This window comes from Parambassis ranga, chromosome 4 (assembly GCF_900634625.1).
Source record: "Parambassis ranga chromosome 4, fParRan2.1, whole genome shotgun sequence".
Lineage (NCBI taxonomy): Eukaryota > Metazoa > Chordata > Actinopteri > Ambassidae > Parambassis > Parambassis ranga.
This window is the reverse complement of record NC_041025.1, coordinates 2,300,473-2,444,651: the sequence shown is the minus strand read 5'-3', so window position 1 is coordinate 2,444,651 and position 144,179 is coordinate 2,300,473. Positions and strand designations below refer to the sequence as shown.

General features: G+C 40.1%; 1 protein-coding gene across 1 annotated transcript; it reads left to right on the top strand.

The window, feature by feature from the left end:
• Nucleotides 1-53,335: 53,335 nt before the first annotated feature.
• Nucleotides 53,336-116,894, top strand: LOC114434904 (cadherin-2-like). The gene is made up of 16 exons (XM_028404357.1): nt 53,336-53,496; nt 58,754-58,895; nt 82,754-82,971; nt 86,520-86,693; nt 88,405-88,560; nt 91,557-91,701; nt 91,783-91,955; nt 92,723-92,860; nt 94,061-94,246; nt 94,609-94,862; nt 96,153-96,295; nt 99,028-99,261; nt 100,164-100,397; nt 103,330-103,469; nt 109,231-109,392; nt 113,410-116,894. Exons 1-16 carry the CDS (start codon nt 53,455-53,457, stop codon nt 113,614-113,616), a joined length of 2,748 nt encoding a protein of 915 aa, XP_028260158.1. The 5' UTR covers nt 53,336-53,454; the 3' UTR covers nt 113,617-116,894.
• The last annotated feature ends 27,285 nt before the right edge of the window (nt 116,895-144,179 follow it).

The window sequence follows — 144,179 nt, the reverse complement described above, 5'->3', positions numbered from 1 at the left end:
GCAACCCTTTAGGGTAAGTAATAAAGGCAAGTGTCATATACTGCAGTTCCTGGAATTGCCACTTGAGGCTCCAGAAGCTTGTCAATGTCCAAAGAGTAAATGATATCATGCATATTTAATGGTGGGCTCTCTTTCAGTGACAGATGGGTGCTGTTATAGGTCAATTTCTGCTTCAGCACCACCAGCCTGTCTCACCTCCACTCACTCTCCACCTCTTTGCCCTGGAGCAATTCAGCACCGCCATGACATTATAGGGATATGACTCTACTGTACACATATTCACAACTTTAAATAAGTAAAGTAGAGCTGTATTCCCTTCATTAAGACGCCTTTCTCCATCAGCCTGTTAGCTTCCCTTTATGCACCCACTCCTCTCAACGTGTAGGCGGCCGGCGATAGTGTGCTCCTCGATTTTGCTGCATTCAAGATCTCATTCTATGTGCAAGTGTGTGTGCGTCCCTGGAGATTAAGCACTCTGTATTCCGAAACATTTATTAGCACAGAAATATACGCTTATGTAATTGGATACAAGGATGGTTTCTCGGTGAGCAGCCATGGTAATATCAGGCTACTGTTATGAAGGGCACGTTAGCATTATCAACTGCCAATCAGAAGCTCTTTGTTAATCATTTCCCTGTGAATGATGGTGGCAGTCAGGGAACGCGGCTTTGTTGAAGCGCCACTGTGGATAGCATAAGTGTAATTATATATGTGAATCTACGGATTTATTTAAATGCTTAACACACACAAACACTCCGTATTAAGCGGTTTAATGTGAACGTGTGCAGATCCTCCTATGGGCCATGTTTTAACACTCCTGCCCACCCTTCGTTTTACATGTTTCATTTACATATTCAAAGCTGCATTTATAGAAATCGGCAGCCAGAACACACATGTCTGAGCGTTTTGCATATGTTTGCTTAATTCCCTCTGGTTTCTCTCTCGTGGAAAACAAGGAGCCGGAGAGAGATGACGAAGATGTAGAGAGCTTTGAGTTGAATGGGGAAAAAGGGAGGGATGGCAGGGATCAGAGGGAGAGCCAGGGTGGGCAGATATATTCGTGTGTGTGTGTGTGTAAGAGAGAAAGAGAGTTTTAATTGATGTGTTTGTGTCTCTAGAAGCAAAAGAATTTCACTGCAGTTGATCTCATTTGGCACTTCTCCAGAGGATTGAAGATTCCTACAAAGAGAGCAATCCTGCATATGTTTCACGCACACTCGTGCATACTAATAACCTGCGCTCATTCCCACACACCCATTAAAATACTGCATTTCTGGTTTTAATGAGCTTAAATTCATTGAAATGATATCATTTTGTACTTGAGGAATCTTGTTGAAAGTGTAATTATGGCGCTAATGTATTTAAACTTTGTAAATTAATTGTATTTTCAAGAGCTCAGTGAGGCCTATTTCTTCAAATATTACAAATACTGACACTGGTTCACGGCACTTTTAAATTGCAGATACATGATATTTAAATGTGTAGTATATTGTGTGTTTAAATAGTGGTATACTATACTGTTGTTCATTTCAGTGCTGAAAACAACATTACAATACCAACTTGTAATTATGTTTATATATATATATATATATATATATATATATATATATATATATATATATACATACATATATATATATAGACATATATATATATATATATACGTATATATATATATATATATATATATATATATAGACATATATATATATATATATATATGTATGCATGTTTACTGATTCAAAGGGTAATAAATCCAATTTAGAAGCAGCATAAAGATGAACTAGATGCCACCATGTTGGTGGCGGTCAGCACGTCCCGGAGCCTCCAAATATGGACAAAGAGGGGGAGCACGAGCGGAGTGTAGGGGGGCGGGCGATCGTGGACGCAGGAAACTCGTGCTGTGATACGGCAAAAGTCTGTCAGTCAGCGGCAATGCCCATAATTATGCGTAAGTCCTAATAAAATCAAAATGAGTGATGTGTAAAAAAATTCACCCCCATACAATTGAGACCAGAATGCTTTTTGTACCAGGCTGTTCATTTCTGCTGTGAAGTTGGCCATTTTAACATGGGAGTCTATGGGAAATGACTCGCTTCTGGAGCCAGCCTCCAGCGGCTGCAGCATAAATTACAAGTTTTGACACTTCCACATGAGCTTCAAGTTTAAGCCCCGAAGGTTGCCACTTGGGTTAGACCCATTGGAACGGGGCAGGCAAGGATGGGAAGTAAAACATTAGGGAAAACACAAGGAGACCAGATTTTCAAAGTAAAACAGGATACACAAGACACAACAACACACACATGGGAGGACAGAGGCAGGACTGGGGACAGGGGACGTAATAGGGAACAGGTCACAAAATCAACACAGGAGGTCAGGACAGAAATAAAAACAAACTATGAAATACCAAAATAATCATGAAAAGTGAGGACAGGGAAACACATTCAAAAGGGGTTTGAATATCATTTGGCATACAGGAAAAAACCCTGCAACAATACAAAAAAAGAGGTTAAGATAACATTGTTTATCCCTTACAAAATCTGCTATGGTTATGTTTCCTTTTCATTGTGGTTGGCGTTACACAATACACTACAAACTACTGGTTAAAGTTAGGTATGCATTTATAATGTTAATATTAATCTCTTTCTGCCACTGCCATTTTAGTCTTCTGCAAGAGCCTACATCGTTGGCTGACACACATGAACAATCCAATCAAAAGGGCTGAGGAGCATTCCAGCTGCTATTCTAGCCATTTCAGACATCCATAATCAGGCATGACCCTGGAAATAAGTAGCTGGAGAAATCGGCTACATTTGTGTGAGCTGATCCTAGCCTTCGGTCTACAGTAGGCGCCTCAAAATGCCATCGTGCTCTGTTGGGTAGATGGCCTCGACACAGGAAGTAAAAGGGACTTACATAAAACCTACCAACACAGCAGTTAAAAGCTGCTGAGGATAACCTAAAAAAAAACTAGCACACAGCTAAGTGGTTTGCACATAATGTGCTAGTTTCAAAGGTGGAGAACCTGGCTGGCCACGTGTCTCACAGGGCTGCCCAGCATTCACCTGCCGGCTACAGAAAATACGTCAAACTCTGACTGCATCACATCATTTTCTACCAGTTGTTTGCTGTCGTACACCTTCCACATGTTAGATGAGATTGTAACTATGTGCATGTGTGTGTGTGTGGAATTGGTGTGAGATTAGCCATAAAGAATCAGCCCATTTAAGCCCTGTGCCAAAGGCCACAACATCACATCAGCATTATAGCCTCTTTGCTCATTCAGAATGCTCCGCCATTACCTCTGACAGCCCCGCTACTCCGACACTAATTCATCTCCCTTCCAGCAGCAAGACACATACGCATGCATGTGCACATGTTCGCTCACGTAAATACACACACACACAGGTTTTCACAGCATTCATTCATGTGCCTGCATTGCTTTATGCACAGAGATGCTATCGCTATCACATGTCCAGTGAGACCTGGCACCGGGAGACGCATGCACCTGCTGGACAAAATGTACAACAGCTTCACTGTGATAACAATGCAAAGGAAAGAAAGTCAATGCAAGAACTGATATATAAAAATTAGCAAAAATAATTAAGATGCATCCTGCAGCAATTTATGCTGTAACAAAATTGAACTTTGTGTCACAGCTGCTAAAATGCACTAGCCTATTAAGTGCCCCAGTAGGCCACAGGGTTTATATCCAAAGGGATATTTTTGTCACGTAGTTAGGATTAGCTATTAAAACAGACCTGGGCAAAGTACAGGGCTCATCCTGGACCCGACCCTTGTGTCCTTTTAATGCAGCATTTGCTGTATGGCAGTCACACCTTCTACACATCAAAGACATGCGGTTGCCATATCTATGCTTTAAAAATAGGGTGTGCGACTATATTAAAATTTACGGTAAAGTGTGCCGGCATTTTCAACGTCTTCACCTCACCTGTATCTGCTCTCTCTCTAAATATATATTTTATGTGTGTGTGTATTGTGGCTGTTTTAAAGGACTGGTAATACCAACCCCTTTTTTACATTTATTTATTTGGACATGTTAGAAGATGTGGTGAAGATGCAACAAAAGTGAAAATTTGGAATTTATTAAATGTCTGCTCAAGGAATGAAAAGAACAGACAGCCTTTTAAAAAAATGAATATCAAGCTCAGTGACTCCAGAGAAATAAGTCACCCTGTAACCAAAGATATGAGCTGGTTTCATCTTTGCAGCTCAGAAATGTGGAGGCAGGAGTGTTTCTAATGAATCTACTATGCAATATTAGCCCTACATGAAACAACAACAAAAAAGCAACACACATACAGTATTATTGAAAAGGTTCCTGCTACTGTTAGTAGTTAGGATAGTTCACTTTAGTACAGAAGGGGATTTATGTTACACCATAACTGATTCTGTGTCTGTGCTGAAGATGTTTAATAAATAAAATGAGAAAAAGTGAGACTTTTACTCCGCAGATCCTGCAGCAATAATAAACTTCAACAGACAAAGCTTTAGTGGATCTGATTGTATATCTGGGTCAGAGACAACAAGAGACATAATTGTACTTTTATGAACCTTTATACTTGAAATAGATGCTAAATTGAGGAGAAGTGTGATTTAAATTGAACTTGAAGCTGTTTGTGTCTTACGGTGTCTATGTGATGTTTATGGACTGTGTTGGTACTAAAATATGAAACAAAGCCTGCATGTTCAGACTTTGTGCTGTGGGCAGAGAAATTCAGATTAACTTTCTGGGACTACATTTTTCATGAAGGATGGGCTTTGCAGCTTCTCCTTGAGTGACAAAAAGCCTGAGAGCCAGTCTCATTCAAAAAAGATGGCACCCTCATATTTAAATCTTCCATATAGTGTGTTAGCACCTTTAAATGTAAAGTGCCATTTCAATAAATGTAACCACATAATGCAAATAAATATCTCATCTTATAAACTCCTCAACAGCATAGTCATCCTGCTGGTGCCTGACCAAAGCAAGGACCATACACAGCATAACAACTATGAACAAAAAAAAAAAACTTGAAGGTCAAAGCTAGAAACCGCAAGGCTGCTTGGAAGGAAATTGACTTCATCCAAAAAGTAGCTCACAATGGCATTTATACGGACCTGTAGCCTACTCAGCAGCAATATGGAGACGTACTCGGTGTTTCATGGCACCAAGCATGTCGCAGTGACAGAAGGCAATATGAGTGTTGACAAAATCAGCAGGATCTGTCATTTGTATGCCGTGTTTGATCATTTGGCATCATCTGAAACCTAGAGAAGCTTGGACAGTTTCGACACATTGACAAGAGGAAGTTTTAACAAACATACTGCATCACAACACTATGATAAAGTTGTCATAATTTTTGACTTCTGGGTAACACAAATCAGAAACTAGGTGTATCAAAAACAAATTCAGGACTGTGTGCATTTCAACATTCATTTTTTACCCAATTATGAATGTCATAAAGGTTTTAATAGAAATTAGGCATTATTTGGATGGAAGGAAAACTAGATAAACTTCTTGTGGAAGGAAGAATTTTTTTCCTGACTGGCAGGTAAAGACTGATCAGCTAGAGCCAACAAACAGTGCCAACTATAGCACTGAGAGAAACAGAAAAGTTGTTTTTTTTTTAGGCCTTTAATTGACAGAAGTCAGTGGAGAGAGACGGGATACACGTCCAAGGTGGTGAGCTCTGCAGCTTCAGTTCATGGGGCATCTACTCAACCAGGTGACCTATCTGGGCGCTCTGTCTAACACATGACTGCAGATAAGCGTGTTAAAAATTGAAAACTGAGTTCTATAAATCAGTCAGGGAGAAGCTAGAACTTCAAATTAAGAATATAGTTTTTTGGGGACTGTTTTCGTATTTGGACATGTTGATTCTCAGTATTTTGGGGGAACATTTGAAGGTTCCACATATACTTATTTTAACAGTTGTCACAATAAGTGTTTACAAAAACTTTTGCCGTTCAGCAGTGCCAGCTTCCTGCTTCTGTGACTGCGAGCCCACCTCTTGTTTCAGAATTAATCTGGGAGTTAGTTTGTGTCAAGACCAAGTCTTATAAGTCTTACAACTAATGTCTTCTTCAGAAACTGTTATAGAAAATGACTTAATAGCAAAAACCATGATTCTACAATCTAGAGGCTTTTCAGACACTGGTGAGTGACGTCAAGGATGTTTTGTCTATACCAGGGGACACCAACTGGCGAGATGTAGGTTGCAGTCTGGTTGTTTCCATCACACAGATATTCAGTAAATCAACTAATTAAATCCTCTCTGCACTGTCACACACTCACCACTTTGTTCTGCTGTACCTGTGCATGCAAAGAAAGTTGCATTCACAGTTTCTGTGACCTGGAACGCTGCATCAGTGCATTCAGAATTTATTATAGGTCTTAATAAGCATTATTGGCTGGAGGAGGATGAGGGAGGAGAGGACCCAAACGGAGGATTACAGATTATTTTCAAGCATACTGAATGGAAATGATATTTGAACATTTTAGTTGGCATGTTATGTTATCTATAGTGGATATGTAGCAAAGTATTGTTCAAGTTAAATTAAACAAAAACTTCGAAGTGATAGTATTTCCAGCATTGCGATGAAGATACACGAAAATAAATATGGTGAACATTATATAACCCTATTTGTAGGGTTAATGAAAGAACATTTTCTGTATTATGTGACAAAAATATTGTTTTCGTATGTTTTGAATCGTACTGTTTTGTACCGTTTTGGTTCCATGCATCCATTATATTTTGTCTAACTGGACCTCTTTAATTTGAAGTTGAATACCCCTATATGGATATACAGTCTAGAGCTTTTTTTTGGTTTTTTTTGGCTTCACAAATTATCGTAGCTCTGCCCACCAGAGATAGAGGCAGAGGAGGCAAGGAAAGTAGGCTGTGGAGAGAGGAGCCTAAGGAAACCCACACAGCAAAATGGGTGTGGAGCAAATCTGGCTCCACATCTCAGCCAGAAGTGAGGCAGACCATGTGACTTAATGTGCACAGCTGTCTCTTTAACTTTGGAGAGGCTGATAAAACCGACCGTGACTAAATATGGAAACGAGGTGACAGACTGAGGCTGATTCGATGCTGCAGGTTTGTACAATAAACTCAGAGGAGAGACTTCTACAAACAGCAACTGACTAATATACAAGCAACATAATATTCTGCATGTTTTTTTGTCATTTACGGATGATGAAGGTGACTGTGCTCATTGCGACCTTCAATGCTGCAGAAATTTTTCGGTACCCTTCCCCACTCCACATCTGTGTCTTGATACAACCCTGTTTAAAAGGTCTGTAGACAATTCCTTGGACTCAAGTTCAAAGTCCAAACTCAATGTAAAGAGAATTTGGGACCACAAGCACCTGAGGACTAATGAAAGTTATGATTATTGAATTTTTTGTATCTGCATGGTTTATAACACACTTATTACTGTAGTCTGTTACTGGTTTGTGTGACTTCTGTCGCCGTGCAGGCATGTGATGTGGTTTGCGCTATTCGAAAAAGGAGTTTGCCACAAAACGGCAGCGTAAGTGTGCAAACTTCTACCCAGAAGCTTTATATCTGTATTTTTATATAAAATGGTAAGTGTTTTTCTGTTTTCACTAGCTCTCCCTGTGCACCTGTAGTCAACAAATATATCTTTTAGTGCTATTTTCTTTTTGTTCTCAAATTAAACTTAAATACCAGGTTGTTATGCACAGATGATGGTGTTTCTTGCAAATCTGCAGTTTAGAGATTGTTTTTTTTATTTATATCTCTTGCATATTATAACTTAAACAAAAGATAAAGATCCCTTTGTGCATTGTTACATTCAGAAACATTTTTATTAAGCCTGGAGACATGCAAAGTCTAGACTTTATTGGTTCTGTTTGCGAGAAGAAAAAAAAATGTCTTGTTTTTCTAACAACAGGGTAAGGAATGTGTCTGTGACCAGAGTTACCATTGAGGTCCCTCTTCTTTTATCTGAACCTCTGCATTTCTATCAAGGTGTATATAATAGCAGTCACATAATTACTGTTCTACTTTGTTACTGCAAACACATTGTATAACACTGAAAAGTTGCACTTTCTCCTAAATGCTGGTTTCACTGCTTGTGTGTGTGTGGATAATTGGAGGAGTGTCGTTAATACACTCTCTTTGATCAACACACAGGTGTTACTGCAGAAAGTTCAGTCAAGCCAACTGAAGGTGTGCATATGACGTCACCAGAGGTGGAAGTCACTGCAGTTTCACCCAGTCAGTGTTCATACCACTGCTTCTTTTCTCAGGATCACTGTTTAGTCCAGCCGCCTTCAATTTATGGTTGTTTTGCCACTCGGAGTGATACCAGTTGGGACTGTTTGCTCTTTATACAAGATATACAAGTTATGTATGGGTGCTCAGGACAACCAAAAAGGGTGAAGAAAGGTCCAGATGTCAGAAATTATTTTTAAGGTCCACTTTTTTTTATTAAAAAAAATATTGTGTCACTCTAGAGAAAAGTAAAATTCAGCTCAAATAATTTATTTATTTTAATGAAAACCAGTGTTGAACATGTAGCTTACAGTTGATATTTAACAACTGTATACCTGCTCAGAAAACAAAGCAAAAGCCTCAAATCAAAGTGTGAGTGTGAAACAGAGATGATGTGAAATGTGTCTGAACCGTTAACAGTGAGAGAGAAAGAGGAAAACAATATGAGGGATCGCCTACCACCGCAGCGGGGTCTCTTTGTTAGTTTGATTGACACAGAAAGATGAAAAGATTTGTTTTTTAACAGCAAACTCTTACATGTGGGTCAGCTCTGTGAAACTCCGTGAAACAGTTCCGCCCGTTTGTCTTAATGGCAGAAGATTTACAGCACTGATCCTGTCCAGGCACACACACAGCGACTCATCACCAGCTTGTTAGTGTTTGCTTTTGATACAGGATGAATGTACTTCCACATACAGCTGTGAAAAAAGTACACAAGGTGCTCTGAAACTCTATTCATGTAGCCTGTTATAGAGAGAAAAAGTAATGCACAAAAAGTGGTAATATAATAATAATATAATATGGGTAAAAACACATAAAATTCTACTGACTGCCTGGTGGTAAGTTAATATTACAACTTACAAGTTTTTCTGAAGTTCTTTTTTTGACAGGTGGATTCTTCAGATATCTAAATCAGTTTCAGATGGGTCTGGAGCCTCGAACAGAGAGCTGATGTGGGAAGGCATGCAGCTGGCCAAGCTGTTATGAAGGCTGGTTCGGTAGTGGGTGCTGAACTGGACACCCTGACACCCAGACAACAGCGACAGGCTGTTGTCTCTGAATTGCCCCACAGATAGACTGAGAAAGTTGTTTGACCTTCAGGTCATACAGCTCTCCAACTCCTCCCTGTGAACTTGAACTGGACTGTTGTTGATGGGCTTTCTAGACTTATGGACATGCCATAGGACAGCACTACCCATTTTTTGTCTGCACACTAAAGATATGTAACACTTGTGTTACTGGTTGTGAATGAGTAAGAGTGTCCCGTATAAAGAAGAAGGATCATAAAATGTAATTATTACTATGTTTACCAGTCTTACTTTCAACATGGCAGCCCATGTAAGTGAGATATTTTAGCCATTTTTTTCATTGGTTAATACAACCAATGGTACAATGCTTTGCCGACCCAGACATCATGTTTAATTGAATTCAGCTGTAGCTGCCTTGTGTCAAAACTTTTTTAAAAATCATTTATTATTGTCATCCAGTGTGATTGATTAAGATGTGTCAGACTGAAATAGTGTTAACTGTACTTTATGTCCACATTCCTGCTGAACAGTTCCTTGCTTGGAAGCCATTGATCAAATGTCAGACTGTTTCCCCTTCATTTTTAGTACTTGTTTTTTTTTTCCCATCTGCAGCAAACAGAGCAGCCGCCGTGCTTAGCTCTAAGCTAAAAAAAAATAAAATAAAATAAAAAATCTGATTGACAACACGTTTGTGTGTTGGTAGTCAGTTTGGAGGATTCAATTTGGGTTTCTGTTCTCTAAAACATTTTTTAAAAACTTTAAACTTTAAACATTTGCCAGTAAACCATTTTTATTTTATTTTATTTATTGTATTTTATTTTTTTTTATTTGAATGCTTTTCTTATTTTTTTTATATTTAATTTTATTTTCTCTCTATTTTAGAGAATTGGTGCAGACGCTGTTGTGGATACTGGGTCAGATTTGGATGCTGATTAATAAACTACTACTACTGCTGTATTGCTGCCACAGCTTTACACATAGGTGACTAAAAGCTGGATTTTCAGTTCAAAGACACACACACACAAAGACGCAATAATTCACCCTCTTTGGGACTTGTTTTATTGTGTAAATTGCTTTTATATTATATCTGCGAGTGAAATTGTGTTAACTTGGCAAAAACATCTAGTGATATCCAAAAGTCTGGATTTTTGTTTTTATTTGTGAGGCAAAAAGAAGTTTAAAGAATGCACTGCCCACAGCAGAGACATTAAAAACAATGAAAATAATAATTTTGGCTACTTAGCTTATCTAAAAGGAGGAAATCATTTCACAAAGTGTTTTGAAGCAAATGTGAGAAAAGCAAAACATTATCAGAGTGGGAAAATCACTGTTTCTGCTGCCAAGACAGTGGCTCACTAGAACAATGCCGCACATCTTCCCACAGCTACATCACTGCAATAAGAGACTGAAAGATGTTTGCATTCATTATTAAAGTGAAAACATGCTGTCACAAACACCCCTTCAAAATACACATCTTCATCCACTGAGCCATTCTCAAGCCTATACCCCCTAAACTGTCAGAAGTCATCTGCCTTTGTCTAGGACTACATGGTCCTTTGCTATCACACTTGTCAATTCAAAATCTTTGGAATGACTGGCTCTCATGAAATCCAGCAGCTGATCTGGATCCACATCAGTCAGCTTATCATACAGCTCATCCTCAGCTGAGGATGTCATCCGGACAGACTCAACACCTGTCAGGATGCTTTTTTGCTAAGCTGGCCCCGAAACTGATGGACCACCCCAATGTATAATTGTATATTTAACTTTCTTACTAATCCCAGTCCCTAGACTGTCAGATCCGCCAGGCAACATGTTCCACCATGCTCCTGAGCACAGACACTCTCCAGGTATGTGTGCTCAGCCCCATTCCTTTAAGGCTCTAAACACATGACTGCCAACCCATCCACAATTTGAGCCAACAGGTCTTCACGTGCCACAAAACAATGACACATTTGGTTGATAAAGCTTCTGCCAATTACAACACATGGTTAGGTTTATGCTGACAGACCATATCGTCTCATGGGACTGATACAGCCAGTAAAGTCCACTTTGGAAGGTTTTGGCTTTTCTAAGCTAGTGTGGCCGTTCTTCACTCAGGAATTCAGAGTTGGATTCCACTGACACCCCTATCCTGATTTTACTCACAAAGTCTTGCTGTCAGCCATGATTAAAGTTGAGCATAGTTAAGGTTAGGTGTTAAAACAGGGTAAAGGGTTAGGACTGAATCATCAACGTTATCCTACGTGAATCAAAGTCTAAAGTGTACGAATGAAACAACTTTGCTGTCATATCTGACAACAGCAAAGCTGCAAACATGCTGTGGACAACAATCTTGTTTTGAACATTAGCCAGACAAAAGAGGTCATTGTGGACTTGGGGACTTCAAAAAACACGATACACAGTCCGGTTTATGTCAACACAGCAAGTGGGAGTTCTTGGGACTCCCCATCAAAGAGAATCTCTCGTAGGTTAAAAACACCTCAGCTGTGGTGGGCTAGGCACACAGTTTCCTCAGGCAGGAGAGCACACCTACACCAAGGAGTAGCTATGAAGGTCCACAATTGAGAGCATAGCCTCACTACACACACTCAGACTGTTCTCAGCCCTCACCTTTTCACATGCTATTGCACAATTTTGGAGCTGCACCTTATTTTTTGGAGGATTTGAAGTGATACTGACATTCTTCTAGGCATTGCTCTGATGATGGTGTTGAGGGTATGAATTATGGTTATGGTAAACTTGCCAATAATTCATTTACAAGAGCATCATCATCACAGTGTGTGTTTTATTTACATCAGAAAACATCTTAATTAAAATTGACCCCAGAGACACTTCACTTTTCGCACATGTGAAAGTGTTTCAGTACATACTGTACTTGTCAGATAACGCTGCAGGCATTTCGGCAGAAGCTGCTAATGGATCCATTGTGCAACGCTGCAGTGCAAACGCTCACACACGTAATACTGTGTGTGCGTTAATTACAAAGACACAGACACAAAATTCCAGGCAAACTAATTCCTACTGCCCTGACAAGAGTACTGTTATTGTTCGTCATGGCCACACACACACACACACACACACACTGCATGAATGCACCTGTAAATGTGTGACAGCTTGGGTGAGGAAAATTTGTGTCCCTCCACATATTTCTCAGCTCCCATAGTGGGGAAAGGTGCAAAAATAGTGCTACCTTATTATATTGTATTTGTGTGTGTGTGACTGTGAGTGTGAATTAGGATACAGATATAGTTCAGGCTCATTAAAAGTTTCTGCTGCTGCTTCTCCCATTTTTTCCCCATCCAGTTATCATCCAGGCACGGAAAGCAGTGTCTGGAAGGGAAAATATGGAAATACGAATGCTGATGGTGATGATGATGATGATGGTGATCAGTGGTCCCTTGGTGTCCTCAGCACCCACAGCTCCACCGTACTATATCACCATCTAATCAGGAGCTGATTTATGATGATTGCGGCTAACTAGCAGAGCATGGCGGCAGATTTTTTTTTTTTTGGTTTGTTTGTTTTGTGTGTGTGTCCTTCAGATTGATCCCAAAATGTAAATCTGAAACTTTTTATGAGCAGGTATAAAGTGTTTCAAGGAGTGCCTTAAATCAGAAAAATAATATGTGATTTCTCAAAGTCCGGCAGTAAATACAGTACAGTTGCTACGGTAATGCTGCTCCTGCTCAGGTGGATTAAATCTTGATCACAATCCCAAATTGTTTCTGCTATTGCAGTATTTATATTGTGTTTTATAAAGAAAGAAGGAAAAAAATCCTTTAGTGGCAAAGAAAAAAAGAAAGTGGCCAGAAGAGAAAGCTGTCAGAAGAAAAACTCTGACTCTAAAGTAAACACAAGTAGGATGATAAAAATCTTCAGTTGGTATGCGGGTCAAACAATGCACTGACCCTGCACTGAATGACTTGTCCCAAGGTTTTGTGTGGGCAGACGTTCAGCTGAAAAAGTTATTGTGCATGTGTAGCACAGGGATGAGCTGAGAGGTTAAAGATTTCAAACCACCAGGATGCATTGATTTATTACAAAAACAATTAAATTGCTTGTTTTCTTAGGTCACTTAGGGGAAGCAGAAAAACCAACTTTTGTTAGCTAGTATTGCATCATTGACCATGTTTGGACTACCAAGCTGATCTGATGTTGTTTATAACTGTATGAACATTCCCTTAAGGGGTGGCTGGATTGCCATATGGTTGCTGGCTGAAGTGTAGGTCACCACTACCAAGGTAGTAGATGGGACTAGCTTGGTAGAGGGGACCTATACTGCAGCCAATCCTACCAATATGGCAGGGCCCTTAAGCAAGATACTTTGACCTCACTCTTGTACAAAGGGCAGAATTTTGTTATACAGTCAATGGTATGGACAGACTATTCCAAGCATCATTCAATCAAATATACTTCCAACCTCCATGACCCTGTAGTAGAGGACAATGTGGGTTAAGAAAGTGGATGGATGCAGTACAGTAACTTCTATATTTAGTCTTAAAGAGGATACATATCCGATTTATGGCCATGCAACATGGAAACATCATGGTCCGACTAAACTCCCAATACAGCTAAAGGGGTGGAGCACCTAGGGGCTACAGGGTTTTTTGCATCCAGTGTTACACAGGTTTTAATATTTAGAAATGCATACCTGCAAATGTTACTTCAGAAATACATCCTCAGTAATAAATTAGATTGAATGGATATTAGCAGTCGTCCATTTCTTATAATAACAAGCAATGTCTTAATGCAATTAGTACACACATGTTTTGTCATAGGCAAGTTATCGCTTCTGGTAGCCACAGTTCTTGCCTGTCTTTTTGTGTGATGAGTTTATATGTAAAATATGCATCTCAAATTAAAATAACACAACTATTCACTTTCAGCTCTTTTATCGACCTGATATTAATTTCGTTATTAATGCTGATGCTCTAATATTTGGTTGATTGTCTATGTCATAATACTTTTAAAATATAGCTGTCATCAGCACATCATCTTTACACATCCTTAGGACAGCAGTGTAAATCACCACAGATGCACAGTGGAAAGTATGTGTTGGAGAAAGGCGAGGGCTTCCCTAATTGCCAGTGTATTTTTAACCAGCCCCATAACTAAAGAGATCCTCCACAGGCATGAGTGTCTCCACACATACAGTGACAGAGTGGGAGAGTTGTTGGGCCCCACTCTGAATCTGTATTCGTTTTTTAATGGCTGTGAAAGCTTCAGGCCTGTACAGAACAGCACTGTGGGAGGCAAATCATCTTGCAGCTCCCAATAGTGATTTCTTTGGAACAGTGGTCTTACATTTGGTTTTCAGTATTATATAAATATATTTTGGTTCACAAAGTTTTAAGCACAAGTGTATTTCATTTTCAGGTACAGCATTTTAAAACTGCAGAATTTTATTTTCATAATATTGATTCCTGTTGGTTGTTTTTGGTGAGACAGTTTTGGCAACAGCAGTTTCAGTCAGCTTATTCCACAGGAAAGAGGTATAGGCATAATAATAATAATAATAATAATAAATGTATTATTAAACCACTGGAGTCAGAAACGAGGATCCATTAGAGACTGGGCTGAAGGCCACGAGAGACAAGGGCGATGTCCCTCCAGGGTCTGGGCCAGACAGTAGAGATGGAGAAACGGGGCCACCCCGATCAGGCAGGAGGTTGGTGGTGGTGATGATTCAGGACCTGGTTGCCTGTCAGACCACCAGCCGGCCCAGGAAAAGGCAAAAAGATACCAGCCAGCATAGGCGAAACTACATCACCAGCCAGTCCAAGAACAGTAATGGGTTTGGGCCAGCAGGTTGGAGCTTTAGCTACAGTGCTGGAGCTTGGACTGGAGCTTTGGCTTTGCCCTTTGGCTGAACGACAAGGTTATCATTGTTTGTCAGATCCCAGGCAGGTTTAGTTGCAAGGAGCCCTGGTTTGTATTCCAGCATGTTCTCCAGGTTGATCACTAGAATCTGTCTGTGCTCATCAAGATCGTCAGGCAAAAAGATCAGTGCTTGGAGGCCACCACCTCTGTTAAGGGAAGGTTTTTCCAGCTTAACATAGATGGCTTCCTTGACTCCTCTTTCAAACCACCTTTCCCCTCTGTCTAAAATGTGACATTGCTGTCCTCAAAGGAGTGTCCTTTGAGGTGGAGGTGAACAGCTGAGTCTTGTCCTGAGGAGGTGGCTCTCCTGTGCTGAGCCATTCTTCTGTGGAGTGGTTGTTTAGTTGCTCCAATGTACAGATCAGAGCATTCCTCACTGCACTGGACTGCATATATCACATTAATGTGTTTTTCCCTAAACTTTGCCATTTCTCCGGAGCAGATTCCCCTAGTGGAACTCATCACAGCCACGTCAGCCATCAAAAACAACAACCTGACAAACACTGAAGCTGGATCGAAGTCACAGCCACACTGTCCATTGCCAGAGTGCCGCCATCTAACCTCTCCACAGAGGAAAGGAAGGCCTTGGTCTCACTACAGCAACACCAGGACATCACCATCCAAGTTTTAAAGTGTACACACAACTGATACAATAAAATGTCATTACATAATAGAATAGGGTGTCAGTGAGTCCTGTTCACTGGGGATCAATAAATCAATCAATCTTTATGTAGCACTTTTCAGACAATAAACAGGAACATACTTTCCAGGGATTCCCCTCAACACATGCACCATCATCCAACAGTGTAGACATAATAAGGCAGAGATAAAAACAGGAACCAAGGAAACACTATTATCAATGATGTCAACTACTTATGAGGAAACAAAGCCTAAAGTGAAGCAATAAAACTAAACTGAACAATAATAAGGAATATAAAGACAAAGAACATTAAGGTAACCATTAAACCCTGATAATAAGCTTCAGTGCTTTGGTCGGGTTTAGGCACACAAATATCTGGACGTGGAGTGCTGAAGGTAAAGAGAGAGAAAAGAAAGATGGAACCTAGAGAGAAGCGGCTGGAGGGAAGATGAGGAGAAATGGGGGATGTGAGGTGAGAGTGTGTTTGGGATGCTGTAGATGATCAGAGCTGACCTCCCACTGGGACTGGTTAACCAGACGACAACATAGGCAGCCAATTATGGAGAAATCACACACTTAGCTCCGCAGCCTTTCCTTGCTTGGGTGAGGGGTGGGATGTAGTCTAACTTTGTGTTCTGCTTAAGGCCCATCTCACGCTCATAAATGATTCATCAATCCTCTCCGATCATTTCCATTTCAATTCATCTTCAGTCCCACTCTCAGCCAGAAATACCCTAATATTATTTTACTTCATTTTACAGAGTCATGCTGTAATGTTTTTGGGTGATATTTGGAGGCTATTTAAATCAATCTTATCCTTAACTAGGCGTCAGTGTGGCGCCGCAGACTCAGACTCAGTGTCGCGGCTTAAATGCTCTGCTATAAGGCTTCACTAAATCTGTTAGACATTATTAATTACCTGCTTACTAATGCGATCGCTAACATAAGATTAAATTAGTCCAACAGAGCATAATCTCATTACTTTTAGACACTATTACAATTATAATACCAAATATAGCCACCAGTCAGCTGTAAGGGTCTTGCTGCAATACATCACTCTGACTGCTTCAAAGAAGACCGCCAAAATAACATGCAGGGCTGCATCCTCGCTAACTTCCTTTGAATGACATCACCAAGACAGTGTTCTGATAAGCATTTTAAGTTTAAAGTTCAACTGGACTCAAGGACAAATTGATCATCAGGAAACAGTTCAGCCAGTTCCTTTAACAGTTGCACTGTCTAATTATACAACAAGTAAAAGTCACCTCTCCATACTTATACAGGCTTGGAGGAAAGTGTGTGGGCTGATCCAGGGCAGCTGCAGTAAATGATTCAGTTCAGTCAAGCTTAAGTTTTCTCTTTTAAGTTTTCTCTCCAAGCATTACTGTTCTGTTTGTGGAGTCTGCTGTGTTCAGTTGTAAAAGAAATCAAACAGTCACTAAAGCACATGTGCACATAGAGTGTGCTTGGCATATAATGAGCTGTGAAGGATCCACTTGTTGCATCCTTTGCTGCAGCCAAAGAAAGGAACCAACAGACTTCCAACAGTCAAAGTCCCAGTAGTAAAGTCCTATTAGTCTGTGATATGCCTAAAAAAACAGGATGACATTTCAGTAACACACAGTGACACTGATGAGTGTAGCTTCATTCATCTGAATAAGGCTGCAACAGAACATGTTACAGGGCCATGTTTCTTTCTTTAACCAGTCACTGACATTTTTAGAAGAGAAGGTCTGTCATCAGGCGGTTCAGTTCAAAGAAGTTAATGAGATAATGAGGTGACCTTTTTCACAAATCATCTGTTAGTGGAAATTTTTTGCCACAGTGTCTTTAACAGCTTTGATTGCACATGTAATAGGCTCAAAGCCTCGTGGTAAAAATCATAGGGCATCTTACCAAGGAGCACATTAAAAGTGGTTGATATTTACCTTGTGTATGTAACTGCTTAGTGCATGTTAAATATGTTGTTTAGGATGGGACTCATCTCCATAGTAGACAAAAGTAGTTGAGAGAGATGGGATGTTTTAGCCAAAATGTTCGGTGCTCTGGCCCTAATAAGCTTTATTTATATAAAAACAAATATAAGAATACAAGGAGTGGATGAAGAAATGGTCTAGGTGTGATCTTTGGGAGCTAAATTGCAGTTAGCACCGGTTTGCATACTGAGACAAAGGGAAGGAGCAAACACACCTGTATGTATAAACGCATAATGAGGTGTGGCCTTGTTCCTAACCCTAGGATAATAACTTTATTATATACATTGCTCAAACAAATTAATAAAGGGTACAATTATACAACACAATAAAACTCCAAGTCAATCACACTTCTGTGAAATCAAGCTGTCAGTTAGGAAGCAACAACATTGATCATTTTATGTTATTTTATCCCCAGCGTATTCCACTATGTAATGAATGAAGAACTGGAATATTTCATTCATTGAGATCTAGGAGATGTTATTTTAGTGTTCCCTTTATTTTTTTGAGCAGGATTCTCTGAAACCAACCAGAGACAGGAAGCTGATAACTAGGCTAATAATACACAATGGAATACACAAGGTAAGCTGATGAAGTGACAAAGACACTATAGGGAAGCACAGGGATTAAACTGGGTAACGAGACACAGGTGGAAACAATGAGAGAGCAGCAGCCAATCACAGCAGATGAGAAACTAACAAAGAAAGGGACAATGAAAACTCAAACTCAGGGAAACTGACTAGACTGTGAACAAGAGGTAAAATAATATAGACACATATTTTCATATTTTGTTTTAAATCACTTTCATGTCAAGTTTTTGCCCATGAGTTGTTACCTAGCTGCATTACTTTTTTTTATTAAATATATTATGTGTGTGTGTGTGTGTGTCTTGACAAATGACTGCATTTCTAGGTAAAAATTAGACAGACCTTTTTTTCTCACTGTTGCCATGGTGAATTGTGGTGTCAGGGCTCCATTGATAAGGGCTTATCAATTAAAATGGTTTGTTCTAGAAAAGAATTTTCAGTTATTGATATTTGAGGGCAGCAAGCTGTGTCTGGGACTGCTCAGTTTTGGCTCCTCTCATTGAGGAGCTGGTTTTGGGCTCTCTGCAGGATGGTGTCTGCTCTATGGCCCTTGACAGTAGATCTAGGTAGGCTTTCCATCCATTCCAAGGAAATTTTCACTTGTCGTAACATGTGTCCAGAAAGACACACCAGACACAATCAGTCAGACCAACACAGGTAAGTATGGAGACACCTACTGAGGTCCTCCACCACATATAAACCATGTTTCCCCACCAAACAGAACTGATGAAGCAGCTTGGATGAGCAGAACGTCTTCAAGAAAGCTTTACTAAGGATTCCTCGCTTCAACATTCTGAATATTTTACCTTAAACCTAACAGTGTTTAGCCTAAATGTGACTAGCCTGGCCATCCACTCTGAACATTCTCTTAGTGAAATGGGTCTGGAATTCATCCCCTTCACAACCAGTACCACATTAATCAAACCCTATGGTAGCATTCCTCACCACTTATCTAAAACGGGGCAGGCTTTATGTTATGCTGCGACTGAAAAATAATTAAAAAAAAAAACACTGAAGAAAAAAAGATTTCTTCCGTACACACTAATACTTATTATAGACAGAAAAAGTATGGAGAAAGCAAAAGTGGCTGTCACATCTGAGGTATAGACCCAACAACGAACAGTTCTGCTTTGTAATCTGAACTTGTCCAGAGTAAACTGCCTCACGTCGAACTTTTGCCTAAATCATGCAATAGCTTCATTTTCAATTCTGCCACTGACCGTGCCCTTTGGACTCTGGAGTCGAGGTTCTGTCTGTCCATGAGTAAGAATGTAAATCTGACACACACACCCCTCCCACCTCCACCAACCCCAAGCCTTCAGCCAGAGCCACTGTGTTGATCAAAACACCTCAATGCTGCATACAAATACGGCGGCAGTCTGGCTCAGCAGCGCACACCTGAACAGGCGAGAGAACATCAACAAAATGTCAAAAGTTCAGTCGCAGCCCAGACTGTCATGAAGGTGCAGTTTGTGGAAGCAGATTCAGATTTTTGTGGGTGAAGGGATGAAGATGATGAAGAGAAGTGGCTCTGAATAAAACATTACATTTACTGGGATGGTTTTCCCTTTGCATGAAGAAGGTTCCTTGCACCGTTTCTGCGGGGAGAGCCGTGTGAGCCGAGCACAGCAAGGACAGAAAGACGCTCTAGTTTCTAGACTTTTTAAAGAAAAAAAAAATCAACTTCTGCCTTTAAAATGCTGTTTAAACATTGATAAAGGGGTCCAGAGGAAATCATCGGCTGAGTGATATTAACCTAATTCTCTGTAACAGAAACCCTCTTTGGAAAACTCCTTCTGTTCTTTCAAACACGAGTCAAAATTCCAGGCGTCTGGCAGACATCACAATCCCGTGTTGTCGAAGCTGGAGTAAAAGTTTGTGAAACGGAATACAAGTGTTTGATGTGTGAATTCAGGGCTGCTGCAGAGCCTTGCCCTCCTTGCTGGCTGATGTCGAGGTGGTAATGAAGCCTGATCTGTAGCTCTCACGTAACTCCCCACTGTGCAGCATATGCTAGGCCCTCACTCCGGCCCTGGTGGCCAATGGCCTGTGGCAACATGTCACCAGATGAACTGGGGAAAATGGCCAACTGGGAATAGTGGGTTGCAGATCTGTCTGTCTTTGTCTTGTAGTGTTGTTTTCTTGTTACATGCGCTTCTGAGAGAACGCTGTTTAAATGGGTCAGGCAGCACTCCATTGTTTGATTCCTATCTCTCTAATATAAAAAATGTAAATGTGAAGCGCTGTATTTTGACTCTTTAAAATATATCATGGTTTTATTCTCTGTATTGAAATATGTTAATGTGACAGCACAATTAGAAGAAGACTGAACAAGTACAGTTTGTTTGAAGGGTTGCCAGGGGTAAGATTCTTCTTCTTGTCTAAAAAGCACATGGAAGCATGACTGAGGTTCACTAAACTGCATCTGAGCAAAGAACAACACTTGTGGAACAATGTCCTTTGGACACATGAGACCAAAGTGGAGCTGTTTGGTCTTAATGTTCACCACCATGTCTGCTGAACACCAAACACAGCATTTCAGCAGAAACACCTCATACACACTGTCAGCATGGTGGTGGGGACTGATGGTTTGGGCTTGTTTTGTAGTCACAGGACCTGGACACCTTGCAGTCATTGAGTGGACCATGAACTGCTCCACCAGAGTGTTCTAGAGACAAATGTGAGTCCATCTGTCTGACAGTTAACGCTTGCTAGAAACTGGGTCATACAACAGGAGCACAGCAGGTAATCTACATCAGAATGACTGGAAAATAAAAGAATCAAGGTTTTGAAATGGCAGGCTCAAAGTCTAGACCCTTAACTCAACTAAAATGCTATGGTGGTTGAACTGTCAGCTATAGTCTAGCATTTCATGAAATGAAAAAAGACAATAGTTAACTAAACATACATGTAACATTTACCCCTTTTAGAAGCACAGAGCCTTCAACAGAGGAACAGAGACCATTAACCATTAAGCTCCTTCTGCTGCCACCACAGTGTCATTTTAGTTTCTGGTGCTATGACATTTCTGCACTGTGTTGGAGATGTTAGCATATCTCTAATGAAAGATCAGTCACAACTATGATGTAATCTGTAGCATCCTATTAACTCTTTGCCATCCATTGTCTGCAACACATTTCTTCTTCATCTTTCAGCTGTTTTGTCATATAAAAATTCTCATTATTTTTAATCTTAGAAGCTCTTTGAAGGGTTAAATGTTTTGCAAATAACTTATATTTATTAGGATCTTCTTTTTTTCAAGATTTTATTTTCATACATATTTTCATACATATTTATATACATATTTACATGTGATCCAGTGAATCAATGTATTGTTTTTGCAGCTTTAAGACCACTTTATATTCAAAGCTAAAGCTTTGTGGCACTGATTTTACTTTACAGAGTGGTGAGTGTTTTAGTGAGAAGTCAGAGTGCAGATTATTGAAGTGTTTTTCGCAGCTTTGTCACTACCTCAGAAATGATTACCAGTCTACAATACACAGTGTAATAATACACATAGCACATTATTTACGGACATTAAACTGAAGCAGATTACTGTCAATAACCATACAGTTGCCTAAACTATAATTATTTACACCTATAAAAGGTCAGATTTGTCATAGTTGTTCAAATGCAGAACAAAGGGGAATGTAAGGTAACAAAAATCAGGGTTTTTATTTAAATACTGCAGGGAAAAAAAAAATAAATATTACTAAATAAGGGAATAAAAAAGAATGGCGGGAACATGCAAAACAAGCAACTTCTGTTGCCCGACCCACACTATGCACCCGGACTAGAAGTAAGCTACTGGCCCTCTGTACTACTGCTCAGAGGACTGTGTTCACGTTACCGAACTGTGCACCGACTACGTTACTGCCTTGGTCGAGCCCCTCTGTCACCATTATCTGCCATTTTGTGTACCGACTCCCGCTTGGACTCTGACTTGGCATTTAGCCTGTGTCCTCGTTTTGCATTATTGAGCCCTCATCCCCTGGTTGCTCCTGACATTTGGTCTCCACATATTGAGCATTGGATCAGTAAAGTATATCTATCTATATTTCTATACATAGGGCCATTTAACATTTATTATGTCAAGTCGAGACCTATTGATTAATTACATCACCTCAGGATTGTGGTGTGTCCAACACCACAACTGAAACACGAACATTGATGAGGGGTAGTATACGGTTCCTGCTAGCCTTAGTCCCTGCAGTAGAAAAACACCTTTTATTCTGAAATGTTCACATATGGCACTATGGGCACTTTTTTTTCTGTGAATAGTCTTCACACAAATTATTTGTTTTCCTGATTAGTCATACTAGAACTACTACTCTATATTTAATCATTTTTGCAGCCAAAAGCAGATTTTTTTTTGTATCAAACTGCTGCTGTAAGTTAGGCTTCTCTTGCTCTGCTGCTGCGTTAAACTCTGTGTGACTGTTTTGGCCCCTGCACACTGGCTCCTGCCCTGTGTATAGCCTGAGCCCATCCTGCTGGAACAGCTTTTTTTTGTGTGGCAGCCGGTCCCGACTGATTGCGCTGCTTGTTAGTTTGTCTTTGATCATTAAGCAGAGCAATGTCACCGCCTTTAGTGTCATCAATTATAATTTGGCTTGTGTCACTTTGATCTTAACAAATATTATCCCGTTTTTTTTTTTTTTTTTTTTATACAGGCGTTGTTGGGCCATGAGCAGCTGAGCTTCCAGTTTCCTCTATTAGATGCAAGCCTTGTGATGAATAATTTACCTGAGTGGATTTTTTTTCTCTCTCTCTCTCTGTCTCATTCTCTCCCTCTCTCGGTTAAAGCACAGACTACACAGCCCAGAGCCAGGAAGTGAATGAGAGTGCGAGCGGGTGACATAAAAATAGCTCATCATGTCCCTTGGTGGTGGCACCTACATCTGCCCAGTCCATATGGCACTGTAAGTCAGCTCCAATTTCCACTGAGTCAATACTCCAATGAATATTCTAATTGGCTGGAGACAGAGAGGTCTGAACAGAAAGTCGCTGTTCAACATTCTACGTAATCGGCACACATCAATGTAAACGGACTCAGATTCTCTGAGGTGTACAACAGCAACAGATGTCTGTAAAATATTCTACTCATGAGGACAGCAAATATGTTTTGTGGAAAAGAGACAATAAACTGCAAAGAATTACTTTTATTAGTTAGTAGTTAGTAGTTAGTTAGTTAGGTGCAGATGCAACGTCTTCATCAAGGGGATGTTTGAGGACGTCACAGCGGCTCAACAAGGACGTTCCATTTTGAAGGCTACTTTAAATGAGACTAAGAAATGCAGCATCGCAACAGATGGATTCTTCTTTGTGTGTCACTGATTGTTGGATTTTTCTATTTCAAGAGAGTACAATGGCTGCATAATCACAAGCGCAATACACCAACTCTCCTACTAAAATATGATGTTTTACACATACAGGACTACAATATTATTTTAAAAATCCTGTTCACTTGTGCAATGCCTCTTACCTTAAGAGAGGCTGTAATGAATGTACAAAATCTCAAGAGGTCCCTGGTTCAAATCCCGGACGAGCCCGCAATTTATGTTAGAACCAGGCAGGGGAACCTGGCTATAACATAGAAGTGAATCTCAGTAAACATATACTAGAACAGCCTCTGAATTGATGTATAGTCATTGACAGTACAGTTCAGATGCTCAGCAGTTGGTTCAAGTAATAGTCAAGTGGTTGGAGTTGTTATGTTTTCAAAGATGCTTCTATTGTGGCTCTTCATATAAAAAAAAAGTTACAGTTGACAACAGCCTGCCACAATAAACCAATAGAATTAGGTATTCAACACGGCCAAGCTATAAAAATCAATGCTAAAGCTTGTCTGAATACAAAGTCCTATTGTTTTTTGATAGAGTCAACAGAATCAATGCAGCAAAGCGAAGTCGACTGCACTTCTGTCAATCCATGTGTTGACTGTGGAAACTCTGTAGGACGTCTTCTCCTGTTCTTTTCCTTCTGTGTGTTTTGTGTTATTACGTCTCTGTTGCATCTCCTGGGTCACAACTATGATGTATTCTTGTAGTCTTACAGGCAGTGAGAATTGCTATTTTCCTGATTTCTTGTGGAGGTAAATCAAATGGGCCCACGGGGACAAAAAACAGCATGTGATAGCGTGGTAACCCTGGTAACTACACATGCATGTAAGGAATTCCATGTGGGTATTTGCCTGTAAACGCAGACACGAAAACATACGTTCAAAGTGAGATATGCTGAGCTCCATGTGTTTTAGCAGCAGCACCTCATTAAAAAGTGATCCGGCTACAGACTGAGCCGTCAGTTCACACAACTTCATGTTTAATGCACTTCTATTGTTTATACGAAGTGTAGCGAAGGTTGAACATTTCCTAATAAAGCGACAGACTAGTGAAGAGCTGCAAATATAACCTGGTCCTCACTGTATCGGTTGTACTTTTAACAGGGTGCTTCATTAAATTGATCATTTGCACCAAAAAAAAAAAAAAATAGCAAATGGAAGCAACTTCCTATGCATGTGCATTTATATTTATGTATTCATGTTCTTCGAATATGAGAGCAAGCTTCAGGACACAGCCCTTCAGGGACATAACTGCACTTTTTCAAAGAGGACAGTCTGTTGCAAAGAAATGAAGGTCTTTTCATGTTAGGATGTAATTGTTCCTTTAGATGTGCAAAGTGGAAACCTGTAAAATATTAACCATGACGGTTAAATATATACATCACTGCCAAATGCTGTTACTGCAGACTTCTATGGCTGACATATTACATATTTTATAAGCTACAACATTGGCTTGTAGTAACCTATCGACATGTAGAATCTGATAAAAAATGTATTGCGCAAGCAAACCTGCTAATTAGCAGAATGTGTAGAAACGAATACAATGTTAAGCAAGAATTCTTTTTTGTATACTGAGATATGTACTATGGCATGCTAACTAGCTGGCTGTGGACTCTACCCTTGAGTAGTTGATCTAGAGTGCTGCATCTCTTGACGGAAGCAGAAGCCTTGCAAGGCGATCCCTGCTGGGCTTGAAACTTGGATGGATTGTCTAACCAATACTTTTTCTCTTATTATTATTATATTGGATGACATCTGGTGCAGGCACATCAAACAAACAATAAAGAGCTAGGATGTCCTGGGTGCCATAGATGTCCAGAGATGAGGAGCGTAATGAACAATCGCCAACATGTGGTGGGCTGCTGGTCTAACAGATAAATATCTCCACGCTATGGGCTACTAACTCATCTCAAGCTTCTTTAATTGGTTACAATTTGCTGTCAAATTGATTTTCTTCTTTTTCTTAGCAGTTTAGCTAGTCCTCACAATGATAACCTAAGGTTCTTTGTGTGTGTGTTTACACTGAAGCCCTGGTGTCTCAGTGTGCAATGGTTCTGATTTGTACCTTCACACTACAGCAAAAAAACTCAACGACTTCCTGACCCATATAAAAGATGCTTACAAAACATATATGTATGTGATGATATATAGTTTTTGTACCGAATCAAAAACATGAGAAAAGTGCTGTGAAACATGGCCAACAGCAAGCAATCGGTACAGTATCAGAATCTTTTGGAGCCAGCAGCAGTGCACTTATGAACTGACTTGGCTTGGGTTGAGATTTCTTGTTTTTGCACCTCATAAATATGGAGGAGCAGCTCGTGGAATAGGCCCTGAGAGTAACTTTTAAAGTGTGCTAGTTGTTTAGGTGTGAAGACAAACATATCCTCAGACTTCCTGTCAAGATACCACAACAAGCCCTTGCTAAAAAGGCATGTTGTTTTGCCTCTTCTGTCAGACATTCTGATGGGTTTCTTCTTCTTGTTGCTCATGCTGTTCTTTACCAGATAAAGGTCAGAAGTGTTGCATCTGTATGATCGGTGGCCATATAGTACATGTCAAATGCCTAATGAAATGCACCACTACTGTTTCCAGCCTTTATTCCAGTAAACTGATTGTAGTACAAATACATCAAATACATAACATTCTTTAGAGGGAAGTTATCGCTTCAAAACGTTGCTACAGCATTGAGGTGTCTTTGACCAGCCCTATAGTAAGTGATTATGGGTGGACAGTGGACAATTGCAACACAGTGCAATTGCTGGAGAAACTGCAGTGAGATTGCATTCATAGCGAATTTCTCCATAAGAAATAATGGTGATTCTTTCCACAACCCAAAAATATTGATATAAAAATTAAAAAGGAGGAGGGTTATTGTGCATATTGCAAGACATTTATTGTTTTGAGTTGTATTTACCTGTATGAAAAAAAAATGTAAATCTGAATAGCATTACACGAGCATGAGCTTTGAATAGAATTCTAAAACTTCCCTTCTCATGTTTCTGTTTGTTGCATTTGTCAATAAAGTTTTGCAGCTTCAAGACTTTTAGGCGCTTTCTTGTTAGCATTGCTAATTTTGCAGCTAAACTAATCACTACACCCTGACAAAATTAAACTCATTTGCATTAGTTATAACAGGAAGTCGGGGAAACACCAGCCCCACCAACCTGGTCCTCCATATTTCCCCTCCTGTTTGTCCACCAATGGAGTCGTGCTGCCATGGCGATTTTAGATGCTCTGTGCAGGCACAGAAAATGGCCAAATCACCTTGTAGCTCTGCCCCGGAAGAACATGGAGGATTAATCAGCAGAGTGGCATATTCAAATATATTAGCCATTTACACCCATCAACTATGTAAAAGCTTGAAATCCTTCTGACATGTCAGAGCAGCATCCAGACAGCTCACCTGTTCACAATAAACTAAGGATATAAGTCCTCTCTGCAGGTTCGTTTACACCATTCACATTTTGATATGTGTCCTCTCTCTCTCTTTCCATTGTCTTCTCAACTTACAGAAAAGCTTGAGAGCATAATAAAAAATCTCCTCACCTGATATTGAACAGGATCTGTCCAGCAGTGTGAGTCTGAAAAAAAAATCCCAAATCCCAGCAACTAAAAATAACTGTCAAAACAATCCTCATTCAATCAGTACAGAAAACAGTGCAAATGTGTGTAAAGTCTGGTATGCGCTGTGGAAACATCTATCAGCTGCACAGAGAGCAGAGAAACCTGTAAATGAGTTATCTCCATCAGCTGTGTGTGTGCGCCACTAATTGGTTGTCATGGTAACGGTACCTGCAGCATTCACTCAGAGAGTCAGACTGGGATTTGACTGGGATTTTGGGTCTTTGTTGCAAATCTGCATGTTGAATATGTGTCGTGAGGTATAAAAGAACAGTTTTTTTTGTCTTAGACTAAATGGGGCCTATTTTTACACCTCAAAAAATATTTTGGCTTTCTAAGTAACACCATTATGACATCAAAATTTATAAGCCTATCCTAACGAGGTATACACGATTCACATTGAAGGGAAAAATGTATTTTTAAATATTGACTTCCTGATGCAAATCTCTTCCTCATAGCTCTTTGGAGACATAATTTCATTATTTTAGCTACCTTTGCTTATAACATAGTGTGTAGTGTGTTTGAATGGTTACTAAAAAGTACATGGAAGCACGACTGAGGTTCACTAAACTGCATCTGAACAAAAAACAACACTTGTGGAACAATGTCCTGTGGACAGATGAGACCAAAGTGGAGTTGTTTGGTCTTAATGATCACCCCCATGTCTGCTGAAAACCAAACACAGCAACAAATAACAAAAACCTGTTTCATGTTTTAAACCCCAGGAACACTGGATGCTCCAATGTGAGAAAATTCCCACACAATCACATCAGTATTTTTTTTTTCTGTACCTTTAAGGATTTATCACCATGTTTGAAACAGCCAAACAATCATAATTACCCAGCAGTCCTTGGTGTGCTCAGGGTTAATAATGACCTGTTTTTAAAAAAAGCCTTTTTTTCATTGTGCTGTTTGTGCTTTAATCGTTAGCTGAAATGCTCACATGCGGACACCCACTCGAGCCTGCAGGCTGAAGGAGGCGGGGGACTGTGTGCTAGGGGAATCAGTGTCATAGAAAGAGAAGCTGGATGTGAGTGGGTGTCTGCACAGCAACGTAACACATAGTTTTTTTTATCATTGTGCTTACATTGTCTCATTAGACAAAGCACATTCATCCACGAACATTACGGTTCGTCTTCACATGCATTGTTTTTCATAAATGCTACTTTCTTTTTTTAAGGTCTAATCTCAGTCTCCAACACTAATTTTTTCTCTTCTTCTGTTAAGCAGGTTATGGGTGATGGGTGGAGGGTGAGGGTAAAGGGTTTGGGGGGTGGTTGGGTGGGGGGCTGATTCCATTTCCACCCTTGTAATGGATGAGACAGCTTGAAAATTAAAGGTGTCCGCTCTGGCTGTAGAGGGCAAAGCCATCAGGATGGATAACGCTGTGTAAACCTTGTTTCATGTAGTTGAGTGATAAATAATTTCCTGCCTCCATGTTACACAAGGTGATGATGACGTCTTTGATCTGGGCAGATGAACACACAGCTTCTGGATCCACAAACAGGGCTCACAAAAAGTCTTTATGAGTGAGTCGTAAACAATTCAGTGTGCTGATATGTCGGCTTTCGTTTATGTCAAAGACAGTATTCATCTGTGGGGATTGGCTCACTTTTGGAGTCAGCCTGAGGTGTTGCAGTGGTTAGCACTGCTGAACACAACAAGAAGGTTCCTGTGATAGGCCTTCCTGTGTGTTTGCACACTCACACAGTGCCTGCATGGTTTTTCTCCAGGTATTCCGGCTTCCTCCCACATATCAAACACTTGCTTGATAGGTTAACTTGGAACTCCAAATTCGCCGTAGGTGTGTTTATCTCTTGCGACCTGTCCAGGATGTAACCTGCCTCTCAACCACTGACAGCTGGGGTAAGGTTCCAGCCTCCATGTGACCCTATGGTACAAGAAAAAGCGGGTTCCGAAAATTGATGGATAAGGTCTGCCTCCAGTGGCAACTGGAGGAATTGTAATTATTCATTTATCCACCTTATTTTGTGCAGTGGTATACAAATCTAATTGATGGTGCCTTTAAAAACTATACAATTACATGCAGAGGTGAAAAATAATGATTGCATTAACTGACATTACTGTAATTAAGTAGGTTTTTAGTGTACTTAAATAGCAAGTATGCTTGAACTATTGTGCATTGATGCTTTTTAAATAACATGCCCTTCTGAGTACACATGGAAAAGGGAAAAGTAAGTGAGGGAGGCCTCATGCGCAACTGAACGTCGATAGGATCAATAAGAACAGCTATGCTCATGTCAATATTTCTTGGCTTAGTCCTGCTACAAAGTCTGTTTTTTAATATGCATTAATTAAATATTCAATCAATGGCGACATGAAGGCTCATTCTAACACTCATTATTTAAGCATTTTGTCAACGGGCGGCCAACTCCGAAATATGCATGCATCAGGCAGCTCTTACTAGTAAGAGTTATTAAGGCTACATACTACATAACATTTAAATTGCTGATTTATGATCACAGCTTCCCGATATTGTCTGATAGTTGTGGTAGATATACCCCTCAACAGCATTAGTTATAACAGGAAGTCGGGGAAACACCAGCCCCACCAACCTGGTCCTCCATATTTCCCCTCCTGTTTGTCCACCAATGGAGTCGTGCTGCCATGGCGATTTTAGATGCTCTGTGCAGGCACAGAAAATGGCCAAATCACCTTGTAGCTCTGCCCCGGAAAAACACGGAGGATTAATCAGCAGAGTGGCATATTCAAATATATTAGCCATTTACACCCATCAACTATGTAAAAGCTTGAAATCCTTCTGACATGTCAGAGCAGCATCCAGACAGCTCACCTGTTCACAATAAACTAAGGATATAAGTCCTCTCTGCAGGTTCGTTTACACCATTCACATTTTGATATGTGTCCTCTCTCTCTCTTTCCATTGTCTTCTCAACTTACAGAAAAGCTTGAGAGCATAATAAAAAATCTCCTCACCCTCAACAGCATACTGCAGAAAGGAAGGGCACCTACGGTCCTTATGTGCCGTTCACATTTAAACACTGTAGGCTTTATAACCACAAAGATGCTATATGTTGCTTTATTTGAGAATACAAATAAGCATAATATAATATCATGATACATTATGGTATAAAATGCATTTATCTTGATCTCACCTACTTAGAGTTAAAGTGCAACAAAGGCAGCAGCAGAGGAGATACATATAGGAGGGAGTGTAATAACAACAGACATAATGCATAAATGCACAACTCAGAGTCTCAGAAAGAGTTGGTTTTTAATTAGAGCCAGGCAAACAAACTCTAATTTAGGCCAGTAAATGTACTTTAAACAGCTGGTGTTATGTACAAGAAGAGGATGACAAGCGGCAGGTGCCATCTACTGTGGGAGCAGCCTCAGTGGCAGAGACGCCAGTAGGATCAGAACAAACTCATCCATGAGGCTGGCAGCATCATTGTAACGAACGTGGAGACAATTGAGTTAGTACGGAACAGCAGGTCACTGAACAAACTGTTCTCCATCATGGACAATCCATCCCACCCACTCCACTACACACTGCAGAGCTCATTGCCATTAAGAGACACTTATTCCATATAATGATCCTTGCACTACTGTTAACACCAATATTATTGCTGTTTTGCACTTTACATTATGCATTTGACTGTTTGAACTATACACACACACACTCTCTCTTTCACAAACACAAGTTTTTGGTACTTTTATCACAAATGTGTACATTTTGTTGGCTAAATCAACCACCAAGCTAGTTTTATCAGCAAGTTGCCATTCAGCCTTTTTGGCAGTTTATATGACATAGAATAGAATAGAATATACTTTATTAATCCCTTTGGGAAGGTCCCTCGGGGAAATTTGGGTACCAGCAGTACTACAACACCAACAGTCAGAGCAAGAATTAAATAGAATAAAATAAATAGAATTAAATAGAATATAGTGCAGTAAAAAAAACATAAAAGATAAGAGGAATTATTTACAAACATTGCACACCAGCATAGATGGTCATGTGATATAGTGCAGTAATGTAAAGGAATTATGTACAATGCAGTGCATTGATAGGTAGCAGGGGAGTGGTCATTAGCAAATCTTTGACAAGTTCAGGCTGGCACACGTGGGTGCTCGGCAATATATGACATCATAGGTGCTAATTCCGAAGCAACACTTTTTCTTGCAGGGTCAACAAAGTATATCTATCTTTTTTATCTTCAAAGTAATAGTATTTACATTTGTGTTTTTTGTTTTTGTTTTTTTGACTCAGCGTGTCATTCTGGCATGTTGCCCACAGTATTTATTCTTGTTATATCTTATTCCTCTCATATTTTAAACATTAATTATTACATAAAATTCTTACATAAGGTCTGTCACAGACTTTTGAGTTAGACAGTTTTGGGGAAAAGATTATTTCTTCTCATTTACAGCCAGAAAATAACTGTTATGTAACAACATGAAAATCCATCACTATTAAAAAAAGACATTGCATGTTTCCAGGATTGTTTTTGATCTTTCACAGGAAAGAATTTAGACTTTATTAATTGAAGAGAAGCCTCAGAGGTGGAGGTGGACCATGGACTTCAACACACACACACATACAGATGAGTAATTGGTTGATTCAACATAGGTGAGTCCAAAATTTGCAAGAAGCTAAACAAAGGGAGAAAGTAGCTAACAGCATGGCAAGAAAACTAACCCAATTTCAAAATAAAACAGGAAGTGAACAGTCAAAGTCCATCCATATCATCACATTTAGCCTCATCAACATTTATTTTAAAAGATGATATACTTACATCATTTAAGGTACAGACAAGATCATGTAGTTTGACACAGCCCTCCTCATCTGTTGCTGCTGCAAAAAAAAATCTCTGATCCAATACTGCAAGTACACCATGGATTATCACGCCGATAATGGAAACATGTCTGCCACATTCAATAGTATTGAGCTGGGCATGAGGTGAAGTCGCCTGATTAATGCCCAGCCTCCTGAAATATATCGATTATATTCAAGAAAGATAATGAACCTACAAGCAAACGTTTTTCCACAGCGATTATCGATCAGCTGTGAAGGCTTTGACGGGGCCTCTGAGGTCGGAGTGCATGTAGATTCAAAAAAGCTTGAGTTGCTTTGATTATACAATATCTGTTTTTTTTAGTCTTCTAAAGAAGAACTTACTTTTTATAAGTCTGCAGAGCTGTGAATACAAGAGAAAAACAGCCTTGTGTCTCCTCTGTCACCTCGGGCTTTGTCAAGTTCATGTTAATGCTTGACATTCCTTTTAAAAGAATGTCTGTCGGCATATTTTCGCTGGTTCTCTGTGGTCAGCGCTCTATCTTTTTTTTTTAAAGTCAACCTCACTGAGTTACTTTATTTCATTTATGATGGAAAGAAAGGCCCAAAGAAATCAGTGCACTAATGTTTCAAATATGTCCAAATAACAGTGAGAGATGCAGTTGGAGTACAATTTAAAAAACTGGGAACACTCAGAACTGGTATGAAGCAGGAATTTATTGTATCTATGACCTATGGGACAGGGGAAAATATAAAACATTTGAGTCCTTACAGGCTAGATACAAACTACAAACAAAAGAATTTTACAAATACCTTCAGGTAAGACACTATGTACGTAGTAAAATCACACTCTTAATCTCCCAGATGACTTCAATTTATTAGAAAAGACTCTTCTTAATAATCTTAAACCAGATCATTTTGTCTCCAGATTTTATTCCGAATTGCAACATCTGAATATTGACAGACTTCATTCCTATGGAAGTCATGGGAGGAAATTTTACTACTTAGGCGGCAAATACAACCTAACCCAGAAATATGTTTATTGGGATGTATCCCTGAATCATTAAGATCACATAAGAACACTGTACATTTCTTGCTTATGTTGGGCTGCAAGGCTGTCATGACCAAATGGTTAGGAGCTGAACCCCTTTCAATACATTTGTGGAAATCTTTGATGACAGACTGTATTTCTCTGGAGAGACTGAGGTTTGCTATTAATGGTCAGAATGACCTTTTTGGTTTGGCAAAGTGTTAGAGTACCTGGGAACTCAGAGTGCAACTACTTGAAATGATAATACTAATAAGGATTCTTGAGATCTTTGCTGTGGATGTGATACATTTCATATAATTTATATTGAACTGTACTGGACTGTTGAAAAATTAAAATAAATTTCAAAATAAAAATCAATAAAAAAAATGTAAAAAAAAAAAAACTGGGAACACATAGGGTCTAATAGGGAGAAACAGAGTTAGAATAATTCTCGAATGACTGAAGCAAAGTGGTAAAAAAAAAAAAAAAATATTCAGTCAATAGTTCAGCCAATCACTGCGGAGGGAAAACAAAGGAAGTGAAACACAAGGAAAGAAGACTACCAAAATAAAACAGGAAGGACAGAAAAACACAAGAAAACTGATCTGACAATAAACATAAAGTAGACACATGACAGCAAATATAATAAAATAGACATTTTGATGTACAATTAGAAACCAAAGCTGACAACACAAGAGTGTAAAATAAAAGATTAAAACTGGAGATGATTTATTTTAATAATTTCTTCTTAAAAGTTGATGATTTAGCACTCTCCTTTTAATAATGTGTTTCAAAGGTTTTGGCCAAGCTTTATACTTTCAGCATCAGCTTAGTTGTTTTCTTTGCTTGATGTAGGCCAATAACTCTTTGAACATCTTTTCCACCATCTTTACCACAGGACCTGGTTGTGTAAGGAAGAAAAGGCTGCCCGCTGCATCAGATTGTGTTGCCAGCTGGAACATGTTAATCACTGCACTAATTATCCAATTGAAGGATCTTATCTGTTTGCTTAGTTAGTTAGTTGTTTGGCCGGGCAGTGCATGAATAAAATATATTGTTAGACACGCATAAATAAAATCCTGTTATTTATTATTTTTTTTTTCAAATTAAACAACTGTGTAATGTGTGATACTAATTTTACATTTGCCCTGCAGACATGAATAGAATAGAGGGCCAACTATCACACCCAGAATTCATTGTGACATGAACAACAATGGCAAAGTTCATAAACATACACACATACTATACAAATGTAAACATTTCCATGGATGTTTCACTTTAACTTGGATAAATTAGATTTGATGCCTAACTATAAGCAGCCTCACAGACATGCTGGCAAATGTAGACATCTCCAGGAACAAGACTGTGGGGGCTTCAATGACCACAGTTCCTGAAAGGTAGCATCCAAAAAAAAACTGCCTCGTTTTGGAACATTTCTGCACTGAGTAATCAGCTTTGGGAACATAGTACAATAGCAGGATTTAATTAGTGTGTGTGTGTGGGGGGGGGGGTAGGTTGGATGAAGCCTGATGTTGTGATTTGGATTGATAAGAAAGCTGGGATTGTATCCAACAATCATGCCTAGCGCTGCTTTAAAGTGTGTTATGATGTGAAGTAGGCATCAGTGTGTGTGTGTGTGTAGTTTGCGAGGCATGCAGCCAGTAGGCATCTGAAGTGGAAAGCTTTCAGCCTGGTCACTAAGTGGGGTCATAGCCCTGTACTGATCGCTGCACTCCTCCATCCTCCACTTCAACCATTTTGCTCTCTCTCTCTCTCTCCCTTTCCACCATCTTGCTCTTTTCTTCCCATGACCTACAACTGTAGCTCGCCCCCCCCCCCCCCCTTCCTCTCTCTCTCTCTCGCTCTCTCTCGCTCTCTCTCTCTCTCTCTAGTGCCGGTTCATATGGTCTATCTCCCCTTGCTTTGTTTTCTCTTTATCTGTAACATCCTCTCCCTCTTCTCTCCTGTCCTTTCCATTTCTTCATCCTTCAGTCTCTTAAAGCCTCTTTCTTCCCCATCATTCCAATTCCCCTCAGGCACCTCTTTCTCTTCATCTTACCACATCCATTTTCTCTACATCACTCTTGCTCTTTTCTCCACTCCCTATCTAATGTCTGTCTTCTCATCTGGAATGCATCCTGTCACACACACACATACACACTGTATGTTGTGTTGCTTCCATCCAATGGAGATAATAAAACGTATAGGTCTGCAGTATATAGATATACACAATCTAAAATCTGATTGATAGTGCTGCCATTATTTTATATACAGTCCAGTCCGTACGCGATGGACAGTCATGTCCTTTTTTGGACTGCTCAGCACATTCAGTTTGAAAAATTAAATAATTATGGATCTGACATAAAAGTGCCAAGCTTCTGCTTCAAGTTCTGCAGATTTACATCAATATATAAAGAACTGTGAGGACAAGCAGTCAGTTAAATGATTTAAAGGTAACAGGGTACATTTTGTTGCTTAAGGTAAAAGGAGATGAATTGTAAATCTGGTTTCACATGTTGAGAAAATGGACAACCCACAGAGGTCCAGACGGACGGACAAGGTGAGGGAGCAGCTTCTCACAGCACAGTGAATAAACAGGCTGAATTCAAACATGTTATAGAGACAGCTTTGAAGATGACCCTTGTCATAGCAACAACATGGGACAAACACTGATCCATGAGGATTCAGGTCTTGAGGCTCCAGCTGCACATGGTCTTTAGAAGTCTGATCGAATTTAAATGCCTAGAAGCGAATCATAATATGATTCGCTTCTAGGCATTTTCAACTACAATATTATTGTAGATAGCTTCATATGGTAAACAAGACTCACACTGTAAGACTGTACAACACCTCATCTCTGTGCCAGAGATAACACTGACTCACTGCTGTAAGGGACACGTTCTGCACAAGGTTTTGCACAAGGTTTAGGTTTTTCTTACTTTCAAACTGCACACTGTTGTTCTTGTATATCATATCATATCATTTCATATCTTCATACCAAATTGCACAATCCGTTTCAGACTTATATTTATACCTGCATTACAAATTGCACATTTTTCTTGCTGTAAATAATGTTTATAATGTTTAATTTTTACCACTAGAGGTATATTAGTTTTTTTTTTTTTTTGGTATGCTTGAGTGACTGTATGTGGCTGCTGCAACAGTGAAATTTCCCAGCTTGGGATAAATAAAGTATTTCTATTCTATTCTATTCTATTCTATTCTATTCTATTCTAAGACTAGAGCATGATCTTTTCCTAAATCCATCCATCCATCCATTTTCTGAACCCAGTTTGTCTTGTAGTACCAGCTGTCAATGGTACACCCTGAACCCTGAACAGGTCACCAGTCCATTGGTCACATTTACACTCACACCTATGGCCAAGTAAGAATCCCCACTTAACCTAACATACACATATTTAGTATGTGGGAGGAAGCTGGAACCACTGCACCATCATGCCACTTTTTATGTAAATCAACCCAAGTACTTTTGTGTCTAAATGAGGATGTTCCCTGTATAGTATGTGTAAGTATAACTGTAAGTATATTGTTGTTGTTATTATTTGCATATAAAGAAATATCATCAGTGACAATCAGTTTAGCAGCAAGATAAAAGACAATAAAAGTAAAAATACATACACAGTATCAGCTGTGAAGCTGGTATACCAGCATACTGTGACCCTGTGATTCAACAGTCTCATACTGTTACATGAAATAGTGACATAATTGAATCTACTGTTTGTTTGCTATTTTTGCATTTTTCTCTGCCATGGTATAAATTTGAAGTAGGAAGTATGGCTCAAATCTGCAGTGAAGTTGACCATTGACTTCCTATGTGGGTGTACCTGTGAAAATCACATTCAATTCTATCTGGCTTGCATTATAGAGAGTATTTTTATATATTTATATTTATGCTTACTTAGCACCTTACATCTCCATATTGTATCCATGTATCATATATTGTGCTCATACTGCGTACTGTACTCTTATTTTGGATTATAGTGACACTTATACTCTTATACTCTGTACTTAACTGCATGTAATGTAACTTGATACCTCTGGCACAAGAATTTCCTTCGGGATTAATAAAGTTTTATCTTATCTTATTATTATTTTAAGTATGACTGATCCTGTAGATGCAGCACCAACCTCATTGGCTGCACCATCTCCTGTGATCACTGGCACAGAAGTCACTACAATTAGCGGTATGTACCATCATGCATTGCAAGGACCGGCAAAAAGCACAGGAATGAAAGTTTCGTCACCTGTCTTATAAATATAATGATCATTTAAAGGATGTAGCATGACATGATGTGTTATTTATTAATGTTTTGCCATAAAACATTTATTTAGCTATAATGGCACAAATTACAATTGCTAACAACAGAGTTTGTTAAGCCGGAAGAGAAGAAGCCAGTTTAAAGAGGGAGTGGCATGAAGTTAAGAATGTTTTAGCCAACCAAAGCACCGTCAGAATCCTGCTGAGATTTTTGATAATCAGTGCAAGTTGTGGAATAGAGTAGAGGCCTGCTGCACAACTCTGCTGGAGAGCAGGTTTAAACATCTTTTTCATCACCTTTTTGTTCTTTGATAACAGTCAGGAACTGAAACAGTTTCAACAATGGTGCCATTCTTTAATCACATGCTGGTGGACACTTTTGAAAATATATATATGTTCTTCCACTAGACTCAGTGGAACAGTAATCAGTCTGGACGATCCTCATCTCTACTTCCTACAAGACCTCTGGAAACTCAGGAAACAAGCTTGTGTACAACCAACTTTAATTCATTGATTTAGTTGGTTGTGGATGAACAAATGGCACATGTGCAAGTAGAAAAGAACTGGTCCAAGGATTTAGCCCTGTGGGACACCACACAGCAGGGGAGATGTTTTTTGTTTGTTTGTTTTTTTAATGGAAATATTAAACTATTTGTTATTCATTAGGAAATTGACTCTTTTGGGTGATCTAATGCTCACAAACTCTCAAAGTCTTTAAAGTCTGTGACTGCCTGTGGAGTGTTTGACCGATAGACTTTCAAACAAAATTGGACCAAATAAAAACAATTTATATGCCATATCAGGGACATATGTGGCATGTCAGCAGCCTTTCTGCCTGCTTTTCTTTCTGTTTGGGAGAAAATGTAACTGCATATGATTTGATTCATTTCTCCTCTTGCTGCTGTGGTGCAGTGGTGTCATAACCCACACAAGCCTCAGAACAGGTTTTAGTTTTTGGCAGCTGAAGAGCTTCTAATTCCATTCCAGTCCCTCTCTTCCATCTGTCAAAGCACACTCAGATAGTGTCGTGTTGAATTTCTTACTTCCTCTACTTTCATGTTTTATAGTTTGCCCCTCTCTCTCCCTCTCTCTCTCTGAGCACTTACCTTCTCCACTCTCTCTCGCTCTCTCTCTCGTCTGTCTCCTTGATTACTCGTTGCTCTCATCCCGACTCCTATCTGCCAACTTGAATTAGACCACAATCTTAGCTGATGGGGCTGGGTATATGCACCCCGGTGTGTGTGTATGTGTGACTTGCATGGCAGTGACACACAGCATAAAGGGTGCTCGAGGCTGTAAAAGAGTTTCATCACAATGTTTTTCCTCTTGATGAGAAAAAAGCACCAGCTATAACACACACTCAAAACAGAAGCCCAACTCTTTACACACTGACTAATGAAGTAACCTCAAAAACAGGATTTAACCCCAACTACACTGCACAGAAAAACATGCATCAAAGGATTGTCCTGTACAATCTCTTGTAATTACGATGCTGTCATTTTATCATTTTTCTTATTCACTGCTTCACTGTTTGGAACTGCACAGTGATGAATAGATGATCGAGACAAAGAGTTCTTGAAGAGTCCACGATGTTATTCCTAAGACATTTTTGTATTGTATTACAGAGATAACAAGGGTGATAAGACACTTCCACATTTATTCCACATGCTACATTTCACAGGCCTGTGGTTGCTGCTTGATGCTAACCTGTTGGAAGTCTGGTAAATCACTGTAGTCTGCCCTCAGACTAGCAAAAGAGGAAGAAGAGTCACAAGGTTTGATTTCTAGTATAGAAATTGTCCACCAACGAACGTAGATTAGGAATATCCTCCAGCAGACTACGGCTGTTTCAGATGGAGTTTATATGCTCTATGTGTTTTTAATATAAACCCCACTTTACCCAGCAAAATCCATCTGTGATTAAAAGTTAAAGTTAATAAGAGGTAAGAATGAACAAAAACAGAATGACTGGCAGTGTTGGGGACTAAAACCTCAGACACCTGAGTGAAAGTCCACCACTTTGGATACCTCATCCAGCTCCATATAAGTGGACTTCTGCAGCTTTACTGGTCCCATGTTAAGATCATGTCGACCAATGTTCTATTAATGCAAATGTAACATAATGTTGTATGTCCAGAAATATGATCTTATGTTCTGTTAGTGGAAACTTAACCATGAGTCATTCTGGCAGTTGAATCATGAGAGACTTAAGAAACCTTTTATTAGTCCCACAATGGGGAAATTGCATTTTTGCAACAGCAGACACAGATAGCAAAGGATAAGTTAGGAAAGATATATATATATATATATATATATATATATATATATATATATATATATATATATATATATATATATATAAAATAGACTACCAATAAAATATAGAATAGAATAGAATCAAAAAACAGTACATATTAACAGTTATTGCACAGGTGAGTAGAGGTAGACGTGGTCTGTAAGAAAACTGTACATAGTCCATCAAAGACTAAATAATTTATTGTACACTGTGGTGTGTGAATATTGCACCTATCAGAAGTGTTTATTATACAGTCTGACAGCAGCAGGAAGGAAACACCTTCTGTATCTCTCCTTCACACACCGAGGGTGGAGCGGTCTCCCACTGAAGCTGCTCTGCAGTGCTGACAGGGTGTCCTGCAGGGGGTGGGACTCATTGTCCAGCATGGATGTCAGTTTTGCCAGGACCCTCCTGTCACCCACCTCCTGCACTGAGTCCAGAGAGCAGCCCAGGACAGAGCTGGACTTCCTGATGACTCTGTCCAGCTTCTTCTTCTCCCTCTCAGTGATGCTGCTGTTCCAGCAGACCACACCGTACAGGATGACTGATCGCACCACAGAGTCATAAAAGGTCTTCAGGAGTGCCCCTTTCACTCCAAAAGACCGCAGTCTCCTCAGCAGGTAGAGCCTGCTCTGGCCCTTCCTGTACAGTGCGTCTGTGTTGTGAGTCCTGTCCAGTTTGTTGTTGAGGTGAACACCCAGGTATTTGTAAGAGTCCACCTGCTCAATGTCCATTGCCTGGATGTTCACCGGTGGGGGGGGGGGCAGAGTGTCATCTGCGAAAGTTCACCACCTTCTCCTTGGTTTTCCCTGCATTGATCAGGAGGTGGTTTCGCTGACATCAGTCCACAAAGTTCTGTGTCAGTCCTCTGTACTCTGAATGAAAGTGAATTTATTGCGATACACAGACCTAGAATGTGCTTTGGCGTTTTAGACCCCGACGTGCTGACCATATCCAAAGGGGGGAAAGAACAGTAGGGCAGGCCACTAGAATCAGTTGTCCCACCTGGGTCTAGACCTGGTGGTGGTGGAGAAAGAGCAGGAGAGAAGAGGCCTTGAACTGGCATGAATCTGGTGGTGCCTGGGGTGGAGGAGCATTGCCAAAGTGGATCTAAAATGCAGCTGGAGGAGAGACGAAAGAATTTTAAATGTTTTACTTAGCTGTGATTGGGTAGGTGAGGGATGGACCGACAGCTGATTGGTGAGGGAAGTGCTCTCTAATAATCACCTGGCCAGAGTGGGAGGTTAAAGACAGGAAGAGTGATTGGGCAAGAGAGAGAGAGAGAGAGAGAGAGAGAGGGAGAGGGGGAGAGTGAGTGAAGAACTTGCCCTAAGAGCTTCATATGTAATATTGACCAATAATGGATGAACAAGTCATTTTCATGTCTGGTCAGGTCTCAATAAAATGAGAAATGGATGTGGAAGAAATGGTCTAAAGGTGTGTTTTGAACAGACGAGTTGATTCTAGCTCTCATCTAAACTGGGACATCTATCAATTCACAGCTTAGAAGAAGTTATGAAGCAAGTCTGGAGTAAGTCTTGGCCTTGGCAGCTCCAGCTCACAACTCCATAGAATGAAAGTCATCAGTTCAGCTGCCAATGTTGCTGCAGGGCACTTTCACAGTGGTCCACTGCCAACTCAACATCATTTAAACATTTATCTCTTCTATCATAATTTTAACTTAAATTCATCAGAATTGTCACTAACCATGACCAGCATAAGTATTCATGGTTACAGGGGAGAGATTTGTGATGCTGTTGAAATGTCTTTCAGTTAGAAAAGTTGGCCTAGTTTATTGGAGATCCTGGCAGGGCCACAGTGCTAAATGGTTAACGATCCTTAAGAGATGAGAAGGCCATGACTAATCTTGCCTCCAGGCTATGTGCATTTATCTGAGAAGGAGGCTGGAAATCATTCCAACCGTCTCGCCTGTGTGTGCTCATCAAGCAGCTGAGCACTACACGTTGGACAAAGTGTCTGAGCTGAGCCTCAACTAAGGCATGGACAGTTATTTTTACTCTGTGATGGAAGGTATAATGCTTTGGACACAGGCAGTTAGGACCAGGCAGGTAGCTCAGCCATAGAAAGCTGTACTAAATGTACTGTATAGTGTGCCTCTTCTGTAAATGGTTGAGCGACTTAACTTGATCTGACACAGAATAGCTTCTAATGGGGTCTGCGGTATATTGCTACACCGATAAACTCATCCACAGCCTCCTCTTCTAGCAGCAGCTGCCATACAGGAAAAAATTCCAGTCAGCCTTTCAGTTTAGAGCAGTGCAATAAAGATGGTCAGGTCAGCCAGTGTCAGCCTTCCAGTCAACCCTGTCATGTTTTACACCAGGGGAGCTTTCTGCAGCTCTTAAGGGCCACACTTTATGACATTTTGAATGCCACTTGAAATTCAATACCAATTTTTTTTTTTAAAAGTACTCTTTCACATCTTTTCTTCTGTGACAGCATACATAAAATACCATGAAAGGTGGGGATCACTATAGTGATCAAATTTTAAACAGACATACAGAGGGGCCTTTTAGCATACCTATATGCCTTCAGTGTATTCCCATTCTTCCAAAGCTCATGCTCAGGAGAAACGGCTTCATGTCATCAGAAAAATAACAGATAAAGCTGTTTTATGTTAGTAATAGCATGTCTGTAGACAACTTTTACTGTCTTTTACTGAAAAATATGCATGTGAAGCAACTTTTACTACTTTAACTTCACTGTTCATATGAAAGCTAAAATTGTGTTATTTTATCTAAATCAACTTATTCTACTGTCATACTATTAGCAACAGAAATATCCAATATAAACGTACAAGTTCTGTCAGGTCCATTAATTCAGTTCCAGGTTCGGTACACAGGATGGCAGTCAGTGAAGGCAAAGGCACAAAAGGATCAGGCACAAACGGTAGTCAAAAACAAGCTGGGTCATACACTTGAACACTAAGACAAAGCTAAGGCATAGTGGAGCAAGTTGTTGGAGGATTCTTTCAGTGGGAATGAGTGAAGAACGTTGTATAGAAAAAAACTACATAGAAGTGCAGAAAGTGTGGTGTGGCACTGACTGATTTTAGATTTTAGATTTAGTATGGTGCTGCTGGATAGTGAAATATCTTCTAGAGTTGAGTAAGTGTGTTTCCTGCTAAAATGTAGTCACTTTCATTGCTAGTGCACATTCTGAGGTTTTCATGTTATGGATTTTTTTTATTGAATTAAAGATGAAGATTGAATTTAATTGTCCTTACAGTGTGTGTTACGTTAAAAGCTTCTCTTTCACAAAGCATTTTCTCTGGGATTAATATAGCTTTAGCTTATCTTCACTAGGGGTTCTTTCATCTGCTGCCTCTGACTAGAGACTGTGTTTACTTTTAATAAATCACATGCAAATTACAGCAGGCTGCTGCAAAGTGACCCTTTATTGCTACACACACCAGATAGATCTGTGATGACTCAACCTAGTGTTTTTGTGTGCCCACGTTGTGTTTCAGGTTTTATTGTGAAAGGCATATATATATATATATATATATATATATCTGTCTCAAACCACAACATCTCATATATCTCATATATATATATATATATATATATATATATATATATATATATATATATGGAGAGGCTTATTTACACTGAAAACTGACTGTGGTCGATTATTTCCTGTTTTATTTTGGCTTCCACTTCCTGGGCCAGTTCCCGCAGTTGTTGGACTGTTAATCCGTGCATCGACTTTGGACAGCCTTGAAACTCTCGAGCTTGCTGTGTCCCTATCCTGCACCAGGGATCCATTCCCTATAAGAGAACCACCGTACATCTATTGAGGCCAATCACACTATACAGAGCTCCATTTCCTGACACTAAAGGCTTAATATTTCAAAATAGTGATATTTTCAAAAATTGTTTCTCTGTTGCGTTAATGTCAAAGAAGTAAAAATCATGCCTCAGATCTTTGCTAACTAACCATATAGCCATAGACCTTATGTAACACCACTTTGTACATCAGCGTTGTCTAGTGAGTCAGTGTATTGTCTTGCCAACCCCACAAACTAATGGATAGCATGGTTCCAACTTCACACATCGTACAAGATTGATGCCAAAATATCTCACTGATGGGTGCTGTCATGTTGGCACAATAGTCTGCGCAATAGAGAGGTGGAGTTACATTGCTGTTCTGCAGTCAGTTGAGATTAGCATTAAACAGCAGCTCCGCAAAATAAAAAAAATCTTGTTTACATACTGTAAATTGTTGTGTTTGTCATGTATGCTAGGCACAATATGAGGCCCAATAAAGTGTTTCAAATTGTGTACATGAATATGTACGACTCTCTCTCTCTCTTTGAAGTTGTGCATATGGCTCATTCTGGTCACAATTATTAGTGTTCATGTTTATGCTCAAGCCCTTTGCCTTCGTTATAACAGTCAATGTAGCCCTTGCAAAAAAAAACAACAAAAATGGTCTAGAACTGTAATTAATGGCCACAATTGCCAAAGTACTTCAACTTGAAATTGGACTTGTTGCTACCCATTATACAACACACACTTTGATATGAACAAAGGCTGAACTCTTGAAATGTTCTTTCTTCCGGATGTCATTTTTCACTTTGTTAAATGTCATGGTATTTTGCAACCAGGACAACATGTGGCTGCAATTTAGAGAGCTGAATATGTAACAGTTTTAGTCTGGATGTCGTCCAACAGCTAAACTCTTCTTTGTCCCTTTATCTTCTCCAGGCTTTGTCTTGTCATTGATGTTTCCCTTCATTCCCCTAAGGGGTCCTTGTATCACAGCTCTGAAGATATTTTCCCTTTCCACCCCCAGGCAAAGAATCAGCTTTAGGAATCACAGGCCTCAGCACTTGCTTGGAATATTGCAGTGTTTTTTGCAGGAAATATCCACGCCTGATGACAAATGGTCCCACAAAAGAGTGATATTCCTTCTTCCGCAGTCTCCTCTTTAAACCAAACAGAAGCTTTCTTTCAGGCCATCTCAGTTCTACTATGCAGATCATCCCTGCAGGCCTTTCCTTTGTTTCCTGGCTGTTGGTTTTGCCTAAATCAGTCACTGAGTCATTTGCATAATGCCATTGTTTCAAATGAAAAATGCCACTCTGAGGCAAATTTCTGCTTCACTCTGCTCATCCAGTGGAGTGTCATCATCTTCTTCTTCTTCTGTGGTTGTTTCACCTACTCATTAACCCTTCAGAGGTGCTAGGCTAATGAACGCACACCATCCACTTCAACTTCCGCCTGCCCACTCTAATGCACTTAATAAATGTGCCACTTCACTCATTACACTGAGTGTAACCAAACCCATTCTCTTATGATACATTACAGGACAAATATATAGCTGTATAATAGGTCTATTGTTATAAGAGAAAATTAATAGTTATCGTGGTTACAACTCCCACCCCTTCTACAATATGATTTATTGGTTTACATTGCATTACGGTCTCTGGTAGAGAAGATTGAAGCAAGGCGTCTGGACTTGTAGAGTTTTCTAGAAGACGTTTCGCTGCTCATCCAAGCAGCTTCATCAGTTCTAACTGTTTGTCCTCCTCAATATGTACTGTGCAGTCCAAGAAGGACCCTGCAGCACAGAGCACAAACTGTACCCACCAGCTCAGAGGGGAAGAAGAAGGAGCAACACCACATCAGGAAGGCCCTGCAAACCTGTGGCTACCCGAAGTGGGCACTCATCAAAGCCACAAAAACAAGACCCCCCAACAACAAGAAGAAGGACAACACCAGGCGGAGAAAGAACATCTCCATTCCATATGTGTCAGGAGTATCAGAGAAACTCCGCAGGATCTTCAACAACCATGACATCCCGGTCCATTTCAAACCTATGACAACACTGAGACAGAGACTGGTTCACCCGAAGGATAAGATTCCCAGGGAGAAACACAGCAATGTGATATATGCAGTCCAGTGCAGTGAGGAATGCTCTGATCTGTACATTGGAGAAACTAAACAACCACTCCACAAAAGAATGGCTCAGCACAGGAGAGCCACCTCCTCAGGACAAGACTCAGCTGTTCACCTCCACCTCAAAGACAAAGGACACTCCTTTGAGGACAACAACGTTCACATTTTAGACAGGGAGGAAAGGTGGTATGAAAGAGGAGTCAAGGAAGCCATCTATGTTAAGCTGGAAAAACCTTCCCTTAACAGAGGTGGTGGCCTCAGACATCATCTTTCTACCACATACAATGCAGTGATTCCATCCATTCCCAGGAAGTTTGCACATACTCACAGTAAGAACAAAGGGCTGTCAACCAGTCCCCCTCCGGCAGTTTCATAGTCGTTAGCCAGTCGTTAGACACACCTGGCCCAGTCAGCCAGAACATCACAGGTAAGTATGGAAACATTAGTGCTATTGTTTTTTAAGTTTTTTTAAGTTTTACCCAGACCCACCCACATAGGTCTGTAACCACATATAAACCATGTTTCCCCACCAAACAGTTAGAACTGATGAAGCTGCTTGGATGAGCAGCGAAACGTCTTCTAGAAAACTCTACAAGTCCAGACGCCTTGCTTCAATCTTCTCTACGTATGATGACCTGGATGACTGAGAATCTTATTCATATTACGGTCTCTGTTTATATCTGTTTATGTATTTGACATACATAAACACACGTACACAATCGGACCTTGAACATTCATTACTTAGTGACAATATTCTTACACATGACCATAGACTGCACATAACTCTGGACAAACTGTCCAAACCTCTAGGTTTCTTAGTCGCAGAAGCAGGAAGTTGTGATGCAAGAATCAACCTGTCATCCAAAGTCAAGTTAGAGGAAATGCAGTGGGTACAGAAAGTATTCAGACACCCTTAACCCTTTCCACCCCAAGCCTATTTTTAAGGACTCAGCTTGAAAATGCCCAAAATGAATAAAGTGTATCTCAGCAACCACAAGCTGTATTTGAATACTTTTGGTGTCACAATAAAGGGAACACCTGGGAGATTTGCTCAGATGTGTAAGTATTAGTTTGTATGCCTCTGGCTCTGTGTAAATTTAGATGGCACAAAGCAAAAATGAACACTTTTTTCTTGTCTGTTGGAAATTCACACTTTTACAATGAATATGTCCTTGAAATTATGCAGTTGAAGCACTTAAATTATATCAAGCTGTAGCTAATTGAAGCTTCATATTATTCTAATTAAGGGAAACAAAATTACAGAGGGTTTAGTCCAGCCTATGTAGACAAAATTTTCAAGATGGCCACCCTGTGCCATATTGAACATTTTTAAAGGACTTGGAATTTAACAAACTATATATTTCACATACTATTGGTTTTCATCACTTTAATTTACATCACTTGTTACTTGTACCTGTATGTATACATACAATATTATACATAATAGATTATAGATTGCCCAGATATTGCAGCTAATACCTCGACAAATAGGCAGGCTTATAACTTCGCAATATTGACAGAAAAACACAGGATTGTGGAGGTTGACATATTTGCAGATTTATGAAAAAAGAAAAAGTGAAATATGACATGGTCCTCAGTATTCAGAGCCTTTGCTGTGACTCTCATATATTGAACTCAGGTGCGTCCATTTCTTCTGATCATCCTTGATGGTTCTACACCTTCATTTGAGTCCAGCTGTGTTTGATGATACTGATTGGACTTGATTAGGAAAGACACACAATAATGGGGTGCTGTGTGTGCATTAATGAGGAAACAAATGAACTTAAATAATTTTAGCAAATGGCTGCAATATAGCAAAGAGTGAAAAATCGAAGGGGGTCTAAATACTTTACGTACGCACTGTAAAGTACATACATGCCACAGTTTCTTCAATAAATTAGTTCAAATTCACGCAGACCAAAGGACATCAAGCAAAAGAGGTTTAGCATCTGCATCAGGTATAGTGACAAGAACTAAAATAAAATGCACTGCAAGGGTACAATTTTAGGCAATGGAACCTGCTACACTAACTCATAAACAGAATGAAATATTAGGCACATAACTGTGAACTGTGTAACTGTGAAAAAAAATGTATATTTGTATTGTACTCTGGGACTACTGCAGATAAAAGGGAAGAGGGTGATCAGTCAACACAGATCACCTGCAGCAATCAACCCCTATCTCACATGGCTTGTTTGATTAACCACACCTACTCTCTCTCCCTCCTGCCACAGAGCTTCAACCAAGCCACTCTTCCATAGTCTCCTACAATGAGCTTTTGCAGATGTCATCACAAGGGTAATTCAAACAGAAAAAAAAATATCATCATTATTGTCAGTATTGACATAAAATGTAAAAATAAAATCCTGATTACTGACAGGTCTTCACATAAAAACAATGCAGTGTTTGCCAACTTGTTGGTCATTCTTATTCATTCATATGAAAAGCAACTTTTATATAAAAAATTACAAAAAAATGCAGCAATCCATTCTTGAATGAGCTACATTGTGTTGTTATGTGACGTTCACTGTCACAAATGTTGCTCCCTGAGTATCAGACCAATCAACACTGCTGTCAGTCATCGGCATGATAGATTTAGCCTTTAACCAACCCCAGTGCTTTGCTTCAATGACTGATGAAAACAGCAGGTCTACACTATGTGACGCTATGCTTTTAAACCAAATGATTATGTGGAACTTAGCATTCGATTTCATAGTGTGATTAAAATTTGGCTGGAGAAGTGCCCTTAACATGTTTAATCATGTATCAGAGGTGGCTTTGCAGTTTTGTTGAATAATGTTAGCGTACCATCTGTGCTTCTGTTAGATGATAATTGAGGGCCATTATTGTGTAAATTAAAGACTTCAGGCTGCCAACTGGGGTTTCTGCAATATTGAACAACAGAGGTCTTAAAAGTTTAACCTCCATCTACTTAATAGAGTCTGGTGGTTCTGACTTAGATCTGACTGAGCTATTTGTTACTGGTTTTCCTCATCTCAGATGAGGTAAGAACTGAAAGGGTGTTGATGAAAACGCTCATCGAGGCGGGAGTGATTGTCATCCGGTAATTGGTTTATTTTCAGTATAAAATAATTGATCAAAGAAACTAGAAAACAATGAATAGCTAGGCTAGGCCTCTGGCTATGAGCCAGCGAGTTTATACTACAGCTGACAAGTGTAAATCATGCAAATCATAATAATCACACAAAACCAATGCCAACAGACTAGCAACTAAGGAAATATGTCAAATCACCCCCTGCAAGATGGTGTGTCGTACTACCCTCTTACTATTAAAAAACTTACAAAAAAATTGTGGAATTGAAACCTTTCATCTGGTAGCAACATAGAGTGGAGCACTAACCATGTGCTCCTGTTTAACTATGCTAACACTTATAGCCACAGGCCTATGACACACAGTATAATGGTGTAAATAACAGTAGCATCAAACACAGCAGTGTGCAAATCTATCTTACTGTCATACGGCCTTTATACACAGAGTATAAAGGCCAATAAATACACAAGGCAGGGGTAATAAGACACAGGTGAAATAACTTTGGGTGGGGAGAGCAATCACAAAGGACGGAAAAGAATAGGAAAGTAAAAAACACAGGGGTACATCAGGAAGACAAGACAATAAAACAGGAAGCAGAACCAAAACCTGTTTAATAACTAAGACGTACCTTAGATGTCCATTTAACATCCACGTCAATGGCAGGACCCAAGGTTTCCATCTACATCCCACTTCCTTATTCCCATAGTGCATCCTGGTGTTACCTAGGTAAGCAATACAGACTCACGTGGACCTTCATGTGATCCCAAAATAAAACACGGTTCTTTAGACGAAGACACATTGCTTCATAGACAACCTGACCACCTGCCATACACACCAAACTGATGCAATGTGTTTTCTGACACCTTTCCATCAAAACAGAGAGTAATTTCTTTTCTTTTAGCAGTTTTGGAGATATACAGTAGCTCATCTGTCACTCACTCATTCCTTCCATTTGATTGGTACTGACCACTGCAGACCAGCAACACCTCACAGAGGTGCAGTTTGGTGATGTCACGTCAAATCCTTCTGCAGCCCATGTTCCCTGCTCCTAACATCAACTTTGGAGAAAAATACGTTCGCTTGCTGCCTTACATATCCTACCCGCTGACCGTTTCCATGGAAACCAAATAATCGGTGGTATTTGAGTGGTGTGTATAGTGACAGTAGTGCAGTGAATCAATAATACAACTAATATCTTACCATTCTATTCATCAGAAACAGAAAAAACACAAAGCATGAAAAATGAACTATATAATAAATTAATGACTAAATAAATAAATAACTTAAAAAACAACTATATTCCTCTTCAGATTATGTGGTACCATCCCCAATATTAATGCCACAATAAGCCCGCCTTCCATACAGTAGAATATTTTTACCTCTTTTCTTTCTGTCCTCGCTGCAACGAGTGCTCTATTTCTATCTTTGACTAACAGAATCTCTGTCAACTGTAAATAAAAATGCAAATGTAAGTTATTTTTTTCTAAAGATCTCTGCGTGGCAGGTAGTATGACTGTGTATTCCTGCCTTGCTGTTGACTGCAAACACATCAAACAAACTTTACCAATAAGGCAAGGCAGACGAAATGTAGCCTGAGAGGCAAAATTCAGCCTGCAGCTCCATTGGCTTCTGCTTGTTAATGAGGATTATTGCTTTGATTTAGAGGTGACTGAGGGAGACATTTGGTGATGTGAACAACATTTTTATCAGCTCAGATCTCAAAGTGTGGTGACTGGAATAGTGCTAGGTGGGCTGCAGGGAACAGATAATAAAGCATTAAAACAATAAGGAAAAAAATGTTGGGCTAGTTGGATAGAAAGTGACAAACATCAGGAGTGATAAGTCTGAATTTTAGAGGTGCATGTGTAAAGTGTTGCTGCCAGCTGTGCCTGTGACACCCTGCTATATGAAGAAAAAGCTGCAGGAAATTGAAGCTGCCAACAAATATGAAGTCTCAACAGTTTGATGTGTGTATCTGCAGCAACGCCTGTCGTGAATGTAGCAGGGTGGATGGTGAGCCGACTGGGCAGCAGAGGAGCAGGGGCCTCTGTCTTCTAAGTGTGCTGTGGTTGGAAAGAAACGTTTTTCTTAAATGTTTCCACCATTAGGACTGTTGTTACTGTACATCAGAGAAGAACAGAAAAAAAAACTTATATGATAGGTGTCGGGGATGGTGGCAGTTTAAGGTCAAAGTTCTTCATTAATTGTATGCCGTAAAACATGGTGGGCTGCCACTTTAAAGTACGGTTGTGAAATATCACCACCAGGAGCAATCTGTATTCCACACAAGTGCATTCATGGTCAGGGATGCTGTATGTCAGTCAGAGTTGGGGCTACTGAGAAGAATATAGTAACATGCTATGAAATGCTAAGCAACATTCAGGATTTCTGAATTAAGTGTTACTGGCCAAATATTTGACACCAGATTTAAACAGGAGCTAATTTTCTTAAATAGCACTTTGAGCTATATGTCCTTTCAATAGCCTTGCACTAAAAGGGAATCAATCACTATTGTCCTGTTAAAATTTCCAACTTTACAGTAAAAATAAACCCATTTACAGCTTGGTACAAAAACAGTTTAGGTCACTATTAATACCTTTATTTTTTAGGACAACTCTATTGGGTTTTATTTTTATATATAACTCAATTGAGAGCAAACGTCCTGCCTGTCGGTCTCAGCTCTTCTCGGGCTCCATCTTTTTATCTGTAAGTGGATTAACAGAGTTTTGGTTGACTCAGGTGCTGCTAGCATGGCGACAGTTGGGGCCTCCTAAACAGACCAAAAACAGCTCTTTTGAAACCTATGGGTGACATCACAGATGCTTGTGGATAGTAACATACAGCCTAAAGATGATACACAATACTGTAAGTATGAAAATGGCAAACTACAACATATAGACAGTAAAAAAAAACTAACAAACAAACAAAAAGATATTATCTTCAACCACAACATGACCTTGTTGATTTGTTACCTGTAGATTTTGTGGAAATGTGGATAGCTCACTTTGATAAGTGTTACTATCCATTCACCTGACTGCAGCGATCACATGCTTGCTTTTGCTCTGATAGAGTATTGGACTGACAGGGTTTCCTACACAGACAAAAAGTGTAAATCATAGCTTATCATTGCATTTATATTCATTTAGAATGACTCTCTCTTGAAAAAATGTCACAGGGTTTGATATAATGTGAATCACTATTCAATAGAATCAACTGCCAGCTGCTGCTTGATAGGCCTGTGGCACCAAATCCTGTCACATTTCTAGCTTTTACATCATGAATCATGGTGCCATAGATTGACAGCGCATAGCTGCATAATTATTTTAACTAGAATCTGACCCCTGTTGATATTTTTCTGGTGAGGATTGACTGTAAAAAAATAAATACTATAATGTATGTTTATGGTTCAAATTCACCAGTGGTGGTCCTAGGGTGGTTACCCGTGGTCTGTGGTTTTGAGGCTGGTTGGATGTACTAATCTCCTCAATTCACGGGCAAGAGCACAGATTTAGACAAATTTGTGAACAATATTTGTGATAAATAGACCTTTTGTGCACATAGAAATCATTTTACATCTTCGAGCAAACACACACGCGCTTAGATTTTTGTTCAGTCAGTGTATGTGATGGTTACCAGAATTTCCAAAAATAGAATAGTAGGCACCCCTATTAGTGGAACTAGCAACATCTTTTTCAAAAGAACGTCTCTTAGTTTCATCTTTTAGTGATAGCTGCAAATTAAAAACATGTTGTTTTGACAGCACGACTGTACAGTAAAACTACTTATGAGCTGAACTGGTACAGAGTGAGTCAGAGGTCACACTTATGAGAGCCTCCTCTTTCCCAGCATTGTAAATAATCAACATAGAGGAAGAAATGACACTGCTTTGACACTTGCTCCAGGGTTCACTGCTTGCCATCAACAACATGTTGTTTATCCTCCCACTCCAGGTGCAAAAATGTAATGTAAATGTACTTCATAGGTCAGCTGCATTGATTGAATGCATCTGTGCCTTTCTATATGCTTGGTTGTACCAGCATACAGTTTTTTGAGTAAAAGTTACTGTATTTAAATAGATTTCTCATTGTGAATGTTTAGCTAATATGTTTAATGCTATGCTTTTTAATTGGGTACACAGCAACACACACAGCCTTCTTTTGGGTGTGAACACAGGGCATACCGCAAATCTTTTTTAAATTTTCCCAATTTTTGTCTTCTTCTTGCATTTTTTGCTTTGTTTTTCTTTTTTTTCCATTTATCTATTTCCCCCTTTCTAAATGGAAACAAAATCAGCTGTGAAGCATTTTCTGTGTGACTCAGAGATAAACTGAACAAAAGTAGGCAGCTCTTAAGTAAACATACGTAATTCTTTCTATTATGTAACACATCAAGAAATTAAATGTAAAAAAATGTTAGATAGAATGTGTTGATCGGGACAGGGGCTGCGTAGATACCACTTGCTGATGTTTTATAATGTTTCATTTATAAGAAGTTGACTTTTTCTTTGAATACACCGGGCTCAGCGAGCCTGAACATCCTTAAATCACATGTGCCGCGTTGTCTGCTAGAGGGCGACAGTGAGGCGCGGAGAGGGGCCGGCTCTGAGCCCGTCCCAGGCAGGCTGGAGTGCCGCTGAGCCTGGCAGAGCAGACAGAGACTGAGCAGGGCTGGTGGAGGGAGGAAGGCTGCCTCATGCCGCCGGGCTTTAACCGGGAATTTAAAAAACAAATCTGACGCGATCCGCTTCTGGAAAGAGGAATTATAACGCCACAAAATGCATCATTTTGGAGTTTGGATACTGATGGCGACCATGCAGGTAAAAATATTTCTGTTTTTGAAATCGGGAGTGAGCTGCGGTAGGATGTAGCTGCAGCAGAGCGGAGTGATGCCCGCACAGGCAGAGAGAGGAGCGCTCTGCGGTGATGGGAGGACAATGCCATTTAACACAGCTCTGCAGCCTCTTCATCACACTTATATATTCATTACAGGGCTCCATTTAAGCAGCTTTTAATATTCGCGTTGGCATTCGCCCGCTTACAGTTAAACGCTGCTTATCCAGGACCTGCTCCGGTCCCGCTGCGCACTGGTAATTTATCAAACAAACAATACGCGTTTCGGTGAGTGACGCTTCTTGTGTCTGCGGCTTTTACAGCCGATGCTGCGCTGAAGAAAGATCCGTAAAGAGGCTCTTTTCTCCCCCAAAGGCGTCCGCGGTGACAGCCAGGCGGCTGGTTGTGCGGCTCTCTGTGACACCATTCACGCTTCTCTCCGCTAAAATAACACGCTCGACTTTTGTTGGGCTGTAAATCCAGTTCAGTCTCAATGAATCGTTATTTTTATGTATTAGGCTATGTATTATATAAATGTTGAACACCATTATAAAAGATGGCAGTTTTTTGTTTGTGCTGAATGGAGGGGAGCAAGGTTTAAGAGTCGTGTCTGATGCACGGATTGGATACCAGTTGGTCGATTAGTGCAAGTTGCATGTGTGTCAATGTGGAGCCTCCACTGTTGTGGGAAGTTGGCTTGTTATTAGACAATTTTATGGTTAATCTGTTGTGTTATTGGCAGATTCTCTTAATATCTGTTCCTCCAACTTTTAAAGGACCGTGCCACTGTTTCATAAAGGCGACCAGCTACCCTTTGATTGATGGTTAAAGGATTTTTTTTATTATTTTTATATTTCTGGCACATAAAAAATGAATGTCCTTATACCTTTGAGACTCTGGATGGAGCTTGTGAACGCACCTTGAGCAAGATTTAATGAAGGCAAAAGGGAGGCGAGCCTCGCTGTGCACACAAATCAATGGAGAGGACAGTGCTGTGCCAAAGGGTCAGAGGTCAGGTCCTGAAATAAACCCATCACCAACAACGTACCTTGAAAACAGCAGGGTCAGCACTCTCGGGGCTTACCTCAAATCCTGAAAAGCCTTTGATTCTCCTTCTTTTGTCACTTTGCAGGCAGAATTTGTAGCTTTTTATCAAGGCTTTGATCATATACCTGGAAGTCCTGCTGTTGCCTGTGGCTGTGTGAGTGTCAGATATCAGACATGATTTAGTTATACATCACAATGGGAAGGTTTACAAGCTTGTAGATAAACCAGCAATAGGAAGAACATCATATCCAGCTTTTTATTTAAACATTGTCGGTGTGCTAGAGGCAAAAAGATACATAATCAACAAACAAATGAAGCACGGTGATTAGATTTGTGTTTAACTTACAGACTGCATCATTATCATTGCTGCATTTTAGTAAGGAGGACCCAACTGAAGCTTCAGTTTGATAGTAAGACAGGTTACAGGTGTTATAGTTGTTATGTGTTACAATTACAGCTAACATATTGCCACTTGTTTAAGATGTGTGTACACATTTTATGAACGTTTTGTATCCCCCTGTATTCATATTCATCATGGTTCTGATAATATTAGATCCCCATCCATGGGATAATGAAAATATATCTCCACAGCCAGCATTAAATTAAAGGATAGAGTTAAAAATAAAACAAAACTAAAAAAATCTTAATAAAAAATGTGCTTAAAATGACATGGTACGTATGGTAAGAAAGTAAAACTAAAGTAAAATTGCACTGAAAACAGCTGAAGGTTCTACATAAATTAATCAGTCTCTTCTGACTCCTGTACCTGTGATTAATGTGCGTGCATTTTAAAAGGGCTCTTTTGCATTGTGCATGTGGGTTGGCGGTGTGTGACTCACTGACAGCTGTGCAGACTAAAGGGATGGAAAATACATCACACTGTTACACGTAGAGATTTGCACAGAAAACAGATATGTTTGCAGAGTCCGGGCAGTCTCACGTCATACATAGACACATGATCTGATGATCGTCCATGTAAACACTAGTTAATAGATTTAAGCTTCACAAACAGGTCAGTGCCTTCCAATGTCTGACCTTCTATACTATTTAGTATGCCAGAAAAGAATAATTGTGTCCCTGTATGCCAGGTGCAGTATGCCAAAAGGAACAGTTGCAAGACAGCATATTTTGATTGACATTCCTACCCACAATCCTCTTTGCAGAGGAAGATATTTCACTTGATTGAGCTCCTAAAGCGGCCCTATACAACATTATAACAGCAGGAATCTTAGATAATGTAAAGGTAAACAATATTTAAATTATTGCATCTTTCAGCCAGCAATTATATTGTGGAAGTGAGAGGACTTGTTACCATAGTAACTCAGAGTCAAGCTATCAGTTTTTCTAACCCTAACCAAGTAAGTTTTATTCTTAAACCACGTCTACAGAATGTGATGTGATAGCTGAATGCAGTTGCACAGTTTGTTTCCACTGCTGACACTTACTAAATATTTGCTGTACTTTTGATAAAACGGTATGATTTTGATTTGTGCCAGTGTTCTAAACAGAACCAGCAGGGATTCAGCATTTAATACTTCAAAGATATAATAGCTACTGAAAATAAAGCAGTGAGTCAACAGTGCATTAGTTATGGTGTTTCCAAACATGTGTTGAGACAAAAAGTCAGCAGGCATCCTTCAGAAATCGGTTTATTTTTTACAAACCTGCTGGCTAGCATTTGCATAAGGTGAATAATGGTCCTGATTCCTTTGTTTATTTTTTATGGCCTTTTCTTTATCAGTGATAATTTAATCTGAACTTCACATCAGTATGCGCATAAAGCTAATGCTTGATTGTTTAAATGGTGTGGTGGTCTCTGAACATAATAACTTAATAAAGGATACCTGGGACCTAAGGCCAGTAATACAGAATAATAGACTAAGTTGTGGCTTTTAAATTTTGCTCGATGCTTGCTCCCAATGACATTGTTATCGAGCAGCATTAGCACATTTAAAAAAAACATCCTTCCTCTCGTCGTGCCTCGTCATACACCTGCTGCAGCTTTAATTACTGTATGCTGGATTCAGCATGTTGTGACACCAGGGTCTTAATCAGCGAAGTGTGCAGTTTAAGTACTGTTGTCAACTATTAAACAAGCACTGTACGTTGTTTTTATGGTCATATGCACAAAATATTACTGACGATTTTGTTTCACAATAAAATCAAAACAAGTTAGAAGATACTAAACTTTTAAAATAATTATTTTCACTGTCATTTTCTAACATTTTTACTGTTTAATTATCTTGTGGCAGATTTTAGCAGGTAGCATAGTAATTTGGCCAAAATGAAAGAATCTCAACATAAGTTGACGACTAAAACTCACTGTGTCTAGAGTATGTCTCTCCAAAGCATGCATCAAAAAATAATGTTGGTGAAGGTAGTGAGACAGGTATGTCTGAGACGTAAAGAATTGAACTTGCTGTTAGGTCATAAAAGCTCAGCAATGGTCATACAAAGTGGAATCCTTCCAAAAGCACCACATTTGGTCGATAATGCATCTGCATGGTATGACACATGGTTATGTTTACACTAATGAAACATATAATTGTATTGCCCAATGTTTTAAGACCGATACAGCTGCAATCGTCTGTATTAGTTGACCTCTAATTAAGGTTAGACATTGAAAACATAATAAGGAGGTTGGGCAAAGATCATCTTACAGGGCTCTAGAGTGCGACCTAATTTCTCAATGGTGCAACCAAAAAATATCGGCACGGAGCAAGCGGGTATATACACACACACCCTTGTGTTTTTCCCTCCAAAACACAAGCAGGGATGGACTCGTAGGCAGCTGAAGCAATAGCAAATTACCGGCGCTAAGTGTGATGCGGTGCACCTAACTTTTTTGCCAGTGCACCTAAGAAAAAAAGTTAGGCGCACCAGTGCAACCAGTGCTAAAGAAAGTTAGTGTATAGCCACACGAAACACTGCATCCATTGATTCCCAACACCCATGAACACATAAAGATGCAGACAAAGTGTTTGTTGACCTCATGTTATGTTTTCCCAGTGAGGACAGGCTGGTAATTAGTCAGCCCAGTTAGGTGGAAAAAATATGTAGCAGTACACATTTGGTGCACAATGGTGCTTAAAATAGTTTTGTGTTATGTTATTTATGACCTAAAACATCAGCAGCTTTCCACACAATTCCTGAAAGTAGACAAAGAGCAACCAGCCGTACAAATGAAAGAAATGTTTTGAGTCATGCTTATGCACAAATATAGAAAAAATTCTCACAGACTTTGAAGCCACACTGTATCACAACTGGCAAAAATGACAGTATCTTTAGGCTCTTTAGCAACATATTTAGTTCACTTTCACTTCTGCCTCTTGTTATATTTTTGACCTGGATTGAGCCCCTCCGCTCTGGTGTGACCTCTGTGCCCCTCCCACACACACACACACACACACTTCCAGTTTTCGCCTGCCTTTATAAATGTCACTGTGTAGCAGTTCTGCAGAAAACTCTGCATCAGATCACAGTATTGCTATGTGTGTTTACTTCCTCATTCCTTATGCTAAATAGGAGAAGAGATGAAAGCCAGCCATGCTAAATCCACCCCCATCCCTCCGTCCCTCCCCCACCCCTTTCCTAAACAGGATGGACAGCGTAGGGTTTAAAGTTTTTGGGTTAAGTGGAAGCAAATCACAGCATTCCTCTTGGCTTCATTACTTTAATCAGAGAAGAAGAATCCACCCTCCTCCTCTTCCTTCTCCTCATCCCCCTCCAACAACAGATGCTTTTTATGCTGCTCTGTGCAGCAGAGGAGCAGGAATATGCGTGTGTGTGTGTCTGTGTGTATGTGGGGCAGGAGGTGGAGGGAATTTTCATGTTAGGCTGACGCTCAAACGACAGGAGAGACAAACGTCTAGACGCTAATTATCATCAAAATTAATTGACCCAGTTGTCTGCTGCTCTTCATGGTGATTAATAATGGTCTGTTGGTTTGGACTGGTGCTGAACTGGATTTTGTTTTCCCTGTGACACATTTTCTGTGCTTCACTGTAGCAGAAAACAACAACAAACCCCATTAAAAAATAGCAATATTAAACAATTGGTCTGTGCTAATTGCTCCTCTCCTTTTCCCTTGTGCATATTCTGAGATAAAGAGCACCCCCACACTGGTGTCACTTTACTCAAAGGCTTTAAGAATGGAAGCAGATATTTGACTATTTCTTTTTATTCTACCCTCTGCAGGTTGTTGTTGTTTTGGGCAGAGAGGCCGAACAGTCGTCGCCAAGCAAGCAGGGGTCGCCGCCATGCACCAGGGGCTTTACACAGGAGGAATACATCATTGAAATGGACCAAGAGCTGACGAAGGGACAGGCTGTCTTTAACGGTCAGTACACACACACACATACACAGACTTGGAGCAGGGACAGCTCCAGTAATAATCCCCTGCTGTTGGGTGGGGGTTGTTTAAGAGTCCTGCTGATATTTGAACCATAATGGAACTTCAAGAGTAGTGACCTTTGCGAAGACTGAGTGTGGATTAGACTGATGGACTGAACCGACACCATCCTTCTGTGCACCCGTCTGTCTCAATCTGATTACAGACTGATTTCAGTACTGTGATGAAACCTGACTGTGGTTGATGTGCTTTTTGTTAAAAAAAAACAGCATCAGTGAATGTCTTCCTGTTCTTCTTCTGGAACGGGTTAGTTGGATGGTGGTCTCATAATTCTACTTCCTCAAACCACAAGAACAGATTAAGCTGCATGCAGGTTTAAACATTGTCATTGCTGATTCGGTTGTGGGAGGAAAACACAAGTGTTCTCAAGCCAAAGTCTAAACATACTGTAAGTAAGTGTAAACTTAGATCCCTTTTTGTTACTTCCACTTTTGAGGCCTTTACGTTGAAACCCTTTTTATTTCCAGCATGTGTTTGAAACTCATGGAAAATGGTACGTGAATTCCCCTCAGGTTACAATAAAGTATCCATCCGTCCATCCATCCATCTATTTATCGATCTATCTATGTCTTTATTTATAAATGAAGGGTTATATAAGAGATTACCTTGGCAACATGGGTGCATAGTAACAATGTTTCCACAAAGTGTCCAAAAATATTTGCTGTAGCTGTAACTTACTCATGTCGATGGTCCCTTTGCTTTGTCCGTGACATGCTGGATAAGATAAGATAAGATAAAACTTTATTAATCCCGAAGGAAATTCTTGTGCCAGAGGTATTAAGTTACATTAAATGCAGTTAAGTACAGAGTATAAGTGTCACTATAATCCAAAAAGAGTACAGTACGCGGTATGAGCACAATATATGATACATGGATACAATATGGAGATGTATTGTATGTATTGTATGGAATACAATATATAATAATAATATAATATTGTATGTATTGTATGTATTGTATGGAATGAACCCAATGATCTCCTGTACACTCAATAACTATGCTAATGGTATGAAATGATACATGCTTTTTAGCACTTCCAGTTCCCTCCTCCTGAATTCCTTTTAAGCTCACAAAATGTTCACATTTAACACATAATACATAATACACTACCAAGTAAGTGACTAATTAGTACTACAAATGTCATCAGGGCATTTGTACTGTCAAGGAGGAAAACTTGGCAACAAAATAAGACTGAGAGCCCTGTGCCACATCGTCTGCACCAATATGTTACCATTGTGTTACAAGGTGTGCTGTTGTTTACCTGATAAAGCAGCATAAGTCAGCATGATATCCCTCTGTGTCAGAGGGGCGGGAGTGATCAGTATTGATTGAGCCTCAGGATCTCAGCAGCAGGTCGATCAATAATATGTAGTGGATCAGAATCCGAATCAGAAATACTTTATTTATCCCAGGGGAAAATTGCTTAACATTGGATATTAGATATTGGGCTGAGACACTTGTGTGTGGGTGTGTGTGCTTAATGGCGTGTGGGCCGAGTGGCTGTATTTCTCAACAGTGACATGGCTGGCTGTTTTGAAATGTAACCATTTCCTTCGTCTCCATAAGAGATATAAACTTTGAATATAGTTTAAACCATGTTCTACAGAGCTCAATCAATGATCAGACTAAAACATGTCCCCCACTGGCATGTTTACCCTTTGCTTTATGTCTGTAATGGGATAGAGGTTGATAGTTAATATCTCCATACAAATGTCTTGTCTGGCGGCTGCCTCTGCTCGTTCTATCCAAACAGGAAGTGCACAGAGCCTTTGATGTCTGTAAATTAGCGTGTCACTGTTGTGAGGGACTGTAGGCATTGTGTCTGAGCGTGATAGCGTTTCTTGACTCGTGGCAGCAACATGCAGAGATAGTTTAGCCTCTCTCTGCTCTGATGAAGGTTGTGTCAGGCTTGTCAGAATGGGAGGTTTGCCAGTTCCTGTCCCTGGACTGTAAAAGTGTAATTTCCACAGTGATGGCTGAGATGCTGTTCCCACTGTGACCATGAGAAACAGGCCAGAAAGCCACTTTCTTCTGCTGCAATCCTTTTTCTGTTGTGTTTTTTTTGTGTGATTTTTATTCTGAAGGATAGTACGAAACTGAGCCGAGTGGGCCAAAAAAGCTTCCGTAACCACATCCAAGTAGCAGAGCAAAAACTCAACAATAACGCAGCTCTGAGATGGTGTGTGAGAGTGTGTGATCACATGTTTGTGTGCTTCAGTGGACATTTGTGGGCTCTGTGAAGTGTAACAAGGCAACAGTGACTGAAGCTGACAGAGCGCTTGCAGAAACAAGAAGGGAGTGTGTCCATCGGTGGGAGATGCTTGTGTTGTTTGTGTGTGTAGGTAAAGGAAACAAATGACAAGGCTGTGTTGTTTATGCAGTTTAATTTAAATATAATTTTATTAATTTTAATATATACTAATACTTTTTTATATACTACTACTACTACTAATACTTTTTTATATATATATATATATATATATATATATATATATATATATATATATATATATATATATATATATATATATATATATATATATATATATACTACTTGTTTCTTAGGGAATGTTAGGGAAGCTATCACTAAGGCCTGTAGTTGTAGTTTAAGTGGTTTATCTTGCAACATAGGCTCCGACATGGATGCTGTGCCTTATTTCCCAATGGTAGGTAAACTGAGAAAATTACCAGCCATTTCTAATTGCATGTCATGGTATAGAAAGTTGTCGTAGAAAGAAAAATAGCGATATCGGATTTCTTTTTTTTTTTTTCTTTGATTTTTTGGACTTGATGTGGCCAATGGCCAAAATTGACTTAGCAGTAAACCTCAGTGAACACTGATTGGCTGGTCACACAAGAGAAACATTCGTGACAAATACAAGTTAACGATGTGGTAGGAGAGGGAAAAATTTCACAACAGCATGGCTCTGCTTTTTTCAGTCCCCTTAACAATGACAATACTTGCACTTTGTCTATGGCTAAAACATGATACCAACCCAATATCAGTTCCATTGCAGTTATTGGATGTAGCAATTTGATTTGTTGCAATTTGTTGGCATAGCAAGCATGAAACACCTCCATACAGCTGACTCCTTGTCTCATTCCGTGTTGTTTATTTATGTGTTATGAGTCAGATCATGCTGCACATACTGCTGACACATCATCCACTAAACATACAACTGAGGTAATTAGATCTGCCCCATTGAGCAACCTCGTTATACCTGACCAAGCTATTTAATCTATATCAGGGCTGATATCCAATATTAATATTGATTTTTTTTGTCATGCTATCATGTCAACATGTCATATCTATTCAGAGAATTGGTGTTGAAATGGACCTTCCTGATGTTTTTTTAGCCATTTCTGCAGGGCCTTTCTAAAAAGATATACACTACTGTTTAAAAGTTTGGGGTCACTTGGAAATGTCTTTATTTTTTGAAAAAAGAGAGAACATTAAAGTAATCAGACATACAGTCTAGACATTGTACAAAGGTATACAGAGGCCCTTTTCCAGCAACCATCACTCCTGTGTTCTAATGGTACATTGTGTTAGCTAATCATGTTAAAAAGGCTAATTGATGATTAGAAAACTCCTGTGAAAAATGTTAGCACAGCTGAACTGTTATGCTGAGCAGAGAAGCTGTAGAACTGCCCTGGTGACCCCAAACTTCTGAATGGTAGTGTATGTGTGACTTGTTTCCCTTTAGCATTCTCTTTAACATGCATGCTAGTTGAATGTAGTGTTTATGGTGTGTTCAAGTGCAACTTAGCTTAAGTTGCTGCTAGTTCCTTGATGTCACTTTGGTCTGTGTGAGGCTTAGGCCAAGTGTTTAATCACAAGTAGCCAATTTGTTCACATATCTCGGCGAACCATAATAACATACAACATATACCAGAAGTTGCATCTGAATTTATATGAAACATCACTTTTTTCTTTCCATAATTACTACAACTAATTAAGATGAATACCGTAGTTGATGTGTTTGTAGCAGGATGTTGGGGACTTACTGAACTGTTTGGGGGAACATACTGTAATTTTAGGGCTAGCATAGGTTGTTTTTGCTGGGTTACAATCTGATGGGAGCTGTTAATTATTTAATTGGAGCAGAGGAAGTCTGAATGATAAATGAGAAGATGGAGGCAAGAGAGGTAATTATAAACAGGCAGGCAGACTGGGCGTCGGGGGGGGGGGGTGCAGAGGAAAGGAGGTTAGAGGTATAGGGATCATCATCAGCAGCAACACTAGACACACACAGCAGAAAACAGGAAGTACAAGCCACGGTCTCTTTTTTAATTTTTGGGGGAAAAAAAAGTATTTTTTTTCTTTGTTTACATTCAACACTTGCATGAAACAGTTTGAGTCAGGTTTCTGTGGAAAGGAAACACAAATAAGTTGTGGAGTGGAAAATTGATTCAGCTGTGCCAGAGTCTGTGGACAGTCCCCCTGTGAGTGTGTGTGTGTGTGTGTGTGAAGTTTGCTTTTATAGCCATGTGTGGGTCCTCTTCCTGTAATCTTGTAATCTTGAGAATGTTTTTTTGTGGCTTATATACTGTATATACTGTATGTGTGTTTGTCAGGGAATTATCATTGCAGTGTGTGGTGTGTTTTTTCCCATACAGAATGCATATGTGTACATTCAAGTAGTGTCTGCATGTACCTCTCTGTGTGTGTGTGTGTGTGTGTGTGAGTCAGACTGAGGTCAGCGGCTGTGCTGTACTTCCTGTGGAGTGCAGCAGAGCTGACTGCTCTGACCTTCCCGTTTTCCCATCCATCCTTCCTATTAAGGCAGTGAATGTTAGTCAGCGATATGGCCTTGTGCAGCCAGCTGCTGGTCAGCGCTGCTGTGGAAACCCCCATCCCCACTTGCCAGCAGACACAGAGAACATTCATCTCCCCACATCCTCTCTGTAAATCCGCCTCTCTTTTTGGTTTCTACTCCTTTCTTTTCTCTTGTCATGCAGGGGATTGCCCTACTTTATTCTAGCCTCATATATCACTGTCTCTTCTAACAGCCGGATTGGGGAAGGGCGGCCGAGATCAGAGTGAGAGCTTTCTCTCTCTCTCTCTTTATCACCAGTCCCACTCTTTTTTCCCTCTCATTTAATTCCAGATCCTACCATTGTTTATTTCTCTTAGGGGCTTGTTAGTGGGATACCCGTTCCTGTTTTATGTCCTCACCTCTATATCTAAAGTAATGTGGTGTTTTACTTCTTAAATGTTGTACCAGAAATGACTCAGTTTGTACCACTCAGAGTTTTAAATGATTCATTTCATTTTGTAGTTTAGTTTAGATGAGTTTATCAGGTCATTTACACCACCCTCACCTGTAGAACATACAGAGATTGATATTTCCAGGCCTGTGTGTACATATCTATATTGTTTGGGTTGGAACTGGTTACCATGGTTGCCAAAGATGGTGAAGACAGAACTCGACCCGTCTATCAAAACATACATGATGTGCATAGAGAAAAAAGTCAAGCCCCTCGGTGGGATCTGTTCCCCCTGTTTTGCTGCGGGGGTGGTTTTTCTTCCTTGGTTTAGTTTTCCCTTGCCCAGTAAGATAGAAGGGTCATTGCAAATCAATACAAAGCTACTCTGAGTGATCTCCTTTATCCTGTGATGAAACATTTTTATCCTTGATGAGATGCTTCTGGAATAAGAATTCTCCCATCCACAGGGCGCAAGGCACCGCTGAATGTTTTTATGAGTTTCTTTCTTTCATATGTAGCTTTTCTATTACCATTTTATTAAAATTGAGCTTGTTATTTTTGTTCCTTCCGAGGCTCTTGCTGGAAGCGCTCCTGGGTCAGACAGTCAGTTAAATTGCTTAAACGCAGTAAAAGGGGGCTGCTGACAGGGAGGTGGGAGGCTTCTGTCAGCACCAATCAGGAGCACTGGCCATTTTATTTCATTGCAAGTGGTCAGTGGCAAGAGAGGAGGGCAGCTTCTGTCACAGCCAATAAGGCTTTCATTCATGTTCTCAATAGCTAAAATCAATGTGTCCACTCCAATCCTCATCATTATCATTAATAAAAACTCACCTACAGTCAGGGAGCAGAGACATAAAGCAGCAATTTTATGTCGGAATGCACATAAACAGTCTCTGCATCCCTTTGCCGGCTAGCTAAATATTAATAGCTCACATCTGTAAAGTCGGTTCAAAGGCTGCTAGGGTCAAATAAACAGGCTGCATACCACACATACCAAATTTTAGTGAATTACACAAGGGTGAACTATTGGAGGTTGATAGTTCCAGGTCTATCAGCAAGAAATTAGATTACTGTATCCCTAATTTTACAACAAGTATACAGAATATGAGCTTGTTAGATTTACTCTTGGCATTTTTCTGTGAGTGCACAATTTAATGTGTTGGTGCAAACACTACCTTGTTGAAATTCATGCTCTATATTCGTAGTACACACAAGTATCCAACATCAGACAGAGCACAAGTGAGATAATAAGCTGCTAAAAAACAGGACATTTTTCAAAGATAAAAAAAAGCTACCATCGCTTTGTTGTTTGTGATTTTGTGATGGTTGGTTTTTTCCTTTTACTTCTTCCAAAACAACGGAACAGACAAAGAATGAAAGCAGTTTTAATGTAATCCAGTGTTGGCTATGATACAGTAAGTGTGAAGAAAAAACATCCTGGAGGTGTTCCAGTGTGCAGGCAATTAGCTGTGCAACCACAGTGGAACTATGCATATGTGACATTTGTGCGAGTCATATATTTTAATGTCTCTGCTTCTCTGATATTTTTCCCATGAGACAATTACACATTTGTGTCATGAACTGATGTAAAAAGCTTACATTAGCAGATTTCCTCAAAAACAAAAGTGTTTCCTTATTCTGAACTTCTGACATTATTTGCTGATGTTATGGAATTTCTCACTCCTCATTCTTTTCATAATGACACATGTAAAAAAGTCTGCTCAAGAGACAGTTCTGGACCATTGGCTAAGCACACAGTGTAGGCAGAAGGCACACTCCTTAAAACATGCTGTGCATGTGTGTTTATGTAGTGAGTGTGAGTAGGAGGAGGAGTTTCTGGGCCTGCTTCTCATAATGGTTCTTATAATAACCTTTGCATGTTGAACTGACAAAACCCAGGCAGTGCAACTCTCAGTTGCACAGATATGGTTGAAATGTGTGCACTCTGTGTGTGTGTACTCCCACGGGTGCTTTTGCAGTTGTGGTTGTTCATGTTCAACTAAATCCTGTCCTCCCATTTGTCTTCCTCTGCTTCCTTCTCATCTCCCTCTCCGTCTCTGTCTCGCAGCCATTTTCTGTTAAATGAATGGTGGCTGCAAGCCTGACCCCACATCTGACTAATGAGAGTGTGTGTGCATGTGTGTGTGTGCGTTTGTGTGTGTGTGACTAAGAGTGACTGTGAGAGCATGGCTGTGTGTATCTATAAGTGGTGCCGCTCAGGCTGTGTGGGTACTTCAGTGCAGCAAAATGCTGTATGCCTTTTTATGGTTTGTACTGGCAATTAACATTTAGTTCAACAGATACGGATTAGTCCATCCCTCCACGACTCCTGGAACTATAATATTTAGATATTTAGTCAGGTAGTTAATGGTTGTGATTGTATGATCAAACCAACAACAGGCCATTGAATGTATCACTGTAACACTATTTAATTGTGTGTACTTTTAATTGAGCAGCAATGTCGGTAGCCTGTAAGGAGCTTATGTATGAGCTAATGCTGAGTTTGCCTTAACAAGCTAGCCGCTGTTAGCATTGTGTTTGGAACATTGCTCCAATAGATTAATTAGTAAAGCCAACATTTTATGGCATCATGTTCGTTTTCTTTTAATTAGCTTTCCCTGATTGTTATGACAAAATATTTAATGAGACTTTTGGAGTGTTTGTCTCCTTCCTCCTCCTCCTCCTTCTCCTCCTACTACTTCTGCTGTTTTAAACCCAGACGCTTCATGCTGTGAAGTGACAGTGTGTTCCACTGCACCCCTGTGCTGCCATGTGCACTATAAACCCCTGTGTAGATTGGTGTGTGTGTGTGTGTGTTTGTGCTTATTTGACTGATAACTGCTCCGTCTTGCTGACTTATTTATTGTTGCGCTACTTGGAAAGCCTAACCTTCTGGGCAGAATAACCTGGCGCTGAGGAAACACACATCCAGTGCTTCACTGCCTCTGCCAACACTCCCCATCACAACACACCTCCGTTTACAGTTCTGCTACACCGCATCTTGACACTGAAAATTTCAGGTGATGCCTAGCAGCAGTTTTCACTTGTCTCAACTGCTTCTCTGGGGTTGCTAGACGAAACTCTTCTGCAGATACAGATGCTGTATGTTTCAGGCTGCAGACAGCAGAAGCAAATGTAGCAGAATACAACATCCTCCTAGTTTTAATATGTACATGCCAAAACAATGTGATTTGGCCTTAAATACAAATCTTAAATCAGTGCTATAGAAACACTTGTTTGAAAGTAGATGATAAACTCTGCATTAGGAAAATGGTGCTTGCTTTGTTTCTGTCCTTGGTTCCTAATGTGAATTTAGATTGTTCTTTTTTTTAGAGCTGACACCCCAATTCATGTCTCATTTTACTGACAGAAAATTCATCTTCAATAGCGTTTGTAATTATTGCATTATTGATCATTTTTTCAAGCAGAAATGCCAAACATGCTCTGGTTACCTCCTTCATAATTGTGAGGATTATCTGCTCATCTCTGTTTTATATAACTGTTCATTTAATATTTGAGGTTTTAGTTGCAAATAAAAAAAGCCTGATCACTGCAGGCTGTGTGAATGTTATTATAGGCGCTATTCATATTGCACTGTTCCATCCTGTTAACAATGTGCAGTGGGGTGTGTCTGACTGGAGCAAATAAACACAAGATTGGCCAGGCTTTATGTTCATCAAAAGATTCCACAGCATCTCAAGCAGAAACTAAAGCAGAAATGTGCCAAATTATTTTCATTATGTCTTGGCATAACGCTCTTAAGTTGATTAATTTTTAAGTTAAAGAAATGTCAGTATATTTCCTGGCAGACTGAGGCATCTACACAGATGTTATCTCCTTGTGGTTTGTGTTCCATGTTTTAACACTGTTGCTGAATGATGACCTGATTTCTGTGGTTTTCTTTGTAACTAAAAACAGTGTCTGCCATTACCTGTTATTGTTTGTTTGTCTGTGTGTGTGTGTGTGCATGTGTGCTACTGACTGTGACTGCTTTTGTATCAAACTATCTAGTTGTATTGTCCATGGAGGCTTCATTAGATGGTAATATCTACAGCTGATACTCACGGTCCATGTGTTTGTACTGAAAAAGTTGAATTGGTGCATGTGTAGCTTATTCTGTTCTCAAGATACAGAAGTATGTGATTTGACACACTAAATGGGCCTGGAATTAGAGCTTTCTCTAATATATATTTACACATATATTTCTCTAAATATTAAAAGAAAAATATTCATTGTCTTAGGTGTGCTTATTGGTGGTACTGCTTCGCCGCCATGTTGAATGTGTTGGCTGCAGCAGTGGACACTCCTACACGTCAGTTGGAGCCAAGACTTAATGTGCAGTGGTGTCTCATAGACAGAGCGGGGAACAGAAGCAGACAAACTCCATTAGTGCTTTCCGAGGTCTAGATGTGTTTAGACCCACACAGGTCTGTCTCTGCGTGGTGACTGACAGCTGCTCTGTCTGTCTGAGCCCACTGGCCCCTGGCTCATAATACCATTTACCCAAGTGTGTGTGTAATGCATTGTGAGCTTCCTTGTAAACCCCAGAGAATGCTGCTCGCTGTCTGACTCTGTGTGTGTGTCTGTGTGTGTGCGTGTGTGTGTGTATGCATGTGCTGCTGACTGTAAGTGAGTGTGTTTCTGTCTAATAGTGGAGTAATATAATCAGTAGGGTCTGTCACAGTCTATTAGGGCTCTGGTGCCATTACTTCAGTCCTTGTCCTGCCATAAACTCTGGAAACATGTCATCACTGCACACTCAAATCAACTCTTAAGTTAACATTAAGAACGTCCACCTCCTAGATACAGATGCAGGAACAGTGAACATTTATATGTATCTATTTAGTAAGTTATTTTTTATTCTCACTTTGTCTTGTGTTTTTTACACAGTGGCATTTCCTCTGTGTCTTGGGTACCTATGGATCTCTTCAATTTCTTTATTAAAAATCTGTGACCCAAATTACCCAACTAGGACACATATAAGTAAAAATAGCATTGCTCTGTGTCTGAGAGCCGAGAATGTGACAGTGTTGCTGTTCCATGTCATGTCATAGAGAAGGGTTCACTGTATTTTCACATGGCACATGGGGTTTTTGGTGGGAGTGGATGGGAAGAAGTGGGGTGGGGGGGACTTTCCTTTTAATCTGGGACGACAGCTTCCTGCGGCTCTCCATGAAAACACTTGCCAAGCCAGTGACAGGCTTTTTTTCTCTGTGTGTGTGTGTGTTAGATTCACACCACATAATCGTGTGTCTTTCCCTATGTTGTTTCTATTTCTCCTTTAACCCATCACTAAACATTTAGGGGAGGTCTGTGCTCTGTTGCAGTTTAAAAAACCTAATCTGGATGTGACCTATCTGCGTTGGGAGTGGGTGTTACTGCTGGAGGAATAGGGCTCAGTGGACCAACGGGACTAACTAAAACAATGCAGGAAAATGTTCTGACCTGTTGGCAGTGTTTGAAAGCTAAACACCGCTGATGGACACCACTTTCTGTTCCTGTTGGTCCCTCTTATGTGTGCCGTTGGCACTGCCTGGGTGAACTCGTACTCGTATGATGCTGCAAGCCGTATTTTCCAGGCAAAATACTGTTCTCCTGTGAGGTTGTTTGGGGTGCTTGAAGCTGCCTGGCTGATGTCTGACTTTGGACACCAAAGCACCTTTTCTTCTGGTGTAGTGCAGAGATCTGTGAATTGGGGGCACAGTGGGAGGATGTGAATTAATAATACTGCATGAGGTGTATGCCAACTGACAACTTCTGGAGCTGAGAAATGAAGCCAATGTAGGGGTGCCAAAAACTGCACTTTCTTATATAGCTTCCTGGGTTCATGTGGTCTCTCACCTACCTTAGCCTCATGTTTGGCTTACCTAGGGCTGCATTTTATATACTGCATTATTTACTGCGTACTGGGATCTGTCATATTATCATGTCATACACTAACCCTATCATATCATATTCATTATAAAACTGTTTAATCGATGTATTTGCAGAATGCTTGCACAAGCTTTTCTGATTTGTGAATTTAAGCAAAATAGTGCTAAAATGCTAAAGAGAGCATTTTTGTTGCTTCGGAATTATGCTGTGTGTAACAACGTGGCTAATGTTTAAGGATACAGATCCACCAATATAATCACATTTCTATCACATTTCCCTTTGTTAGATTGTGTCCAAATCAGTGCAAACATCCACTAAAGGCTGTTTCGGATACAACCTGGGAGCCAAACCAGCTCTTTAGAATTCTATGGGTGACTTCACAGATAGTTGGTCCATCTTTATTTTGAGTCTATGTTTCATGACAGCTTTATGGAAGGCGGATTTGTCTTTTTTTACAGCTCCTAATTAAGGTTGTGGCTTCTGTGAGTGACAGGTGGCTGCTGTCACAGGCCGTTAACTTTTTAAGCATCACCCTCTAACCTCAGCTCAACTCGTCCTCCAACTGTATGCACATTTGTGAATTTCTTCTAACCAGGATGTTGTCGGCAGACCCACACCGAGCTTCATAACCGCTTTTCAAAAACGCTGGGTGGTGTCATAGATGGTTTGTCTGTATAAATAGACAGTAATGTATGGAGGTTTTCTAAGAACAGCAGAAAGCTATAGCTTGCAGAGCAACTTTAAAGCACAATGGGCAAACACGTGTCTGTGTCTGACTTTGCTGAGCATCATTGATCCTGTAGTATTACAGATTTTAGAAACAACACTGAAAATAACAATGATCCTCTTTGCAAAAAGCAGGTGGTTATCCAGTGGTAGTGACAGAGTAAGGGTTAAGTCCTGCTTTAACCTCTGTTGCTCTGGTACACTCAGCACTTGCCCCACACCCAGCATCAGCACCATTGTGAGATTTGTCGGCATATCCACTACTAACCTCCACCCAGGAAACTGTAGATGTAGCAACAATCCGCCCTAAAAGCTAAAGCAAAGCAAGCTGTATCAAATGTATAATATTTTGACCCAGTGTCCTGAACAGTGGGGTGTTGTCCAATCTCTGGTTGGAGGCATGGCTCAGGGGAAGATTATGGGATTTCTCGTAATGAAAAAGGAGAGGGGTGGGTGGGGGTGGGTGTGCGGGCGGGGCTGTCAATTTAAAAAAATGATGCAATTCCAAAGTCAGCTTTCATTACACCCACAGTCCAACTGAGAGCTGTGTGTCTGGAGTCAGCCTTTAGCCTCTTTGTTTGTGTGAAGACTCTGTATGTGTGTGTTTATCAGATCAATCAGGACAGGGTGGCAGCTGTCCTGTGTGGATTAACTGTGTGTGTCTATAGTGTGCTTGCGCTGTCGTTCTGAGTTAAGTCAGCTCCTCACATACAAACACAGCAGCGGGCTGACTGTCTAAACTTGGCCTCCAGTTTCCAGTCATAATTGCTTACATGCACTCACTCTGATGTTTATGCTGTTTATATTAAAGCTAAACTATAGCTCTAAATGTAGAATAGCTTCCAGAAAACAGGGTTGGCATAGTCGTGCAGAGCTGGAGATGTCTAAATGCAGGTTTAAGTGATGTTTACAAGGCTTTAAAAGTTGAGCTTGAGTCTTTTGTTGAATGAGAATATATTTATGATGAACTTCATTGTGTCTGCTGCATACATGCCACAGTATATACTTGTGTCACAGATGTACACTGCAAACATCTGGCATGTTTTTCTCTTGTTTGTGATTCCAGAGGGCAGCTTAAAAAATGAGCATTGTATTCTTGCTCCTTTTTATTGTGTCTGTCACCCTACAGTCCTACTAGTTGAGTCACATTGATATTTAGGGTGTAATAAATATAAAAGTATACTTAGATGTAAGTAATCTGTGTTACACTACTAAGTGGATGTTCGCAGGGCTAACTGAATGACAGACGGAACTTGTGGAAAATGGCAAAGCGAATTTAGTGACTGAATGCACTGGAAAAATGTGCATGTTTGCAGGGTTTCAGTCACTGCACAAACAGATGCAGAGTCAGTGTTGCGTATATGGAGTGACATGTATACGAAGCACTTTGTCAACATAACAGTGTATTATTCCCCTCCTTCTCAGGGAAGGAATCATATTGTAGAAGAGCTAGGGGTTGTTGCTGTGGTAACCACGACCCTAACCATAATGTGTTTTACATTATTTTTTACATCGTGTGTAACATAAGTGTTACACACAATCTAATAGCATCCTAGTAGCAGGACAAAATGCCCCAAAATGAATGTAGATTGTCCCCTTTGCCATTACATGCAATCAAATGTAGGTGGATGTTATTAGGTTGTTTGTCTGGTTTAAATGGGTGTGAGCTTCATTGTTGCGGGCAACTGAGGTCCAGTGTTGAGTCTTGAGCTCCACTTCAGAGTTGTGGAGACGTGGACACAACAGTATGACACTGTAACCCAGATTCGGAGATAAATCTGTCTTAACAGAACATTCACTCATACTTAAGCCATGACAGCAGAAAATAAACTGCAAAAAAGCATATCTGATTTTGCAGTAATTACAATTTTGTGGGTCAATTATGGCCAAACATTTTGTTTTTTACTGTGATAATAAAGGAGCAACAGTAACCTGTGGTTTGACACTTTGCTAAAAAATCCAAAACAATGGCTGATTTGATTAAGACAGAGTCCAAAACCCAAAGCATGGATTATGATGGATTATGGATTATGGTTCAGAGCAAAATATAAATGTAAGTGAAAAAAAATGCTAAAGCACATGTAGAATGTTGGAGTTTATCCCAAATAAGTGTAATAGCCTCACATACCCATGGTTTGTGTGCAGATTAAAGAACAAAACAAGTGATTGCAACAAGATAAGATAAGATGTTATGCCTTATTTTATAAGATAAGACACAAGTGGCCTGAACTGGGAGGTAAAGGATTTACTTAAAAATACAAATAAAATGTAGCCAAACTCAAGATCAGTGTTTTTGAATAACAGTCTACTATAATGTAATATATAATGTAAAAAAAAAAATGTAATTGGGTGACCTAATTGTAGTCTTATCGTATTGTGTTATGTATAAAAGATATGGAGCTGAAACAGCAGGTTTTGTTGAACTTCTGTGGCAGTGAAGGTTATAACGGTGCTAAATCAACCACTGAGTAAAAAAATATGAGCTAGAACTGGAGAACCTGACATGGAAACATTTGTACTCTGATTCCATAAACATCAGAATGTCATGCTAAATGTGGCTTTGGGCTGGGCTACAAAACCAACATGGCACTACAGCTGGTTACAGGTTTAGTGCAGAGCTCCATTTTATTGTTTATAGTTGTAAACGATGTTGATGAGGAGGAATTAGGAATAAGAATTTAGGTTATATCTCGGATTTTAGACAATTTTTTTTTCAGTTAGTGGTCACTGCTGTTTTAAACACCCGGGAAAATTTAAGAAGCATTGAACCATTGCTGTCCAAAAATACCATTGCTACCCATCTGCACTTTACTGACGATCATGTGGGCTATTAGAAAAATATATGAGACCAAAATAAAGTGGTATTGTTTAAATGTCATGAGTATTATGTTTTAGAAATGAAAACATTGCAGTCCAGCATAAGAACGTTATCCCATCTGTGAAGCATGGTGGTGGTAGTATCATGGCGTGGGCCTCCTTTGGTGTATCTGGGCCAGGATTGTTTGTCATCATTAATAGAACATTGAATTCACCCACTTCTATAGGAAAATGTCAGGACATCTGTCTGTGAGCTGAATCTAAACAAAAAGTGGTCACACAATGAGACAGAAGTCTAGCTTTTATTACTACGTTTAGCCTTAGATGGCCTCTTTCTATAAGTTATAAGCTCTCTGTTATGTAGAAGTTGCAAAACTGTTACTCAACTCAACTCAATACTGTTGCGGGTGAGTAAGAAGTCCACTGTTTGACAGAGTGTATTTAAAACGCTATCGCTCAGACCCTCAGGTACTGTCACACTCTGTTTATCGCACTGATGAATCCTGGGGTCTCAGTTCCTCCCAGCACTGAAATCGATTTCCTGTAGAAAGTACACACAGCCATCATCACAGTGTTAACACCATACAGCATAACCTCAGAAGCTAAACATCTCAGGTTTCTACAGTGTTTTACAGATTTCCCCGAAGCCTTTTTCCTCCGGGATGTCTTTTAGTGTATGAAACACAGAGGACAGATGTTTGCTCACAATGTCTCTAAATGGCTTTTATTTCACAGAAACATTCAGGAGATGGTTGTGGAAGAATTTTTTTGACAGGGAGGAGGGAGAGAACCTGTGAATGGCTTCATTAACACAAGGAGATGGGTTCATTAACACCCAGCCACCCTGCCGAAAAAGGAGAGCCCCACTGGTAGACTAGGGAGGAACAAGGCATGCTACGTGTGTGTTTGTGTGTGTGTGTTAGCAGGTGCAGGAGGTGATAATTGGTAGTAGTCTCATGTTTGCTCAGGCACAGATCTAAAAGTGGAGATCTTCACTGTCTCATTGGCTTTGAGAGCCCACATTCCCCCGTGGCTGTCTCTGTATGACGGTCTCTTTCTTTTTTCTCCTTCTATTCACTCTCCGTCTCTTTATATTGCTCTGCTGTGCCCGGCCTTCTTCCTCTCTCTGATGGGGACTAGACAGCTTTGTGTGTCGAATTTTAACTGGCATTGCTCTTGGTGCATGGCTGAACAGGTTTTTAGATTTCTTAACTAAAAAATGTGCTCCACATTACTGACGACTAGTCAACTTGTTTCACTGGATTTACTGCTGTAAACTAATTAATGTAGCTTAATAAGTATATTTCGGGTTAATCCTAACAAAATAAAGCATTTTAAACAAAATTTTATGTTATGTTGCAATAAGATGTGGCTGTGTGTTTTTTTTTTTTCTAAAGACTGTCAACTATTTGTCAACAGTTGCTATCAACAATGGCCACATCCAGCAAGTCCAGTAAAAAGTAAATTTGTTGTTTATTTGTGTAAAACTACTAATATTTTTCTTAATTTAGACCCATCCTAAATCACTCTGGCACGCGATAAAATTGCTATAATGACCGGCTCTCTCATACAGCTATTACTTGTGAAACGTAAAATATATCAAACTAATGAACAAATTGCCGTACCTGTCATACTAAATCAAAAGAGAAGCACAGTGGGGCTTGAAAATATTATATTACATTAATAAAATGCAATATACATCACAGAAATATTGTACTTGCTTATGTATTTATTCAGAAAAATGCTCCAATATTTTATATCTCTGAGGGGTATGCTTTTATTTGTTTTTCCGAGCACAAGCAGCCATCTTGAACTTTAATCTAAATCAGGAGCTGCATTATAAAAACAAAAAGATTATGAATCTGTCCAGATGTCAGATGTTGCCATTTTTTTGTGGCCTTTTGCCTTTATTGATAGATGTCAGTGGAGAGAGACAGGAAACAATGAAGAGAGATTACAGGCAGTAATCTGGGATACTGTGGCATTTTTCTTTTGGAAAAAGGTAGAACATGTTTATGTGATAGTGTGCTAGTATACTTTGTTTGTGTACAAGTCCACATGTCCCTGCTGTCCCTAGTGACTTTTCAGTGTTTGCTCCCAAGCATCCCCTCCTCTCATCTATAGCTCTTCAGCTTATTAGTGACGAGAAGGTGGGTGGGCGGATCAGCCTCAACATGGCTGCTGTGTGCTCCTCTAAGCCACGTGGCTAATCTGTCAGTCTGTTTGCATGTGTAATGTGTGTGCAGCGTGATTAGAGGCAGATCAATGCAAGGGGACTGATCAGAGTCTTAGCAAGCATAATATAATAACTGTTTGTTCTAGGGTTATAGGGTTACAGCTCAGTCTTCAGACAGTGGAAAGGAGCCTGGCTCATGTTTAAACTATAGGCCCTCCATTATGTCACATTAGCTGTTCAGGGCTAAATAACTGCAGAATAAGTGCATCTAAGCTCTGACACTTTATTGTAGCCAGTAAAAGTGCCTGTAACGTGCAGAGAGAGTATATTATACATATTATTCAGCATCTGAGTAATTGTCTGGTCCATTGTTCTGTTATAAATGTACGCTTCCAGGAATTGCTCTATTAAAATGGAACTGGAAACGCAGTGTGTGACCACAGGTCCACTGGCCGGTCTGATTTCTCTAGGGGCTATTTTGTGGTTCCGTACTGGCGCTGCTACAATTAAATAAAGCAGTATAATGAAGTAAATCTCATTTAGCCGTGAGAGTCCACCAAGACAATCAGCAGTTGTCGCTGATTCGTGCTGCAGATATCGATTGTCTGTCCAACACTGTAGGAATAACAGATGGGAGCTCTGCTTAAGATGAGGCTTTCCTTAAACCACTTCACTATGCACTCTGCCTGCAAGCTCTCCTGATTTCAATGTGTGTATGCGTATGTGTGCCTGTGATAAAAAAATCCACCGTTAAAGCAGATTTATATCACATTCATAAAGCAGATTTATATCTCTGAGCAAGTCAGCGATTCAGTGTGGTAGTATTAATTTATGCTGATGCACCACAACACAATGCAGTAAGATACAATATACTACCATATAAAACACTATATGGTGCAAAACAATATGATATAATGTTATACACATTTATTGTTATACATATACTCTTTATCATAGGGTTGGGCCTGTATTGCTTTGGAGCTTTGTCTATTGATTTCAATTAAAGAAGCAAGCCTGATCTCAGATTCTAAACATTTCTCTCAGCCCATGGTCACCAAACTAAATACTAGACCCATTTGTTACAAGCCACACATCTTCTGACACTAAAATTGTATTTTTAGGACTAAACAAATCAGGGGGAAATTAAGTACGTTGGAGCTATGTCTACATTCTTGCAGAAGGATACAGGCAGCAGATAGTCAGCACACACTCCCTGCTGTTTATTCAAGAGAATATAGAGGAAACATGGCTGAAAGCTGAATTCTTTAAATCGATGTGCCAAAAAGGAAAAACCCTATAGCCAGTCTGTTTCTTTACATTGGGCATATTACCGCTTCTGAACTGTATGAAGAGCAGCAGTGGAAAAAGACACAGCTTTGTAAATCTGCCCGTTTGCTGGACTGCAGCCATGTGTAAAGTCTGTTTAAGGCAAAAATTTCTGCTTTCAGCACATATCTGAACACATTAAGGCAGCCGGCTGTTTAGGCACGGTGGGTCAGTAAATGGATGGACCCATGAGCAGCAGGTGATGATAGCAGTTGATTGTTGGCCTCTTAGAGGCTGCAAGCTCATCTATCAGCCCAGTGCTCTCTTCACATGGTAATGCCCTGACAGAGTGTGTAATGCAGGTATGGGGCAGTTTTTCTGTCTGACTAAAGGTTCTATTTTCACCCTTCTGTGCGTGTTTATTAGCAACATATTGGCCTTTCAGGCCTGGATCTGATTGATTTTGCATGGTTTGCTGTGTTATCTTTGTCGTTAGAGGTGGGGGTGAGTGGTGCTGCTCCGCCTACAGGGACCAGAGGCTTTCAGAGCAGGGGCAGTTGCCGGGGGAAACCAGGGTGATGTTACTAAACCACGTTTTCCAAAGAATGAGAACAGATAAATATAAAATAAATCTGACTGGAAATAAATACAACATTAACAAAATGCCCAGAAAACTAATGACAATAGGAATCCCTCACATCATTCAACAGACAGTATATTTATATCAATAATTTTTAATGAATGATTTGACCACACAAAGCATTATCGTTAAAAAAAAAATAATATTTGTATTAAAAAAACAGATTTTTTTTTTATAATGTCTGCATTGGCTTGCAATCAGTTATTAAGCAATTAAGTTTGTTATTATATAAACATATATATTGTATATGTTTATTGTCTTCTAAATCTTTTAGTGCTTTTTTGCCCAAAGCTCACTAAAGACAGACAAGAGACAGACGAGCACTGTGTATTTAGGCAGTAGTAGTTGCCTGTAGATTATTTTACATTCATCGACTTTTTAATAATTTCCTAAATTATTATAATTAAATTCCAAAATCACCATCCTTTTTTAACCTGTTAATTGAAATATCAGATCAGATATCTGGTGCTAGTCACCAAGAAACTGTGCTAAGGTGCTTTTAGGGGGCATCTTTAATTAACAGAGATCAGTGACGACAGACAGGAAGCAATGAGGAGAGAAGAGAGTTGACATGCAGTAAAAGATTGGTTGGAATACAACCTTAGCTGCTGCGACAGTGAGAAATGTAGCCTATATGTTTACGGGGATGTATATGTATGTATAGCTATGTAAACCTTTAGCCTTCTAGTTCCAATTCTATAGATACCTATGTGTTAGTCCCAGGTTAAGAGTACAAAAAAGCACCTAAATCTCTTACCTTTAGCTAAAATACAAGAGTGTGAGTCTGCTGATAACATCATTACTTCATGTGGAAATCATCTGATCCAGCTGTGTTTTCAGAAATATTGGCATTGAACAACCATAATTGAAGGGTTGGGTTTATACACCAGACACTATTGGAAGAACTCCATCTTGCAGGAAAGGTGTGGAATTTGAACAGCACTGCCCATTTTTTGTACCTCTTTCCAATGTCTTATAGTTTGTTGTCGTAAATGACCCAGCCCCTTCATTTAATTTAAATTCATGACATATTATACTCCATGCTCTCTGGCTGCGTTGGTGGGGCTGATAGAGAAGAGCAAAGTTGGCCTCTGGCTTTGCTCCTAGACTGAGTTTATCTAGCAACACCCAGCTGTCACTATGAGACACACACACACATATAGCCTCAGCAGTGTGTGTCTTTTATCTGTGCGTGTGATGAGCCTATCACAACTCTGCCATGGCCAGGCCTCCACACTGTGTCACTGGATTCTGGGCTTGGCTTTCATGCCTCAAGTTGGAGCTTGAAATGTGGACCCATACTCAGTTGCATCATTTAAATTATGTAGTATTTGGTTGTAAATACTAAATCATTTGTTTAGCTTCGAAGTCATGATTTTTTTGGTGTTTTTCCTGTGAAATGTCTGAGCAGTGAAGTCACTCCAGTCAGTCCTCCCAAGCCCTGAGGCAGTTCTAACCCTTCAGACTGTTTCATTAGTGTGGGAGTCAGCAGAGAGCTCGACTGTCCCTTTGTGGCCTTAGGATCTGATTTTAGAGGGTTTTACTCCGACGTGACTAAAAACCTGAGGAAAACACTGAGCTTCTTGTCAATTCTGAGGCATGCTGGTAGCTTCGCTTCAAACTCCAATCTTTTATTCGTTTTATTTATGGCTTTGTTCTGGTTTCTTTCCTTGTATATTTCAACCCCAGCTTCCTCTGTCTGTATTATCCTGGGGACATGTGTATGTGCATGTGTGTGTACAGTACAGTGGGGATCAGTTTCTTTCAGCAAGGATATTGATCAGATGCCAGTAAGGCAAGCAGCGCTTGTGTGACACAGCTAGCTTTTTGGGACTTGCATTAATTACCAGTCTCAAAGTGTACACTTCATTCAAAACAACACACTCACATTCTACTTTTGTAAAACAAGTTTCCCAAATGACAAAGCCAGACCTATGTTACCATCCATGTTTCACTTTGTGTCTGTAAATAAGAGGTTAAACTGGGAACCTTCCAGTGCTGCCCAGCAACATCTCATCTGAAATGCCTGTGCTTAGTTCTGCCCCAATTCCCTCTGTGTCATGTATGGAGTCTGGGAATGGGGGTGTTAAATCAGCCAGGCTCTAACATCATGTAGCTGCATGAGCGTTTTTGAACAGGACTACGGGAAATGCATGAGCATTTACTGCAAGCTGGAAGAGACCATCAGGCAGAAAGGATGATGTTCAGTCCCCAAACTCAACAGCTGTTTTTACTGAGAGCGTCCAAAATGATGAAGAGACAAGCTGGAATCTTCAAGGCTAATTATACACCTAATGTAAGAGGGATTAGACAGCTAGTCCTCACTAAGACATGGAGGACCCCTGGGCAAGCCACCCAAGGATATTTTGAGACTCATAAGGCCTCATTTTACTTCATTTTTTATGTCCAAGAGAACAAATCCATCTGTGATTGTTTAACTATCAATTCCACCATGTTCTACCCATCTTTCTCTAAAGTCTAGCTCCTCATAAATATCATTCATGTTAATTACATAACACCGAAATTTTAATTTGTCTGAATCCAGATGCTGAAAAAACAAACGTATAACCATGCTTACCCAGAGGAAGAGACAGGGTGTGTAACAGCAGGCTTAAAAATGACGACAACAGTGATTACACCACTACCTTTCTTCAAGTTAATTATTAACCCAGGGCATCCTGAGAGATTGCAAATAAAAGGCACAGCTGCTGGACACTGTGTACGGAGTTCTTTATTAGATCCAGGAAACCCGGGAACACAGTTCAGGTAAAGGTAAAAAATCCAAACGCAAACAAGAGAGGGCTCAGGTCACGGCACACTGCCAGCAGGGAAAAATACAGAGACAGGGTAACACCCAGACGGTTCACAAAAACTGGCAACGAGTCTCAAAGGTTAAACTAAGAATTTTCTCAGATGTTTCTCAAAACTAGTACAAAGGCACAAAGTCTAAACTAGGAACAGGTTGCTGCTTTTAAGCTGGTAGATCCAGTAACACACAAGGTGGCAGGGTGACAAACTGACAGACATGGTTACACACAAGGATTCTGACAAAGCGACCAGACAAGAACAAAGGGGAGCACAGGATTTAAGTAGACAAGAGGAAAACAAGACACAGGTGAGACACATTAGGGCGGGGCAGGCAATCCTAAAGGAGGGAAAACACAAGGAAGTCAAGCTCAAAGGTACATAAGGGTAAAAATAAGGACAGGACTTTCAAAGTAAACCAGGAAGCACAAGACACAACTACGACACAGCATAGACAGACGCCACAAGGACACCAAGATACAATAGGAACTCAACAAAAACCAAGAGAAACAAAAACACCAACCCTACAGCTACAAGGAAAAATAATAATAAAAATGCACTTTACCTCGAAGCAGCCACATCAGTTTCAGCAGGCAGTGATGGTCATTTTCTCCTGTTGAGGAAGGAAAGCATAATCAGTGATTGATTATAGCGTATTAGCTGCATTTAATTAACATCAACTCGATAACTTGTCTGCCAAATGAGCTCTCCGCAAGCTGGTGTCTGCATTTGGCCCAAGGTCGTTTGTGGGGGGAGAAAGAAAACACTGCTCTGCACCAATGTGTCAGATGTATTCAATCAGCCTTTTCTATCTTCTTCTGATCATCTCACTCCCAGGTTGTAGTCTGTGATAGTGAAATAAAACTGCTGCATCTGTGCTTCCTCTGCCAAAAAAAGAAAAACAACGTTACAGATGGAAGCCACATCTTTTGAGTTTTAATTATTTATCACCTTTCACATGCTGACAGCCGAATATAATTAGACCTGATAAGGGATATAATAAGATTCTAAATTTGTTATAGTGCAAGCAAATCATGTACCAATGTATATTATCACTGAGGCAATTTATCACCACAGATTCTGATGCAAGATTTTTTTGATTCAAATCATTTATCAAGGAAAAATGCCATTTGGGTTTAGCTAAAGAAGCTTTTGGACAAGACCCAAACTGCAGTCTCCATCTCCACCCCGTTGCCACCACCACCCCCACCACCCCCACTCCTCTCTCTTTCTCTCTGCCTCCCCCAGCTGAGCTGGAAGAAGCCATTCTGGATGCACTGACTTGTTGTTAATGTGCCAACTGTGACGAGCTGACATTTGCCATCAACAGCTTTGTTCTGCATGAGCGTGCTGCGTCTGCTCGAATCACGCTGCCGACAAAGTTGCGATGATTTCCTGGCGAAGTACAGCCGCAGCACCGTGCACCTTCCAACACCATCGCTAAAAGTCTTTATACCTCTGTGAAGATGGGCTATGGTTGGCAGGAAGAGGGACATCCCTGCAGAAAGCTGGTCATGCATTACTGCTGTAAATCCTGTCTTCAGCTTTTAGGATTTACAAACTATGTGCCCAGGTCCATCATTCTTTTTCCTCTCATGTTCATCTAAATGCTAGTCAGGTTTTACATGATTGTTTCCTAACTTTGCGTTCTTTGTAAGCAGCTCTACAAATAGAAATAGCAGGTTGCTGTGACCTTTCTCACCACTTCCCCAGGTGACACTGCTGGTTGTACAACTTGTGGAAAGCGCTGCCAGGGTGCTGGTGTGAACAGATGTCAAAAACTCTCAGAAGGGATGCCAGTTTAAAAAGGGAACAAGAATTTGGGAATATCATGTGTTACAATGCATGCAGGGTAATCACTTAGCTATATTTTGACATGCCTGTTGTATGGCAAGAGAGCTGTAAAAACTATTTCCTTTTAATAAGTGAGCTTTTTACATCAGAAGCATTATACTACATATGGTACAAACCTGGCATACATAGTGTGATGTGTCTTTTTGAGGTGAATAAATAAAAATATACTTTTAAGTAGAACAAATCTGCTGGTAGATTTAGGCAGCCCCGTCGCTGAGAAGCACCTAGAAGGAAAAAAAAATCAATTTCCCAACTTGAAAACAAATTGCCGTAGTAGTAAATTGATTTTTTCCCTCACCCTTACTGTGAACTGTCTACTTTAGACACCAACCACTCACATACGCATTATACAGCTGATTAATGGTTGTCTCCACTCAGTCTGATGTCTGTCTCTCTTTCTGTCTTCATGTTCTGTAGTGAGCTTCATGGACTGCAGTCAGGGGAAAGTGTGGTTCAAGGTTGGAGATTCACCCGATTTCAGCATGAGCGAAGAAGGTGCGGTCTACACTTTGCGGCACCTAAGCCTGAAGGGAAAGGAGAAGACAGTAGTGGTGGTGTACGCCCAAGACGTGCAATCTAAACAGATCTGGAAAGCTAGACTGCACCTACGCCTCCACCCTAATGGACACGAACAGGTACTTTTTCATCACCCCATCTATTTTGCTAAGAGACATAATGAGTATAACATAAATTTCCACAGCACTAATTCTACAAGAACAGTCATGTCAGAGTTAGCCTGCTCACAGAAAGCTGTTTTCAGTCACTAATGATTTCAAACCTGTTCAACTGTTTTAATTGCACTCCTGCAATTAAAACAGTTGAACAGTCCTGAATGCATCAAGTGATACACACTTCTCTTCCTATCTAACCTCAAAATTGTCATCAAAATGGTACATCTTATTTCAAAAGTCACAGAAAGTGGTTGCACCAATAAGATTCTGTGAAAACCAAAATATTCTGCAGTCCTCAACAGTACTAGGAGGGCATGACTGATGTCATGTGACAAAATATTCTTCAACTATTTGGCTGATCTACAGACTTTCTGTAGATCTCTGTAGGACTAGAAGTTTATGTACGGTGAAAGTACTTTTTTCAATTTAAATTTTATTGAGTGATTTATGTCTATTTCTCTCTACTTCTAACATGAGTCCAAAGAAGTGCTTTACACTGCAGTGAAGATCAAACCCTCTGTGCCAAAAGTGAAAAATGCCCAAACTGCCAAGGGGTTCACAGGGATTATTAAAAATAAAATTAACACATGAAATCCATCATGAACACTATTCTTAGTTATTATTAGCTGCAGTAATCTGCCCATTAATGCCATCATTAGCTTGGTTAATAGGCTCATAACTGGTTAAAATCATACGGCATTATAAAATTGTAGTCACCGTCAGATGTATTTGAATAATCATGAATGCATTAACACTCAGAAAACCTAACTGTAATAACACATACATTGCCTGCATGTGAGAGATCAAGCTTAAAAGAGGGGGGGGGGGGTAGATGTGATTTCCACCCCGCTACACCCCCCCCCCCTGCTTGAATATGAACAGATATAAAATCACAGCTTTTCCAGCCAACAGGCGTTTGAGGTTGGCCAAGTGTTGATTGCAGAGACAAAGCGAGTCAAACAGCCATCTGTTAGTTTGTTTCATGTACATCAGCGATAATAAGGCCCTCTGCATGTATCTAGACAAGGCAGTGGCTTTGATTGGCTGTTCTTCTAAACAGAGCCCAGAAATAGCTGGCTACCATATGCTTTAGCTGCTATCAGCATTGCTCGCTGCAGTCGGTAAGGAGGAGGATCACAGAGAGTGAAAAAAGCTGTCGACAGTCCTTCATAAGAAACTCGTGAGCAACGGCCATGGCAGTTAACAGCCAGTCATTTGCCAGGGGAGCAGTGTCAGCACTGAGCCCTTCAACTGAGAGGCAGGAGCAAGGGTTGTTATCAAATGAAACAGAACAGTGAGACAAACAGGCGTCACATTTACAGCCCAGCGAGCTTCCAATGTCAGTGTAATCTACCTCAGCTGTATAAACCGCTGAGTCCTCAACATCTGAAGGTTGTGGAAAATATGTTGATGAATATTTTAGTGCTATTTGATGAGAATCAGAATAAAATCATGCAGTTAAGGCAGGTATCAGATAAGTCAGGTATGATAATCAGGGATGGTCTACATACCTAGAAGTAAACAAACAACTTTGTAAGCAAACTATTAAAGGTAGGGTAGGTAACTCAGTGAGAGTCAGCCAGATTTCGAAAGTAAACACACGCGGCTTTCTCACGGAGCTCACCCCGAAGCCATGCCTCTAATCACATAGACGCACATTACATGGAGACGAGCTGCGGTCTGTGACTTCGGCCATCATGCACGTACCTCTCTGGTGCGCACAGAGCAGGAAGAGAGTGACAACCAGCCAATACTCCGCACTGGGTCCACCCGGAGGATTGATTGATGTTTTTAGTGTTTTATAGCTTCCACAGATGATTCATATTCTGCATTTTAATGCGAAACTGCCAAACTAATTGATTGCTATCGGATTGTAAAGGGAAGTTACACTAATTTAACAAAAAGTGCATCAGAATGAAATCTCCTACCCTACGTTTAAAATTTATAAATGTTGGTGACAGTCACAGTCACGATCAGGTTATGTAGCCTAGGAAGAAAAAGGGCTAGCAAACCTGCTAGCTGCCTGGTGTGATGTTTATTTACCTCATTTTACTATCAAACTTATTACCCCTGATGTAAAGCAAGTTTGGAAGCTAGCCATTGGACGAGCAGTCCAACTATGTAGTTGTTATTAACTTGTGATTCTATTTAGTGGTTCCATTAGCGATGTCTGCTTCTTTTAGTATTGGCTTTTCAGGTCACTAAAACTGAGTGTAAAACTGTGCCCAAATCACAGCTAAACTTCACTCATCTCAAGTCTGATTATTATAGTGAACATGAAGTGTGATATGAGGAAAGTTATGAGAGAGCTAGCTTTAACTTTCTACCACTGTATTGTCACTATATAAGGAGCTGTCTGACACTGTTTTATTTTCTCATATAGTTGATGGTATAGTTGATATCACAGCCTAATGATAAGTCATTTGTCATGTATTGATCGGTCCTATTATGCTATAGTTGCATGTCATGCTGATCAAATTACACAAAGCGTGGGAACAAATCACTCTGATGTGGGTACAAATACCCAGAAATGTGGGAACAAATTACTCAAAACCTGAACTAATTTCTCAAATGGTTACACATGTTTTTTTCTCTCTCTCTCTCTTTGAAATCCTTGTGACTGTAAACATAAATCTTGTGAAGTGGAAACTAGCTGTTAATGGAAATTTTATGATCACAACAACAATAATGTCAGTCTAATTAATGCTGGATCAGTTTAACTGGAGAATATGACAAGCTAGCCAACACAGAACATAAAGAGAATACAGCTGGTTAGTGTTAATGTAGCGATAATGTAGCTAGTTTTGTTTGATGAAAACAAACCTGATTGTACATTAAGAATTAAGTTATTACTTAAGTGAGAATAATTAAGTAAATAATGAAGTAAACATTTAAGGCTGTTGATTGTTGTAAATGTACAATAAGCATATAAGAAAACAGTGTCTTAAACAGTTTTATTATAATTAACCTGCATTTTGTTCCTTGGATATTTTGAAACATGAATATAAGGATATAACAATGGTATTATATACAACAACAACAACAAGTGCATTTCCAGTAGGCGCTATTCTCATAAGTATAATTTAGTTGAATTAAGACTTAATGACAATCCTCATTTCTCTCTCCAAGGTCAGGGACTGAACTCCTGTTGAGCAGCAGGTGAATTGTGGGAGGGCAAATGAAAAGCTCTTCTTTTTTTCCTTTTCATCCCCTCTGGAGCCTGCAGTGTTGTTGCTCAGCGCCCAGTCATGCAGATCTGTGGTTGCAGAGGACACTCTCTCACACACACACACACACACGCATGCACGTACGCACCCACACATGGTGACAGGTGGTGGTCATTTATCAGGCAGACTATAATGAGAGCATTAATCCAAGCCACTGGAATGAGGTCAGAAATACCCTGAGTCACCAAGCCCTCCCAGCACTCAGCTGTGCTTTGTGTGTGTGTGTTGTGTTGTTTGTGTGTGTCTTGTAATGATGTACACAATGCTTGTTTACTGTCTCTGCAGGTAAAGCCCAGTGGTGCGACACTGACTCAGCAGGTACCAGAGATCTTGTTTCCATGGCACAGCGTGGTTGTCAGGGGTGATGGCACTCTAAGGCGCCTGAAGAGGGACTGGGTCATTCCGCCTATCAACGTCCCCGAGAACTCACGAGGACAATTCCCTGAAGACCTAGTCAGAGTAAGACACACACACACACACACACACACTCATAAGACAGTGTGTCTTACAGTAGCTGTAAGGACTTTTTCTCTGGGAGGACTAGCCTTTAAGCAAGAAAGCAAGAGAATTGCAGTGTTCTTCCTAACAAAGACAAGAATGTAAAAAAGTTCAATCAAAATAAACAGATATGATTTACATAGACTGCAACAACAACAAAAAAACACCAAGGTAGACCTGATGCAGTCAGAAAAGAAGCTACACTAGGACATAAAGGATGACAGCAGATCCATCCTTGCACCTTATGTGGACCGCATTATACAGCATATCACAGAAATGTATTCAGTGCTGATTTTACTGGCATGTTTGCTTTATTGGATTTCATATATACAAGATCATCTGTGCTCTGTTTACACCCCGCTTTCAGAGAGAGAGATTTTTTTTCCTGCAAATCTGACCCTTCCAAAGAGTGTGACCTTCTGTCAATGAGCAGAATACAGAGTAAACTTTCTGTGTGCCTGCTCATAATATTTGCCCTTTTAATGCTTTTTTTCAGCATCTCAAGCTTTCTGCTTCAAGCTCTGGGTGCATTCCTATAAATAAAAAAGAGCATTTGGAGAAATATAAAGAACCTAAAACTGCCTTTCTGTTTTTTTCATGTGCAGCAAATTAAACAACATTAAACTAAGAACTGTATTTAGGATGAACTGTCCCATAACGACAACTCAATTTTCATTTAGAAAAATATATACCTGAATATTTTAGAGCACAGTGATGATAAATACAAATGTATTTAATATTTTCTTCATCACTTCATCCAGATAGAGTCTCATACAATTCAGGTAGGCGCTCTGGACCAGTGTGACTTTGCAGCATAGGTTGCCGTGGTGATCAGACCACTTAAAAGAGAACTACCTTTGTGACACTGAAAACTCTGACTTTAGGTTTCATGCATACCTCACTTACTCTTCATAGTACCAACACAGATGAGACAAAGGTCCTGATTTAGAGATGTTGTGGTTCAAGGTCACAGTTTTAACCCTTTATATTACTTTCGCTTGGTTGTCATTTCACGTTTTACTCAGCTATCTTTGTACATGTGACCACCATGGTCAGGTTGCTTCTGTAAGCATAACAATTAACATCAATGTTCACTACTCATGTGCCCCAATCAAGTTTTTAAAGCTGGGAAAGTGTAAAACTTCAAAAAAGGATATATAGTACATAATAGTACAATTAAGCGCACACTTCAATGAGCACATTGAGTTCCGCCTTCAGAGTGCTGCCTTTGTGTCACCTCCACGCTTTGATAATATGGACAACGTGCGGGATATTATTGGTGCACCACACTTTATTTTGACTTCCACTCAAATCACATTTTCTGTATATAGCAGCAGCCTCTGGCTCTTGCCGAGTGTTGCCTGTGCATTGCTAAAATTGTCCTGACACACGAGACACATCCAGGTCAAACTCCAAAAGTTAAGCTTCACTTGTATTTTATTATATTCTTACCTCTAAACAGGCAGGCACGTCTACTATGAGCAAATGTTTTCCAAAACACTCTGACAGCAGCAGAAGAGCACAATGAAGGAACAAATGTCAGTTGTGTTTAGACACCTTTATTGTTTGTTTATATATTGTACTATTTACTGGTCAATATATGAATTGTTACAGCTCCATCTTTTCTATAAACTCCTATGCTTACTTATTTTTCCTCCTCTCTGTGCTGCAGATCCGTTCAGACCGAGATAAGAGCCGGATGTTGCGTTACAGTGTGACAGGCCCCGGCGCTGACCAGCCTCCAACTGGCATCTTCATCATCAACCCCATCTCAGGCCAGCTGTCGGTCACCAAGCCTCTGGACAGAGAACACATCTCCAACTTCCATGTAAGACTCAGTGAATGCCCCTGTATTGCTGCAGCTGTTTATTCTTTAGGGTGTGTTGTTGTTGCCCACTCTTCTCACTTTATGTGCACCTTAAAGACATATGTTTTTCAATCACAGGCAGTGACATCATGAATCAATATCTCTCAGTTCAATATGTGGCACATCTATTGATCTTCTTGTCTTTGTTGTTGGTTACTCAAAAACCAGACGTCAATAACAAGCTGCTGCAAAAAGAAAAAAAACAGATCTGTTTTTAGCTGATCTGCAATATCTGTTTTGTAGCAGACGCCTGTGGGTACTTGCACATATTGATTGTAGTTTTGTTAATTTTTTGTGCAATCAAGATTCAAAGAAACTCATTATCTTTTTTAACAAAGTGTGGCTTGCATTCTCTCTACATGTAGACATAAATGCACATAGAGGTGTAGGCCTTCAAATTTGCAGCCTTTGGTGTCTACAGCTGTCTCGCTGAAAGTATAAAAATGGCTTAACCAAATGGTGTTAAGCTCTGCTCCAAAGTTATTAGGAGCTGCTGTTTCCAAGAACCTAATCTCACATCACATCCTAAAACATCTGGTCTGATCCTGAAGAAGAGTAAGGAGATAGTGACTAAAAGGTAGAACTTTTAAGAGAGACAATGTTCTTGTCTTGCAAAGTTTATTAGACACACATGAGCATCATCTGCACAGAATGAACACTGATGTATTACAGAGATACAGATCCTTTTAAGACTTACATTCATAAGGTTTCTTTCATTCATTCATTCATTCTGTGTCCGTTCCATGTATTCATGTCTGAACTTTAACTATCAACTCCTACAACACAAGTATACATTTCCTTACAGTACTTATTAACTTATCGCACAGATCATCTTGCACTCTTCATGATTTAACAGCTGCTCAGTTTAAGACAAAACAAATCTATCAATATTTAGTACTTAATATGACTAAAATTAATAATATAACAGCCTTGTATACACAACAGTCTCTGTCTAGTTTCAGAGAATGGCCATGACAAAGCTAAAAGGCTAAATTGGACTGGAAGGATACACACAACTGTGCTAGCTTTTCACTCGAATAAATATGAACATGCTTAGGCACAGACAATATCCATATCAAAAAGCTATATTGCTTTCATGTCTTTAATTAGGCACTTATCCAGGCAGTGATTAGTCTAGCTTAGGATTAGGCCCTGCAGCAATACAGCCAAACTAAAGTATGAAATGACTTTATTTTTATTTATTTATTTTACATTATGTATTATAAATGTGTTCTCTCTTACATTACACTTGCAGGCTGTTTTAGCCTGTGCTGACCGGCTGCTTTCAGATTTTACTGGTACCAGATGAAAGGGGAAATGCTGCTGCCAATGGGCCAGAGTCAAGGTTTCTGAACTCAGCCCTAATCTCCTTGGTTAAGTTAAGCCAAACTGGAGTCAGATTGTATAAAATGTAATTTAACACTAACCTTTACACATCATGGGTGCGTGTATCTGCTCCCAGTCTGCCTCACCACGCTGGTCATGTGTCATCTTCCTGTTTTTATCTGGTGCCGTTGCTCTCCCCTGGATTTATTCTCTCTAATGCATAGAGATGAAGAAGACTTTCTTTTTAAAAGGCACTTGGTGTTTGCTCACTATATCTAATACAGTCGCAAACACCTCAGAGAACTGAGTCTAACCTTTTGATCTGTAGGAATGCACACACAGCTCACACAGGGGAGTGGGAATCTGGAGTCGCAGCAGGGTGATTTGCATTTAAGCCGTCTGATGAATATTCATGTGATTGGATGTAGTTGTCAAAGCTTGGAGCTGGGATTGGCCCACATGTTTATTCATGAGGGAGGCTTTGGCTTTTTTTGAGAGGCTCTTACAGATGCACTGTAAAGGAATGAGATATCAGGGCCAGTCAATAACTGCTGTATATCCAGCATCTTTGACCACGTTATGCTAAATAAACAGATCGCATATGCTTCCGTTTTAGCTGCAACCATCAATTTTAGAGACTAGATGCTTGTTGTTTCTTGCAGTGATTGACCCTTTGAACTTGTTTAGTGGTTTCACATGGTTTGGATATTTTGTAGCTTTTAAGATGTGTTCTCCTACAGTACCGCATAAAGAGAATCACTTAGAATGATGCAGACCAAACACCAACTCATAGATGAAAGTCCAGGCTGCATATGTGTCCTTTTAAAGCTTCTTTTATTTGTGTTTAAATATTAATTACAGCATTTTATCTACACTCCGTACACCACCTCTTCATGCCTGAAAAAGCCTTTTGTTTACTTTGGCTGTACATTGGGATCATTGCCCCGATCTCGCTAGATTATGAAATGTAGCCCAATGTGATGCATCTGACTGTGTGAGCATACTCTGCAGTCAGCCTTCTGTCAACAATGAAAGCATCAACAAATTTCAGGGTTTCAGTTATACAGGCGTAGACACACTAAAGACAAGAGCAGAACACCACCATGTCTGACAGATGAGCTTCTGCTTCTCCTTCCATCATCGTAATATAGGTTGATTGTTGTTTCATCACTCTAGAGAACTTTCTTCCAAACCTCTACTGGTTTCTTCTTGGATGTTTCTTTGAACAGAGGTCTGGTCTGTTTCCATCTAATGGCTGGGGTTTTAACATTAAACTTTAACAAGATGTTTCTGAGAGAGTGTTGTTGACTTGCTCTGTAGCTGTGTGCTGTGTGCGTCCATCCCCACAGCAGAAATAAACACATTTACAGCTTGGTTACGAAAGTGTCATGCTATTGACACTCTACATTTTCTCTGCATTTGGATTAACCACAAACTTAGGTGACCCAGGCCGTAGTGTCAGAGTGATATACTGGTCAAACTCCTATATACAGAAATGTATTTTCCAGCAGTACTCAATAGCAACTCAGACTCAGTCCTGGGCTCATGAACTGTTGCTGTAACAATAAACAGCAATTGCTACCAGTCCACACAAACTTTGACCTGTGTTTGTATGTGGTGTTCATGTACAGCTGCGAGCCCACGCAGTGGACCTGAATGGGAATCAGGTGGAGAACCCCATCGACATCGTCATTAATGTCATAGACCAGAACGACAACAGACCGGAATTCTCACACACCATCTTCAACGGCTCTGTTCCCGAAGGATCCAAGCCTGGTACCACCAACACACACATACGCACATGCTCATATCTCATACATTACATTTTTATTTGTTTGTTTGTGTGTTTCCCTGCAGGATCCTTTGTGATGACAGTGACAGCAGTGGACAAGGATGATCCAAAAACTGCGAATGGGATGCTGCGTTATAAGATCCTTTCTCAAAATCCTCAGAGCCCGTCCTCCAACATGTTTACAATCAACAACAAAACTGGTGACATCATCACTGTGGCAGCAGGCCTTGATCGAGAGGTGTGTGCGTGGACATTTTGTAAGGCTTATTTCCAAACCCATATGGAACAGCTGCTTCTCAGCCTGTGAATATGTGTCCAGCCAGCAGTGTCTCCTGCAGCATACAGACAGCTTGTTGCTTTTTTTCAGAAATATTCTTAGATCAGTAGATCCCTTAGAATTCCATCTGTTCTGACGCACACAGCGACTAATAATTTATAAATCATGTTTCTTTTGGATATTAACGTTAACACATGTTACATTGTTTAAGGGCAATTAGAATGTTTTTGTAGAACTTCAACCATATCCCACACTGTCTATGATAGAGTTTGATTCACTGTCTCTTTGTAGTGATTACAGCTTGACACAAAGATGCATTCTTGCTATCTTGCCAGTATAAAAATACTTGGTTAGCACTTGTCTACTAACTGTAAGGTCTTTCAAACAATGACTGAAATGTGTAATATTATTTTCGCCCTAATTGATGTTACTGTGTTTTGACAGAGAAATAATTGAATCTGTGCAGGAGGTGTGTCAAACTTCTATTGCAATATTGTGTCCCACAATGTCGTTAAGTAGGACTGACATCAGCGATAATGGTGCTTTGATGAAACGACAGCCCTCTTGTCAAGTGCCTTCGATTAGAATGATCACATTAGCATTTGAATTCAGGCTTGTTTAATATAATTTTATGTGTAATTAAAATAATGGATGGTGGGATGCTTATGTGGTTTGTATGTGTGAGCATGTGAGGTGTAGGCTGAACCTTTGTTGTTCTCTCTTTCCAGAAAGTTACCCAGTACACCCTGATCATTCAGGCTACAGACATGGAGGGAAATCCCACTTACGGCCTTTCCAACACTGCCACCACTGTCATCAGGATCACTGATGTCAATGACAATCCCCCAGAATTTACCACAGACACGGCAAGTCTTCACATACACACAGACAGCGATGTAAAGTAACAAAGTAGGACTACTTCACTACTGTACTTAAGCATTAAAAAGCCAGATCTGTACATTATTAGAGTATTATTATGGTGATTGTGAGGTTGTAATAGTCAGTATAGATGTGCAACAGTTTGCTACTGATATGTTTGTTGTTATTTTATAAATATTAGAGCTTTGTGCAAAAGGGAGAATAACTTATTTTGACTACATAGCACCTGGTGGCTATTTGACTGTAGATATGATTATTATTACTTCAAGCAATTTGTTTAAGGTAAACTAATGACTGTTCTGTTGTTCTACACCACTCCCTCCATCTACACACGTAAAGAGCCTGGGAATCCATCCCTGTGTGCGTTTTATGTTGGGAATTGTAATATTAAATTGTGTTGTGGCCGGCACACTTTGATGAACAAGTGACAAACCCCCAACCAGTGACGCATTGGAGCAGTAACTCCATTACAATTACAGTATCACTGCCAGAGCAGTATGGCCTGCAGCTGAATACAGGTTAGGTGGAGCTGGTTTATCATTGGGTCATCAAGCTGCCTCTGTTTGCTGCAACCACAGAACCACTGAACTATATGGACAGAAGATTGGACTGCTTTCTTTATTAACTACACAATTAAAGAGACTGAGCAGCACTCATTAAACTCAATACTTTTACTTTTAATACTTGAGTACAAAAGATATTGAATACTTTAACACTTCTACTTGAGTATGATGCTTAAAGAAGACTTCTACTTCTACTCAAGTCATTTTTTGGTAGCGTATCTGCATTTTTACTCAAATCTGGGTCTGCTGCTTTTTAAATCTCTGCACACACACAGAGAGAAAACGTGACAGTAAAGCAGCAAACAGGAACGATGCACTGTTCTTCTAAACGGCGCTAAAGCTGTCTGAGCTTTTATTGGCAGCAGGCAGATGGTGGAGGAGTTCAAAGCCAACGAAACATCCAATATGTTTATTCTTCTCAGTAAAGCTGAACAGGTTGGACAGGAAGGAGCAGTATTTGTTGGAGATGTGGTCTTTATTTGGGGAAACAGAAGCACTTGGCTCCAGTGAGAGCGAAAAAAAAACATTACACTGCAAAGTACCATTCGTTTACAGCTTGCCGTTAATGTATTCTGTGCTTAGAGTGGCATATTGGTATTAAAATTATCTGTGCTTTTTTTTCAGTTCTTTGGCGAGGTTCATGAGAACAGAGTGAATGTGATCGTTGCAAACCTGACTGTGACAGACAAAGATCAGCCGCACACTTCGGCCTGGAGCGCCGTGTACCGCATCATTGCTGGAGACCCCACAGGGCGCTTCTCCATTCCCACAGACCCCACCACAAACGAGGGCCTGCTCACTGTGGTCAAGGTATGAATCACCCCGAATTTAGACAGAGACAACGGGTGGATGAATATAAGCAATGCAAGCAAATACGTCACATTGAACTTATGACAATGTATGTATGCCAGACAAATGACCCATACATTGAAGGGTTAAATCCTCCTCAGGCATGTAGACATCCTCACTCTCATCCATCAGCTCCTAAAATCTAAAATGAGATCTAAAATCTCTGTGGTTTGATAACCATGGAGAATATAGATATTTCCTTCACACAACCCACATGTGAGACATCTTAAAAAAATAATAAGGAATTTCTAATACATATTTATATGTATATAAAACCTAATGTGGTGACAAAATGGTCTGACCTTTGAACTCTTCTCACCCAGCCCGTAGATTTTGAGCTGACCCGTTCCTTCATGTTGACTGTGGAGGCTGAGAATGAGGTCCCACTGGCCCGCGGCATCCACCTGCCCCGTCAGTCCACAGCAACCGTCTCAGTACGAATCCTGGACATCAACGAGAGTCCGGAGTTTAGCCCCAATCCCAAATCCATCAAACTGGAAGAGGGTCTGCCTGCCGGGTCTCTGCTCACCACCTTCACCGCCCAGGACCCAGACCGCTTCATGAGGCAAACTGTTCGGTGAGCAACCCACTCACTAGAAGGCATGACTTTCAATTAGTGGTTCAGTTTCTAATTCCAACGTTATGTGTTACCATAAAGAAGCATTGTAAACAAAAGGACAAGTGTGAGGGAGGACGAGAAAGAAAAAGATATAACAATATAGAAAATGTGTGCAACCTATGATAATTTCATATAAATAATTGTCAACATACGTTTAGGTCTTTATATATGTGTGTAGGCGTTTAAACGAATCCTAATTATAAAACAATGTTTTTCTTAGAAAGGATGGGAGTGCGTGGAAGTTTCCCACTGACGTTGTTTGTTTTTTCATTTCTTTTGTTGAGATATCCTTTCATTCTCAGCAACACAATTACATTTGACCCCTCAAGAAGCAGCAGCGTGGCATTCTGTTATCTATTCCTGCTCTGTTTTCACATAAAAGCTGATAAGATGGCCGGATGTTTTTTTTCTTTAAGCAGCTGCTCTGGTGGAAAATGTATACGTTTTCCACATTCTGCTGCTGTGAGCAGGAACAGGTTTAACAGCAGAGCAGAGCCGAGCGCAGAGAGCCTGCAGGACTGCTGCTTTTTTGTCCCCATCCTTCTTTCTTTTACATCCCACCATTTGTTTCTAAATGTAGTGCTGAAGTCTTTGTAGCCTAGCAACAGCCAATGGTGGACGCACAGTGTTCACAAAAACATGCAAGTGCACTCACGCACATGCTCGCACACATAAAGCGAGTGTGTTGTACACTATGGAGCGGGCCAGCAGAGCAGTTTGCTTACGGATTTTTGTTGTTGTTGTTGTTGTTGTTTTCTGCCCTGTAGCTGCTGGTGCTTTTACGATTATCCACAGCTGTGCCTTTTTCTACTCTTTATCTCACCAATTAAAAATGGACAGTATTCCCTATTCATTACTGGTGGCTTTTTAGGCCCTGCTTGCCTCTGTTGAAGCTAATCTGTTTGAGACAGGACTGCAAATGTATGAGTAAATTCTGTTAGATGTGCACATTTCATCAGCCGTTTATGGAGATTTTCTAAGCTTCATTCTGTTTATGGGTTGTGTCCAATTGTGGAAAATATAACATATTCTCACAGACAAATATATTTCTGAAATGATTTTCCAGTCTGTTGAAGGTAAAATCATTTCCAGAGAGAATAAATGAATGAGTTGTGGATGCCTCCTGAGAGTGCTGCAGCCTCCATATATCAGCTCCACAGTAGCTGCTTGGCTCGTAGCCAGGGAAGCAGATAAAAAGGCTCTCTGTGGTGGCTTCTCATGCTGGCTCTCTCTCCCACTGAAATCCAGGTACTCCAAGATGTATGACCCCGCCAACTGGCTGGAGATTGACCCGGTTAACGGACGGATTTCCACCATCGCCGTCCTTGACCGAGAGTCCCCCTACATCAAGAATAACCTCTACAACGTTACCTTCATGGCCTCTGATAACGGTGAGACATGTTTGCCTTGCTGGTGTCCTGCAGTAACCTCACCCCACCCATCCCCCACATACAGAGGTAGATTGTGTTCACTGTGACTCAGTGCCCTTTCATTAACTGCAGTAGATTCTAGGTCTGTGTCTGAATCCAGTCAGTGGAATCAGATCTGACTGCTCAATACAATGATTCAACTATTCTGCACAGGTAAAAAAGAGGCCACAGTCATGACTTTCTACCACTTTAAAACAGTGAGATAAAAGAGCCACAGGGACATATAGCCGGGCCTTCCTAAATCCATAATAGACAGCCTCTACAGGGTATCCTGCTACGTTTGAATTGCAGCCTAGTGAACTACTGACATATACTGTCAGGCTAGCATACATACAGTTAGGGAAACAATGATTGAAACTGCTGCTGAAGTTTGCCCACTAACAAAGAAATGATCAATCAATTTCAATGGTAGGTGTATTTGAACAGTGAGAGACAGAACAATAACAAAAAAATCAGAAAAATGCATTTCAAAAAAGTTATAAATTAATTCTCATTTCTATGAATGAAATAAATACATTTTTTGAAATTTGAAATTATGGACTGATCTTTGTTAGTGGGCACATTTACACAATCATCTTGCATCTGCAAGGAAGTCACACAAGGAAGCAATAATTGAAGTTGAATGTTGTACATACTAATTCAATTAATGTACCTTTCTGTAACATTAGCAATACTCAACAATCGTTTTTTAATTATTTATATCTATATACCTGCTGTTCTACATAAAGACATGTTGAGTCCTCCCTACTTGTAGCCAAGAGGAGCTGGATTTTAAATAGTGTTGATACAGCAGAATTGCAAAGATAAAGAACATTGCTGACTGCCTGCAGGTTTCTAAAGATCATTTGGATGACCCAGAGGGCTTGAAAAGTGACGGGGACTGAGGAGACCAAAATATAAATGTTTGGTTTAGACGAGACTTGTTGTCTGTGGTGGTAGTATCATGGTTTGATCTGGCCCGAAACGGTTTGCCATCATTGTTGAAGCAATAAATATTGAATTATAGCTGGGTATCCTAAAGGAAAATGCCAGGACATCTGTTATAGGTCAGGCTGCAAAACACAATCACAAGCATACCTTAGCTCCACTCATGCTCCACCTCTTTTGCCTATATTTGAAATAATCGCAATGGCTCCCTTTTTTAAAAACATTGAGCCAATTGTAACTCTGACATACTATGTGGCTCCATATAAATTCTCCAACCATGCTGTCAGTGCTACGCTCAGTCACTCTGATGGGAACAATATGTTTGACCTTATCCTATGGTAGAGGTGCAATTAGACAAGACAGACAGCCTTTTGGCCACAGTGCTCTCACTGTATTCTAATGGAGATGCTTTCCTGCCTATTAAGTGCATTATTTCCCAAAAGCCTTTCCCTTGTTCTGATCACAAAAGTGGTTTATAGCCATAGAAAAGAAGCCTCTCTGTCCAAAGTGGAAAATTGTTGAAGGGAATGTCATTCAGCTGCAGCTCAACCCTGCACCGCTCCATACAGAGACCCCACTGTGTGCCGAGCTTCCTGCTAACTGACTGTCTTAGCACATTCTCTGCAGCCACACACAAGCTCCTGCAAGAACTTACATGTCTGCAGTTTTTCAGCCTTTTCACCTTGTGTGTGTGTGTGTAGAACATACTGTAGTTTCAATTGTTTGTGAGTGCATTTGCTGCAAGGCTTGTGTATTCTGTAGTAAAACCGGTTATATTCTTCATTTCTGTTGTTGACAACCAATCCCACAAAGATTCTCTCTAGATATTTACAGTATACAAATACATTTTTTACAGTGATTAGTAAACAACAGCTGCTCACAGCAGTTTTAAGCCAACATTATTCAAACAGGAAGAAATTATGTTGGGGGTTATTTTCAGCTGCAGATTAATATACTTTTGGTGCTCTAGTGACTATTTGGGGCAGCGGGATGGGGTATGTGGGATTTAGTCTAAATAAACAGTACTGTGTGTGTGTGTGTGCATGGTATTGAACACTGAGTTTTTAAAAAGCAAACTATTAGGACTCCTTAGTATGTTAATAAAAGGAAACAATGTAGATATTTATGAACACCTACTTTGTGTCATTCTGCAAATCACATTTGAGCTCCGTTATCCATGAAAAATTCCAAAGACTACAGATCTAAAATTTTCTATCACTGTCAATTCATTTTTTGACTCTATTGTACCCTACATTGTCACCATCAGATTTTTCATTTTTGAATTTGAGGGACTGGCTAGCTCAATGTCACAATCTTCCTCAGGACTAAAACCTGTCCAACACCACATGGTTAAATGGCCCTGTTCTAATGGCTGGGTCAATTCCTTGATTGTAGGACAAAGAGAATAATTTAACTCAAACCTTGGCTCCATCAGCCCACACATCCCACAAGGAGAGCAGCCATTAATTGGTGCACAGAGGTGACCATGACAACACATCTTGCACTCATAATGCTGCTTATTATACTGGTTAAAATGTCATTTGAGATGTGCTTCTGAAAATAGCCTCCCCTCAAAATGTTCACCTTGTTTATCTTCTTCTCCAGGGAAAGGGAAATTGGAAGCTTTTCCTTTTTTTTGGCAATTACAGCTTTAATTTACCTCAAGAGACTTATCTTTTAGTTGATCCACCTGAGCAACACTCCACTCCACTCCAGACTGGTATTAAAGTTAGAACAAAATGTCATTTTTTATTGTTGGTGTCCAGGTATCCCTCCTGCCAGTGGGACAGGCACCCTTCAGATGTACCTGCTGGACATCAATGACAATGCTCCTCACGTGTTCCCTCCTGAGGTGGAAATGTGTGAGAGGCCAGATCCCAACGCCATCAACATCACAGCCAGTGATCCCGACCTGAACCCAAATGCTGGACCCTTCGCATTCGAGCTGGCCAATCGTCCCTCAGACATCCGCCGCAACTGGACTCTCAACCGCGTCAATGGTCAGTACAGTACAGTATTCATTCAATTCCTATTGCTGCTTAAACTGAAGAATTTCTCTAAATATGTGTAATATATTGCCATATTTAGCTTAATACTTTCACATGCGTGAACATGTAGTTGTATTGAGCTGCCATGTCAACTGCTGTTTTAGACTTGATTTCTAGTAATTAATTAATCTAGTAAGTAATTAGCATCCATCTAGCAAAACATGGTACCAGACCAGTCAATAGACTGATGTACCTGCCATATTTTAGGCAGGATCAGAGACTTTTACTGAGTGACCATGCCATGTTTAATGTCTCCTATTATATTTCCAAGAGTTTAAATTCACTCCTCAGAGTGGCTTCTTCTTTAGACCTGCTTGGGGGAGTGGTGACACGTCTTCAAAACTAATCCTTGAGTCCAGTTGCCTCAATTTAAACTCTTGGAAATGACCTGGATGAATGAGAGCATCCACAGACATGTTTCTTATTATACCTCTAGTTGGCCTCATTTGTGTTATAGATAACACATAATTCCCTGTTCACTGCAAGCAAATTGTGGCCTGTTAGAATCTAGCCACAGATTAGTTCTTTGGTTAGCTTGCACAGAATAGTTTCAGTCTCAGATAAAATGTCTGTACAGTATGTATTTTAGCTGGTGTCTTGTTTAGTGCTTTTGCAAAGAAAGGAACTAAAAGTAAAAACCTTGACAGCACCAGCAGACTGAAGGACTGTCCTTTATTTCACAAATGTGTTTTGGCGGAGTGCCTTCTTCAGGGCACTGCTTGAGCACCTAGCTGGCTGGTGAAGTAGCAACAGCACACTCCTCCTGCAAAGGACCACACTGTAGGAGTAGTGGGGAGTTCAAGAGTGTAAAAGTGAGAGGGATTCTCAAACTGTTTCCTTTGCGTGTTGTCTAGGTGAGTACGCCCAGCTCCGACTGCGGATCAGCTCTCTTGCCAGTGGGATCTACGAGGTACCCATCATGATCACAGACTCCGGGAACCTGCCTATGTCTAACACGTCCTACCTGAGGGTCAAGGTGTGCCAGTGCGATCACCACGGAGACTGTGTGGATATGGAGCGGATCATCGCAGCTGGACTCGGCACCGGCGCCATCATCGCCATCCTCATATGTATAATCATTCTACTAGGTGAGCCCCACACACACACACATATACACAATGAGAAACTAAGGAAGCCTAAAAATATAAATGTAGTTGGACAAAAAAATAGAAACATTTCCCTGCCCCGCTGAGCAGCATGGGACAGAGTGGACATACAGATGTCAATTATTTTCTGAAGTAAATGAGTTGTTACATAAAAGAAGGTCAGCTCCAGCTCTAATGCTGTATGTAATCATTGCATCACATTTTAAAGACAGGGCTCATGCTGTGATGGATGTATAATTTTGAAATTCCACCATTAGAAATAAAAACATTATTAGATTAAATAAAAAAAGAGCTGTGTAGGCAGCAGTGAGCCGCTGTAGCAGACTACACTTGGAACAGCCTTAATGAAAGCTGCTGTATTATATTTTAATAACTGCAATTTTACTGGAAATTTTAGCGGCTCCCTCAAGTTATACAAGGCGTAAAGCATTCAAATCATCCTGATGGCGATTTTTTAACACAAAAATCCAACTGCTGATAAAATGTTCACTGTGCCTTGTGTGGTACAATGAAACCACCTACAAGCAGCAAAGCAGTAAAGTAAGCTTTCTTCTTTTATATAACAATTACCCTTTATGGAGCAATTTTAATAACAATAGATATTAGGCAGTTTAAGAAAAAAAAATGGAAGCGCCAGGTTAATGGAAACTGGTGATGAAGGTTAAGGACATGGTTCCACAGATGTTGCTGTTTTTGTGGTAGAAGAGATCACCGTGAATTTCAGAGTGCTTTTTTTATGAAAGCACTTTTCGTCACAAGGTCACCAAAGTGTTTTTTCAACACTGCATTATTTGTTGTTTAATGTCATGTTTACTTTATAAGGTCAGCAAAGATGAGAAGAAATCATGTCGTGCCACCAGCAGCAGCTCTCAAAATAAGACAGACCCATCAACTGCTAACATTCAGATCCTTCGCATTTGTTGACGGTGTTGTCCTCATTCCAAATTCTCTTGATTTTGATTGGTCAGTAAGAGAGAAATGACACTGAGCAACATGCTTGTGCTCTTTTCCACAGGAAATGAGTTTTTAAGCTGAGCTTGCCAATTCTAAAATCTCATAGTATTTTCTTTTCAGTGGCTGAGGGCAGCCAGATAGATAAATCATCTTTAAGACAAAATAATAGAGCGCTTTGCATCAATACAAATAATAGAAAAATATAAATAAAAAACAAGGTGTAGAATGGTGTCAAATGTTATTTATATAGGCAAACACACTGTTGCTGCAGTGACAGTTTCTAATCCAGCAACACTAAGCAACTGACCATTCAGCTAAGACATGTCAAATGTTGGTGTCTGGTGCTGTTCAGACCTGTACTCGTCACCACGATTGCCGAAAATAACAATGCGTTTAATGCTTAAAAGCATCTTTTCCCAAACCTAAGTGGGCAGTTTCAATACCTAAACCAAACCACAAGTGTAAACAAAAGTGTAGTTGATAATGGGTATTATATGACAGGCCAGAGCAGGTATTACCACAGTCCACCCCTTAGTGGATGTTCTCTTTAAGCAAAAGACAAGAAATAATAGGCTACAGGTCACGGAAAGACAGAAGAGTTTATTTAAGGCTCACGGTGTGCCACATTGATCACATTACAGAATGAGGCCAGTTGTAGAGCTGGTGCCCAGGCACTTGCTTGTTATTTTAAATATACTAGCTGTGTTGTCTGAGAGTCTCTGAGGCTTGTCTTACTTACTGAAAAATGTTACTAATGCTGACAAGCCATTTGTCACATGGCCTCTCCAGGGTTTAAATTGTCCTCACTTAGAATTTCACTTAGCATCATAATGTACTTTGGCCCTTGCAGGTACAGTCAGGCAGGTTCACTAACACATGCAAAACTTGAGCTTCTCCATCTCATAAATCCCTTCAGATTAATGCGATCAGAACGACAGAGATTCACATCGACTTTTAAAACCCACCAGCTGTCTGAAAATAAGAACTGCGTCTGTCTGACGTTCTTTGAAATGCACACTCCCCCATGCAGGGACTGTGCTTGCTCTTCGGTATTGAACTGTGACTGTCTACAAGGTAGTTGAGGAAATAGCAGAGGCTTTGCACCTTGTATCAGTTGTAATGAACTCAGTCTCCAGGTGAACTCAAGCTGCATAAAAACTGCTCCAGTGTGTCACTGGTTTGCCTTTGCATGCTGGTGTCACTTACAGAACACATACAGACTACAGTCCTGTGTGCCCTAAAAGACCTTAAGTTCCCAGAGGAACACTTATGGATAGATTATTTTTGGGCCACTCCTTCAAGGTATGTATGGACCACACCAATTTGGGGTTAATGCTGGGTGTTTAGTGTAGGGTCGTCTGAGCTGAAGCTGCTTCGTTCTACCTTCAAAATGGCCAAGACCCAAAAACAACCCCTCTGAAGAAGCAGCCAACTCTAAAACAGCTGTGATTCCTTGGTGGATCGCCTATAGGTTTCTAAAGGTTATGAAGCCATCTAGGCAGCACCCGAGTACACCCAGTTAATCCAGACTGGACAAAACAGTAGGTAACAGGCTTGTTATCTGAGATGACATCAGCCTGGCACTTACATGGATCATGCAGCTAATTGTGCAGTACTTTAAACCTGGAAAGCTAGACAGTTCAGTGTGGAGGTCTATTGGGATTAACTAATGGCCCCTAAAATGGCCTCTTGAGGAACCACTTTTTTTGCTTCATGTCTTAGGCTTGTAGGCTGCTGTTTGGTCTCTGAGCAGAGAAAATTATTATTTTTTGTATCTTGCTGTGCTGTTTGTTACAATTGGCTTTCTTGAGGAGCTCCTTGTTCATCCACAGTTCTATCCAGAAGCCAATCGTGAGCTTCTTGGTGGTCCCCAGAGCTCAGTATAGGTCATCACTGATGCTCACCGAAGATTCGATGAGTGTGTTATGTTAAGCAGTGTCCTTATCTTCTTGTGGCACAGTGCTGGTGCTGATGTTCGTGATGTGGATGAAGAGGAGGGATAAGGAGCGTCAGGCCAAGCAGCTTCTCATCGACCCAGAGGACGACGTCCGAGACAACATCCTCAAGTACGATGAAGAGGGAGGCGGAGAGGAAGACCAGGTACTCAGACAAATGCACACACACACAAACACACATGCCTTAAACACACAGCAAAAAGAGACCAGTACTAAATAAATGTACAACCATTCATAAAAGCTCCTGCTCACTGCTACATATAGTATGAACCATAAAACACTGAAATAAAAGAGTGACTATTAATGTAATCACTTCCTTTACATTATATATTTTTAAATTTATTTGTAAAAATTTGGACATTAATTTGACAATTGTTTAGTTTTTTTTTATTCTGATTTGCCGTAGTTTATTTAGCTCTATTATTGGCAGCAGTTATCAACGGACAAAGGTCAACAGTAGCAGCAATACCACCTAAGTTTCTGCATAATTTGCATGTCTAACTTGATAAAAATGTCCCCTTTAAATTACTACTGTTTATTTAGTTCTAGGTTCATCTTTGTCTTAAAAAGTCACCTGTTTCTGACTCAGCAACAGTCTACTAAATAAACATGTAGTCATTCACATTAACTCTTGCATCACTATTACATTATCACATAAGCATTCTCAGGTACGAGCCATAAAACACTCATAATGTTGCCGCACAGACACACACTCTGCTTCTCAACAGTTTTTCAATCATCTGTCCTCCAGCTAAGATTAAGTGTACTACAAAAGAGGACCTCCAAACAGGATTAATTGCTTTCTGTTTGAGAACAATTTCCTGTGTCTCTCCACACAACTTCACTGCCGATGCCAAGCACATAAGCTGCTCTGCACTTCTGCTGGCGAAAATGTTTAACCCTTATTTAGTCAGTCACTCCACTCACTTTTTTTTTGATATACCTCACTGTTAGCAAGAGCAAAGAGATAGTGTGTGCAAACTATATAAAAACACACACTTTCATTTGACTGGTTGGGTTTTTATAAACGGCATCATTTTCACTTACTGCTTCAAGACTAGTGTATTATCCCAAGATGGATGCACTGTATGCAGTGAGAAAGTTCAGCCTAATCAGTGTGAGCCTCACCCATGGTAATACTACCACCTGAATACTATAGAGACTTAGTGCTAATTAAACACATAAACCATCCTCCTTCATTTCTTAATTATCGTGCTGTAATGATACACATTTTAATAGAATTGTCCTCAGTGGTGTTGAGGAGTCTTACAGGGATGTTGGAGCTGCAGCAGTTACATATTTTCCTCATATATTGCAGGGTTAAAAGATTAACCTTTAGCATCCATGCAATGAAACAACGCTGATTATCCTCAGTTAGCAACATATATGAACAATTCTCTATGTCTGTTAGTATTAGCATATGCACAGTTATGTGCATGAAAATTACTTTAAGGCCATTTTAATAAAATCCTGTTTCCACCCTGGGTCCACACGGAGGACATTGATACACTAAACAGTAAACATATAGCTGTTTGTCTCCATTGCTTTTACTCATTTATTGTAGTTCTTCCAAGAGAACTAAGAGAGACAAACATATGTAAGGACAAAAGGTTAAATCTAAAACTTTGAGGGAACCAATTTTTATTTATTTATCAACTGCATCCACAGATGCTGCTAGTCACTAAATAACTGCACAAAAAATGTATGAATTTTAACTGCATAATGCAAATATTCTTTTTTCCTCACTTGGAGAAAAACGTGGTGGGATTGCTGTAGCAAGCAGCAAACCAGTATATGTAGCTGTCAGGATAAAAAAAAAAAACTCATATGATCATCACAGCAGAGAGAAACAAGAGGGGCTGCAGCCGGCAGCCATTCAGGTGTAGCTTTTTTAGCAGCCAAAGGGCAACAAGTAGCGGCTGTCTCGCTGCAGTTTTTCCAGGAATTGTCTAGTTTAATCCTTATTCTCTTTTTGATATATCAATGCTTAGGTATGGTACTATTTTCAACTCAGCAGCAGTCCCTCACAAAAGTAGAGTTACTGCTCTTATGTTTAGATTATTTAAACACAGGCCGCTCCTCACTGTAATGCTGTGATGGTGCCTAATATATACTTATATTGATTATTATTAAAGTGTTAAAAGGTCAACATGTAATGATATGTTAAAGTTTTTTATTAAAAACATTTTAACAAAGGATATATTCCAGCACAATCTAACTTTTGTTTTGTACCAATTTAAAGTCAGAAGTCAAACATTATTAAAGAACCTTATTCAACAGCACCTTTAATAAAGTAGGGAAAATGAAAGCTTAACTTAGAGGCTTTGTTGTTTGACTTTGGTCAAGTTAATCGTCTACTCTGTGATTCAATATACAACGAAGCCCACACTCATGTAATCTCTCTGCAGCATAAACAATGGACACAAAGTTAATAAAAGAAAATCACGGCCTGCTTCTTCTTTCATTGGTGCTGCAGTCAGAGGCCTTGGATAGTGTCGCTGCTCTGCTCTGTTTGATTAGATTTTCATGTTGGAAATCTGGGTCCTTTATCTATCTGGATTTGAGGTGCGGATAAAAAGCAATTCTCTGGAACACAATCATGTTTTAAGCTTGAGAGCTTGGGAGATAATTACAGACATACTGCATTGTACACACATTATTAGACTTTCATTCACTGACGCTGCTTCCTCATTTTAATCTTGGGCAAGTTAGGGATAATTTGTTAGTTATTTCTTTCAAAGGTGTTTTTTCTCTCAGCTACTATATGACAAAACAAATGAATTACAAGGAAGAGTAACTTTTCACTTAAAAATTCTGTTTTGATGTATTTATTGATACACACATGGCTGTGGTACAACAACTTGCTAAACTATTTTTTAACCTTTATTTTTGTAGACTAATAATTGACTGATTCACTGTATTAAGATTCTGCAGATTTGACAGTGTTGATCTGCTCTTCAGGAATTAAAATTGCATCAATTTATTCAAAATTGATCATTAGGTTACTCAGTTAGTGCTAATGCAGAAAATGAATGTATGGAATTTGATTTTGCTCATTATTATGCATGTGCAGAAAATAGTACTTAGTCCTGAATATTGGCCTTAAATTTTTCAAAATATAGATTTCTCAAGAATGACAGGCACATATAGGATAGCCACATATATATTGATTTTGTATATTCCAAAATATAGAACACCCCTTTAACTAACTTTAAATCAGTCATTCTAGCCCAACAGGGATGTCATCCCTTGCACAGATTATACATGGTCTCAATGGTTCAATCACTTTTTCATGCAGCACGTTTCAATTGAAAGTTGAAAGTAAGTTGTTAATTCATTTATTTTCATTTTTCAAAAAAGTTCAGTGTTCAGTTCCACCTACTCGTTTCAGACATAGCCTAGGGTGTGTAGCCTCATGTGTGAGGATATTGCTATATGCTTTCACTGCATTTTGTTATTTACATAATAATGTGTTTTATTTACATAATAAATGTAAGTAATTGTTAATATGAGTGGAAAAAAACATGTCTCTTTTCCAATAACTCGTGTTTCAATGAATTCAATCATAAGTGGTCGAAATGAATTTGAGCATAGCTGTTTAAAGTAATGTTTGTGCAGAGAGGACACCAGATCCCAGTAAGTGTAGAAATACAAGCAGAAAAACACAATTTCCTTTCTGCCTGCCAGGTTATTGTAGGGCTTTCAACCACTCTTCAGTGAAAAGTATTCTGTTGGTCGGTCGTTATTGTGAACAAAGCCCAAGGTCAGTCCACAGCTTGCTGTTATTGTCCTGAAAAGACTGCTTTAGTCAATTTCCCCGGAGACCAGAAAGCACAAAATGGCTTCTGGATGGTTGCTGCAGTGACTCAGACACTAGCATTCAACACGAACAGATCACAGGCCGTGACACACACTTCCCCTCTGCCTGCTCGCGTTGTCTAAGAGAAGGTGAAAGACGGACTGTGTTTCTCTAAGTGGATGCTAATTAGACAGCATTAGAGAGAGGCGCTGGTTTTTCCCTCGGGACAGATGATGCAGGAGAAATGGTAGACGTTGCATCAGAGAGGCGCACTGTGCTTGTTTGAAATTCTCACATCAGCTGTTAAATACAGCTGGAATAGAAAGGCCGTGATAGGTCCATTTTTTCCGCCATAAGATTAACATGCCTCATGAATGAGTCCAGCTAGTTATGTGCTCTTGCGATATTTTTGTAGCCTGAGGCATGCGCTGCACCTGGAATTAGTGCGGGATTAGGCAGAATGTAGTGATAGGGAAGGGATGTTAGCCAAGAACACATTTTTCTCATTTAGCTTGAATTTACCGCAGCCAAGAGAGGTAATGTCTCTTTTTAGGTGTTTGAAGTTGAATTTATGTCATCGTGGCTCCATGCATAATAATGATGTTTTTATATATAACACAGAGGTATACAGGCTGTTCTTGTGGCTATCGCTGTACATAAATTTCACAGCATCTTTACCAAACCTCACATACAACAGCTGAGACCTATAATGACATGATTTGCAGCATCTCATGCTGTCTAGTGGTTGCCAGCAGGATGTTCCAAAAACAGCACTGCTCCATCTATATGCACAAAAGTATGCGGACACCCATCACCACATGTGATGCCCACATTTTTTTTTGGTTCCCTGTCCAGACCATTTAGAATTTGTAAAGTCTCATAAAGGGATGTGAGGTCAGGCTCCACCAATCTGGGAACTCTTTGAGCTTTTTTGTGTTCTAAAGCTGCAGTGAATAAAGGTTTGGAACTGTTAGTCTGAACACTGTGACATTTAACACTGATTTGTTAATGAAATGTCAGAATTCATTGATTAATTAATCATTTACAATCAATCAATAATGCACACAATCATCAGCTGCTGAACTAGTCGACTGCAGCATTGAGATTTAGTACCTTTAGGAGGGTGCTAAAGCTGCACGTACGGTCCGTTTACATTTGGTCACATGGTGTTTACTGTATTTGTTCTCAGCAGTCACAGGGAACAAGTGGGCACAGAACGATCATATTCAAAAAACATTCATACATTTCACAGGAAACTGAATAATCATAACTCAGAATGTGCCACAATATAAATTAGTTAACCAAAAGACTGTATAAAAACTCATATACAACAATCACAGCTGAAAAGAATGAACAGCTCCTTTAAATGCTAAAATTGTTAGCTGATAATGAATTTTATATTCCGTCAGATGATAAATGAATGAAACTCTATGAGGTGACTTTATCTTATACCAAACATTTTACCAAAAAAATGATACCCTATCCTCAGATATACTTAAGGTTTATTGTAAATAAATACTACAAACATACACTTGAGCTCCATGGTGGGCCACATGACCACAACAACAAGTGTTACTAAGCAAACAATATTATTTGATCTCATAATAAATGAACTTGTTACACAGATTGGCATGAACTATAAGCCTTCATTGAAGGCCTGTTTTCATTGTAAACCATTGTCTATTGACTTCATCCCTGCTACGTCAGGTATGTAAAGCAAAGTAATAGGCTAATATGCAAGTACTAAGTAACAGCCCAGGGACATTATTGATCAAACCACCTCCCATTAAGAATCCATTATGATTAATATAGCCTGATAAGTTGAGTATCCTGGGTCTGTACTGTGCTTGTATGCTTCACCCATTTTTCAGCGGCCTTATTAGCCCTATTTATTTTCCCTAAATCATAGCTATGATGCATTTCAGTGGAGCTGCACTGTGAATGATGAAAAGGAAATACAGATGTAATGCATGTAAGGTATTGCCAATGCAGTCCCCCCCAAGGCTTAGCAGTGTTTTGTGATGTTGAGCTATAGAAAGTCAAACAGTTTCATCTTGACAAACTGCGATGCCATCATGTGAATGTCCATCTTTGTGTGGGTCTTTAGGACTATGACCTGAGCCAGCTGCAGCAGCCCGATGCCCTGGAGCCAGAATGTGTGAAAGTGGGGATCAGACGTCTGGATGAGAGGCCCCTCCACCATGATCACCAGTACCCTCTCCGCTCTGCTGCCCCCCACCCAGGAGACATAGGAGATTTTATCCACGAGGTACAGCAGTGTCCCTACATCCCATCCTCACTCACTCCCTCCCTCACTCACTCACTCACTCAGTCTGTTTGCCCAGATTAAATTCTAGCATCAGGCACATGCACTTCTCAGCACACAGGAAGTGATGAATCACAGCTTCAGTGAAATATAAACTGTCTATCTGACAGCAGTAAGTGAGCACTGTGTCCATAAAAAGCTGGATTTGCCAACTTCAGTTCTTTTGCTTCTCTCATCCCTTTTCTCTCCTTTGGTGTGAAGCATCAAAGACTGGCCAGGATGTGAGCAGTTTACCTCATCACCTTACAGGATTTAGAATATTGAAGTTCACACAGCTCTTTTAAAGCTCTGCATAGCTATTCAGAGCTGCCAGTATGGGAATGTACCTGCTGTAACATTCAGAGACTTTGATTAGGGTTATTTAAAACAGAATGCAGTGTCTATTTAAAGTCAAACTTCATCTTCTGAAGACTTGCTGCATGATTCTAAGAAGTTCTAAATGGTCATGAAGCATTGAGGCTGATTATATTTTTAAAACAACAAAGTATTGATTTATAATAAACAGAATTATAACAGGAATAATAATCCAACTTCAAACTTTCTGATAGTCTTTTAATGCATCATGTGACATATGCTTCTGTAAAAAATATAATCAAATCTAATCTCTACTGTGAGAAAAAAATGAAATCTGCTCAGGGATGAAAGGGTTAAACAGAGATCTACACAAAGAAATTAATCGTTTTGGGACCAGTTGCTCCCAGCATGGGGAATCTAATCTAAAAAAGTAGACATTAACACTCAAGGTGGCAAAAGGGACACTGGTAAAGGAGCAGTGTGGCATCTAGTGGCAAGGGAAGAATGAATACACCTCCCATGCCACTACTTATTAAAACTTGAAGGAGAACCTACGACGCCCGTTAGGGGCCAGTAGTTATAAGCTGTTGTATAAAGGGGCAGTGCAAATGGCAGGCCTGCTTTCTTTGTAGATATGAAGGGCTCATCCCATATGTATCCATGTTAGAGGTATCTGATAGTGATGGCAGTCGGTTTATTTAAGACACAGGCAGACTGCTGTTACAGTCACAGAGACAAAGTACAGCATCTGTGTAACTCTTAATTAGCTTTGCTCATGGTCAGGATTAGCTGGCCTCAGACATAGCCACAGCCCGGCTACCTAACTGGACGTAAATCCACTACGTTCAGTTAATCCCACAGACTGGCTGCAGGCCTTCCTCAGCTTCTTAAAGGGACAGTGTTTAGATTTTTGGTATTGACAGTTTTACTATTAACAGGAAAGAATTTAGTCTAGTCCCTGTCAGTGTCCCCTTCACATAGGAGAAATAGCAGTTTAGGCTGCTGATTGCCTGTAAATTAAGCTAAAACATAAACAGAATATTACCAAAAGAATTAGGACCGAAAGAACAAGCTCGCAAGTACAAGCAGCAGCAATGAGATTTTCCCATGGGGTATCTAGACTTAATTGCTAAGATTGGGGGAGAGATTTGGAAACCCAGGAGAGGCTCAAAGTAGGGGTGGTTTGGGCACTTAGGATGCCCCCTGGGCACATCCCTGTGGGTGGTGTACCAGGCACAGCCATCTGTAGATAGACCCCAAGGCTGACCCAGCACCCCCTGAAGGGATCTCCCTGCTAGCCCAAGGATGTCCCAGGAGAGGCTGGAGAAAGTTGCTGGGTGTCTCCATCTACTTTTCCTTGAGTTGAGTAAAAAGCTACTGATGTTAAGGTATTTATGTAGAAATGTAGTTCTAAAGGCTTCACAAATTGACAGTGCGTATGTACCACATAATTCCTGGTTAATTCAAATATGGACACAGGCTTGGAGAACGAGTGAGTTGGGGGGCAGGAAGAAGCTCCCGATATCACCTGTCTTTGAGTCAAAGCTGGCACACACCTATTTATGCTGTTAATGCTATAGACATGGACATTTAACATTGATGTTTTGGAGCCACCCTCAAGTGGCCACTCAAGAAACTACGTTTCTCAGCCACACAGCTTACCACCCTCCATATCTGTTTTACTCTCCAGTGAGTGTGTTTTATTAGTATGACATGTTGTGCTCTGTTTCTGTTACAAATTAGTGTAGAGGATTCCCACCTTGAGCGTTTCCCGTCTTTGTTTCCTGAGATATTACGAGCATCCATCACCTCATAATTTGTTGTCATATATTATTTTACAGTATACACACACCGTCGCTGAATATGTCTTTGCAGCATGTTTGCTCTACTTTAAACCTTCCTATCAGTGTAACACTCTCTCAGCTGGATTAACATGACTCTCTGAGTTAATCAGATAGTCTAAGATCTTCCTTTAACAGGCCTGACAACTGTCATCATGTCAGGCGTAAAGAGTCATCACTGTCAATGCAGTCGATGCATGTTGCTGTCTTTGCACTGGTTGCTCCCACATTGTTTGTGCGCACAAGTGTGTGTGTGTGTGTGTGTGTGTGTGCGTGTGTGTGTGTATGGTTAGGCTGCATAAAGACATCTGCCAAGCGCAGCTATGAATAATGAGCGGGAGCTGTCAGACATGGCGAGCTGATCTAGACAGCTTAATCCGGCAGACATGACAAGCCGATGCTTCTCATCCCGCCTCTCTCTCTCTCTCTCTCTCTCTTTCTGTGTGTGTGTGTGTTAATTCTCTCCTCCCATTGAGTTTCAGAGTGACAGGAGTGTCTTCAGTCAGACGACAGACGGGGCCCACAAAACATTTCCACAGCTTATCAGATTTACTTCTCTCATTTCTGCCAATCTGAGTGACAGCCAGAGGAAGAAAAAAAACATTTTTTTTCACAATCTTATTTGAACAAATGTATTTGTTTAGATGTTTTAGACGCTACTTTTATTCAGATTTTCTTTATAAAAAAAAGTATATATTCCTATACACATAATCATACGAAGAGAGGGGTTTAAGTTCAGGCCTGACTGGGTAATCTGCTGAATCTCCTCCTAGAGATAGGGGCAGCATCTGTCCAGCCTGACCCAAATCCTCCTCTCCCCCATAATCCTTCCTTCTTCCATAGCTCTCCCCACTCTCCAACCACATACACACACACACACACACACACACATATACACACAGAGCCTTACCCTGACCCTAACCATAAGCAATACTCACCAAACCATGATTCATGTTATGAAGACATCTTTTTGAACTGAAAGGGAAGCAGGGCCCCATAATGTGACTGTAAATAGATTTATATCCCCACAACACTCACTCTGATCTCTCCTGGGGCCAAAGCAAAAAGCAAAAAAAGGGGGGGGGGGTTGTTTGTGGTCATCCCTTTCTGATGGTCCTCTAGGATCAACAAGGGTCATCATTGAGTCTCTGTGGTTTTACATTGGTCTTACACTGCTCCACTTTGCCATGAAAGCTTGCTTTCTATAATACTCCTAGGCTTACTATATAGTCACTATAGAAATATAGGATTACTGTAATCCTCTACAAGATACTGTCAAAGACTTGCAGACCACTCAACCATAAATTCTGCTCTCTCAGTCACAGAGATACTCACAAACATGTTTGTGGGCTGGAAATCTCTCCTGCAAATGTGCAAGTTTTAATGAAGCAGTAGTTGACATTTCTGCTTAACAGAAGATTCCATAACAATCTTTAAGTGATGAGTGTGGATCACCAAAGATTGACCTGCGACAGAAGTCTGCTATGAATGTGCATGTTCTTTATCCCACATCAAACACAGGCTTTTTGTACAGAAGCCATATCACTGGGCTGTCTCGCCTCATTCTGATCCAGCTGGTGCTTCATTATATCGTTCAAGAAAGAAATGTTTTTTATACATATCGTGTCACATGATAGTCGCAATGTCAGCATCACATGTATGAGCCTGAACGTAGTTTGGTGCCTGTTTTCGGTCCTTTCTTAGACTGTGAGTCATATTGTAACAGTGTTAGGAGTTGTTGCCATAGTGACTGAAGCCAAACCATGTTTTTTTGTTCTTCACTTTAATGTAAATGCTAAAATCTTTCCTCCATCTTCTACTCTAGGGCCTGAAGGCGGCAGACAACGACCCTACCGCCCCGCCCTATGACTCCCTGCTGGTGTTCGACTACGAGGGCAGCGGCTCCACCGCCGGCACCCTCAGCTCCCTGCACTCCTCTTCAAGCTGTGGAGACCAGGATTACGATTACCTCGGCGACTGGGGACCACGCTTCCGCAAGCTGGCCGACCTGTACGGGGGAGGGGATGATTAGCACCTCCCTCCAGCCCCATTGCTAACGACGACCACTTTTCCCCACCCTCGCTCGAGGTTCATGCAGCGGGGTGGGGCAAGAGAGATGACATGGGATAAACAACGGGGTTCGGATCGGCACTTCTGTATTTCTATGGGACGGCATGTAAAGAGACTCGCTGCCTCTTGAGGACAGTTGATGACACTTAGGGACCATGCTGACTCCTGGCCTAGCATGGCCCGGCACTGGCTAGCATTCAGGACTTCATCTGAGCATTAGCCTACCATGCTAACAAAGGTGAGAAGCCAGAGCAATGTGCTCAGATATGGATGTTGTCTCTGTGATGGTTGAGAGCTATGACAGCCATGCTACAGACGCTCATTTACACTTGAATCTCACAGTACAACAGCACTGGGGTCAAATGTGCCTTTTTGTACATTCTTTTGATTGTGTTCAGTCTTGATTCTGTATGTTGCTTTAAAGCTACCAGTGTTCTGCAACTGAAGGAGCACTTTGCCATGATAATGAGTGCGTGCGTGTGTGTTTGTTTGGGTTTCACCTGATTACTTGTATACATGTGTGTATGTGTGAGAGTATGTGTGAATCATTTCCACAGAGACACACTGGATGGATACTCTAAAGGGCAAAGCCTTGGGTGAGCCAACCAGCAAAAACATGGCTTTACTGTGCAGCTCTGTTTACACCCGTTTAGTATTTTAATGACTAGAAGCTTCATCACACATGCAGCTGAGGAGTTTTTATTACACTGATTTTCCACTGCAGACTCTAAACATCTTTTCTTTTTTGTGCAAAGGTGATCTCAATATTCTAAATTGCGGTGCAGTTTAAAATGCTGTCATTGTCCTTGGGTGTTAATTTAAAATCGGAATAACTTATTTGCAAGATGACAAAACACACAAGCAAAGTGGCACAAAAATGCAGATAAAATACTATTCTCATTGTGTTTGTGCAAATGAACCCGACAAAAAAAGAAGCCTAAAACACGCCAACTAAATCTTTCAGTAGCACAGAGAGAGAGAGAAAATCCCATCATAATTGACTAATGAATTATTTAATGAAAATGACAGAGAAAGAGGGCAAGAGTGAATTTATGTTGGCCTTACACATCCTGTATGGAGTTTTTATTTACACATAAATATGCATGTTTAGAGCAAGAATTGGACAGAATACAGAGTGACTGAGTGGTGACTAATATTCAGGTTTGCAGATTGACCAGAGCACCACCTTTCCCTCTGTAATGTCTGGGCCTGCAGTGCTAAGGTGAAAAGAGCAAAATGTTACGTTAAGAGCCAAACTGCTGTCTCTATTTCTGCTAATACATCCTCCTGACATATGGTGTTAACAAATGTGAATGTCAGGAAATGTGGTTTTTGTGTTCTCCATCCAGCAGGTTGGTCTAGGGGATGATTTTAAGTGGATTTTCATTGTTTACATGAAGAAAAATGATGTTTAAAGGAGCTATGTACATATAGTAATACCATAGTTTACTCTTAAAGCGGTGTTATCGAGTCATTGTACCTTCCACCTTGTCCTCTGTCCAATCAAAGCTATTAATCCAACGTGAGAGTCATTATGGTTGACAATATGGGCTTTAAAATTCAGTCAGTTATCAATGGTGGTTACTAATCAGGACGCAACTTCTGTAAATTTTCAATCCTTATTATGTTCAAAATTGAACCAAACTTCAAATTTTCTGAGAGTCCTAAAAAATGTTGAGCTGAACATCTGTCACTGCACTGACTAGCTGAGAGTGTATTGATATCAGATCATGCGTGATTCTGTCATCACCAAAATTATAATAATTTTTTTCGCAAGCAAACTCCTCAGATCTAAATTATCCAGACAGGGAAAAATTGACTTTTTTGGAGACTTTTCTTGGGTCTTGATGGCGCACACTCACAAGATTCTCACAAGATCTGGCAACTAACATTCACACATGTCCGAGCTAAGTCATCCTTGTGATGGTAAATATAGCTGCAAGCTGTATAAATAGCACCGTTCAGCAAAAGACAATTGAAAAATAGTATGCAACACTTACCATTTTATACCATTAGATTTGACTCAAACACATATAAAACAGTATCAGTTTGATAGGTAGCTAGATGATCAGCTAATTAATCTGTATTTGCTAACCAACTACTGTGCAGCTCATATCAGTTATAAGCTATGAGTACATATCCAACAGATGTATTTCTATCAACATGATTTACATAAGGCTGATACATTGACTCATAAGGTAACCATGGTAACTGCAATAGACAATACACAGAGATAATAATGTTCATTATTTTAGTACTTTTTTTTACATCTTTCAATCTGAAGTATTTATATATATAGCTCCTTTATACATGCAGATATTTTTTTATATGCAAACAACATCACTTCTGCAAACATGCATAGATTAGGTTGCTATAGTAACACAAACCAGATGAGATCTGAATGAAGAAAAGTTTACAGAGCAGCTGCACATGTCCACCAGTAAAACCAAATGGGAAGTGGTTGAAATGGTTAACTAGACATGTTTAAAGAGGTTTAAATGAACCTCAGTAGCAACATGAAGCCTACAAACAGCCCGTAATGCACTCACTCTGCTAGAGAGGGTGCCATTCAATCACAGCACGCGTTGCTCTGAATAATACTTCTCTAATCTTAATTCCAGCGATTCTGATTTACCTTCCTTTACCTACCTGAGTTACCTTCATGCTCCTAGAGGGACTTTTAAATTTAAAAATCCCAGCACTATTCTCAGGACCTATGCATTTATAGGCTGAATCATAGTGAGGAAACAAACTGGATCAGAGCCAGAGCTGTACAGAAAAAGCTGCATATTTTTGTCTGTTTGGTTTTATCCAAAGCCAGTGAGAAGACATGTACAGTAATGCTAGACTTTAGATAGATACCTTCTTTTTTTCTTTGTTTTTTTTAATAATTGTTTTTGCTTTTATCACAATGTAACTTATGCAGCTGATCGCTAATATAAGGGAGTCATCAGTCCATGTTTTGTAGCAAAGATACTTCTTGATACTCTGCTGTGGTGGATTAAATACAAAAAAAACAAAGGCAATGTTTCTTCTGTCTGCTGATGATTTGCCTTAGTGTTCTCTGGTACTCTCCAACTGGCTAATCACTGTAAAACTGAAATATGTACAGATTGTATTTTTTCTCTTGTTGTTCTTTTGGCTGTGGTCTCTGAAAATGACATGCTGATATCTTGAATCCTTGTATATGTGTAATTTGGATTACAAATTAAAACGTTTTTGCATGTTTTTATCTTTTTATTATGGGAAAACACTATTTTTATTTTATTTTATTTTATTGGGGGAGGGGTGGGGGTTATTACCCAGTAAGTTCAATATGAGTCACAGGGGCTTTGAAGCAGTGTTTTTGTCCACTTGGACTTGTTTCTAAAGGAGTGTCCTTTTAGCTGCCCCTTTGGAATGTCTGGTTGACATTTAGTGTTTGGGTCACTCTTTCTATGCAAAGCTGAGCATTACCAGTGGAAACAGCTACTTTCTGTGGCTGAAACAATAATATGAGAGAAGTGAAGCATGACCCTTAAAAATAAATGTACAGCCTAGGAACACATAACAGTACATTAAAAGTCTTAAGTGTTTTCAAACCTACCAGCCAGAAAATATGTGGAATAATCTAATCAAAAAAATTAACAAGCTCTAAAAGCTAAACTAGTCATTTTGGACAGGTCTCTAGGTAATAGCATTTTTTCTAAACCCCTTCACCAAGTGCTGGGTGAACACAAATTCTAAATCTAATCAAATTAGCTCATCCAAATCCAATGTAAGCATGACATCTAAGCAAGCTAGCCCAGCCTCACAGGCACAAGGTGAGCAGACATCAATGTGTCTAGGCCTTTGGCATACATAGGATATACATACAGAACATATAGGCTTAACAATGTGTCAAAAGTTCTAAAAAATTGTCTTTAAACCCAATCTATGATATTTCCGTAAAACCACATTATATTGTTTTATTTCTTTAGAATTGTAGGATGTATCATAGCTTCGCTGAGACTCTGTCTGCATGGTAGATGCAGAAATCTTTCAAACTCCACCCCTTCGACTTTGTAATTTAGCCTTTGTGCTAAACATTTGTTATCTCTGCCGCAGAGCAAACCCTGATGGGATTTTCTTGTAATGCGATTGTTTGCTCAGACGTGACCCAGAGTAAACTTGTGTTCAAACAGCCGAGTGCCGCTTTAACTGTCAGAAGCTTATGCTGCAAATTTTTGTTTTTATTCCTTGAATGCTGCAAGACAACTTTTGTTGATGATCATATTTCACCTTAGGCACCTTAGTTTAGCAGCACGTCTTTCTATTTCAGCTTACAGTCAGAACAATGTTGATCTTTAGGTTTAAGATGATTTAGTGTCATTCAAAAACAATAAAAAACGAGACAGAACTATAAAATCTAGGCTAAATTAGGTACATAAATATGAGTCTAGTGTGAGCATAGCCTGTAATGTGAAGCAGGTATTGTGCTTAAAGAAGAGACAGCACAGAAGAGATGGCTAAGATATTGAATAAAAACTAAATCTGGAATCGTCCAAGAGACAACTGGACTTTGCCAAAGACGTTTTGCCACGGCCCCTGATTGGCTTCCTCACTTCTGCTCTCAGGGTAGCAGTGAAACTCTTGGACAAAACATGACCTGGAGAGAATCCACAGACATACATCTGAAATCAAATAATGTGGCTGATCTGTTCTCTTTGGTTCTATGTTTTCATGGCATGCCATACATCAATAGCACACCGGTAGACTTGACTCACAAAGAACACCACAGTAATCCCAAGATGCAATATCTGCTGAGCAAGTGCGGTTAAAATCAGGAATGTCAACGTATCGTTATTGGGACTGAAAAGTCAGATCAGAGCATTCCTAACATAAACACAAAGAAGCTTTTTGACAGTAGAAACTCATATAAACACATGTGGGGTTGGACACAGAAGTACCTGCTCTGAGCTGAGCTTGAGGATGACAGCAGATACACTGTCCCTTCACAGAAAGTAGTTTTCAAAGCTGAGTGTTTGTTTTCCCCGTGTTGCAAGGGTTTTCTTTGGATGTTGTTTTTTTTGGTCCTCTCATACTCTAAAGACATCTGTGTTGGCTTAATTAGCGGCTAGGCTGTGTGTGACTGCTTGTTAGTTAACTTATTGGAGGGTGAAGTTTCAAGACAGCATTAGTCCAGACATCAAATCAAATTATACGTAGAAATGTGTAAGTTTGTAATTACAACATTTCATTGCAGTATATATATATATATATATATATATATATATATATATATATATATATACTTGTTTCATTCAGTGTGTATAAGTGGTGACCCACTTTATACTGTTTTAAACCACTGTAGTTTGGCATGATTCCCTCTCGGCTGAGCTGTCCATGGTGCTGAAATACAGTAAATACACTGCATACTAGCATTAGCTTGATACAGGAAGCAAAACTTGCTATTGCTTGTGTTGTGTTGTAGCTGTGATCTATGTGATTCTTCATTCTTATTCACAGTATTGCTTCAGTTCATTGCTGCGTGGGCTGTATTCACCTCTTAAGGTCTTAACCCAATTGCCTTGCTTCTCTGTGGCAGTTTTAAATCCTTTTCTTCTTCTTTCTTTGGACGTTTTTTCACTGTTAGTGTCTGCCGTTACCAGGCCCAAAGGCACGTCAGCAGTATCTTTTCCCAGCAGCCATCCAGGGGAAAACCCACTCTCTTGCACATAAAATTACACAAGCACATTCTGTCTGCTCTCTCTGTGTGTATGTGTTCAATAATGAATCATTCACAGTATGTATACAACCCCGAACACTGAAGAAGCTGCTATAAGAAACACAGGAATATCAAGGATGATGATTGCAGGAGAAAATATGTGCAAACAGTGATAGCGGTCTGAGTAAATAAATGTCTATTTATATAGTGTTTGCAATGTGTGGCTCTCCATTTATATAGAGATCCAGAGAGCTATAGCACAACAGACAAACAGTTCGCCCTTGAAGCATGACGTGCACTGCACAGGAAGGTTCGTTCACAAACTTCCTGGATCAATAGCTCCTAAGAGAAACACAAACAACAACTCATTGTGGGGTCCAAAATGAGCTAACCTTCATTAAAACAAAACCCCTTTATAAGCTGCACAGTTGGTCTCTATGTGCAGCCAATTAAGACACATGTGTGCAACAGTCTGCAATGATCTGAGGAAGATAAATCCACCTTTAGTCATTAGAGATGTAATAACAGCTTTCCCACTTCATTACCTCAGAGCGATAAAGGTGTTATATTATGTTCAGATCTACTAGCATAATGGATTTTTATATCATATTTTACATTGCTTTGTAAAGATATTATACTGTTATTCTGAACTATTCAATATGGCTGCTTGTTTCTTTTGACAGATGTGTAGAAACTGCAGTTTCTTCATGTGGCTATATCTGCTGTTTAAAAGCTATAGATGAATTCGATCTGCGGTGCTGCAGCACTTGCAGGGTTCACACAGCACACAGGAACTGTTTCCCAAAATTAATTTCATATTTTGCTTTAAGGAATGTATATATGCTTTATGGATAGTCTGGTCTCTGCAATGTTAAGTATATCAGTAAGTGCACTTAGATTTTGTTTAACCAGGTTGAAACTGTGTCTGTGTTTTTATTTACAAATGTATTGTTTTTTAAATGGCACCAAGATGAAAAACTAGGCCTTTTCCCCTTGGTAAACAATGTGTCAATCACAAAAGTTTCCCTACATTTGTTTCGCATTGGCTATGTCTGGAAATGAAGCCTCCTAATTGGCTAAGAAACACAAGCCCCACCCAACCAGGTAAAATTTGTCATGTCCAACCGAGCAAATGCGAAGGACCAAACAAGCCTGTTTGTTTTGCTAACTTGTGCTGCCAATACAATGGATAATATACTTTTTAAAATGTCATAAATGCTCAGTGCCGTATTGGACCTCCGTTATGCAACGTGGAAGAGGTGGTTCAGAAATGGAGCGACGTGAGTTTTTAACTTCCTGCTAACTGTATTAGCCACGTTATGTGCTTATGTTATGACGTGCTCCGTCTGAATGCCAGGGAAGTTAATAATAACACATACACACAGAGAGAGGGTTCATGCAAAAGCCCCCAAAAATGTGCTGCATGGTTGTAACGGTTAATACAGGATAATACTGTAACATACATACTCTAATGAACTAATTTATTTACATAATATTTTTATGGTTATCTTTCTACTCTCACTTGGCAAAACTTAACTAAATGCATACCTACATGTATCGCACCTGTAGAGTCTGTAGCATTTTACAACTAAGAGTTCACTAAAAGAGTGAACAGAAATTTCAGCCAGCTTCTCATAGCTGTATGCCTTCAAATGCACTTTAACAGCAGTGAATTACTTCAACCTGCTGCTTGAACAAGAGAAAAAGGTTAGGAAAGGTTATTGCAATTATTCTCAGAGGACCATGAATGTCTAAAGAAAATATCATAGTTCTCTGACTGAACTGCCGACTCAGACTGTATGCTGCTCTTCTGGAGGTTGGAAGGATACAGAGTATAAGCAAACTTAACTGACTCTACTTTATGGCCCCTACTTTTATGAAAGCTGACCTAAAAACACTTTCAATTTAAGTGCTTCCTTTGAAATGTGCTGAAGACAAATGAATCCTGAAGCCTTAATTTGTTCCAGCATCAATAAAGGCGTACTCACTGTTGGGTAAGTGTGTCTGCTCTGGCCAAGTTAGTCTCTTTTGGCAACTGAAGAGTCAAGACTGTAAATGATCTGATTAGTAATATTTCCAGAGCAGTAAACCTGTGCCAAAAACACACATTTTCACAAACAAGATAAAGTCCTACTGGCTAAAACAATTCATGCTCATAGCACAGCTTGGAAAAGTATAAAAAAGAGCATTCAGGAATAAAGTAAGACAATTTAAAAATTTGTATAATTAGCTAGTTTTTCATGGTTCCTATCTCATTTCCTGCACATACAATAGTATTTGAAGGTGTTGCAATATAGACATAAAGCCCTCAGCTCTGAGTGCTGGCTGCCAGAAGAAGCCCAAACAGAATGACCTCCTCAGGGGGATGAACGTACAACACAACTCCTATCTTAATCCTCCCTACTTTATTCTCTACTGCTGCTCTCTCTCTACACTGACTGCGTGCATATGCATGTATTTATGCAACAGTCTCCACGAGGGCCAGGTTTAAAGTGAGGCTGTTTTGTTGTTAAAATTTAGTTTAGGTTGAGTTGGAAAAAGGCGCCAACTTGGAGCCAGACACTGTGAAATAGAAGTTGAGAGGTGAAGCCACGTTGTTGCTATTCTGCCTAAACCACAGCCCACTTCTGTGTTTAGTCAATGGGTTTTCTGTTGTTGTGGGTACTGACGATGAAAGTTCTGCACGTATAAAAAAATGGAACACTTGAACACAGATCAGCATGATATAAAACTACTATCAAGCCATTAACCATCTCTAGTTAGTTGCCTTTGAACTTGTCAGTGTTGTAAAATACCTTCACAGTGCTATTTTTGGCTTGCTCCATGTTGTTGCATTGTTGTGTATGTTGTGTATGTCCACCAGCAACCTGTGTGTGCTGCTGATGAATGAAGTAGAATGCACAAAGAGAAATGAAGTGAATAGCGTAGCCCCATAGATCAGCTCGGTTATTTAACCAATATGGTATCTAATTTTAATGTTATAAATACTTATGGTATTATGTCTGGATACATGCAATACATAAGCAAGGCTTACCAAATATTTGCATGTGTAATTTTAGTGAAAATTGCAACCTTTGGTGGGAGAAAGGCTCTGTTGTCGGTGTACACATCTAAGAATCTTGTTCACAGTAGCATGATTTGCCAGTAATGGCTTCATTCTTGGCCCAAGAACTGGGAGCACTATTTCACCCTGCCTTTACCTCTGAACCTTGGAGGACCTGTATTTCTTTTAGATATTCACCCCAACTAGCACATTTTTTTTCTTGTCATATTCTGCTTTAAGGTATGCTTTACGTACTTGTACTTGTCCTTACTGAAAAGTAGGCAACTTCCTTGTTAAAGTTCCTGATGAGGCTGCACCATCTCTCTTCTTTTGGGTCAAAACTCAGTGCTATAATGATCAATAGATTCTGGAAAGGACTCAAATACACTGTCACAGTCAGCCAAGGCAAGATGTAAACACTGAGGCGATTACTGTGTGCCAAGCAGATATTCTCTGAAAATTCTTTTCGGGTCTTTCATAACATTCTTTTATTGAACAGTCTTTGAACTTTGCTTGAGCTGCCGGTTTCATAACTTATTCGTGCAGCTCTAAAAAGCCTGAGCAACTTAACATCTGTTCTACCTTTATTGGAGAGAAACAGGGATACGGGAATAAAGCTAAAAGGACACCTCGACGAAACATTACTGATGGTCTAAACTATATTGAGACGACAACTAGTGTTGTGTGATCTGTTAAAATTTTCCATGGCATCTGACAAGGTGACCTGGAAATCACATCAATATCAGTAGCAGTAATCACCTCCTCATCATTTATTAGTTGGTGGTTCAATATCATTTGGAGGCTCCCTGCTCACTAGGGGAAAGCCCTGAGGGCAGCCTTGAAGTCACTGGAGGGACTATCTCTGTGCGTAGCTAATGGTTCCTCCAGGAGAAACTAATGGACAAAGCTGGAGGGAAGGTCTGAAGATGTTGCTTCTGTGACTTTAAAATTGGATTCATGCAGACTTTTTGGTGCACTGCCAGTTTGAACATATAAGCTTATTATGAAATAAGATGAGTGAGAAATTGCAGTTGCATGTTCTCTGTCAAATCTGTATGTTGCCTATTTTTAACAGTAATTATTTTTTTGTTAAAATTCATCGTTATTAGAAGGCCAGTCTCTTGTCTTGGAGAGAAATGCATGACCTTTGACACTTTCCCAGCTCACGTCCTACTCACAGTGGTCTAGCAACTTCTCACTCTATGCATAGTGAAGAAAGTTATACAGCAGAGGCTGAAACAGGTGCTCCATCCCATCACTGCCTGTGAAGTAAGAAGCTGATAACAGAATGTGCAGAGGCTGCTGTTTGGGATTTGGGCCACTCTCTTCTCTATCTAGAGGCAGGTTCAAGAAACGCACTAATTAACATGCTAAGCTGAGAGGCCATCCTCTGCTGCCATACCTCAATAATCCTATCTAAAAGGAGCAAATTCCCTTCTAGCTTGGTGTGCTTCTTTTCCCAGCACTCCACTCTTCTGTGATGGTCATTACCCGATCTTTTCTCTTTTAACACATTTCTGAGGTGTAACATTGTAATTTGGAGATATCCAACTTCCTCTACTAACCAAGATAAGAGGAAATGAGATTAAAGTACCTCACTCGCTTCACATTGATACAGGCATTATCTTTTTTACCTTAACTGCTTATTCTTTAGTATGTATTCCTCCTGTATTTCCTACTAATGGTGCCACGTTGAACAGGCGATGTATCGGTCCATTCACTTTAACAATAGCCTTGCACAAGAAGGACTTGGTGTCTCCCTTTAACTCGACCAGCATGCCAATTGTATGCAAAGGATACAAAAATGATAAAATAATACTGACCACATTTATACTTGAAGGCACCGGAAGCAGTTAATAACAAATATTTGTATTTCAGTTGCAAGTATTAGATATTGTTTAGGAGTGTGAAATAGGAAATGGGATGAAAATGATGAAGATAAAGTGTTTACTTTTGGTCAAAAAGTCGAGGACAAGCAGCACCGCTAAAAACTACACAGCTTTAAGAATAAATGCAGTTTAATCAAATGTAAGGAAGTCAGCATCTTTTCATGGTGCCTGTGAGGCTTGGTCTCCTCTGATGCCAGATATTTAGGGTGGATGATGGGGTGAGTGTCTCCCTCATTGGAATATAGTTAAAAGCTCTGCAGCTATGCTCATTGTAATAGGGACTACAGATTGCATTTAAGATATTCCCACAGTAACCTAATACCACTACTAGTGCTATGAGGCTAACAGGCTTGCTAAATAAACTGAAAACTAATGCACAGACTGTCCAAAATGACCCTTACTCACTATATAGACCACTAGATAGTTTGTTGGCCATTTGAAGTCCAAAAGAGTAGTGAAATACTATATAATGGAGTCATTGTATCCCGAATTTCATCACGGAAATTGTGTACAGTGGATGGTTACATCGTTAGCATCATATATTGTCATGCATTATGCTTAATACTTATTTATGTAGCAGCAATGTGGCATTACAGTATTGATGCTGTCGATAAAATCACCAAGTTTCCTCCAGTGAACGGCCAATATAGTGAGCAGGGAGTAATAAAAGAGTGGGTGATTTCAGACACATCCGCAGGATATGCTCATTAAATGTACAAGTGTAGCAGCTTGCAACGTGCTAACCCAACATATGAAATAAAGTAGTCGTGTTCGGCAGTCAGCTCTGAGTGGGAGGCAGATCTTTCTGATCCACTGTTTTCTGCAACTTTTCTGAACTTACTGTCAACACCCCCTGCTCCCTCTGCTCACCGAAAATAGTGACATGCTGCAGCATAACAGAAAACTACTTTTTAGCCAAAATAGGATGACTGCTTGTCCAAAGGACTTAGAACTCGGAATAGTACCTACCTGGGCTTCTAGACCATGTGCCAATTAGATCACATACATAGTTGTCGAGATCCATTGTCTTATACATGACTGCAGATATTGTTTCTCATTGTCTTAATGAGACATTATGTTATCATGATTTCAGTCATTGTAATAGAATGATAGCTGCCGCTATTATGAGGACCAATGATGCGAATCTTTAATGCATTAGAATCAGAGAGTGACAGGGTACATTTACATACTGATTAATGACACACATTAAGAGATTCAAAGGCTATGTATCTGTCTCGGAGAAAGAGAGGTGTGAAATCAGTCCTTCTGTAATTGTTCTGGGATGCTTTTATACTCAATTGTAATTAGAGTATTTGTTTGATCACTTACATTCAGTGAATGCAAAAATAAATTGCTGCTGTGCATCCTAGAGCACTTGTCACCTGGAGACGGCTACAAAAATATGACAGTGGCCTCTGCTGACTCTACCTGCTCAGAACACATTTCGATACAGTGCCTTTGGGATGGTGCAGAAAAAGTCATTTTAAGTATGAAAGCGTATCCGATAAAATCTGCAGAAATTGCAAGAAAGATTCAGCACGGACTTCTTCAGACATTTCTGTCTTTATGTTAAATCATTCCTCTGGAGACAAAAGAGGATTCTAAACTCTACACCCACTCTGTCTACCACTACACCCACTAGATTGTTCTTTACTGTGGATGGACAAATGGGGGTGGGGTGGGGTTGAGGGGAAGGGTTGTTGTCATGATTTTAACAATAACAAGAAGGTAGCGTAACAGTCCCATAATTATCTTGCATGGTAAATTAGTGTCAACAAAAAAGTATTTTACAGTCCATGCTGGTGCATTAATAAGGCAATAATGTGATATTTGAAACTACAAAACCTACTTTTGAACATATGCTGACAGTGTTACAGTGCACTGAGCTACTAACTTGAAGGAGAAAATGTTCAGACATCAATGCACAGATTCAGATATTCACTGACAATGGTTGTAGTGCAGTGGTGGAAAAACAACCTTATGTCATGATATGGTATTAATTGCACCTTAATATACCACCTTAAACATATAACTCTTGATGATATAAGCCTTCATTGAATACCAAATTTTGTTCCTTCTGCAGTGTTAGTGCACAACAGCTACATTGGTTAGGAAAATGTTGTGGTTTAATAAATACTGGATCCTTCCTACAGCCTTCTGTACTCTTCACTTTTAACTTCAGCCTTGGTATTGACAGTGACGAGGACACTACTTCTTGCATTAAATGTTGACATTGAAGTTAAACTGTAAATCGTAAAAAACACAATTTTCTAAACAGCAGCAAAATGTGAACCTTGAAGTTGAACTGAGGATTGGAATGAAGTGTTAGGGTTTGTAAGGTGAAGGCTGGCACCACAAAAAAAAATAGAAGCCAGTTCAGTAATATAGAACGTGGTTATTATTAAAGGTTACTACCACCACTTTTAATTCAGTTTTTTTTTTTTTTGTGTAAAAACATAAGTCATCTGATTGTAGTCTGATAACAATACTGATAAAATGTAGTCGAAAAGGGAAAAAAAAAGTTTAAAATTTACTTAGGTGAGCTGCAGCAGATGCTGCTGATAATACGTCCTAGAATTGATCATCAGCAGGTGTACAGACCTCTATAATGTTTTGGCAGTTTGCTCCTCTGCAGCATTTAACATGCATGTTAACACAATGACAAGAGGGGAAGACATAAACAATGGTGTTAGAGAAGCAACTGCTCAAAATGTCCAGTGTAAATATTCCCTATAAGTACAAAAAGAAAAAAATGTTAAAGACAATTTGAATTTTCAATCAAAGAAACTACAAGTGAGGATGAGCCGGCTGCAGCTACAGCCCTACTCATAGATGCCACAAGTGCGCAACAAGACGCCATCACTTCTCCAGGATTATGGAGGCTTGAACTTCTCAACAGCATGCGAATTTCTTATTAGAGATTGCAGCTAAATCTACCCTGAGTGGGCTAAACTGGCCACGATAGCTTGCGTGATGCCTGTCTCCAGTGTGCCAGCAGAAAGAGGTGCGTCTCTGCAGAACCACATCAAAACAGCACCTATGGGATAATGCTCATTGTAAGTTGCGGAGAGACACTGCACACTTTTGATTTTGACTTTTTCAGCTGCTGTACCCTACAATTTACTGCAGCGAAAATGCATTTTAAAAAAAGCCTGAAACATGTCAAGGGATATTTTTCAGTTTGCTACATTTTTATTGCTATATAGCCAAATAGCTTATACTATCTCAAAATGCATAGTGAACAGACTATTTGTATTTTTAAGTTGGCAGCACGCCGCGTTATTAAAATGTTATGAGCCAGTCTAGATGTGTTTTTTGTTTATTTTTGCATATTGTTTTTTGTTTTTTAGATAACTTTTATGTTACTGTAAAAGAGTGCAGCATTGTAAAGTGATACAGTTGCAGGTTTTGGTGTCATACAGACTGGTTGAGTGATGTAAATGTTTGCAAGACGTTGCAGTTTCTGACTTATTTGCCATATGTGATTGTGGAATGACCCTATTAGAACGTACAAAGATGGCGGTGAGGTAATTACAGTTACAGCTGTGAATCTGCGTATTGGAAACCTCGCAGTACTGAAATTTACCAGCTTTTCACCTTGTGATTGAGTCCACATAATCCACATCATTTAACTGTAATCAACATAAAACTTCCAGATGGTCTTAGTCTGGCTGTTTGGTCCACAGCATGGTTCAGTTGAATCTGTCTTAGTTCTTATCAGGAAAATTCCGCATTGATGAAAGGACCTATTAACTCACTTGTAATACATTAGTACACCAAATAAGCTCAACATGAAATAGCAGCAGATGGTGGAGATGCTGTAGTTAACCTTAATTATGAGGGTTTTGCCTTTGGGTTCAGCTTTGTGAAAAAAAATTCTTTTCATTTGTATTCATCTTCTAAAATATTTGTGAAAATATGCCTTTTTTATTCTAACGCTGTTTGCGTAAGGTTTGTTTTAGGAGTAAAACAGCTCAGCTCACAAAAGGAGTGTAAACCCTAATACATGGGTTTTATTAACCTCACATAATTTGCAGCACAGCTCCTCTTCAACCTTTAAAAGAGCTAACAATAGAATAAGTGAGAACAATTGGCTGGGTGTGGGTCCCGTCACCATGGTAACCAAAAAAAATGCCAGAAAAGCCTTGTTGTTAAGGGGAGAATTTTACCTTGGGGGCCAGGATCCCCCCCTACACATAGCCAAGTAGTTTAAAAATGTGTTCAATACACTGATAAAATCACCTATCAAAAACAACATAATGATCTGTGTAAGGGATGAACTAATAGACTCTGATGTCAGTCTTTACAGTAGGCATGTAACTCAGTTAAAGCAGCTCAGCTGTGACTTCCAACATGAGGGCTTTGCATCTTATTAGCAGCCAAAAACACAAGGCTGTCTTAGTGGATAATTAAGAAAGGCGATTCTCACAGTCACGCAGTCTGTTGATGATTTTTAAAGACTCGTGCTGGCTGACTGGCTTTTATCCGTTCCCTGACCCTAAAAAGTTTACTCCCGCTGAAAACTTTGATGGAAAAAAAAATCAAAAACTCATCGTCTGCCAGCTTTAATTCATACTTGGCTAACAATCTGTTTCCACTGACTTTCTTTTCTCTCTGCCAGCCACCACATCACCTCACTCCCACACAGCCCATATGAAGCAGCAATTAGCAGCACCTCTGCCTGTAATTGGCTCAAAGAGCTCTGCTGGCCTACATTCCTACAGACAAAACCCCTCTAACACACACAAACTATTTCCCAAGTTTAGAACAATTGAGCAAATAGTATTTCTCACCATGAAGGGTTATTCTTTACTCATACTGTTTATTGAGGGATAATCATATCTAACTGCATTATACTGGCATGTGAGCAGGACATTAAATAGTGATGCTGAGTCATTTCAGAATAACATTTCTCACTCAATCTGGAATTGAATATATTGTTTTAACCATTTATAGTGAAAATAATAAATAAGTCATAGCTAATTTTTTTTTTACCATAGACCTTTTCTGATTCATTCAGAGCTGTCTTTTTGTTGACCGTTTTGAAAAAGGAATCTCAAACATATAGTAATACATATAACTATAGTGCTGCAGGGGTGAAGGTCATTACAGAACCCTGCGTCGCCATATATATTGATGACTCGACTATAAATATGATGCCTAAACAGGTGGATTTCATAGACTCAAATAATCCATATACGAAATGAAAACAATTTATTGTGAGGATGAAATAGCCTACATATTGTGGTGTCATGGCTATGTCCCCTTTTATATGTGCACACTATAAGCTCATAGTATTGCAAGTCTTCTCCATCTCCAGACAGAATTTGTGTGATTGTAATCATTGCTGCACAGTTCTGTGTATGCGCCTTTTTATTCTTCAAGTCTTTTTCCTAACTTACAAAATGGACCTCAAGTACATAAGCACCATTAAAACTCTATGGAAACCAATTTCACACTTGGCTACCCACATACCTTTAGAACAACAGCGTGAAGCACACAGGAGTTTTCAGACATGAAGCACCAAAGAAGTTTAAACAAACTGTGTATATAAGTGTCCTTATTTTAGGTCTTTTCCATGCATTTATATTAATGGACATATTATTCAGTAGCACAATGTATAAAAAATGAAATGCATATGATTGTAAGGGTGCAGTCAAGAAGGAAGATTATTGTATTATAATGAATAGATTTGACATTTACCGCATCTCATCCCTTATGATACTGTGCATGGAGTGGGGGGGGGGGGGGGGTGAGAGCGGAGATGGCGTGAAAGCATATTGTAATAAATCTACAAAGTAACCTTTTATGACTGGCTTCATTATTTGTAAAAATGATCATATTTATCACATTAGAATTCTGGCAAAGATCTAGTTTTATGTATAATTAGATAATCAGAGGTTAAATTAACACATTGTACTGATTGGTGTAAAAAGTGTTATTCGTTCATGTTCACTTGATCATGTCTGCAGCCAATCTGAAGCTCAGGCATCCAAAGACTACCAAATCATCATTAAATATGAGAAACATTGTGCTGCAGTAACAAACAAACAAAACGTTTACATCCACGCTCACAAAGGGACGGTAAGAAGCAGTTGAAAATAAAGATATCATGAAGATTATCTGGAGCCGGAGTGATGAATGTGGTGATTTTTCCGATGAACAGGAAGGTAGTGAGATGGAAATTGGACAGCCTCCTCCTTCATCATCTCTGAGTGACGGACGGCCTGCTGGCACCAGCACTCTGTTCTGGGATGTGATTTTGCTTTTTTGACTCTTGGAGGATTAGCTTGGACACGGCACCACTGTTTCTGAGGCAGTGCAGCATCGTAATCTGTTTTGCATAGACTACAGCAGAGAGTGACAGGAAGGGTAGGAGAGAGGGTGCAATCTAGGGACAGCTTTGCATTTCTTTTCATGAGGAACACAAGAGGACTGCAGGGCTTTATTGGAACTACTGAACCAGAGATAACAGTAACATTATTACCAGCCGTGATAGGGTGGCTGGTATTGTATTCACCTTGTGAGTCTGTCCTTCTTTGTATGTATCATCATGGAAAAATATGGTCCTCTAAAAGAAGGTTTGGGTTAGTGTAATTAAAATCAATATGAATGATAGCAAAATGGCCGCCTCTTCATGTTGAGTAATAGTAAGGATTTCAAGAACTACCAACAGTAATAATAGACCATTAAATTCTATGACAACAAATTTAGCCATTGATTTTTGATGACTGTGTCCATTATTTGGCACGTCAAAATGTGGCTATAACCATGTATGAAACAATAACATCATATAATGTTTTTCTAATGACAAGCTGAAGAAGTCCAGTATCCATTACAGGACATAGCCAGAGACCCAGATCATTGGCCGACAAATCCACTACATGCTATGTTGCTGACTGCAGCAGTGCTTCCCTGATCACGGCCATCACCTGTTTGCCCGCGCTCCTTTTCTTTGGCTGCTGTCCTCTGCCGCTGTCATGGTTGATAGTGCTTGGTGTCACAGCCTTGCAGAGACATATTGGCCAAACAGATTACGTTGGAACCCTATTGTTGTTCTGCACACTCGGGGAATGATCCTCTGCTCCAGAGCAAAGGTGATTCACCTGCTGCTGTTTTCCTGTTTTTAGTCATTCCTCCTCGCTTTGTTTGGCTGTCTGGTTTATTCACCCGTCTCTTTCCCTTGTTCTGAAGATTGCTGTGTTTGGTGCTGTGACTACACAACACACGTTATCGATAGAATTGTTTCATTATTTCTGTTATTGTGACTTTTCAGTGTGTTTACGTCCTGCCCCTGGAGAGCACTGTGTCTTATAAATAACACGTAATTATTGACTGCAATCCTCATACACTCTGTTACACCACTGGTTGGATGTAAACTTAAGCACCCTCCGGGCACATTCTATGATGTTTGAAGTGAAAAAGAAGTTCACACAACCCCTGCAGCAAACATTAAACAGATGTAATGATGAGACATTTTTTCCATGAACTTAAAAAATACATACATTCAAAATTCAAAATTCATACTTACAGAGGTTTTGACAACTGACTGTAACCTGAATTTGGAGGTGCTTCCACTGACCACATTGACAAGGACACACTATTATTGTTTGTGTTATTTTGAAAAAAATGTCTGTTATGGCTAATCTTTAGTAATTGTACCTCCCTCTAATAGACCTGCTCCACACAGACTGCAGGCACACTACTCATTTCTTTAGTTCTTCCATCCTGGATGAACAGTTATTAGAAACCTTGTAGGGCTGGGCAGTATCTCAAGCTTTTAAGATACTGAGAGGGGAGACAGCATCATTGATGTCGAGATAACTTATGTTAAAATGATACTGGTCACCTGTTTGCCTATTTCTTCTCTCCCTGTCTGTCTCCAGCAGTTTCACCCAGCCCCAGTGAAGTGTTTAGAGATAGTGACGTGCAATCGTTTTGTCATTAATGACTTATCAATGTAATTTGAACTGATCCCTGACATGAAGTAGTCAGGATCTAATTTTCACCTAAGTGTGCAGAAGTGAGCAGGTGACATGAGCTGTCACACAGGCGCATTTTATCAGCTGCAATGAAATCATGTATCTACACACATCACTTGTGTGTAGAGAAATGTACAGCTGATTCATTTATCAGAAGGAAATAAAAAGTGCAAGTCTCCAATCCAGCCATGTGCCCAAAGACCACACTGGGGAGCACTATCTGACTTGAAACTGTCCTTTTTGTTGTTACTTGATTGGAAAAAAAGAGCTCAAAAATATCAAGGTATGAGTGTATATACCTATATATACCTATAGCCCTAAAAGTTTATTACTCGTTTTTCTCAACATCGAAAATAGTTCCAACAAAGGTGCACACTTATGTTTATTGTTACATACACGCACACCTGCATTTAGTTCCCTTAATGAGCCGCAGCAGATAAAATAAATAATTACCTCACTGCCTCACAGGCCGAAAGTTTCTCTCTGTTCACAAAGCTTATTGTCACGCACTTTTAGGTTGCATGGACAGTGTGGTTATGTATATTTGTTTAAAGAGATAATGATGAGAAACAGAAATTCAATTGTAACAACTAACTTGTAACTAAATTTAGCGAAAGGCTGCATTTTGGGTTAATACAAACCTTTCTCACAACATTACGCATGTTTATGAGGCTAAAACCGTCTTGTGTTTACAGCTACCATGGTGACAATCTGAGCAACAAATCTAACATGCACAGGATGCGTAGCCAATAGTCTTATCAAAGGCCTTGCTGGAGATGGACCGAGAATTCCTAATGAGAATGGCCTAGAGTCTTTACAGCAATGAATATATCCACTTTTTCACAAACCATTGGTACTGCGAGGATGTAGACTTGCTTAGTTGTATGTTATTGCATATTTAACCAACAACACGTCAGGAGGATCAAACATTTGCTGTATGAGTCTCCATACATGCAGTAACAAATAACAATTCTAAATTTTTACAGACCAATACCAACTAGTGTATTACTGATAAACGTGCCATCCTACATACCAGAAAAAATCAGCCAGATTTTATTTTACAGGGTAAGCATTGGTTTCTCAGATGAAGAGAGGAGATTTTTTTCTCTCTGTACCCTGAAGCAGCTGAGTGTGGCTCCACACTGAGCACAGTGTGAACACCCTCATAGCTGCATTTTAAAGCTTTACAGTGCCTACAAAATGAAGGGAACGCATGGCAGGTCGACTTCTCCCTTCCTTTATGTTGGGCCTTATTTGAGAATCTAAAAGGAGTATTTTATCTTGGTGTGATGTGAACATCATCCTTCTGCCTTTCATACAGACGTTTTTACATTACAGTCTGACTGCAGGCAGCGCGGGACGTCGGCTCTGTGAACTCTGCCACAGGAGGTTGTGGTTCTGTCAATTTAATTACACAAGACAATGGTGAATCCAGCAGCCATCTCCCCACTGCCTGCTGCTGCTTCTGTCAGCACAAGCCCGGCCCGCCGTCTGCCTGGACCAAAGCCCTGACATTTACTAAATTCTGTGTGGGCGCACTGGTCTGTGTGTGTGTGTGTGTATGTGTGTGATAACGCGAGGGGTGAAGCCTATTCTCCAAGCTAATGAAGGAGGTTGACAGGCTTTTTAGCTCTTGGACTCCAGAGAGGCAGGAGGCTGAACACTGTGACACTAATTGCAGGTATATAGTCACTGAGTAGACCAATCAGAGCTCATTATCTGTGGTGGTCGGTTCGTGTGTAGATGTGTGTGTGGAGGGCTGCTAGATATTGAGGGCAGAGTTTTTAATAAGTAAAACATTTACAAAAAAGTTCAAAAAACACTCTTATAAAGCTTTTGTTGTTGTAGATCCAACATCATTTTCTATTTAATACATTTTAAAGGTGGAGGGAGTCACTGAGATTTTAATGATGCTATTATAATCAATTAATCAAAGTCACATAATTATCTTAAGAGCGTTAATTAAAAAGTGTTCTTTAACATGTTATTAGGCTATAGCTTTGTTATATCTTACACAGGGCAGAGCTCAAAAACACATTTTTATTGTAATTCATATTGTAAAATTGAGGAAATTAACCATCCAGTGGGAAAGGAAAATGAAATAATGTCATGGCCTTTACATTTCCAGCTTTAATCTGTGCTGCTTTAATTGGTAGCGGCACACTATCTTCTCTGAAATTACAAAGGCTCTTTTTTTCTCACTCCAATTTGAGAGCAGTTTAAATTGAAATGCAACAAAAACACAATTTTGTCATTAACCCATTACGTTCAAGGTTTTTTTTTCTTTGCAATTTACAATATTACAACTGAAAAGTGTTAAGGCCAAAATAACTCTTTGGCTGCATGAACTGTACTTCTTTTACTAAATCCAAAGTGTAAATCAGTGTTTAAATAACAGTTATTGAGGCTTTTGCTTGTTCCTCACGACTATTGCATGAAGGGTTCATCACAATACAGCAGACTTTATGTTTTTAGGTAACAATAGACAAGTTTGAGCAGCTGAAAATATTCCTGAAAACCTCTGGCTGTTGTCTAAGGCTTCCGGAGAGCAGTGATGCAACACAAGAGAAATGTGTGGACTGGATGGCTGTCAGAGTTGGTTATACTGTGAGTGTGGTCATAGCTTAGCCTTTGGCACTATCCACTGGCAACAGTATTGTTTAGAGGCTAGCTGCTAGCTCTGATTTAAGTCATCAGGACATGTGGCAATCCCCTGTGGTAATAGAAACCATGCCCTTACTGTCTCCACTCTGTGGTTTCGCTGCATTGAGTGTAGGACAAAGACTAAGTGAGTCTTTCAAAGAGAGAGAGAGAGAGAGAGCTGTCTGTCATCTTTGTGCTACCTCAGCCAAGGTTAGCAAATGTAGCAAAGCTAAGCTTCACTCTTGCAATCTGACTCTCTTGACCTGATGTAATTGCTTGTAACTGTTAATTTTTCATTTCAGAATTAAATCAGCGGTGGATCCATGACCATCTTAAATCCAGCCCTTTGCCAAAGTTTCCTCCCATGGAGACGGCCATGGCATTCACCATTGCCACCAACAGTGTCCACTAGTGTGTATTGTCTGAACCAGATCCAAGCAACTGCTCCACGTGATGATCTGCTTTTTCCAAGGTCAGTGTACCAGCATTTATTCACTCTGTTCACAGTAGATGTCATATTTTTTTTTCTTATTATTTTTCTTTCTTCTGTTTTCAAGTTTTGCTAGTGAGGACAGACTGCTTTTTAAACACAGCAACTGACACACATAGAGGCTATTCCATGTGTTCTCCTTTTGTTAAAGAATAGTTAATGCTATATTTTGTTCCACTTCTGTTAAGTGAGCTTTCCCTGAAACAGGGAGACCCCCTAGGGAGGCCTGCCTCGCACTTGGAAAAACCTTTGGTGTAAGGCATTCCAAACGCAGTAATGTGCCGTGTTATCATACACTAAGAGAAAGATGTGGGCATGTCTCACGTACAGCAATCTGTGGTGTCAGCTAGAGGACAAAGGCAATAAGTTACCTACGTCTAAGTCCAAACTTGTCTGCTGCGCCATTGTCTAGCATCAAATATTTATTTTTCACTGACGCTGCTGATACCAGTACAGGTGTTTGTCCTCTTCCTACACATTATGCATCAAAACAGGACAAATATTGTCCTGGCTTAGAGTGACAGGCCAATATTCTTTATATCAAGATGAAAACATTTACCAAACGTCATAGAAAAGCTTCTGAAGCTTTGTCTGAAAGAGACACAGATAGGAGTCAGTAGTCTTAACAAAATTTGGTTGTTTTTCTGTGGTTTTCTTGTTCTTTTTAGGTCGAGGCTTTGTAACAGCAGTCTTTCACTTAATTATTTTAAGTATAAAAATTGTAATAATGACCAAATTAGCAAGGGTCCTTCAATTTCACCCATTTTGTAAAAACTAAAATGCAGAAAAATAATGCCAGTCTCTGCCTTAATTATAGGAATTGTGGGAGTGCTATTATGTGGAGGGAGACACAGCAGTGAGTGTTCATTCTCAGTGAACCCTCAAAGCTGCTTCCATAGGCAGAGCCAACAGGCGCAAAGCCTAACAGCATACTCCCAGCTCTGAATAACACGAATCCTACGGAGAACTGCCTCAGTGTGGTACAGCTGTCGTCCTCCGCTGTCAATGGGACTAGCGTCTGGCAGTTTTCTATTCACACCAGGCTCTGCCTCCTCCTCCTCATTTCTTCCTGCCTCCCCTTGACTTCCTGTCAAATACTACACCTGACAGCCGTGACAGATGCGAGAGGAAAAGAAATGTTCAGTTATTTCTCGATAAACTTGCTTCATTTATATGTCATGTTGCAGTGGGTCCATGCAGATCAAAAAATTAGAGGTGTTAATTAAGTGTAAACTTACTGAAAGATGAATTTTCATCCACATATTTATAGTAATTCTAACGAAAAGAGTGTGTGTTATTGTCTTCAGCATCAGTTGGCTGAAAAGTACAAGTTTAAAAATTAAAAAAAACATCTGTTAATGTGCATTGCTTGATGAAATGCCAGAGGGTCGGTGTTAATAAAACCTGCTGGAAACACAATGCATTCCACAAATGTTGACCTCAAAGCCAGCTGGCAGAGATGGAGGGAGGTGGCTCACAGTGTAAAAATAAAAAAAAGACGAAACAATAAAGGATCATAACACGCACAATGGAACAAACTAAAAGGGGAAATAATGTCTGTAGTGGGCCACATATCAGCTTGTTCCAACACCAGCAGTGAAATGTGAAAGAAAGTCAATATTGGTGTCAGCTCCATTTCTTCTGTTGTTGTCTGACCTGCAGCCACATCCTTTAGCTGTTGGACGAAACATATAAATAAAGGGTTTTCAATGGGGTTTTTCAAGAATTGATGACCAAATGTGTGATAGTCATGCGGGTCCACGGTGCAAAACAAATTAGTTTTACTGTGAGGGGCTACATTTGTAAGATGACCGCATTTTTCAGGTCTGTATTTTCCATTAGCATGCTGACCAGCCAGTGCAAGTACAAGTCAGGCCAGTCTCAGTACCCGTCACATACAAATAATAGCGTGACATTGTGAAGCTAAAGGTAGCACTTCATCATCATTTTCTAAATTGAACATTGGTTTAAAAGTGGTGTGTTTCTAGTGGCCTGAATAGAGGTCATAGAGACTGTGACTGTTGTTATTTTTCAGGGAAGCTGTTTTTAACATAGTAACTGAAACTCTTTTTTAAAGCTAATCAAATAGCCTTTACCCTACCCTAACCACATCATTTTGTGGCAAAACCAAACCAGGGAGAGATTGACTATCTGAAGGAGTCATGGCTCCTGATGACAATCAAGTCTTGTTGATGAAAGTCTGGCATGAATTCAGAACCCCTCTTTATCCCATAGTGGACATTCTTTCACTAAGATGGGAAGATGTAAGACTGGGCTCATAGAAAATTGATAAATAAAGGGTGTCGACAGCTCTGTATTTAAGTACGTGTCTCCGGGCTGAGAAATTAAATCTATGTTTAAGTGTCAGCCCCCCAGTGGCCTCATGGGGTGCTGCCTCCAAAAGTAAGTCAATCCTCAAACTCTCATCCTTTTATGCTGCTGTTTGATTCACACCACCCACTGGAACACAAACTGGGAGTCATCAGGACCCTGCAGCACAGAGCACAAACTGTACCAACCAGCTCAGAGGGGAAGTGGAAGGAGCAACATCAGAATCAGAATCAGAATCATGTTTATTGCCATGTAAGTGAAGGGGGTTCACATTACTAGGAATTTGCCTTAGTGATTGGTGCATACAAAGAACATATAATAATTAACATGTAATAAGATAAAATTAAGTAAATAAACTACAGTAAGGCTAAATTTACATGACAGACATGGCATAATAGACATACAATAAACAGAACATAAAATACTTGGCGGATGAAATGGTAAACATAGACCCTTATATGAACGAATGGAACAGTGTAATAATGTATTAATGTAACAGGTACCACATGGATCGGTGAGGTGGTACTCGTGTGCAAGTAGTGCAAGATGGAGTAAACAGTGCAAATAGTCGTCATTGTGCAGTGACTATAATAAAGTGACCTTCTGAAGTGACAGTGCAGAGCAGTGCATTAATTACAGTTTAACAGTCCAACAGCAGAGGGGAAGAAGCTGTTCTTGTGGCGTGAGGTTCTGGTCCGAATGGACCGTAACCTCCTGCCTGAGGGGAGTGGCTCAAAGAGTCCGTGTCCAGGGTGAGAAGGGTCAGCTGTGATCCGACCTGCACGCCTCAGAGTCCTGGAGATGTACAGGTCCTCGATAGATGGCAGGCTGCAGCCGATCACCTTCTCAGCAGAGCGCACAACACGCTGCAGTCTGTGCCTGTCCCTGGCAGTGGCCCCAGCGTACCACACTGTGATGGAGGATGTGAGGATGGACTCGATGATGGCCGTGTAGAACTGGACCATCATTCTGGCTGGCACCTTGAGTTTCCTCAGCTGCCGCAGGAAGTACATCCTCTGCTGGACCTTTTTGATGAGGGAGCTGATGGTGAGCTCCCACTTGAGGTCCTGGGTGATGGTGGTACCCAGGAAGCGGAAAGAGTCCACTGTGGAGATGGGGGTGTCAGTCAGGATGAGGGGGGGTGATGGAGCTGGCACTTTCCGAAAGTCTACTGTCATCTCCACTGTCTTCTGGGCATTCAGCTCCAGGTTGTTGTCAGCACACCAGGACACCAGACGGTCCACCACAATCCTGTAGGCAGACTCATCCCCGTCTGAGATGAGTCCAATGAGGGTGGTGTCGTCAGCAAACTTAATCAGCTTGACAGACTGGTGGCTGGAGGTGCAGCAGTTGCTGTACAGGGAGAAGAGCAGAGGGGAAAGTACACAGCCTTGGGGGGTACCGGTGCTGATGGTCCTTGTTTCCGAGACATTCGTCCCCAGCCTCACATGCTGTCTCCTGTCTGTCAGGAAGTCAGTGATCCACCGGCAGATGGAGTCTGGAACATGCAGCAGGGACAGCTTGTCTTGGAGGAGAGCTGGGCGGATTGTGTTGAAAGCAGAGCTGAAGTCCACAAACAGGATCCTAGCATAGGTTCCCTGGGAGTCCAGATGCTGCAGGATATAGTGAAGAGCCAGGTTGACAGCATCGTCCACAGATCTGTTAGCTCTGTAGGCGAACTGCAGGGGGTCCAGGAGGGGGGCTGTGATGGTCTTGAGGTGGGACAGTACCAGGCGCTCAAAGGACTTCATGACTACAGACGTCAGTGCCACAGGTCTGTAGTCATTAAGACCAGTGATCCTTGGTTTCTTGGGAACTGGAACAATGGTGGAGGATTTGAAGCAGGCTGGCACATGGCATGACTCCAGAGAGGTGTTAAAGATGTCTGTGAGCACTGGAGTCAGCTCATCTGCACAGTGTCTTAGGGAGGAGGGGGACACACCGTCAGGTCCAGGAGCCTTGCAGGGGTTCAGTCTCCTGAACAGCCTGTTAACATCCTCCTCCAGGATTGAGAGGGCAGCTGAGGGGGAGGAGGAGGGGGGCAAGGAGGACTCTGATGGGGTATCTTTGATGTGGATGTCCGTGTTGATGGGGTGTGGAGAGGTGTGTGGAGAGGTGTCAGGGCTGGCTGATGGTCCATCAAAGCGGCAGTAGAACTCGTTCAGGCTGTTGGCTAATTGCAGGTCGTCAGCTGAGTGGGGGGCTTTGGGCCTCCACAGCCTGGCTGGTCCACTTTTTAGATGTCCTCACCACAGGTTTGGAGAGCTTCAGCCTCTGTCTGTACGCAGGAATCAGATGGACCATCACGTGGTCAGATAGTCCAAGAGCAGCACGGGGCACTGCGCGATATGCCTCGCTTATTGTGGTGTAACAGTGATCCAGTGTGTTCTCCTCTCTGGTCGGGCATTTGATCAGCTGTTTGTACTTCGGGAGTTCTTTGCTCAGGTTTCCTTTAATAAAGTCACCAAGGACAATAATTAAGGAGTCCGGATATGTTTGCTCCAAACACAGGATCTGATCCGCGAGTGCACGCTGAGCCTCGTGCACGTCCGTACCGGGCGAGATGTAAACAGCGGCCAGAATGAATGAAGCAAACTCACGTGGAGAGTAAAATGGCTTACAGTGAATGAATAAGTATTCCAGAGCAGGAGAGCAGTGCTGGGAGATCAGTCACATCAGTACACCAACCACTGTTGATATAGAAACAGACACCTCCACCTTTGGTTTTACCGGAGAGTTCCCTGTGGCGATCCGCTCGGAGGAGTTGGAATCCCTCCAGCTGCAGCGCGCAGTCCGTCACATCAGGAAGGCCCTGCACATCAGGAAGGCCCTGCAAACCTGTGGCTACCCCAAGTGGGCACTCATTCCATATGTGTCAGGCGTATCAGAGAAACTCTGCAGGATCTTCAACAACCATGACATCCCTGTCCATTTCAAACCGAAGACAACAGTGAGACAGAAACTGGTTCACCCGAAGGATAAGACTCTCAGGGAGAAACACAGCAATGTGATATATGCAGTCCAGTGCAGTGAGGAATGCTCTGATCTGTACATTGGAGAAACTAAACAACCACTCCACAGAAGAATGGCTCAGCACAGGAGAGCCACCTCCTCAGGACAAGACTCAGCTGTTCACCTCCACCTCAAAGACAAAGGACACTCCTTTAAAGACAACAATGTCCACATCTTAGACAGAGAGGAAAGATGGTTTGAAAGAGGAGTCAAGGACGCCATCTATGTTAAGCTGGAAAAACCTTCCCTTAACAGAGGTGGTGGCCTCAGACATCATCTTTCTGCCACATACAATGCAGTGATTCCATCCATTCCCAGGAAGTTTGCACATACTCACAGCAAGAACAAAAGGCTGTCAACCAGTCCACCTCCGGCAGTTTCATAGTTGTTAGACAGTCGTTAGACACACCTGGCCCAGTCAGCCAGAACATCACAGGTAAGTATGGAAAAATTTAGTGCTATTGTTTGGGAGTTTTACCCAGACCCACCCACTGAGGTCTGCACCCACATATAAACCATGTTTCCCCACCAAACAGAACTGATGAAGCTGCTTAGATGAGCAGCGAAACATCTTCAAGAAAACTCTACAAGTCCAGACGCCTTGCTTCAATCTTCTCTACGTATGATGACCTGGATGACTGAGAATCTTCATCAACAAGACCAATAAATACATTTTTTCACTAGAACCCTGCCTGGACCTTCCCCCACCTCAACTCCATACATTACAGGCCAGTAGAATGAGTTTGCTCATACAGATACCTGGACTTTACATTGGAGGAAGACCTGTCTTTAAAACGTATAAATATGTTGTATGTCGTATTATTCTGTATTTGACTATGGTCATAATGGCCATATCAGTAGTTTATCTCAAACGCATCCGCATTTCACCTTATGGTTTGCTGCGTTAACAACTTTATGCCGAATTAGGGTGCAGAATGTTTACACGAATATCCTTTGATTTTTTTTTTTCCCCTTCAATAGTCTATAGGCGTCAGGCATTGCGTATGGAGAGGAGGAGCGGGCGGATCAGCTGTCAGTGTGTGTGCATGCATTTATGCGTGTCTGTGGGTGTTTTGTGTGTGTGTTTGATGAGAATGAGAGAGAGAGAGTTGAGCAGAGTTGAATAAACAGAACAGAAATAGTTGTATTTTAAAATCACTTGGGAAAAAAAAACAGCACATTGGTCTGTGTGAACCCTGGCCTGTTTCTTGTGTCATCGAGAATGTGAGTTAATTAACTAAAGAGACCCTCTCCACTGCATCATGGTATCACAGGGCGGCAGTTCTTTTTTTTTTTGTCTTTACTATCGGTGGCTGGTATCGGCAACCTTTAACAAGTACCAATACTTATAAATAAGGCAGGTATCGGTACTCGCCCATTCTGCTATAGCATTGTCTGCCAGTATGATATTTGCATATCAGCTTTTCCTCTAACAGACAAAATGAAAAGGTTCTGTCAGCTGAAGCTCAGCTTTAGTAAGAGAAGAGAAACTGAGGCAAGTGAGGCAAAGAGAAAGAGAGAAGGTTAGGAGAAGAGATACTGTAGCCTATATTAGAAAAGCGTTGAAGAACACAAAATATATATCTCAATCACAAATATTTAAAAAAGATTTATATCATTTTAATCATTTTTTAATGCACAGTGGTAGATGAGATAATTAAGGAGTGACAGCCAGGAGTGGATGTAGCTGCAGATGATGAGAAAAGATAAAATTGATTGTTTGACAACATTAAGAATGTTAAGACCTGATCTGTCCATCCTTTTGTGCTGGTGCACCTAAGGAAAAAAGTTAGACACACCAGTGCAAAAAGTTGTCTAGAGCCCTGTAACATTGTTTTTAAATCTCTCAGACAGCTGCTATAGTTTTAGATCTAACAATGCTCCTTGTACTCTTAAAGCCTGTGGTTTCCTCCTTCAAGTAGGGAGAAGAATAAATGCCAGCATAAATAAATAGCTTGGCTCATGTGCAGTCACACTGACCTTTTAAAAATGTTTTCAAGTGGAAATAGTACTGTTATTATGGCCACTTCTGCACAGCTCCAACAAACGTTTCTTTCTTTATGAGAAATGGTCAAGCTTGTATTTAGTTTCCTATTCGGTATTTCATTAATTCTCTGCAATCTAAAAAAAACAGTGGCTCAGCTTTGCTCTTTTCTCTTTTTTAATAAATGTCAACACTAGTGATTTCAGCATGGTTGGAAAAATCTGCACACAGTCTACACTACAGTGTGTTATAATAAATATAACTAATGCTAGCTCCAGATTGCCCATCCTCAAATGCACTAAATAATATATATAATAATTTGCATAATGCAGATTTTTAAAATATCCAGCCACTGTGTAAAGGATAATGCCCACACACTTATGCCAAAAACCTGACAGCCAATAATCAAAGTAACCATGATGCTCATTAGTGCAGTGCATATAAATATAATACAGCAAGACTCACTACTCAGTAACTGACCTACAGCTCATATAACATATCCTGCAGCATTTTAACAAAATAAATGTTTTTGTATTTGACAAGAGGCAAGAAAAGAGTAAACTATCCTATGATACCATGTTTTCCAGTTTTGAAACAGTGAATGAATATGAATATAACTTTGGTGCTTCAACTGCATCTTTTCAAGAAGATATTCATTGTTAAAGTGTGAATTTTCAACAGACGAGAAAAAAATTGTTCATCTTAATTTACAAAGAGCCAGAGGCATACAAACTAATACTTGCACATCTGAGCAAATCTCCCAGGTGTTCCCTTTATTATGACACCAAAAGTATTCAAATACAGCTTGTGGTTGCTGTGATATACTCTTATTCATTTTGGGCATGCCATTTTCAAGCTGATGCCTTAAAAATAGGCTTGGGGTGGAAAAGGTTAATGGAGGTCAGTTGTCAAGTCCCAGATATGTGTAACACTGAGCAACATGGGTGTCATAGAAAGGTTTGAGGTTGAAAATACTGTGCATTTGTTCTGTGTTAGTTTGTCTTTCATAGGCAAGCTCTGGAAAAGGGCCTAAAAAAATTCAGTCTTCCTGCATTTAGTTTTTGTCAGGAAAAAAAACATTGATAGGAACAATTCTGTTTGGTTTATATAAACGGTAGTGGACTGAGGATAGAGCCCTGAGGCCCTGAGTTCACTAGTGAGTCCACAAAATGTCAAATGTCTGTTTTTGTCTCAGACTGTCTCATTTCTCTTTGCTAAACAGATCCAAAATATAATCTTTGTAAAACAGCATTGTTTGTTGGGAAAGGAAAATTGCATCCCAAAGTTATAAAACAGGATTATCAAAGAAAGAAGTGAGGAAGCAAAAGGTGCACTTCCTAGATGTCGTCTTTTAGCAGCATGTGCATCACTGCCAAAGATGTCACTGTGCCTGACAGCCATACAGCCCACTTCTGCATTATTCTTCTTTCAGTATTCCGTTGGCTTCTTCACCACCAGCTGGATG

Bases quoted from the DNA above. Each gene is read 5' to 3' on its own strand.
- LOC114434904 (XM_028404357.1), top strand. From the start codon at position 53,455: ATGCATCATTTTGGAGTTTGGATACTGATGGCGACCATGCAG. The intron at 92,861-94,060 runs GCAAGTCTTCAC...CTTTTTTTTCAG, and splicing joins CAGAATTTACCACAGACACG to TTCTTTGGCGAGGTTCATGA. The intron at 103,470-109,230 runs GTACTCAGACAA...GTGGGTCTTTAG, and splicing joins GAGGCGGAGAGGAAGACCAG to GACTATGACCTGAGCCAGCT.